General features: G+C 46.3%; 2 protein-coding genes across 8 annotated transcripts; both read left to right on the forward strand.

Moving 5' to 3' along the window:
• The first annotated feature begins 8,425 nt into the window (after positions 1-8,425).
• Positions 8,426-91,509, forward strand: GATA4 (GATA binding protein 4). Of its 5 annotated transcripts, none has more exons than XM_059177373.1 (8): positions 8,438-8,568; positions 25,571-25,686; positions 40,711-41,812; positions 80,924-81,093; positions 82,487-82,612; positions 86,295-86,382; positions 88,038-88,186; positions 89,655-91,509. In XM_059177373.1, exons 3-8 carry the CDS (start codon positions 41,197-41,199, stop codon positions 89,835-89,837), a joined length of 1,332 nt encoding a protein of 443 aa, XP_059033356.1. In that variant the 5' UTR covers positions 8,438-8,568; positions 25,571-25,686; positions 40,711-41,196; the 3' UTR covers positions 89,838-91,509. The 5 variants fall into 5 exon arrangements, with proteins under 5 accessions (XP_059033350.1, XP_059033356.1, XP_059033367.1 ...); XM_059177384.1 differs by lacking the exon at positions 8,438-8,568 and adding an exon at positions 24,294-24,380; XM_059177367.1 differs by lacking the exon at positions 25,571-25,686 and having other exon boundaries at positions 8,426-8,568.
• Positions 91,510-99,947: 8,438 nt separating this feature from the next.
• On the forward strand, positions 99,948-116,459 carry NEIL2 (nei like DNA glycosylase 2). Of its 3 annotated transcripts, none has more exons than XM_059177417.1 (5): positions 99,948-100,139; positions 101,499-101,638; positions 107,040-107,395; positions 113,022-113,218; positions 115,386-116,459. In XM_059177417.1, the coding sequence occupies exons 2-5, from the start codon at positions 101,501-101,503 to the stop codon at positions 115,697-115,699; spliced, it is 1,005 nt and encodes a 334-aa protein (XP_059033400.1). In that variant the 5' UTR covers positions 99,948-100,139; positions 101,499-101,500; the 3' UTR covers positions 115,700-116,459. The 3 variants fall into 3 exon arrangements, with proteins under 3 accessions (XP_059033400.1, XP_059033409.1, XP_059033419.1); XM_059177426.1 differs by lacking the exon at positions 99,948-100,139 and adding an exon at positions 100,146-100,677; XM_059177436.1 differs by lacking the exon at positions 99,948-100,139 and adding an exon at positions 100,146-100,370.
• Positions 116,460-122,544: the final 6,085 nt, after the last annotated feature.

The following is a 122,544-nucleotide window of genomic DNA, read 5'->3' on the forward strand; positions in this document are numbered from 1 at the left end:
GTTCAGCAATATTATAGGATACAAGATCAACAATTATATTTTTATATGTGTTACAATGAACATGAGAGCACTGAAATTAAAAGTACAGTATTGTATACAATTGCTCAAAAAATACTTAAAAGTAAGTCTAACAAAACATGTATAGACTGTATATTAAAAATTACAAAACACTGGTGAAAGAAATAAGAAAGATTTAAATAAATGGAGAAATATACCATGTTCATGGACTGAAAGACTCAACATAGCAAAGATGCCAATTCTCTCAAAATTCATATTTAGGTTTAATGCAATTCTTGCAAAAATCTCGGTAAGACTTTTTGTGACTACAGACAAGATTATTTTAAAATTTATGTAGGTAGGCAAAAGAATTAGAATAGTTAAAATAATTTTGAAAAAGTGGACAAACATAGGAGAAATCACTTTACTTGATTCTCCCAATTTCTCTGCTCCTCCCCCTCACCCCTATGCACATACTCTCTCACTCTCTCTTTCTCAAAACAAATAAATAAAATCTTTTAAAATAAATAAATAAAATAAGAGATAAGTTAGAGACGGGAAAAACTTATTTGCAAGCCATATATCTGACAAAAGATTAATATCTAGAATATATAAAGAACACTCAAACTCAACAGGGAAAAAATGAAACTACCCAATTAGAAAATGGGCAAAAGACATGAAGAGACATTTCACTGAGGAGAATATACAAGTGTAAATAAGCACATGGAAAGATTTTTGAGAAACATCACTAGCCATCAGGAAAGTGCAAATTAAGACCATGGTAAATATCACTACACACTTATCAGAATAGCTAAAATCAAAAATAGTGTGATACCAAATACTGATAAGGCTGTGAAAAAACTGGATCACTCACACATTGATGGTGGAATATAAAATGGTACTGCCACCCAGGAAGACAGTTTAGCAGTTACTTACAAAACTAAACATACAATTACCATGTGATGGAGCAATCACCCTCCTGGACATTCATCCCAGAGAAATGAAAACTTATGTTCACACAAAAACATCTACACAATTACTTTAGCAGCTCCATTTGTAATGCCAAGAAGTTAAAACAGCCAAATTTTTTTTCAGCTGGTCAAATAAACAGTGGTGAATCCGTACTATGAGATTCTACTCAACAATGAAAAGAAATGAACTAATGATATATCCAACAACTTGGATGGATCTCAAGGATATTATGAAGATTTTAAAAAGCCCATCTCAGGGGCACCTGGGAGGCTCAGTGGGTTAAGCCTCTGCCTTCGGCTCAGGTCATGATCTCAGGGTCCTGGGATCAAGCCCTGTATAGGGCATCAGGCTGTCTGCTCGGCAGGGAGCCTGCTTTCCCCTCTCTCTCTGCCTGCTTCTCTTCCTGCTTGTGATCTCTCTCTCTGTGTCAAATAAATAAATAAAATCTTTAAAAAAATAAAATAAAATAAAAAGCTAATCTCAGAAGGCCATATACTGTATGATTTTATTTATATAACATTCTCAAAATAACTGAATTACAGAGATGGAAAAAGCTAGTGGTTGCCAGGAGTTGGGGAGGGGGTTGGGTGTGAGTAGAAAGGAGTAGTAGTACAAGGGGCAGGGGGTCTTTGTGGTGATGCTATAGTTCCTTATCCTAACTGTAGCAAGGGTTATGTGATAGGATACATAGGATAAAATGACACAGAACAGTACACACACAACTGTCCAGTTTCATGGTTTTGATATTGTACTTATCTATGTGAGACATAATCATTGAAGGAAACTGTAAAGTATAAGGAACATCTCTGTACTGTCTTTCAATCTTTCCATGAATATATATAATCTTTTAAATCAAACATTAATATATTTATTATATTAATTAATTGTTAATTAATGTATGTACATATAATGTTTATATATTAAACTTATTAATTATATAAACTTATTATATTAAACATTATTGTATGTACTCCGTGGTGTATTAGCAGCCAAGAGACTTTCCTATGACCTAAGGCCTATAAAAGGAAGAACATTTGGGTTATAATGAGTCCTTTCCTCTATTTTCTTTTCTTTTTTTTAAGATTTTATTTATTTATTTGAGACAGAAAGTGAGAGAAAAGATCATGAGCAGGGGGGAAGGGTAGAGGGAGAAGCAGACCTCCTGCTGAGCAGGGACCTTCCCCCCCCCTCAATGTAGGACTTGATCCCAGGACCCTGAGATCATGACCGGAGCCTAAGGCAGATGCTTAATTGACTGAGCTCCCCAGGTGCCCCTCCTCTATTTTAATTGTACACATCTCTTTTAATAAACTACAAAGGATGGCCAAAGATGAGAACAATGATGGCACTATCTTCCTTTTAAAGTATATAATGTCAAATGAGGCTTGATCACTTAGAATTTGATAGAAATTGTCATACAATGAAAAGAAAGGAAATTCTGTTTCTTCAATTCCACAACCTCCTCATTCATACAGGCTAGTCAGTTAATGAAATTCTAAATTATTCTGTGTGTGCAGCCCTATGTTGGTACTCATCCCATTTCAAGTGTCTAAAAAAATTCCAATCTGCTTAGTAAAGGTGTAGTTGCATCTAGGGGTTCAAAATGAGTCATCAAGGTCCTCATTACCTAGCAGACCCTCTTCCATGTGTGGACCTTGAAGATGCACATTCCACCAACTCTGGAAGCCCAAGAGACAGATGGCTTTTTCATCATTCACCCTGGCTGGAAATTCTCAGGAAAACTCTGAGTGCATCTTCAAATTGGCCAACTTGGGACACTCGTTCCAACTAAGCCAGTAAAAATAGATGTCCCATAGGAAAGAGGATTCTGCCACTTGAGGAAGGGAAGAGAGAGGCCAAGTACTGGGACTAGTCTTCCATAAACGTCCTCTCCACCCTTAAAAAAGGAAATTTTCAGACAGTCCCTAACCCTGCAGACTTTATGTTCCACAAGGAGAAACAAGCAAACCCAAACATGCAATTTATATAATAAAGAGAGGAGCTTGCAAATATGTACACATTGAACCCCGGCTTTATGAAAAGACTGATCTGAATAGGATGTCGGTTACGTGAGAATAACAAAATGTTGCCTTGGTCTTGGACACAACTGAAACGCCTGAAACACAACTAGATCTGATGGATCTAGTCGGGGAGGGGGCATCTAGTTTCCAAGGAGGGAAAGAATTTTGGCTCTTGTACATACAAGGTTAATGGGTCACATGAGAGAACAGAGGTGAGTGCTTGCCAAACTGTAAACTGCTACACAAGTATTACCTAGCAGAGAGCATGAGGCGAACATCCTTGAGGGAGGGCCCAATGAGGTTCAGAGTCCGTTGGCACGGCAAGAAGAATATCAGGGTTGAGGCTAGCAGTCCCGAGTTCAAGGCCCTTCCGTGGAGTTAGATAAAAGGGTAAGAGAAAATGCACACGAAGTGCTCAGCCTCATGCTTGGTACATGATGAGAACCCAAGGAACTGTCGCCATTCATAGGGACCTGGCTCGTCAAGTCAAAGTGCAGGACAAGAGGGAGGGAGACGGGGGGTACAGACACAGAAGATCAAGCTGCAATGAAATGAGACTAACAAAACCCCAAGGACTGCTCTAACTAGAGAGCCTGGGATTGTACTGAAGAAAGTTTCAGTAAACATCTAGTGAATCCAGTTGAATTGCAGTAGGGTGATAGAAATGTTCTGGATTTAGATAGTGGTGATGATTGCACAGCCTGTGGGTACACTAAAAATCACTGAACGGTACATTTTATAAGAGTGAATTTTAAGAGATGTGAATTGTATCTTAATTTTTTAAAAATTGGAAATGGAGAGGCTAGAGAAGAGAGAGAAGTCAGAACAGGGTGGAAATGCAATTAAGTCAGAACCTGGCCCCGCAGACCATTGTTTTCCCATTGTCCTCCCCTCTGCCCAGGCCACGGGGACTGCAGGTGCTACTAGAGTCAAGGAGATCTTCTAAAGACCCAGGCCCAAATAAGGTACCCACCCTTACCAAAAGCTAGTCACCCTAGGGCCTCCTGGTCCCAAGGAGATACTTAGCAACAGTAATGTCATCACAGTAGGAGGAACTGCCTGGTAAGGACAGAGCAGCCATTAGCTCTCGAGCCTGGAAGGTTTCTTGGACAACTGGTCAGCACTTACCAGGCAACTGTTCACAGATTTCCTGCCTGGACACAGGTTGGCACATGTGGCCAGAGCAGGGTCACTGGGCTAAAGGCAAGCCTCCTCTTCTGCCCACAGTTAATAATATATATAATATTAATAACAATTCATTCACTCGTTTGTTCATTCATCCATCCATTCATTCATTCATTTAATGCCAGGCTTCACACTAAATGCTTCCCATCTCATTTAACCTTCATAGGAACCCTGGGGCGTCTGGGTGGCTCAGTCATTAAGCATCTGCCTTTGGCTCAGGTCATGGTTCCAGGGTCATGGGATTGAGCCCCACATTGGGCTCCTTGCTCAGAGAGAAGCCTGCTTCTCCTTCTCCCACTCCCCCTGCTTGTGTTCCCTCTCTCACTGTGACTCTGTCATATAAATAAATAAAATCTTTTTTTTTAAAAAAGAAAATATTTTTTGAAACCCTCATAGAAACCCTACAAGATAAGAACCGCTATCATGCCCATTGTATAGATTTGAAAACAGAGGCTTAAAGATGTTAATTAATTTACTCATGCAAGAGGAAGAAATGTAATTTCTGGAGATTGTCTCTTCATCATAAGTTCACTGTCAAATACCCCAGAGAAAGAACAGTCTTCAGAAGGGAAGTCAGAATTTAAGAGTTATTTGGTGAGAAAAGAGGGGCAGGTGGTAAGAAAGACTATCGCTTTCCACCTTCTAGAGTACTTTTATTTTTTTAAAGATTTTATTTCTTTATTTGTCAGAAAGAGGGAGAGAACAAGCAGGGCAAGCAGCAGAAAGAAGGAGAAGCAGACTCCTCTCTGAGCAGGGACTCTGATGCAGGGCTCCATTCCAGGACCTGAGCCGAAGACAGATGCTTAACCGACTGAGCCACCCAGGCATCCCTACTGTCTATAGTACTTTCAATTTTAGCAATAAATATGTAACACTGATAATAAAAAGCTAATGAAAACTCTGTGTGTGTGTTTGCGTGTGTGTGTGTGTGTGTTTTGAAGAATAGGGAAAACAGATCTAAAAACAGGTGTTCCTGAGATCCTCGGAAAGTCTGTCTCAGGCTCTCTCCCTGGTGTAGGTCTTGAGTGATTTTTAGAGAGTTCTGGCTGCTCTTATTAGTAGTTCTGTCATCTTCTTCTCTGGGGTTACCTTCTGACTGAATAGGACAAGCACATGAGCATGTCTGATACTCTGCTTTTTTTCCAGATGTGCACACTGAGTAGTAGCTGGCAGGAGGCTTTGCTAATTCTGAGCCCAAAGCATAGCTGACTTTCCTGGTCCTGTCTCACCACGTCACCCTTCACCATTCTGGTCAGTGAGGGGCCAAGGACTCCTACCTCTTCCAGGAAAGGCCTGTGGTAGCCTGGACAGAGCCCCAAAGCAAGTCTCAGGACGGTGAAGTTTCAGGTTCCCCCAAATACATAAAAACCTTTGGAAAGTTTGAAACCACAGGGGACCAAAATGGGCTTTCCTCCACCTCACGCACACACACAGAAAAAAAATCAGAAATGGAGGGAGAAATTAAAACATGTGAAGTTTCATGAACTATCCCATGATTGTTTTTATTTTTAAAATTTCTGAACACACACAAAAATGTGCAGTCTATAGCTTGCATTTCCTGGGCCTTGCTGGCCCCAGCGGTTATGCTGGGAGGCTCCTGGGTTCTTGTGGTCACGTGTAGAAAATCGAGGCAAAAAAGATTTCAGAGCTGGAATTCAAGCCCAGATGCTGTGGTCACTGCACCTTGATGTCAGAAGGCACGTCCCTTAATCTTTTAATAAAGAGGTAAGTGTTCTCTCTGCTGCAGTGTAATTCACAAGAGAATCTCATGCGCTACCTCCTTCTGTACTGCAAAATCCTTCCCTTTGACAAACTTCTGAGCAAGCAGGGCAGTCTGCCCCTGGACAGAACCCTAACTAGGATAAGTGGAAGCTGCTGCTTCCAGGTCTTTGCTGCTTAAAAGGATGGATAGCTCCTCTCCAAATTTTAGATCAGAACTCCATAAGGAGTGGGAAACAGTATAGCAGTTCCTCCAGAAATTAAACATAGACTGTTTTATGGTCCAGCAATTCCACTTCTGATGATATGCCCATAAGAATTGAAAACAGGTATTTGCATACCCATGCTCAGAGCGGCATTATTCACAACAGCCAAAATGTCCATCCATGGATGAATGGGTCAACAAAAGCCATCTATTCATATGATGGAATTTTCTTCAGTCTTAAAAAAGGAAGAAAATTCTGGCACATGCTACAACACGATGAACCTTGAAGACATTATACTAAATGAAATAAGCCATTTATAAAAGGATAAATTCTTTATGATTTCACTTATCTTCCACATAGAATACTCAAATTCATAGAGACACACAGGAGAATGGGGGTTATGGGAGGGGCTGGGGGAAGGGGAATGGGGAGTTAAATGTTCCATGAAGACCGAGTTTCAGCTTGGGAAGAGGATACATACTTAAAAATGGTTCTGATGGTAAATTCTATGTTATGTATATTTTACCATGATGATTTTTTGAAAGTCCATTAAGGGAAGTCATGTGGGAACAAGGCAATCCTCTCGAACAGACACCCTGCCCCAGGAGAAAGAAGGTGGACCCAAGCTTCCGCATCTCAGCCTTATACTCTTCAGCTCACTCTTTAGGAATTTTAATGATCTGACACCACAGAGAGTTTTACACTAAAATCTTCCTGTGGCGTAGTTTCTACAAGCTATTTGGCGGGGGAAGAGTGTAAAGACAGATAACAATAATAGACACCTTATTCATCACTTACGAAAACATTCATAACGGAAAATTCTTAGAAGAGAAAAATATTCATTTTCCCCTTATGTTTTCCCTTTTTTTCCCAGGCGTTCATCTCCCTTATTTCTTTTCCACCGTACATGTGCTTTTTAACTTCTGGCAGTTCACTTCCCTTTTCTGTTTCAGGTTCCCTGGTCTCCATGTGGAAAAAAAAATCATTGCTTGCACGTTCTCTCCTCACTTTGCAAAGGATTGTTGTAAAGATTCTGAGAGTCTGGGAAGTGGGAAATAGGCTAAAATATAAAGGTGCTGTGTTTCTCCTTCTTATTAAGAATTGCCTTTGGGGACGCCTGGGTGGCTCAGTGGGTTAAGCCTCTGCCTTGGGCTCAGGTCATGATCCCAGGGTCCTGGGGGTCCTGGGGGTCCTGAGATGGAGCCCCGCATCAGGTTCTCTGCTCAGCAGGAAGTCTGTTTCCCCCTCTCTCTCTGCCTGCCTCTCTGCCTACTTGTGATCTCTCTCTGTCAAATAAATAAATAAAATTTAAAAAAAAAAAAAAAGGAATTCTTAAAAAAAAAAAAAAAAAAGAACTGCCTTTGGGAGATACCAACTCCACAGATGAAACTCACTCTAACTCATGCAAGGCCTGAGTGGGTAGAATTCTCACCTGGTTGCCTGATGTCTCCAATCAGGCCACAGCCACCACCTCATTTCTTCTTGTGTGACTGGCACAGCCCTGCAATCTTGCATCATTTGGGGGACTGGGAAGTGTGGCAGCCAATAGAGCTGTACCTCCATGCAATGTAGAGTGATGAGCTCCCCATACCGGGAGTATTCAAACAGAGTACAGATAATCACCTCACTGGGGATTCCTGCTCTGGATAGGAGACTGGAATTCTGAGGATTCTTCCAACTCTAAAAACGTAGTGATTTCTTTATGGCCAGGTGAGGAATCAATGAATCACATACCCCTTCCTTGCCGGGTGACTGGGCCACGGTCCCATTTCTAACCTCTCTGAGTTCAATTGTCTCAATTCTCTCTTACTGTTACATGATCTGCCCACCTGCTCCTGTTGTGAGGAGCTCTGGAAATTCTACAGGAACTAGTGCTTTGAAAATCTGTTATTTTGGATTGCCATACTAGGAAGAACAGTACTGCCTTTACTGTGATTTTGACCCTCAGGGGTCGGTGGCACCAAAGCTGGCCATGGGAAGCAGTCAGCATATACCTCAGGAAGGCAGGAGAAGCCTCTTGAGAGAGACTTGGGGTGAAGAAGCCTCCTGCTGTGAAGCCAGCACTTTTCCCCACAAATGGTGATTCCTTAAGTTTGCTTCCTGCCCGTCTCAGTCCTTCTGAGTGACCTTCTGGAAGCATCTCTGGAACCTTGTGAACATTGACTTTTTAAAAAATGTTCTACTAGGAACATGTTCCCTAACAGGGTTTCCTTCCACTTGTATACAAACCACCCCTCCCCCCCCCAAAAAAAATGCTTGCTGAATTAATGAACCACTTCTCTTATCTATTTTTCCTGTTATCTAATTCCGAGGGGAAAGCTGGGAGCTCTGAGGGAGCTGGGAGACGCAGCTCACAACGCCTCCCTCCCACCGGCTGAGAGCAGCCTGGAATCCCTGAGACTGAGGGAGGGAGACCGTTCCTGAGAGTCTGCCTTGCACTCGGCGGCGGGGAGCCTCTCCCACTGTGGGTAAGTCCTTTCCTGGCCTTCCTGGGGGGACCCTCCATCGGGGGAGAGAGGGAGATGCAGGCTACCAGGAGGCTACCAGGAGGGCCCAGAGCCGCTAAGCGGAAGGAATAGATGGTCGGTGGGAGCGCCGAGTCGGAGACTGTGGGGAAAGGGGAGGTGGAGGAAAGGGGGAGAGAAAGTACCTACCAGTGCGTGCCTGAGGATGAGCAAGAAGCCTTCAGACTTTCGAGGACAGGAAGAAAGGAGGAGAATATTGGCGGGCCTGGCCGCGGAGGCAAAGGCAAGGCTTCCTTTCCCACTTTTTCTCTTTCTCTTTCTCACAACCTGGTAGCATTTTAGTTTCTCCATTTCCGGGTTCAGCCTCCCACTCCAACAACCAGAAATCGATGGGAATGGTCCATCTCCTAAGAAAAAGTAAACAAATACATACCACACAATTAAACGCATTTGACCAGGTGCTGGGGGCGGGGGGTTCTTGTCTTTGCTTCCCCGGACACACCCAGATCACTAGGCTTCCCCCTCACCCAGGGGGCTGTGCTGCTGATGCTCTGTCTTGAGAACCCCTGAGAAAACTAAGGCAAACCTTCCTGACCCATGTCAGACCTGTCCAGTATGCTTTCAGGGCAGAAAGTCTCACCAGTGTTTCCTGTTGGCTTCATTGGCTAGATCGTGAATAGGCCTCAGAAGTTGACACTTTGCTTTGCCTCTTTATAGGCCAAGGGTCAGCCAGGATAGGTGTAGGGTTTAATTTTTCATTTATCCTGGAGCCAGGTATGTAATGGGGAGGAGGAGGAGTGGTGGGTTTTGCAAGTGAACCGCAATGATTGTACAAAGCCCACGTCATGCTTTGAAGAGCTTGGCTGCATATGCTTTTGCTCCCAAGTCAAAACTACCTCTGCTTCCTCTAAATCCAGAGCTGGGGCAAAGGAGCTTTGAATTCTATCTGGCAGAGGAAAGGGCTGAGTCCAAAAGAAAAGGACAGATGAGGGTAAAGACAAGAGGAGCAGCTTTGAGAAGACACAGTGGAGAAGGAGAAGACTGGGAGTCACAGTGAAGCATTACCTGACAGCTAAGGCTCTGGCAGAGTTCAAAATCAACTGCTTGTCTGATAGTCCTCCCCTTGCCCAAAGACTATGGCATATTTTAACTCTATAGGACTAAGCAAATGCTATTTTGGAATTGGATAGGATTTAGTGCAAAGCTTCTTGGTGTCTGTGCACTGACTACAAATACTAGCAGAGAATGGAAAATTGTTCCTTCATGTTTCCCTCTCCCAAAGCCTTGCTTCCAGCAGGATGAATTAAAAAGCTGTTTCAAAATTTACACTCATCTGCTTTACTTATCTTCCCCCGACATAGCTCCTGTTCCCTCTCCCTCTCCCCCCACTTCTCTTTTCTTCCCATGCAGACATTCTCACTCTTCTGCATATTCGCCAAAATTAAAGGAAATTGAAAGGTCTTTAGCTGTGCAAGATTAAGGAAGTGCTGATCTGAAAATAAGGGAAAACCTTACTGTGAAAGGCTGCTAGAATCTCACACTCTATCATCACAAAATCGGTTAGGTTTGTTTATTAGTAGTAGTGATCATTGTTTTGTTTCTATTAGTCTTATTTTGATAAATCGGCCTGTAGTAAATGGATATTTTTAAATCCCAGTTTATGAATTTTTTACAGAATACATTGCAGGTCATTTTTAGTGACATAGACATTCCCTCTGTCTTCTAAAGAATTTGTCTGTAAAAGTGATTTTGCATTGGCCCGTTCAATGCAGGGGGGAGGTAAGAGTTTTGTGGGGTTGGTATTGAGGAAATGGTAGTACATTGCTCTTTATCCTTGTTCTAGTTTTCAAGCCCAATAAAATATCCATTTCAAATGACTTTCTAATGCCTAGTTATATTTGCCAAGCGATTTATAAGACGTAAATTTACAGTCTGTATGTCTAAGCCCAGAGATGTTTTAGGGCTGGGGACAGTAGAGAAGAGGGTGTTGAGGGCTGAGGTAGGACAGATACTGAAGAAATTCAAACGATCAATCTCCAACTGTCTAAACACAGCACCAAGTGGAGATTCGAGACAATTATCCGAATAATTGGGAGGGAGGGAGGCACTTTCACCTGCCTTATCTAGATAAAAGGGCGACACGGGAAAATGTCCGTGGCCCTCAAAGCTCTGCCTCGGTTCTCTTCAGGATCACAAGAATCAGGCGATTTTTCTGTGGGTTCTGGGAACGGAGTCGGGATGGGGCGGCATGGACAGGTTTCTAGAAAAACTTAAGAAGGTCTCCCACCGTGCCTCTGGGGGTTGGGGGGTAGAGGGTGGTGGGTCGTGCGCCGCGGGACTCTCGGCCGAGGTTGATAAGCCCCGCAGCCGATCTAAGGTCAATAAACCCGGCGGCGTCAGGCTCTGGCGGAGGGTAGGAAAGGGAACAGCCCTCTTAAGGCTGCCGGCGGAATGAAAAGCAACCCCGGACTGCTGAGTTCCAAGTCTGGGCGCCAGCATCGGGCGCGCAAGGCAGGAGCCCTGGGCCACAGTACGGGAGGCAGCCGGAGCTGGGGAGAGGGACCCGGTCCAGCGGACTGGGTGGGATCCTCGTGGCGCGGCCTAGAGGGAATAACGACCTTGAAAATGTCCCGAGCAGGCCTTAATGGGCCGGGTCTGGGACGACCAGTCCTAACCGCGTCGAAAGTTTGGAGAGGAATTGAAAAATAACTTTTTTAAGGGACAGAAGAGCGGGGAGTGGGTAATGGACACTCCCAAATAAAGTGAACACTCAATAAAGCTTCAGGGACCCCTCAAAGAGGCGGAGAATTGCCCCTAAAGCCAAAAAAAAAAAAAAAAAAAAAAAGAAAGAAAGAAGAAAGGCGATGGCCGTATTAATCAGTGATCAGTTTTAAGCCCTTTTGGATGGTGCTTCAAAGTTTACAAATTCATTTCACATCGAGGTGGTGTTTCTCCCACACCTCGTTTGACGGGAGAAGTTACTCTGCCCAAAGTTACATTGCTGGGGTGTCCCGCAAAGGGCCTCAAATCAAGGACCCCTGATCAGAGACGACCTTGCCAAGAGCAAGCCCCAATGAGAAGTATGCAGCCTGGGATGGAAGCCCCAAAGAACGCTACTGTCCCGTCGGGTGCGTTTAACTTCCCTGAGCCTCTGGTCCCTCCGGCTGAGCCTTCCGTACAAAGCCCGAGTGACCAGATGGAGAAAGAGGCGGTGGTGGTGGAGAGGGCTCTTGGAACAACAGGAGGCTCAGAGGAAACCCTGAGCGCGCGACACTACCTTCTTGAACCAGCGGATCTTTGCAAATAAACAACTAGACCGTTTGAGCTCTTTGCCACTTAGCAGCGGAACTTCCTCTTATCATTTCTATTCCTGGCGAGGCCGAGGTTACATTGGTTTGAATGCCTTCAACCATTATGGCGCCGCATAGGTCAGGTCACCTCGGACGGGGATCGCTCCAGCTGTCTCCAGGGTCTCGTCTCCAGCCCCAGGATCCAAGCGGGATCCAACGTCCCCGAACAGGGCTAATGGCTGAGAAAGCCCAGGCCGCAGACTGCAGAGTCCAGGTCTCGATCAGTCTTGTGACCTCGGGCCTGGCCCTGGTACTGCTCAAAACGCGTCCGGGATCGCCCTATCCGCGGGAGCCCTTTGGCGGAGCTCCGAGCCCGGGGGATGCTCAACGCGGAGAGGGACCCGGGAGCTGCGGAGAAGGGGGACAGAGCATGCACCCGCCGCCTGCACGCGCCTTTCCAAGTGCGGGGGCTGGCGCGACCCTGGACCCGCTCGCCCCAACGTTGTTGCCCCCATTCGGTCAGGGCAGCAAGGAGGGAGCGAAGCCGCGTCCCTCTGCTGTCTTTCCAGGCGCTACCGCCCACGTAAGGTTCCAGAAGAGGCCAAGAATTACAACAGGAGTTTCATCTAAACGGGAATTCCTTACACACGCGCGCGCCCACACACGCAAGCGCACACACACACACACACACACACACACTCCCCACGACTTAGGCTGCTCTACATTTCAACATCCCTGTGCAGAGAGACAGCTCCTTCCCACCCTAGTCGAGGGTCACAGCGAATCCGACTCCAGTCCGCAAGGCACTGGTTCAGTCCTTTCTCGGAGGACTACTAAGGGGCATGGATGGCACCCCGAGCAAGAGGGCTTAGTGGCTACAGACACAGAGTTCAGAGATTCTCCCTCAGCCCGGTTCAAAGAGCCTTAATATTTTCAGTTCGTCCCTGGCCAGCGCGGAGGCCGGAAGTAGCGATTCTCGACGCTTCGGGATCTGGGGCTTGTGCAGAAGCCACTGCATTCCCAGGCCCGGGCAAGCTGGAGTTCTGGGGAAGGACACTGTCTTTTTTTTTTTTTATCATTTCTCGGCCGCAAACTCGACAGCTCTCCAGCACCCGTCCTCCCGGTCTTAGAAAAGACTGTCCGCAGACCCTTCCCAAACCACACAGTTCGCTAAGCCCAGGGGCAGGGGCAGGGGCAGGGGCCGCAATCCCTGGAGCAGATGCCCGCGCGGGGGGCCGGGTGTCCAGGCGCCGGGTGAGGCGTTCGCAGGGGTCGGTGTTCGGCAGCGCGGAGTTTGGAATGGCTGAGGCTTTTTTTTTTTTTAAGATACTGTGTTGTGTTGTTCTCTCTCATCCAGCCTACGCAAGGGTCTTAGGGATTTTCTTTATTCGTTTAGTATTGTCTTAACTTTCCTCGTTTTCTCCTTTCCTTCGTTCATCCTCACCCACCCCCGCCTCCCTCTAGGATTCTCGTTCTTCTCCCTCTAATTCAATTCCTGCGTTTCCTTTCCTAGCTTAATCAAAATCCTTCCCCTTTACTTTGTCCTTTATCTATAAAATTTGCCCGCCCTTTTTTTCTTTCTTTCTTTCTTTCTTTCTTTCTTTCTTTCTTTCTTTCTTTCTTTCTTTCTTTTCTTTTCTTTTCTTTCTTTCTTTCTTTTAACCTGAGTGCCTTTCAGTTTCGCCCGGTCCTTGTTGGCTGCAGACCCTGCTGATTTTAGCGACTGCGGGATGATCCCGGACACACGTTCCACCTTTAAAATTTCCAGTGTCTCGTTTGTTCTTTTCTCATCCTAATTCTAGATGATTACTCCTCATGGTAAATTCGTTTTTATTAATTTGGATGTGCTGCTTCCATGTAGAACTTACTGGATATAGATGTCTTGTTGGGTGAATGAGAAGCCGTCCTGTTGGCAAGTTATTTTAATTTCTGGATATTGAACTAAACAGTAGCTGTGTGTTTGCCCTTAAGAGATTTCTTAAATTTCCACCTCTAAATAAACAGCACACTATAAAATCATTTTCCTATGACTAGGTGGGGTGCCACTGATTCACAAAAAATAATAAAAAAAAAAACCCCACGATGCAGGGTTTTTTCTTTTAATGTAGAAACATTACATACTGAGCCAGAAGATTTGTCCTGCCACACCATTTATTATGGCTTTTCACTAACTGCAAGATTTAACAGGAAATTGATACGGTATAAATAGATAACTTTCCCTTGTTCACCAGCTAAGATTTTATTTGCTTTCTGTTATATCACAGTAATTCTATCTTAGTAACGATAGAACAATTAGTATATCCTTGTAGATAAATAATGATTTTGAGCATTTGTCATTGTTTTATGTAGAATTTGTTGTTAGAGCATACATGAAATTTTCTTTTTATAAGTGTTAATAAATAGATCTTTTTTTACTTTTAGATAATAACTGGAGACAGAAAAAAAATAACTCATAAGAAAAAAACTTAAGGTTTCTTTAAGACACTTAAAACTAAAGAAACTTTTCCTTAAGAAGCAGTCATTAACAGGTAAAAACTTGAGCACAGAGAATTAGGAAGGGAGATCAGAAAGGCAGCTATGCTTCCTCTGGGGTAATTTAAAAACAACAAAAAATTTAGGAGAGATACAGCCCTCCTGATGTAGTAGTCGCTGTGCAAATGCGCCTCTCTGATATCAAGGGTGGGGGGGGGGATGTCTTCCAAGTGTTCCTAGCTTCTTGAAAGTTGACAAGCAGAATTCAGGAGTTACTGTCTTAGTACTCCCTAGAATTCAGATAGTAACTACTGACCACATCAGATATTTGCTTCCTTAAATGCTATGGGAGTGGGTACAGGATCGAGGGTCCTGGGCAAGTTCTGAGAAGAGGCTCTATGTGGAAACAGCCTTGGGGCCCCAGGATTTGTCAGCAGCTCTCTGCTCTCCTTTGGCCTCTGGATTCCCCCCAGGCTTCTCAGGGCTGCCTTAGAAAGCTCTCATCGTAGTGGCCGCTGGGGTTTGCTCCAGCCACGATAACGAAGGGGCTCGCTATCTAATCTGGACAGCGGCTTGAACAATCCATTAGACCTCGGCATTTATCGGGGCGGGGGTAGAGGGAGGGATGCGGTCTGGCTGCCCCACCCTGTTCTAGGAGGCTTTGAGTTGCCCCATTTGGCGACAGAAAGGATTAATGAAGTAGAGAATTTTGTGTGGACTCAAAACTGACCGCTGCATGATATGCTTCTTGACACTGGTAAATAAAATTCTACCCATTGTCAGTATAAAGATGAATTAGAATCCCTTTGGGTTCAGGGGATCGCGTTTCCTTTTAAGAAGTTCAATATATTTTATATTGTCTCTTTCAAACTCCACACCAGTCAAAGGGCACTGGAAGAATCCAATATTCACCAGTATTCCTCGGGACTTGAGAGACTTAAATCCATCCACCATTCTTTCGTTCATTCATTCAGCAAACATTTACAGAGCTTTCCTCTGCGCCAGGCATTGTGCCTTGTACTGACAGGTTAAATTATTTGCCCAAGATGAGAACTCCACTGGCGACTGGGGTGGGACCCTAAATCAACTATTCCAGTCCCGTGACTGCTCACTTCTTTTACTCCAACACATACAAATCAGAGACGTCGGGAGCTAGAAGGGCCCCAGAGGTTATCTGCTTCAGCCTTCCATTCAATGCAGGAATCCCCTCCCCAGAAGGCCGGCAACAGTCTCTACCCTCAACTGGCTCAGTAATAATCACTCCTGCCTGGGTTTTCCACTTGAAAGTGACTCACTGGACTGGCAGGTCTTCCCCCCCCCCACCCCCAGAGAAGACCTTCACTGCCTGCCCACACCTAAGCTCACAGTGCTAAGTCTCTCAAGCTGCTGCAACCCACAATACCCCAAGAACCCAGCTGTGCCACTTCCCCTTCAGAAGTCTCTTGGGAAGGGAGATCCCAGGTTCTGGACACCATCCCCTTGAAACTTTAAGGCTCTATGGGCCTTAGTTAATCCTCATTTGTCCAATAGAGGATATCTGTTAGCATGGAAAACACTATAGGCAGTAGCCAAAGAATCACCAGAGTCTGTTTCTGGTCCTGATGCAACCACCTGCAAACTGGGTGACATCAAGAGAGTTATTTCTCCTCTATTTCTGGCATATGCAAGAAATAAGATGTATGAATGTGCTTTTCAAAGTTGAGAGCCACCTTCTTCAAAGATAAACTTTCCCTTTGTAGATAATCCGAGATTATTCTCATTTGCTGGTTAAAAACATAAAGGCTATAAAAGGCAATTTCTGGACAATACGATCATGACAAAGAATGTCCTGGAAACTTTAGATCTGATGAAACACTAAGTGCAAATTGTCCCTGGGTCAGAGGTAAAAGTTTGGACTCCAGTGTTACAATAATATGATTTGAATCCCATCTGTACTACTTACTGGCTGTGTTATCTTCGGTAAATTTCTTAACATTTCTTTTTCATTTATGAATTCCTCATAAACTTTACAGTACAGGGCACGTGGGTGGCTCAGTGCTTTAACATCTGCCTTCAGCTCAGTCTGTCCTGGGACCAAGCGCTTGATCAGACCCCCTGCTCAGCTGAGATTCTGCTTCTCCCTCTCCCTCTGCCCTTCCTCCACTCAGGCATGCTCTTGCTCTCTTAGTCTCTCTCTCTCTCAAATAAATAAATAAAGTCTTAAAACAAAAAAAAAAAAAAAAAAAAAAAAAAACTTCACAGGACAGGCAGAACCTCTCCCTGGTCCCGGAAATAATCTTCATAGTGGGATTTATTCATCTAGGCACCACTATCCCCCTTGGTTTCATGTGGTTTTGTTAGTTTTGTTTCTTGCACATAGTCTCAAAGCCCTTCAGAAATTAAATTTGTCTGGTAAAGGATGGAAATTTGCCTGACAAATTGATAAGTATATTTTTAAGTTATCTTACACAAAATTGAGTGCTGCTGGTGGTACTGGAAATTTTGGAAGCAACATTTCTAGAAGGCAAGTTTGCAATATGGATCCAAAACCTAATAAGTGTTCATATTCTTTGACCCACTTTTCCAGCAATAGAAATTTACCCCAAGGAAATAATCAGAGGCTTATAAGGTGCTCTGCTTACCAAAATTTATATCAGTTTGACAAGGATACCTCAAACTTCTATTTATTGTAGCAAAAAGCAGAAAATAACATGAACTCTCAACAGTAAGAGCTTGTTTACATAAGGCAAAACCCATAGTTAGCCATCACACTGTTTCCTTAAAATACTTAATGACATAAAGGGACACTTGGGTGCCTCAGTCGGTTGAGCCAGCCTTGGGCTCTCAGTTTCAGCTCAGGTCATGATGTCATGGTTGTGAGATTGAGTCCTTCATGGCAGTGGGCTCCATGTTCAGCGCCCAGTCTGCTTGTGCCTCTCCCCCTGTATACCTGAGCACAATCTCTCTCAATCTCTCTCTCTCAAATAAATAAGTAAACAAAATCTATAAAAAATAGTTAACGATATAGAAATGTTACATATTTAAAAAAAATAAAGGGGCACCTGGGTGGCTCAGTGGATTAAGCCGCTGCCTTCGGCTCAGGTCATGATCTCAGGGTCCTAGGATCGAGTCCCGCATCGGGCTCTCTGCACAGAAGGGAGCCTGCTTCCCTCTCTCTCTCTCTCTCTCTGCCTGCCTCTCCATCTACTTGTGATCTCTCTCTGTCAAATAAATAAATAGAATCTTTAAAAAAATAAAAATAAAAAAAATAAAAAGAAGATTGCAAAAACACTATGCAGTGTGAAACTGGTGGAGAGAGGTGGGGGGAGGGAAAACACTATTGTCAGTGGGTGAGTGGTGAGGGATAGTTTTTCTTGTTCTTAATATGCTTTCCTGTATTTTCCAAATGAACTACAATGAGTTCCTGTTTCTTTGAAATTAGAGAAAGAAATGTTTTGAGAGGGGTGGGGAGGATTGATCAGATTCAACATATGTCTCTTCCTAAGATTTCATGACTATTGTGCTTACAACATAAGTTTATCTATTTTAGAAAATTCAGGGTTCACTTTCCTAAAACTCAATGGACTCAAACTCCAAGAATAGTTCTCCACACTTGATTCCTGGCTGAAGACATTTACAATTAGTAGGAGTGATTTTTCCACAAAGAGATCTCCCCTCCCCCCTTTAGAAAATGTTTTCACAGCCATCCAGATTGTCTCAGAATTTCACTTGTAACCTTGAGTGTTTCTAAAATTGAAAACATAGTCTAAGTTCTTGTAACTTTTTGTCTTCTCAAAACTCCCTTTGCTGGCAGAAGGATGTGCAGGAATGTAAGGCCAGGTGCTGGTCCAGCTGCAAATAAAAGCTGATTATTCTGGAAGAAAGGGAGGAGAGTTTGAACAGGGAAGGGAAGTCCGACCTTTAGGGGTGGCCCAAAAGCTGGAGAGGGTATTCAAAAAGAAGACCTTTGTGGAAGCAAAGTTAGCCGCTAAGAATGAGACTGAAGACCAAATGAGTTACAAGACAAGTTTTAATGAATGTCAGGTGCCTCTATTGAACTGAAATAGTTTTAATTTGTAGGTAAAGGAGTAGTTTATAAAGGAGCAGTTTATAAAGATGAAGGCTGCTTTCCTCCCGCTTTATAAGCAGAATGTGAAATGGAGTTGGAGGAAGAATGGTAACAAAATAAATTTAAATTTAAGGAACCATAAACTTATGGAACCTTCTAGATGTCTGGGAGGCTCAGTGGATGGAGCACGGAACTCTAGATCTTGGGGTAGTAAGTTTGAGCCCCATGCTGGGTATATAGAGTTTCCTTAAAAATAATAATTATAAAAAACTTCAAAAGATCTTTTACTGAGATTTTTAATTGAATGTAACACATTTGGTCAACAGAAGATAAACGTAACATCAAACTAGAGGTCTGTTTCATTGTTGTTAGTCAGCCAATAAACATTTAGCAACTAAAAATTGTAGTCTGAGTACAGCAGGAAATATAGACTTGAAATACCACTCCTATTCTCTTTCTCCACACTTTTTTTTTTTTTAACACCGATGTCAGCCTTTGTGTGTAGGTTTAGTTGGCTGGTTGGTGGTAAGGGAATATGAATAGAATTTTGGTGGAACCACCAAAATTAGTTTTTGTAGAATTACACTTTCACAGACTATTCATCTCTTCCCTTCTCCTCTACAAGGCAGCAGAACCCAGTCAGTCACCATATTTATCTTCATGTCACATTTGCTAGCCCCTGCACATTACAGACATGGTGGTAGTTCTGTCTTGAAGAATAATTCTCAGAGGAGGGATGTTCCAGGCACTTTTGCTCACTGAATTCACTATGACAAAAATCTTCCACAGTTACTGTCTTCTCCACACTTGTCTCTGAAGGAAATCAAACCCAAATCCTTGGGTAGAACTTATGTACTCTTGACATGGCCAGGGTGCATCCCAGACCAAAGGGTAGGAGATGTGAGGAGAACCAGAGCTGGGAAGGGCACATATTTTCAAAACCTTTGGAAAATGCTTTATTTTCTACTAGCTGGGAGTTCCTAAGTCTCTAGGCCAGTAAGATATTGACTGATTTTCTTACCACTATGACTATCCCAGAAATTTCCCATCAGACACCAGTTTTTCTTAAAGACTCAACCTTTCTATATTTTTTATATAAAGATTACATAATCTCCATATAATTTTTAAATAATTTCAATATGTAATCAAAGTAGAATAAAAGAAGTCAAACAATTTTTCCCTTGACCCTGCTACAGACCAAACGGTACCTCAAATGGTTCTCTCATATGTAAATTTGGGGAGAGTGAATAACATCTATCAAAGTGCTTTCACACACAGGTCACACTTATCTTCACAGTTGATTGCTCTCTGGAGTAATCCATGTGTTATTGAAGTATTGTGTCCGTTTTATAGATGAGGTCACTGAGACTCAGAAGTGTTGCATTGCCAAAGGTCACAGCACTAATAAGTAACAGAATGCAACTGAAAATGCCCTGCTCTAACTACCAAGCGCTGCCTCCCACACCCACCAGGGATATGCCAAGGATTCATGGGATAGTCCATATAAACTGATTTGTAATTGCTCTAATAGGTGTTCCCAGGATCCCTTAATTTCCTCATTTGAAAATCATGGAATAAAGGAATAAGAGAGCTGCACGTCTCTTAAAGCTGATCTAGCACATTGCCCCCCTTGCTGCCGCACCCCCTCCCCCGCCTTCATTCTGCAGGTGAGCCCCAAGGAGGTTAAGTGATTTGCCAAAGGTCATCCCATGAGTTAGTGGAAAGTGACCAATGTAATTTTTAAAAATTAGTTTAAAAAACTGCCTACCAAGCCCATTTTTATGGCTTATTTTAAGCAGGTTAATAAGTATACCAGACATAGCTTTAAACCCAACTGAGTAAATGCTGACACTAGTTTATAGATTTAGCAGATAAGTAGCAATAAGGAATTATTCATCTCTCATTTATCATCCAGCCTCTCCAAGGTGCAAGGTATAAAGTGAAGCAAATAGCATTTTAAGAGCCCCCACACACGTGAGATCAAAACAGTAAAAAATAAAGTGGTTTACAAAGTCCTATGTTTACAATGTGGCTCTGCCTGAAATGTGAAAAAAAAAAGAAAGAAATTGAGGCAAATTTTTGCATTTCACAAATAGGCAATTTCTTATACAGAACTCCAGATTCGGACTCTAGATTTCCTCAAGCATTAATTCCTTCTTTTACGCATGTACTGAGTACCTACTATGTGCAGGGCATTGTGGGAGATCTGGAGAATTACTATATACTCTTCCAGGCATCAAGGACTTCTTAAGCTTAATGAAGTGACAAAATAAAGCACACACACACTTGAATTTCGAAGGGAAGAGTCAGTGGGTGTAAGGGGAATGTTTATATGGGAAAAGGAGGAAAGGGGAGACTGCTGACTGCTGGGGTAGCCATAACAAGGAGCACACTGAGGTGGCCTTGCCACAATCTGGTCCCCAACACCATTTCTTTATCATGAAAACAGGGTTGTGAAACCACATGGGCAGGGAAAAAAAAAAACAAAAAACAAAAAACAAAATATGAGACAGTGAATTGACTACCCCAATTAAGAACCAAATCAGAAAATCCTGTCTCTTCCCTTTAGCTGGATATTAAATACAAACAAACTGGTAGGGCAATGGAAGAAGGACTCACAGGGGGCCGAGAGCAATTATAATATTTGTAACATATGCCAAAAATGAATGAAATTAACATGATTTGTTCCTTCAGAAAGTGAGCTCTAATGAATTCTCACAAATTATTCAGAAGAGCTGGTTTATTTTATTATTTTTAGTCAATCCCAGGTTGTCAATGGTGAACCTGAAGCCCAAAGTTCAATGTCAATAACAGCAATCACCAATCCATAGGTGACTTTGCTCTCAGCTGCCCAGACAAAAGAAGCTAGGAGGGTTCTTTTGAGCTCCACATTCATACAATTGAAGCATTTTCCAATGAAAAGAAAACAAAAGATATTTACTCAAAACCTTTTACTTTGTAGATGGGGAACTGAGGCTCAGAGAGTTCAAGTGACAAACTGATTATGTATGCTACTAATAACTGCTCAGGATAGCTGGCATAAAGTGGAACACAGGATCACTCTGTGAAATGATGAGACTCAAAACTTGATCGTTGGATCAAGTCCAAAACCCTGCCCATTGCATGGCCTCCAACATTGCTGTCTTATTTTCTTTATTGTGAAGCCTGGAATATTTGTAAGTCCACAGGGTATTTGGAAGATACTCAATTTGGAAATGTAATATGTATTGAGAGCCCCTTTTGTCTTGATTTATCCTCAGTCAAAAAGAGGCTTGGAATGACTGGAGTTTGAATGTCTATGATTCCTTGAGACCCTGGACCACATCCTCATACCCCCTTCTCTCCCCACTGCAGCTAGGCCAGACTCACTCCCCTTTCCAGCAAAGGGCAAGCCCAGCAGTGCTACCCCAGAGCTCAGGGCTGCCTTATCGCTAATCTTCTCACCCAGGTGATTGTATCAGGATGAGGAAAGTGTGGCCTTGGGGTTCAGATTTATAGAAAGGGCAGACAGCAATTCCTGCAGCAGCATGTTGAAATGGAAGAACAGGGCACATGACCTGGGTTTCAGAACTCCTGTTTCCAGCCCTGCCGTGAAATAGCTGTGTGACTTTGGATAAGTCTGTAGCCCTTTCTGAGTTCTTACTGCCTCATATATTGAATGAGTGGTTTAGACCAGAATCCCTGAGGTCGCCTGCAACTCCAGCACACCACCTCAATGTTAGTGTCAGAGAGAGGCTGTCCTGTGACCAATAAGTGAACCAAGGGTATACACGTGGAGCCATAGTCACCCTACCAACAGGTACACTGGGCATCTCCTGCACATGAGCTTTTTTAATGTTTTCACTGAGTTGCTCTTCTTCAGTCATAAAGGAGAGGGATTTTACACTATGGAACAACAGTTTTCCCAGTTTAACTCAACAGACCTCTTAAAACATCAGCTACCTGTTAGGAACTATGGAAAATACAAAGATATCAAATATAAGCTTTCTGTCCTCAAGAAGAGTGAAATTTGAGGAAGGGGGGATGTGGAGGCAGGCCAACATGTGGAGATAGTAAACTGAAATGCAGTATGTAAAAGGTTGTGAAACCAGAGGGAAGAAAGGGATTGATTCTGGGAATAGACGTTTAAACTATTTAGGAAAAAAAAAATTTTTTTTTAAGATTTTATTTATTTATTTATTTGACAGAGAATACAAGTAGACAGAGAGGCAGGTGGGGGGTGGGAAGCAGGCTCCCCACCGAGCAGAGAGCCTGATGCGGGGCTCCATCCCAGGACCCTGAGATCATGACCTGAGCCGAAGGCAGAGGCTCAACCCACTGAACCACCCAGGCGCCCCATAGAAAAAAATTTTAAGAAGGATATATAAGGAGGAAGCCCTTGCTTTTTGCCTTCTGTGTCCCTCACAGTACCAGTGCCTTGTTCATATTGACGGTGTTTGAATTCTGAAAGCAAATTACTTGCCTTTGAATCTTGGCTCTGTTATCTATCAAGCTGGATGAGTTAATAGCTTTGTGCCTCAGTTTCTTCATCTATAAAATGGGGGAAATGGAGTGATGGTGTGGATAAAAGAGCTAATCAATCCATGCAACAGACTTGGCACCATGCCTGGCATATAGTAACAGCACAGTGTTAGCTGTTACTCAATAAATGTCTGCCTAGTAAATGGATTGAAGTTTTCCTCTGCAGTCCAAGCCTTTTATCATACACACTCAGACGGGTCTCATATTTTGGGTTCCTTGCTCAACATGCTCATTATCTGTGGCTAAGATTAGGTTTAGCCTTAGAGGCCTGGCATACTCACCCTTCTCCTGTGCAGGATCAGGAATGAGTCTCCTGGTATCAAATCTTTGGGGGGCACAGAAGGGAATGTTTTGGTGATCTCTACTCCAGAAGCCTTTTATGTTACAAATGTTGATGTAGGAAGGGGTTCAGTCTCTTCATCTTACAGACAGGAAATTAAAGCTTGGACAAGTTATGTGATTTGCCTGCAGTCTGGCTGCTCACTAGGTGGCAGTTGCCCTATTTGAACTCAAACCTCAGGACTCCCAGAGCAATGAGCTTCCACTACCTGCTGCCTCGACTTTGCTTGACCCTGGCCTAAGGGGCATACTCCAGTGAGTTTCTTGGGCCACATCAACCTCTGCTCTCTCTACTCTCCCGCAGAGAAAAGACTACCAGTTTTCCAGTTCTTAGGTCACATCTAATCTGGAATTCGGGCCATTCACCTGTCAGCCTAGTCCTGCCTCAAGGTGGGGAAGACAACAACTTGTGCCCTTTAGTACTTCAGGTTAAGTTGTCTCCAGTGTTGACTGACTTCTTTAATTCCCATTAGCTGAAGGTGCTTTGCAGGTAGCCTGTCCATGATCCTCACCTTCCAGACAGAGAAGGTGGCCTTGGACGCTTTCACTAGAAAGCCAAGGGGCTAGGGCAACCTGCCCCTGTTCTGCAGCCTGTCAGGCGCCCACCCAAGAGCCTGGCAACCTTTCTTCTCTTCTGAAAGGGCAGTGGGAAGAAAAGGAGGCAGAGCAAGATGGAATAAGGAGGAACTGGGAGAAATGAAGCCGTTGGCCTGAGAATGAACGAAGCTCGGTCGTATCACAAGGACAGCCAGGGAAACGTCTTTGCTATTGTAAAAGAATACTTGCTCAATTAGAAAATAAGTGTACAAAACATGGGGGGGGGTGCCATGTGGGAACATTACCATTTACGTGTAGATGTACTTACTTTTATTTATCTCTGTATCTTCTTATCTATCACTGTATGAGTGTCTACTGAGCTCTTGGAATATTCGCGGGCGTCCTGACGTCTCTCCACCCACGCACGGCTTCATTGCCATGAAACTGACTACTCGCCTCCTAAATTGTGTCGCCTTTGAGACGTGTGGCGGCGGCCGAGTCCCGCCTCGCTGGGCGCGGCCCCTCCGCTTAGGGAAAGCACTCTTCTCCCCGGGCCGCGCCGGCGGTAACCGCGGCCTCGGACGCCAGCACCGGCCTCGCCGCCCCGGGTAAGAGCGGAGGTCCGGGCGCGGGCCGAGCCGGAGAGGGGGCTCCGCCCGGGAGGTGCCGGCTCCCCGACGAGGCTGCGGCCGCGGCCCCCGAAGAAAGGCTCGCGGGCGAGCGGGGGGCGGGAAGCGAGGCGACCGCGGGGAGGAAGCGGGCCCCGCGCACCGGGGCGCCAGGCCCCGAGAGGCGCTTCCGCACTGGCCGCCCCCTCCGCGGAGCCGGGCCGGGGCGCGCCGGAGGGGCGGGCGCGGCCGGCCGGGGGCTGACCCCGAGCGCCGCCGAGTCTGCGGCAGCCGGCCGCCCCGCGCTCGCCTCCTGCGGCCTCGGGTTACGCGGCGGCAGTCAGCGCGCACCTCATCAATAAGGCCTGACAGGCCGCCGGCTCCGCGGCCATCCATCACGCCCGCCCCGCGCGGGCTGCGCGGGCGGAGGCGCAGGGCACCCCGCGCGGGGGGAGGGGGCGGGGAGGCGGTGCGCGCGGCCCGGGAGCTGGCGACCCCCTTGGAAGAGCGAGACCCGGGAGAGGCTTGCGTTCACCAGGGGGCCGGGCCACTCTCTGTGCGCCCCCGAACAGCCCCGTGTGGCTCGGAGGAAGCATTTTTCTATCAATCAACAAATATTTGACTTTATTCCACCTCTTAATCCTAGTGTCTTTTAAGGATGTGTTCATTTGTTTTTAAAGAGCTGCAAGGGAGCTTAGAAATGATCTAGCACAACATAGGACATTTCACAGATGAGGAAACTGAGAGCCAGATGGGAAGTGTGGGGGGGGGGTGGGCATGTCTGAGGTCACACTACCAGGTGGTGATGGAACCTAGAGCCCACATCTTGGGACCCCGACTCCCAGCCCTTGCGCTGAGGACACTGACACTGTGCAGGAACCATGTCGATAAGCATGTTTGACGTCAAATGTATGAAATGGGCGAAGTCGTGCAACTTGGAAGTTTTGGATGTGCCTGTCAGTGCGTGAATTGTGCTGGGTCCTCATAATCCCTACTCCCAATTCAGGACACCGCGTCCCTAGGTCTGGAAAGACAGTAATTAATAAGGAAAAGTATGGGGGGGGAGGGGAGAGACACCTACACAGACAAATAATACAGTTCCTTGATTCATTCACTTCCTCCTCCCACCTCCTTTCCTCCCACCTACAAAGAGTTTACATGGTTTCTCTCCATGCACTTATCTGTTTCAGAACTTTCTCCCGTTGCCTGTTTGCTGGACTGTTTCTCACTGATCTGAATAGTTCGAATATAGAGGCTTGTGTTCATCCTTACATCTCTCCAAAGTTTGCAGGGTGCCTGGCACATAGTAAGTATTCAATAAATGTTTGCTCTATGAATTGCAACATTTGTAAGAAAATTCAAATAATTCAGATGCAGAAAACATCGAGGCTGAATGCACTATCAGATCATGGTGTCCAATTTCATTTCATAAGAGGAAGACTGTGACCCACAGCCCAGTCCTTGATTTACCCAAGGCCTCCCAGGGGGTAAGGTCAGATCCTTGGTGGTCCCCAGGGTTCCTTTCCTTGTTTCTCAGGATGCTGCCTGCCCTCATGCTCTTCTAGTTGTGATTCCTGCATCCATTTCACATCTGTCTTTCCCTTCCCACCTTTTGGTTCTTCCACTGATTAATTAGCAAGCTCTGCAAGGATGGGGATGAGAGTAACAGGGAAATCGACAAAGCCAAACTGTTTGCTTTGTTTCTAACAGGAAACACGGTATTTTGTGGGGTTTTGTTCTGTTTTTGTTTATGATGGTATTTTGTTAGTGTTGGTATTTTGGTTTTTTAATTCAAGTGAAAAGGATAAGATTAAAGCTAATGACCAATGGGTGCCTGTTAACCTTAACATTCATTTTCCTTCCATGACCACAGTGGTTTGGGAGTTGGAAACAATGATATTATCAACAACTCTGGGAAAGGGTAGAAATCAACACACACACACACACACACACACTCTCTCTCTCTCTTATATTGAGCAGAAAAGGTAGCAGAGCCATCCTATGGCCCAGGCAATCAGTGGCTTTTGGGCTCCCCTGTGATGACCACTAGACTATGATTTCTATAAAATACATGTCCAAAGTGTGGTTTTATCTGCCACAGGCCACACTGTCTTCCCATCACCACCCACTCAATGGTTGCCCATCCCTGCGCACTTCCCAAACTGCAGCTGGGTGTAATGACAATGGATGTAAGAATCAGAGTCAGTATCACTTACTCCGCAGAACTGTTGTGTGGGTTGGGTAGAATCGTTTACCAGAAAGGCCATGTTTCAGCAAATACGTTTTCTTTAGTCCATTCAGAAATATAGTCCCACTCTCAGGGGTAAATTCATTTTTTTCCAAGGCCATGCCTTGGCTTATTCTTGCCTCATGGGAACCGCTGGACAAAACCCAGTCTCCCTAGAAAGACTGGGTTCTGGCCAGCTGGGTCTTTTGCTCTCCATCCTCCACGTCTGCAGGTTCCCTGGGGAATGGTGGTGTTGCTGAAAGTGACTTAGCAGTTTCTGAGCTTCTGATACCTAGCTCCAGGACTCTCCAGATGAGAGAACAGAATAACCCTCCCTCACATATCACCCTCCCTGCAGCCCATGGTGAAACATGAATGCTCGCATGGGACATGTGTGAAACAGGCCCCGGAGCTGTGTCCAGGAGAGACTGCTGTAGAATTTCCTGCTGGCCTCCAGGAAGGATGAGCAATAGGGAGAACCAGCCTTGGAAACTGGATCCTTCTGAAAAAGATGCAAAGCTTTCTTTTGTATATAAATCACTCTTCTGAAGTATTTTAGGTGGGAGTTGAACATGTACCAGGGATGCAGAGTCTCGCTAAGGACTGGGGATGGGTGCATGCACAAGGGTGGGTGGGGGGTGGGGAGAGAGAGAGAGAGAGAGAGAGAGTATAGGGCTGAACAATCTTATCCTACCCCAGCAATACTCGATTTTGCCCCTGCTTTTGAAAAATCTGATTTATTGAGATGAACTTTCCTTACAGTAAATTCACCCTTTTTAGTGTACAGTTCTTTGAGTTTTGACACACACGCAAATGATGTAACTACCTTCACAATCCAAATATAGAATAGCTCTAGCATGCCCCCACATTCCCTCCTCCTCCTTTGTAGTCACCCTTCCCCCCACTCCCTGCCCCTGGCAACAACCTCTGATCTGTTTTCCATCCCTATGGTTTTACCTTTGTGGCAATGTCATATAAATGGATTCATTTAGTCTTTTGAGTCTGATCTCTTTCGCACAGCCCTAGTGTGTTTGAGATTCATGTGTTTGCTGTGTGCATTGGCATTTCGTTATCTTCTGTTCCTGAGTAATATTCTGTTGTATGGACGTATACCCTTTTATCTATTTCTTAGTTGAGGATCGAAGGTCCTGAGATCAGTCTCATATTTCCCAGTTGAGAATCATTTGTGTGGTTGCAAGTTTGGGTCAGTTTTTGTAGGTTTTGAAGATACCAGCAATCCTCTTTTATAGATTAAAACACAACTTCTGTTGAGCTTTTTCTTATCCTGAAGCAAACTGCAAAGAATACATCTCCTGAGCAACCACATTCAAAGAGTTTGGGGTGAAGATATCGGAGTCCCTGACAATAGTCGTATATGGAGGTTGGGGGGAAAGAGGGGGGGAAAGGTATGAATGAATGAATCTGGGGAAGAATGAGTGTGTGCTAACTGCTGAACCAGAGAGGGGTAGAGAGAAAGGTGGTGGGGGGAGATGATAATTTAGGGCTTTTGAAGTGGAGTGAAGACACTTCTCACAAAGGGGTTGAGAAATTGATCACTCTTGACTGATGAGGCTCTGTCTTATACTATCTGCTCTCAGCCCTCCAAGCAGAGTGTGGGCTTCTCTGCAGACTTTCTGGAGGGTGAGTGGGAGATTCTTCCCCTGCCCAGGGAAAGGCTCCAGCTCTGGAGGCGAGGTGGCATGAGATGGGCTGAGGGAGGGTAGGAGAAGGTTAGCAGAAACTCCTGGAGTTAGCTCCACACCTTCATGAGTGAAAAGCTCCCCTTTATCTAGGTGCTGATTATTCATTACATTTCATTCAGACCTTGGCTTCTGGCTTTGCCTCCCAGTACTTCCTTGCCATGTGGCAATTTGCTGTTTATTAGCACCTCTGCAGAAGAGGCCCTGGGGTTTTGGAAGAAAGCAAACTTTAAAGGTAGAGCACCCCTGTCTTTCAAACACACAGATACTCAGCTGAAGACGCAGGAAAGTTGAAACTGGTGGGAAAGAATTGGAATGCCAGGGATCTTTCGTTCTTCTTTTTCTCTCAGGTCAAGGTTTAGAACATACCCTTGGAGAGAAATATGTCCCTCTAGTTGTTGCAAGCTCCATGCACTCCTTTCCTCCAGCTGGTGCAAGAAACCAATTATTCCCAAACAATAAATACCTCCAAGCCGGGATGGGTGTTAGAATGAACAAGCCACTCTCTATGGGCACCTGCTACAACTGTGGGGTGGTGGCGTGTGAAGCGAACTTTTGTCCGTTACAGGAAAACCCAGGCCTGTGTGGAGTGGGTCCTCACAGGCGTTAAGGACCTCAAGGCCTCCAGCCTCCAGCACCCCCTGCCGTCCCTGCCCCCTCCCGGTACCCGCCCCCCTCCCCGCGCTGTTTTCGCACTTGGGCTTCTGCTTCCTTGACACTTTCCTGTCTCTCGCTCTGCCGCGCCAGGTCGCGGCGCCTGCCTGGGCGTCTTCTCCAGCTCCGGGTCACCTCGGGCTCCGTGGCCAGGGGAAGGGTGCCGGGGCTGGCGGAGGAGGGGGCAGCCTGGGCGGAAACGCGCGGGAGCTGGCGATGGGAACATCATGTGTCCTGGTGGCCCCACAAGTCCCCCGATATGTGTGTCGGGGTCTGACGACTGGAAGCGCTCCAGCCGCTGGTGTCCTTGTCACCACCACCGCCCGCCCCGGGAACTGGGCAGGGTGGGGGTGGGGGAGCCCTCGACTCCGGATTGACCTCGTCCCTATCTGGTCCCTCCCCCCCACCTCCAATCGAGCTCTGGCGCTTTCCTGCCCCTTTTTCTTGCTGGCTTTCTCCTCTCCCTGGGGGTCTCGATCTCTTTCTGTTTCTGTTGCCCTGTCTCCTGACTCCTATCTTGATTCTTTCTCTGAATTTGTGTTTTTCTCTCCTATCTTCCCCTCTTTCTTTCCTCTGGTCTCCGTCCCTAATTTCTCTCTCTGCATGTCCATTCCCTGCTGTGTTCTTCCCATAAGACTTCACCATTTAACACTACAGATTTGACTTTTTTATTGTCTGGCTTCCTCTTCTAGAATGGAATCTCCTGGAGACAGAATTTTCTCTATTTTGTTCCATGCCAAATCCAAGCTCCTGGAAAGTTCGAGGGCACAGAGTAGGTGCTCAATAAATAGAGAAGGAACGAAGGAAGGAACACATGAATGATTCTGTCCCTCTCCGGCTTTCTCAGGCCTGTCTCACTCTCTACCTGCTCCCTAGGTTTTTCTCTGTCCTCCTTTCTGCCTGCCTTCCTCTGTCTCTCCCTTCTTCCCCTCCTTCTTCTTGTTTCTGTCTCTCTCCGTAAACCCTCTCCTTCGTTTTTTTCTCAGTCCTAGTGTTTGACTGACTTCCTCCATCTTTTCAGAATTTATGGGTCTGGGCTTTCCGTGCCTCGGGAGACGCCGCACCTGGCGTCCTTTGTCAGTCCTTGGTCTCTGTTCTGGGGAGCCCCGTGTCTCCCTTGCCAGCTGCCGCAGTCTCAGTGCCTAATCCGGGTTGTCTAGGCCAATTTAGCTTCCAAAATCCTGACTGCATGCCCGCGCTCGGAAATCCCTTCTTCTGCACACTCCAGAGTCCCGGGACTCCGGGGTCTCCTTAGAGGCAACCTAGATATGGACAGGAGATTTGCAGTCCGCCACGGTGGGGCTGAGCCATGCAGATAAACGCTCTTGAGTGGCCCAAATCTTGGTGTCTAGCCTGGGCCTCCGTGTCCTGGTGGTGACCCTGGGCACCCACTGTGTGCCAGGAGACCTATTCCCCTTGGAGGGGAGTGTTCCATTCTCCAACTCCCATTACCCTTGAGAAATGCCGTTAGCAATCCCTTTTGTAATTTTAATCCTTCAACAAACATTTATTGAGTCTCTACTAGGTGCCAGCCACAGTTGCTGCCCTTCTGGAGCTTACCTTCTGGGGTGCGTGTGGGGAGTGAAGTGTATAACCAACCACAGATAAACGAATTTATAATTCCAGGGAACATAAGGACTGTGGATAAAGCAAATTAACATGTTATGGATGCCCAGAACATTTATCGAGCTCTTGCTGTAGACCCAGCATGGCCAGAGCTGCAACTTCTAAAAGTTCCTGACAGGGAAGGAGGAGGGAGGACCCACAAGTGAACATACTCCGGCCCGGATCACCAAGAGATATCCCGGAGGTGACAGTTTTTGTCCCCAAAGAGTAGGTGCCCTCGTGACACTTCGGAGAGTCTGCAGGCCAGGAGTCGGTCTCCCCACAGCTTGGAGAGCAGCGGCAGGAAGCTCCCATTTGCTGCGGGTTTCTTAAGGTTCTTGGGTGAGGAGGGAGAGAGGGAGCCAGGCTGGGAAGGGGGAAAGGGGCATGTACTAGAGTGTCAGTATGGCCACAGCAAGCTGACATTTCCCTGCTCCGCACCCACTGGCCCAAGTGTCCGGACTTGCCGGCGCCGAGCCCGGGTTTCAGTTCTGTCCTCTGCTGCCCCGGGACTGAGGAGCGTGCTCCCCATTTAAAAAGCCTCTGGCATCCTTCCCAAATTTAATGAAAATGTGGAGCCTCCTTTTTGCTTTTCTTTTTTTTCTCTTGGGCTCTTAGATTATGAGACACGACCTGCATTATTTTAAATGGATTTTAATATTTTTAAAATAGGGAACAGAATAGCTTTGGGATGTATTTTTTAAATATTTTATTTATTTTGACAGAGAGAGATCCCAAGTAGGCAGAGAGGCAGGCAGAAAGAGGGGGGGAAGCAGGCTTCCTGCCTAGCACAGAGCCCGATGCAGGGCTCCATCCCAGCACCCTGAGATCATGACCTGAGCCAAAGGCAGAGGCTTAACCCACTGAGCCACCCAGGCGCCCCATGTATGGGCTTAAAAAAAAAAAAAAAAAAAAAAAGATTTTATTTATTTATTTAACAGAGAGAGACAAGGAAAGAGGGAACACTAGCAGTTCTGTTAGGCATCCTCATTAAAGGAAATTTAGAGATATTTGAAAAACAAAAGGCAGGTTTAAAAAAGTGTTTCAGGGGCCCCTGGGTGGCTCAGTTGGTTAAGCTCTTGATCTCAGCTCAGGTCTTGAGTTCGAGCCTCACACTGGGCTCCATGCTAGGCATGGAACCTACCTTTTTTTTTTTTTTTAAGATTTTATTTATTTATTTGACAGACAGAGATCACAAGTAGGCAGAGAGGCAGGCAGAGAGAGAAGGGGAAGCAGGCTCCCCGCTGAGCAGAGAGCCCGACGCACTGGATCCCAGGACTGGAGATCATGACCTGAGCTGAAGGCAGAAGCTTTAACCCACTGAGCCACCTAGGTGCCCCGGAACCTACTTTTAAAAAAATTAGAGAGGCGCCTGTGTGGCTCAGCCGTTAAGCTTTTGCCTTTGGCTCAGGTCATGATCTCAGGGTCCTGGGATCCAGCCCCGAATCAGGCTCCCTGCTCAGGGAGCCTGCTTCTCCCTCTCCCACTCTTCCTGCTGTGTTCCTGCTCTCACCATCTCTTTCTCTGTCAAATAAATAAACAAAATCTTTAAAACAAAATAAAATTTAAAAAATAGAAAAGCATTTCATTATAGAAACTCAATATTAAATAAGAATGGAAAAAAGAACTAAGACTCAGGAATCTAAATCTGAGACCTACTGTCCAATGCACTGGATTTGCCACCTCAGAAAACTGTCTTAACCTTTCTGGGTCTCTGAGTTCTTGTTCCTGTGAGATGGTAACGCCTCTCTTCCTTCTTCTAGCTCCCCAATGTTGTTGTTTCCTCAAAAAAAAAAAAAATGGAGTTTGAGAGTGGTAATATGGAAATGACTATAAAATATTAAGGGGTGTGCCAAAAACTCGGGTCCTTAGGGCCAGAAGCACCGAGGAGGCTTTAAAGGAGGTCTGTGAGCAAGACTTTGGCTTCACTTTGCAACACCGAATAGTATTTTTAAATTATTTTTAGAGAGGAGGAGGGGCGGAGGGACGGGAGCGAGAGAATATTTAGTGGGCTCCACGCCCAGCCCGAAGCGGAAGAGGGACTCAATCTCAGGACTCTGTGATCAAGACCTGAGCCGAAATCACGAGTCCCAGGCTTAACCAACTGAGCCACCTAGGCGCCCTATGGAATAGTATTTTTAAAAACAAGACGGAGTAAAAGAGCGTTACTGCCTTCTCTCCTCACATCTGCCAGCGGGAGGCTGATTATCACTTCCTGGGGTGCTGAGCTCATTTGGGTGGTAGGGGTTGGGTGTTTTTATGTCCTCGATACCCCCAGCCCCACGCCACAAAAAATTCTGGGTGTTGAAACGCCAGGCACAAGGAGGGAAAAAAGGTCTACGTAGTCGAGCAGCTCAATTCATTCTCCAACTTTGCGTCAGCGGGGACTAGCCCGGCTCCGCAATTTGGTTCTCCCAGCTCCGCCCAAGGCGGGGGTGGCACAGGGGGCAGGGTGGGTCACGCGAGTGAGGATTAGGAGTGGCAGAGAAGGAAAGCCCAGGCCCGGTGGGGAAATTCGAGGGCCGTGTGGGGGCCAGACCCAGCCTACGTTCAGCGCGGGTCACTCTGCATGTCTGTCATGAGCCCTTGCGCTCAAGTCCACAGAGAAGCGTCTACATCTCGGAGAATTCGTTACGAAAGACTTCCTAGTTCCCTCTCTGGTTCTCCCTCTCTCTCTCCGAGGGTCTCTTGTTCCGATTATAAGACTGAGCGAGCCCCATGTTTTTCCAGGCGTTGTTGGCTTTTGTAAAGGCGGCCACGGAGGCTGATTTCCGCGTGGTGCTGAATGGCTTTACCAACCCAGATCTGAGATTCTGACACCTAAGGTTGCGCTGCGTTTACAATAAGCTGGCTCGGGTCCCGCCAGGAAATCCGGTTACCCCGCGAGGGGAGACCCTGGCTGGTGTCTTCGTGGTTTCCATCGTCCACAGTTTATTAACTCTTTTGTTCAGGGAACTAGAGTTCAGATTCCTCTGTACACCAAGTTCAGTCTACAGTTGGGATTTTACTAGGGTGTGGACCAGCTCAAGTCCCCGAGGCCTTAAGGGAGCAAGAAAATGCAGTTTATTCTTGTATCCTGGGGAGTTTTTAAAAAAGTGTGCAATGCATCTATGTAATTCTTATTTGTCTAAAATTTCATGCCATGACTCTTCATTAGTCCAGGCCCTTAGTAAAAAGAGATCAAAGATTTTTACAGTATTAAAATTTCCCTGTTGATTATGGGAAAGAAAAGAGGAAAGAGGACGTGAGTGGGGTTGGGCCACCATCCCAGGCCAGCCCAGGGACACGTCCTTAAAAATAGCCAAGAATCCGAACCTAAAAGCACCCCCCCCCCCCCCCCGGTTTCCCAGCGGCCTCCTGAGCGAGGAGAGAAGCCTGGGAACTTAGCGGCAGCCGATAAACCTCCTCCAGCCGGCGGGCCAGGGAGGCCTTGAAATGCTCCGTGCTCCTGGCAACAGCGCGGCGGACGCGGGGGCTACTGCCTTGCCCCAGCGAGGGAGGGGGCCGACCGAAAGACGGAGGGAGGGAGCGAGGAAAAATCAAACACCCGAAGAGAACAGACCGCTCGCCAATCACCTTCTGGACAGTCTTTGAGCTAAACGCTTTGGGAAGAAAGTTGGGGCGCTGGGCCCAGAGAAAAGAGCCGCAAGAAAGAAGACACAAATTTCTCTATCCCAGGCGCATTCCTAGAAGGAGCGAATCTCTCAAGGCTCCTAGCCCTCAGCCCACCTGAACTGCTCCAGAGTGGGGCGTGGATAAAAGGGCTCTGTCGGGTCCCTTGCCAGAAGAGGACTCCCGGTGAATACGGGGTTCCTAAGAAGCAAGCTCATAGAAAAACCAGGCTCTTCCATCAGGGGTCTCACAACATCCACTTAGAGCAGGCAGGGCCCGTTCTGCGCCCCCCCTCTCAACCCCCTTCCACGGAGGAGGAGACTAAGGTTCCAGGAGGCCTTGTGAGGGAGCAATAGACGGGGGAGGCTCGTCCCAGGGCACCCAGCTAAAGCAAACCTCAGCCCACGCGCTCTCGCGCCGTGGGCCATCCAGCACTGCTCATAGAAGCCCGCCTGGGAGTGGTCTGTGTCCTTGGCTTTGGTGAGGACGCTTGGATGGCCACTCCATCCCCAAGCCCTTGGCGTGTTGCTAAGAACATCCTCAGGGCACAGGCTCAGCTCTGAGGGTCTCGGGTGCAAGGCGGATCTGAGACCTAGGGCTTCGCTGGAGCCACAAATCCCCACCGAAAACAGAGAGGCTACAACATCTTGCCGCTTGTCCAAGCCCACACGTTTAATTCTCCAGAAAGTCCTCATAGGCCAATGGGGATGTCCTTTTAGACCAAGCAGGGGTCGCGTACTCTTAGCCGCCATTCCTCTGAAAGTGCGCCAGCTGAGTGTCCTCTACAAACCTCTCCAGTCTCCCGGGTCCCCAGGACACCTTCCCTCTTAAGTTCCCAGACTTCTGGGATCTGCCAGGGCTAAAATCTGCAGAGGCGCTGGCGAGGAGTTGAAGGAAGCTGGAGCAGGGTCCCTAAACAGACCGTTCCAAGTTTCCGGGGCGCGAAGGGGCCTAGGTGAGCAGGTGCCTGGGGGCCGGGTGGGGGCGGCGAGGGTGCGTCCAGCCCCGACGCAGACCTTCGGCAGCTCCACGGGGCGCGCCTCAGTTTTCTCTCCTGCCCTCGGGCCCCTCTGATCCTCCGCACATTTCGCTCAGGAAAAAGAACTCCCCGCGCAGCCGCGATCAGTCCTTCCTCCGGGATTTTCCTGAGAATCCCCACGAGTTGGCCACGATCCCTTTGGGGTTTTCCTTCCAATCAGCCCCGCGTACTAGTCTTGTCCTCTGCGCCCGGGTTGCCCTCGAGCAGGCCAGGAATACACTGCTGATTACCAAAAGCGGAAGCTGGCGTAACCCCTTACCCTTCCTTCGCAGCTGCACCGGTTTCGTGTAGGGTGGTATCCCGGCTCCCTCCCGACCCCTCTAATCCGGTATGAAAAACCTGCTCTTGAGAGAAAATTCGGCTTTAGGAGAGGGAAAAAAGGTTTAACCGAAAGCGTGAGAGCCACCGGCCGGCTGTTATCTGGGGCTGAAGGCTGCGGTAATCGATGGGTTATTTTTACGCGGTAATAGGGCCCTGTGATTGCTCTATTAACCTTTAGACCTGTCTGAGGGACTCTCCGGCTCGCAGCCCCGCTGCGCGGGGGCCTCTAGGCACTGACGCTGACTCCAGACTCAGGCCTACCACCCTTGCCGCCCCCAACTCTGGGTGTGTTGGGGCGGGGGGGCGGTTGCTGAGCTGCCTGGAAGACTCCTGGTTTCCTGGGGCACTGCCAAGCTCCCCAAGCCCCTGCAACGTCCTTTGGATTGGTGCAGCTGCGCGGCAGGCTGCAGGGAAAACGGAAAGGTCTGAAACTTAGAGGCCATACGAGATGGGAAGCATCGACAGGAAAGGGTGAACGTTTTGCATAGATACATAAAATTGAGGGCTGCAGAGGCCGCCTCGCGGACTCCCCAGGCTGCTGAGAAGGCGAAAGGGAAGCTTCCTTCACTGCGTTCTGACTTCAGTGGGCCAGTCCCAGGTTTTGTGTCTTTTCCCCTAGCAGTCCGAGGCTAGCAGGATCCCCGCTGTCCACTACCTCCCGGAGACTCGCAGCCACCCGGGTTCTCCTGGTGACCCGGTGCTCCACAGCCGATTAGGGGTCTCTCTCAAGAGGTCACCTTTCCTTCTATCAGCCCCGCCCCTTGTCCCGCGAGTCCAGGGCTGCGGCAAGACCCGGACCACCCGGAGGCGCGGGTGGGGGATGGGGTGGAGGGAGGAGGTAGGAGAAGGGAGCTCCTGAATAAAGCTGACCCTGAGCAAAACTGCAAACCGAATCGACCTCAGGCACGGCGGTGGGTGAAGCCCCGCGCCCCGGCAGTGGCGCTTTAGCATTTTCCGAGATCCGTGCGCCTGGACTTTGCCTGCTGGGGGAGTTTTTTGTACAGCCCCGCAGCCCAGCGCCGAGCGGAGGTGCAGCCTCTGCGGCGCACCCCCGCCCCTCGCCCTTGCACGTGACTCCCACAAGCCAGTCAGCGCCCGGGAACGCGAGCGCAGGGGCGAGGGGACCCGCGCTGGGAGCTGGGGGAAGCGGAGGCGGCCGGCACAGTGGCTGCGAGAAGCACCGCTGCTGCGGTAGCTCCCGGGGCGCCCAGGGGAGCGCGCGCCCGCCCTCCAGGAGGCTCAGGTCCCGGCAGGTACGGCTTTTTCTTCCGTCGCCATGCTCTCTCCCGCAGTCCGCGAATCCAGGGCTCCTCTACGCTGTTTGCCTAGGAGTAGAGAGGTAACTGGTGGATGGAAAGGAGACATTGGTCACCCCCTCCGCCCCCCAATTGGTCAAAGACTGCTCAACTTCGGGCATTGGCTTAATAGCGTCTTTAAATCAAAGATTTGGAGGGAAAGCGAAGAGGGATGTTCGAAGTGCTTTTGGGGGTGTGTGTGTGTGTGTGTGTGTGTGTGTGAACTTGAACGTTTTTAATCCCCGCCACCGCGTGTATACTCCAGCCCTTGTTTCTGCACCTCTCAGGCAGGTCCTGGATGGGGATGATGGCCGTGCGAAATCACACTGACCACCTGATCCGGGACAGGCCTCACGGAGGGGCTCAGACGGAGCTGCGTGGCCCGTCGGGACTCCCGGGACTCTAGAGTGGTGGTGGGAGGCAGCGCGACTGGGCCTCGGGCCCCAGGGAGGCGCTTCCAAGTCGGGAACGGCTACTGAGCGCCTGGACCTTTTTTGCCCTTCTGGTCAGCCTCCTAGCCCTCCCGACTGGGGTCTAGGGAGTCGAACACCACCCACGAAGCTAACAACCCCACCCACTCACTCTACTTCTGGGCGAAAGTAGCGGAGGGCCGGAACCCGAGAGGAAAGCAGTGACGTCCCTCCTCCAGCCACGGCTAGCTGCCGAGTCGCTTGGCTTTGAGCTGGGAGTCAGGGGGTCCTTCAGGGAGAGCAGGATGCCTGGGTGGTAAACTGCCACCAGGCTGAGGGAAAGAAGAGACCTTTCGGTTGGGAAACGGTGGAGAGGGACCTAGGGCTGGTAGGATTTGGGGCAGCGCTGTGACCCTGAGGGGAAGGTTGGGGAAGCGCTGCAGGAGAGTATTTCCTGGGTTCCTCAGAAGAGGAATAGACAGCCAGGAGCAGGTTTCAGGCTTTTAAAGAAAGGTTCCATTGGGATACCACCCCCCCCCCCCAACTTCTGAGTCTCCACCTTCCCCAGCAGCGGCCAATTTTATTATTGCTGGCGAGTGTGTTGCGTTGGTGTGTGACAGTTTTCTGCACAACAGGCCGAGAACCGAGACGCGAGCTGAGCTGAAAGAGCTGGAGTGACTTGTATATAGACGGGGACATTAGGGCAAGCTTTCAGTCCTCCCGCAATCAGAAATAAATCGGAAAAGGGCTGTCAGCTAAATCACTAAGAAAGCATTTCCTGTTTGGTCTGTGATTTTGAGGTGAACTGGAATGCGTGGACAGAAAGGGAAGAAAAACCCGGGAGCAGGCCTGAGCCCCCATGGCGAGGCCCGACCTGCCATTCTCAGTGGCTGGCGCTGCTACCTCCGTGGATGCCTGAACCCAGGCTTAATAATAGAAACAGGCAGAATGATTTCTTGTCTTTCTAGAAAGATATTGAGGGGTATTTTCTCCACCTTCTGTTGTTAAGTAATCCAACGCCCAGGTAATGTACCAGCCATTTAAAAAAGGCAGAGCATGTAATAAAGACAAATGCTAGATTTATGGCATTTTTAGCATTTACATTTTAAAGCTTGTAAATTAGCGTCTGTATGTATATTGGAAGTTGTCTTACAAAATTATAAATCTTCCTTTCCTGCAGTTATGTGAGAAACAATTATGATGTTATGTTTTAGAACTGCAGAAGTTGAATATTAGAGAAAATACAATGAAATAGAAAAACTATTTGATGTAAAAATTAAATACTGAATATTTTATCAAAATAAACCTATGTATTTACTTATTGAAGCCCAGAGATTTTTATAAGTTACTATTTTTTATCTTCATTTTCAAAGAGTGAAGTTAGTTAAAAAAGTTAGTTAGTTAAAAAAAATTTTTTAAACATTTTATTTTTAAGTAATCTCTACACCCAACCGTGGGGCTTGAACTCACAAACAGATCAAGAGTCACATCCACGGGAGCGCCTGGGTGGCTCAGTGGGTTAAAGCCTCTGCCTTCGGCTCAGATCATGATCCCAGGGTCCTGAGATCCAGCCCAGCGTCGGGCTCTCTGCTGGGCAGGGAGCCTGCTTCCTCCTCTCTGCCTGCCTCTCTGCCTACTTGTGATCTCTGTCAAATAAGTAAATAAAATTAAAAAAAAAAAAAAGAGTCATATCCATGGACTAATACCGGTACTCCTCAGGTCAAATTTTTTTGTATCCACTGTCTAGCCAGACTTCTTACTGGAAAGAAATGTCCAACAAACCAATAATTTGTTGTATAGTTTTGAAAGCAAAAGACAAACCATCTAGGAGTTAACATGTGACTATAGAATACAGTGCTATTAACTCCATTATCATTAGCGATGTTGCAAAAATGGTTAAAAACATTATATAGTGTGTATTAGAAATTCCATTTTCAGAATTTTTTACATTAATTAAGATGCCCATTTATTATAGTATGATTATATCTGAGGCACTGTCTTCTGGCACACTAGAAATCTGTAATAATAATAGCCAACAATTGTATAGAACTTTGTGCCTGTTATAACTTTTATAAAAACCCTGTTATAAGTGCTTTATATATAATAATCCTCACAATCCTCAAGTGACTCTACAAGATAGATGCCTTTAACATTTGCATTTTTGCAAATGAGGAAACTGAGGCACAGAGGTTAACTAATGTGTCTAAAGTCATCCATTCAGTAAGTGATGGAGCCTGGATTTAGTGTAATAAGGGTCAATTAATATCTTTAATTCTACTATTGCAATGAAAAAGAAACTACAGCTAAAAGTGACTACCTCATCTTAAGGAGTAAAGTGGGAGTGTCTCAGTCAGGCGCAAACCCTGGAGGCCCACACATTCTGTCCCTCACCCCCCTTAATTGTATTTTGATCTTTTGACAAGTTTCAAAACTCTCTAATGATGCTTCAGTTCTATCTTTTGTAAATGGAGGTGACACACTTTTCCTTAGTGAAGCTGTGACAATAAGGACCTGGAACAAAGCAGGTGCTTCAGAAAGTAAAGCCCTTATTTTATCAGAAAAAAATGGCCTGGGAAAATAAAAACACAGGATATAAGGATATAACCAAGTCCCATGAATGGTTCTTCCCCCTCAAGCAGTGTCATTGGTGTTCTGATTCCCTACGTGGGTGAACCAGGGATTCTATATGGAAAAACCCATTCAGTAAATCCAGATGACCCAGGGAGTAGTTCTGTAAAGTGAACTTGGACATTCCTTTCACTTTTCTAGTTTGGAAACCCAATCTGCAACATTGCTAAAATATTGTTTGCAGGAAAAATATCTTGTCTGATTTGACTTCCACATGGTAAAGTGTGTGGATGGATAAGAATTTTCACAATCCTTTTCACAGAAATTCACCAGACACTGTGCTCATATATAAACATTTAGACTCTACCTCTACTTAAGGAAAAAAAAAAAAAAAGATTACAAAGAAAATTTTCCTTGGTTGCTGGTTTTTATAGAGTTTGTCTTTGTCTTTCACGGGCAATCTAAAGTTTTTTTCACGCCCGGGACACTTGGGGTTAGGTGGGACAGAGATATTTCTTGGGTCCCAGGCACTGCCCTGGAAACCTGAAACCCTTGAACTTATAAAATACAGTGACTAGAATATGCTTGAAAAATAAGGCAAAATTAAAGACGTTCCTGACAAGCAATACAAAAAAAAAAAAAAAAAATGACCTGGGTCACTACCCATAATTACAGGTCCAATAACCATGAAGCCCCATGTCCCTAAAACTGCCCTCCCTAGGCTTCCACGAAGCAGCCAGATTCCCGGGCCTCCACACGACAAAGACCGCAGCTTCCTTGGGAGCCGCAGGCTTCTTTGAGAGAGAGTGATGTTTTCTTGGGTTAGCAGTTCGAAAGAAGCAACCTCGAGCATAACGAGGCTCCTAATGAACTTCCTCTTTTTGTTGTTCCCCTTTTAGGACCTGTAGAAGGACGCAGCCGGTCCCTCTGCATTGGAACCAGACTATTGCACCCAACGCCGGAGTCTGCGGTGTCCTGTGGACTGTGCGCGGCGACAGCCGCCGGCGTGACCCGAAGGCCCGTGCCCCACGCAGGCGCCCAGGCACCATCCCGCGTCTTCTGCCACTCGTAGGCGCTCGGGACCTCTAGGCCCAGGGGTAGATTCAGCCTCTCCTCCAGCACCTCCAGGAAGAACCAAAATTTCAATTTGGGATTTTCCTATAAACAAGAGCCTAGAGTCGGTTTTGCTCGATGCTGGATTTAATACGTGTATGTTTTTGAGAGATTGGTTTTTCTTTACTTTTGATTTTTGATCTGCGTTTATGTGACAGACTCTCACCTGTACCTTATTATTATTTTTTCTATCATTATTATTATTGTGTCTTGCTGCATCGCGCCTTGACTCGCGAGTGACGGGACTCCGAAGCGTAGAGCTCGCAGGGGCGATGTACCAGAGCTTGGCCATGGCGGCCAACCACGGCCCCCCTCCCGGGGCCTACGAGGCGGGCGGCCCCGGCGCCTTCATGCACAGCGCGGGCGCTGCGTCCTCGCCAGTCTACGTGCCCACGCCGCGGGTGCCCTCATCTGTGCTGGGCCTGTCTTATCTCCAGGGCGGAGGCGGGGGCGCCGCGTCCGGAGCCACCTCTGGCGGCAGCTCTGGTGGGGCCCCGTCGGGTGCCGGGCCCGGAACCCAGCAGGGCAGTCCCGGCTGGAGCCAGGCGGGAGCCGAGGGAGCCGCCTACACGCCCCCGCCGGTGTCGCCGCGCTTCTCCTTCCCGGGAACCACTGGGTCCCTGGCGGCCGCCGCCGCCGCCGCCGCGGCCCGGGAAGCCGCGGCCTACAGCAGTGGTAGCGGAGCTGCGGGTGCGGGCCTGACGGGCCGCGAGCAGTACGGGCGTGCGGGCTTCGCAGGCTCTTACTCAAGCCCCTACCCCGCCTACATGGCCGACGTGGGCGCGTCCTGGGCCGCTGCCGCCGCCGCCTCCGCCGGTCCCTTCGACAGCCCGGTCCTGCACAGCTTGCCCGGGAGGGCCAACCCCGCTGCCCGACACCCCAATCTCGGTGAGTACTGAGCGCAAGCACCCGGGCTGGGTACTGGAGCAGGCTGTCGTGAGCACTGTTGGAAACATTGAATTTTTCACAAGTGTGCGTGTAGGGTGGCGGGCGGTAGGGAAGGGACAGACGCGTGAGTTTCCAAGGAAGACCCAAGCTGGAGGCTCCGAACGCTGGCGGCAGTGAAAGTCACAGCCCCTGGGAGCCCAGATTCTGTTAAGCGGGAGCGAGCCTACTCTCTGGTGCTTTTCTGAAAGAGAGAGGACTGCAGGGTGGCAGGGTCTGAGTGTGTCCCCGTTAAGCCCCAGACGTCGGGTTCGTGTGACCCCGCCATGCCCATCTATAGGTGACTGCGGGAGGGTGACAGGCTCACTGGAGAGCTGGGAGGGGCAGCTCCGGGAGCCCTTGGTGGACAGCGTTCGCGATCGCGGGGTTTCTGCTCCCATTTCCTCTCGGCCCTCCCTTGGTGTCCCCAGCAGGGAACTGATTACATTGGCGAGGGCCCAAGATCTTTTGGGCCATTTGTCGGCCCAGTTGGAGGATCCTTCCGAGTGGCAGATGATTCTCCTTTTGGGATTTCACACCTGGTACAAAGGAGGGACTGGAGCAATGGAGATGGGTTGAACTGAGGCTGGCACCTTGTGGGTGCCCCGGGGCCAGAGCGCACTGCGCCCTGCGCAGGTCTGCGGGGGCACGTGTGCTGGGTGTATCGAAAGCGCATACCTGATCAGCGTCCAAGGGAGCCACGGGAAGCCCAGAAGGGCTTCTCTATAATATCTGACTTAAATGGAGATTTTGCAGCAGTTTCCCTAAGTTGAGCGTCCTCTTGTCCTGAGGGCTGAGGTTAGAAATAACAATCCTAATGGGCACCATTGAATATTTTCTGTGAAATGGCAAAACTGGGAATTATGGCAAATGTGGGCACTCTGGCTCCGATTTACAGACTGAACAAAATGAAATCTGAGAAAGGGTCTGCTTGCTTTGGAAAGGCAAGTAAGGGAAGTGGGAACCACTAGTTCAAAATGCAGACGACCTATGGCCTGTGGAATTTCAGGAAGGGCCAGTATTGGGTTTGGTTGGAGATGGTTTTTGCGGGGGAGGGGAAGCGTAGACCTGAGAAACAAAGTTAACATTTATTGACTACCTACTAAGTGCTAAATCCTTTCACATTTGTTCTCACTTTGAAGAGTAAAGCTTGTCCCTCCCAGGTTTCCAGTCTTAGGCTGGCTCTGAGAAGGGCCCTGGCTTTGAAGAGCTTTTAAATTATCCTCTGACCCTGGGTGGCCAGGGAAGGTCCCCAGGGGGGTCCAGCCAAATACACATCCCAGGTAAACTGATTAACCATGGAAGTGGCGCCGGGGCTGGGTCTGTGGCTCGTAGTTTCCCCCTCCCCTTCTCAGGGGAGCCAGACGGCACCCCCCAGGGGAGGAGGGGCAACTGGCTCCGGAGCCTCTCTTAGGGCCTGAGCCAGATAGCTTGCTTGAAGCATCTCCATACAATGGCAGCTGGGAGTGGGTAGTTGGGTGTGTGTGTGTTGGGGTTGGGGGTGGGGCGTGAGTTTTGGCTCTGTTTTCTCAGAACTCCCCGTTGCCTCTAGAACTCTCTCCCTGGACATTATGTTTTAAAATAGGGAGAAATGGCCCCAGAGTTCCATTTCTTGTAACTTGTGGTGGGAGTGGAAAGGTTGCTTCCTAACCCCTGTAACCTGGAATGAGAATTTGGTGTTTGGTTAGGGAAAAAAAAGTTCAAAGTCCAAAAATGGAGCATATGCTTTTCTGGTCATCAGAATTACAACCACAACAATGTTTAAAAAAAAAAGTGCTGGGTGAGTGCACACAGTATTTAAATTCTAACATGTAACCCATACTATTTAAGAGGATGCTGGAGTAAGTAATGTTTCCCAAATTTCAGGGTCAGCAGATGACAAGCTAAACTCCAAGGGGCATCTCCTTGCTGAGAAGTGTGGCCTGTCTTCCCAGTACTCTGCTCTGTTCCACTAGTTCAGGAAGTCCCACCTGGCGTAGCAGCTGGATTATCTCCTCTATAGAGAGCCAAGTGTGTTAAATGGTCTTCATGAAAGCTTCCATGTTATCTTTGTGAGAGAACTTGAGACATGTGGAACCTGCTGGCGTTCCCATCCTCAGCATGTTCTGTAGGTGGCACTTACCTAAAAGCAAGTTAATTACAAAAACAGTGCATGTAAATAAATATATATTTTTTAATCTTTTCATCCTATCCCTTGACCCCTCCTATAAATGCCTGCTAACTTTATCGAGGACCAGCTCCGACATATTAGCTGATGCTGAGGGATAGAAACATGATGACAAGTGATTACTGATTCCATGATATTTACTGAGAGCCTGTTGTTTGGAGTGGCCACTGGGCCCCCAGATGGCAAGAGAGCATGGTAGAATGACAGGCAAATGTTCATTCAATCTCAGTAACCCTGTGATCTTGGGCAAATTACTTACCTCTCAGTCTCCCCTCTTTTTCTGTGAAATGGTATAATCCTAACTACCTTCAGTGTTGTCTTATATTAGAAAAATAATGCAGTATTTGTGAAGTAGTTGGTTTGGGCCCATAAAAGATGGCTATTTTGTTAAGCAGCTACTCATGGTCATGTAGAGTGATCTATTTTTTTCTGATTTTCTCAGGACTGAGGGGTTTCCCAGGACTTGGGATTTTTAGTGCTAAACCTAGGGCAATCCCGAATACACAGGGATGGTTGGTGACCCTAAACAGACATGAAAATGGGTAGATGACCCAGTAGCATGCTGCAGTAATGAGCTGAGAGGAAAAGAGAGAAAACAGAAGTGGTTCTTTCTTCTGCCTAGGAATCTGGAAGTCTTCACCTAAGTGGTGTCATCTGCATTTGGTCTGGAAGGGTAAGTAGCAGGAGTTGGCCAGGGAAAGCATAGCACCTACAATTTAAAAAAAAGAAAGAAAGAAAAAAGACAGGAAAAGTTAAACTCTCATTTGCCATCACATTTTGTGGTACTGTGAAATGGTACAACACAGCTTGGCTTTCGTGTAAATAATATATTTACAGCCATAGGTAAAACCACACAGACTAACACACTCTTCATCTCAGAAACTAGTTTCAATTTCAGTGAGAAGAAAGAAGAGAACAGCTTTATTTTTTTATGAAGTATTAACTACCTTGTTTTTAACAATAGTTAATATCTTGCCAGAGTTCTTATGTTGGTTATTGGAAAAGACAAAAATCAAAGTACAGGAAGCTAACAAGGGCCTCTGTAAGGCCGTGCACTTAGGTTGGAAGGAGTTATTCCACCTTGACTGCAATGTATATGAACTTAAGTTCATTCCAAGTTCAATATGAGCCTGACCCTGAAACAACCATTGACATCATTAATTAGGCTGCATTAATGGAATTATGTGACCTTACTGAGGGCAGGTAGAGTCTTAGTCATATTTAAGTGCCAGGCACATGCTGGGCACTTGGCAAATATTTGAGTAGAGATCTAGGAGGTAATTGCCACAATACTCTGCCCAGGTCAAAACACACAGAGTGGCTGCTTTAAAGGCCCACTGGGAAGCCTGGGGACAGAGGGAGCAGGGTGGGAGAGCATTCTGGAACCCTTGAGAAACCACCAAAGTTGTTTTAGGTCAGTTAAGAAGGAGAGAGAATGACTGTGTAAAAATAACTGATGTGTCTGGGTGGCTCAGTAGGTTAAGGATCCAACTCTTGGTTTTGGCTCAGATCATGGTATCAGGGTCATGAGATTGAGCCCCATGTCCAGCTCTGAGCTAAGTGGGGCATCTGATGGAAACTCCCTCTACCTCTCCTTCTACCCTTTTCTCTTAAATCAATCAATCAATCAATCAATCAGTCTTTAAAAAAACATCTGAAAGGCAAAAGTCTACGTCCTGTCCTTTCAACATTGTGTTGCTCCAGGTGAGCGAATATTAGGTTTGGCAAGAACGCTTTCTCATACATGATTGTAGTTGTTGAGTTGGAATATGGAATATGGCTTCTCTTAATAATAACCTCCTGGGCACTGAGAGTGCTTAAGGGGATGTTGGTTATCCTCTGCCCGAGGAGCTGGGCAGGGGATTCTTGCATTTCAAGGGCTAGAGCCCATGTTTGTATGCCCAGGAGATAGCTAGAGGGGGGTAGGAGAGCTGTGTCTCCTTGTGAAGGAACCAATCAGAATGGTTACAAAGGTATATCAGTTTGTCAAAACTCATGGAAATGTACTTTTAAAACAAGAGTCTTTGACTGTATGTATGTATAGCACGATAAAGTTGATTTTTGTTTTAATTAGTGCCTGCAAATACTTAAAGCAGAAAAGGAGGCAGTGGAAATGATGTATGCATATGCCATGAAGGAAATAGTATTGTAACAGATGTGACTGGAAAAGCAAAGAAAATATGCTTTATGATGCAATAACAATTCTTTTTAGGTAACAGAGAAACAAGCAATTATAATGCTGTCAAAGGATCTCAGATTTTTAAAATAATTTTAAGGGTTGATTAAAAAAAATAACGCAGTCAAATACATGTATATTATCCAGGGTCAGCGGGGTGATCTCTTTAAAAGCTTTGCTTCATTCGTGGGGTCATGGGAGTTTGTTTATGGTACAGGTCAGTGGAAAACTCTCTCAAGTGTTTTCTGGATCTTTGGGGAACTGCTTATCAATGAAGCCGTTTTCTTTCAGAGCCGGTTCATTTATATAGGGAACTTTGCGAGATCAGCTCTGAAGTAGCTTGTTTGGCTAGAGAATGATTTGTCAGTCTCCGAGAAAACCAAAGTTGTTTGACTTTCCGGTTACCACCCTAAGCAGGTCAGTCAGAGCTGGGGCTGGTCTGTGGTGCTAGATTGAGAACCAATGAAGTGGGGCAGGCGTGTGCGGGGTGGCCAGGGGTGTGTCACTGCTTCCAGTGAAATCTGTCACCAGCCCAATTGTGTCCCATCAAAAGGTCAGGCTACATTTGCTAGGCACTTTCTAAGCACTCAGGTAGAATGATGCACAGGAGACAGTTTTAGATAACACTTTCTTCTGTATCCCTTTCCATTTTTTTTTTTTTTGTTTTGTTTTGTTTTCTAACTTAAATGAGCTAAGAAAACAAACATACTCTGAAATGTGGGGAAACAGGAACTTTGATACGTGTTGTGGGGAGTGTACATTGTTACAAACTTTACAGACGGCCCTCAGTGATATCCAACAAATTATAAAGTGGCTATCCTTGATCCAGAAATTTAACTTCTAGGAATTAATTCTGGCCCAGTTGTGGCCCAGTTTGTAATAACAAAAATTGGGAATAATCTAAATGTTTATTATCAGGGGACTGTTTGTATACACATCAGATATAAAATAGGATATCACATAGGCTTAAAAAATCGGGAAATTCAGGGGCTCCGGGGTGGCCCAGTCATTAAGCATCTACCTTCAGCTTAGGTCATGATCACAGGGTCCTGGGAATGAGTCTCTCATCAGGCTCCTTACTAAGTGGGGAGTCTGCTTCTCCCTCTCCCACTCCCCCTGCTTGTGTTCTCTCTCTGTCAAATAAAGAAATAAAATCCTTAGGAAATTCATTATATGATGGTATAGAGTCCTCTCCAAAGATACTTATAAGTACAGGATATGTATATTGCAAGTTACTTGTGTTGAAAGAAAGAAAGGAGGAAGGAAGGAAGGAATGAGCAGGGCACGTGGGTGGCTCATTTGGTTAGGGGTGTGACTCTTTTTTTTTTTTTTTAAAGATTTTATTTTATTTATTTGTCATAGAGAGAGAAGCGAGAGCAAGCACAGGCAGACAGAGTGGCAGGAAGAGGCAGAGGGAGAAGCAGGCTCCCTGCCAAGCAAGGAGCCCGATGTGGGACTCGATCCCAGGACGCTGGGATCATGACCTGAGCCGAAGGCAGCGGCTTAACCAACTGAGCCACCCAGGCGTCCCAGGGGTGTGACTCTTGATCTCAGGGTCCTGAGTTCAAGTTCTGTGTTGGGTTGTATGCTGGAGCCTACTTAAAAAAAAAAAAAAGAAGAGAGAGAGAGAAGCGTATATGTATTTGAAAATGTTTAATTTATCTCTGGAAATACAAGGAATTTGTATTCTCAGTTACCCATGGAGAGGATAACTGGGTAGGTGAGAATAAGGATGGGGAAATGCCTTGGAACCTTTTGATTTTTTTTTTTTTTTAAAGATTTATGTATTTTCATTTAGAGGGAGAGCAAACAGCAGGAGGGGCAGAGGCTGAGAAAGAATCTCAAAGGGGAGGGGCAGAGGGAGAGAGAATTTCTTTTTTTTAAAGATTTTATTTATTTATTAATTTGTCAGAGAGACAGAGAGCACACAAGCAAGCAGAGTGGCCGGCAGAGGCAGAGAGAGAAGCAAGCTCTCTGCCAAGCAAGGAGCCTGATTCCAGACTTGATCCCAGGACTCCGGGATCATGACCTGAGCTTAAGGCATTGGCTTAACTGACTGAGCCACCCAGGTGTCCTGGGAGAGAGAATTTCAAGCAGACTTTATGCAGAGCTGGAAGCCTGGTGTGGGGCTTAATCCCATGACCCTGAGATCATGACCTGAGCCAAAACCAAGAGTCAGACGCTCAACCGTCTATGCCACCCAGGAGGCCCTGTAGAACCTTTTGAATTTTTAAGCAACTCAGCATTTTTAATTTTAATTTTTTAAAAAGATTATTTATGTATTTATTTATTTGAGAGAGAGTGCAAGCACAGGAGAGCACAAACAGTGGAGAGGGAGAAGCAGGCTGCCCATCCAGTAGGGAGCCGGATGCGGGACTCGATCCTAGAACACTGGGATCATGACCCAAGCTGAAGGCAGCTGCTTAATGGAATGAGCCACCGAGGCACCCCTTAACCATTTTTTTTCCCCCTTAACCATTTTTTAAATAGTCACTTCTATGCTTCTTTATTAGCCCATTAAATCATAAAATACTTTTAAAATATAAGGAGGTTAAGGTTAAGTTTTATTCAATTTTACTCTTTACCATCTTAGCCATTTTTAAGTGTATAGTTCAATAGTGTTAAATATATTCATATCAGGGGCGTCTGGGTGGCTCAGTGGGTGAAAGCCTCTGCCTTTGGCTCAGGTCATGATCCCAGAGTCCTGCTCAGCAGGGAGCCTGCTTCCCTTCCTCTCTCTCTGCCTGCCTCTCTGCCTACTTGTGATCTCTGTCTGTCAAATAAATAATAAATAAATAAATAAATATTTTAAAGATTTTATGTATATAATATATATATAAATAAAGTATAATAAATAATATATAGTATAATAAATAAATAAAATAATATAATATATATTTTCATATCATTGTGAAACAGGTTTCCAGAACTTTTCATTTTGCAAAACTGAAACTCTGTACCAATCAAACAATAGCTATTTCCTCCTCCCCAACCCGTGGTAACTGCCATTTTAATTTCTGTCTGTGTGAATTTGACTACTTAGGTACCTCAGGTAGGTGGAATCGTATAGTAGTTATCTTTTTGTGACCGGCTTATTTCACTTAGTATAATGTTCTCAAGGTTCATCCATATGAACCTTGAGGTAATATGTCATATGACTTCCTTCCTTTCTAACACTGAGTAATATTCCATTGTATGTATATATCATATTTTTAAAATCCATGCATCCATCATGAATAGTTGAGTTGTTTCCACCTCTTGTGAATAATGTTGCTGAGAAAATTGGTGTGCAAAGGGAACCTTTTGAATTTTGAACCGTATGAATATATTACCAATTAAAAAAAACATATTGAACCAATTAAGTTATTAAAGAGACATACAGCACTCATGAAGTAACTTCCTGAGATTCTCCCTCCCTCTTTTTGCTTAGAACAGGGTTCTATATTTAGAGTTATGGATGCACAGGAAAAGTACTTTGTAGTATAAATTGTTGTTTATTGAATTTAGCTTTTGGTTTTTGCTTATTTAACAGGAGATTGCTTTACCAAGGGGACAAAAAACCCTTATCTTGTGCTCAGTAATGTCTGTGGGTAGCACATCTCAGCAATTGTCAAATTGCTGGCATTGGGGGCACAGACACAGGTGCCCTTTCCTAGTGTGGCTGTTGTCCCTCAGGTTATACTGGGGCTAGAACCAGAAAAAAAGGCAGTGAAAGGATGACGTTAGAAAAACAAATTATCTTCCGCCAAGGCAAAGTAAGTCTTTTAACCAATTTTTTTCAGCCTGTCCTTTTTTTGTTGTTGTTTTGTTTTTTAAGTTTTTATTTGTTTATTTGAGAAGAGAGAGTGCGAGCAGGAGCAGGGGGAGAGGGAGAAGCAGGCTCTCTCCACTGAGTAAGGAGCCCCATGTGAGGCTTAGTGTGGGGCTGAATCCTGGGAGGATGAGATCTGGACCTGAGCCAAAGGCGGCCCTTTATCCACTGAGCCCCCCAGGAGCCCCTCAGCCTGTCCTTTTAAGGCAATTGAGTTGTACCGAATTTAGAGCTGAAGCCTGTTGCAAATATTGCTGCTTTTGTTTGCATACGAAAGAGGAAGGACTGCGGGTTTTTCCATTGCCTTGCTCTAGAGCAATTCTTGGAGGCCCCTGGATGCTGCTGCTTTAAGAACTTGAAGGACAAGGGGAGTTAGAGAGGAGAAGGGAGTTGGGGGAAATTGGAAGGGGAGGTGAACCATGAGAGACTATGGAGTCTGAAAAACAATCTGAGGGGTTTGAAGTGGGGGGGGGGGGCGGGGAGAGTTTGGAGGAACCAGGTGGTGGGAATTAGAGAGGGCATGGATTGCATGGAACACTGGGTGTGGTGCAAAAATAATGAATACTGTTATGCTGAAAAAAAAAATTAAAAAAAAAAAGAACTTGAAGGAGCCTTTTTGCCATCTGAAAGTATTTGTCCGCTGGTGACTTTTTTGATCTGCACATCCTGAATAAGGTGCAGGTGACAAAGCCCTCTCATGGTTTGGGAATAGGTATTCCATTCTACTGACTTTCTATGGTTGATGACTTGGTCTCATGTAGCACAGTCCCTGAAGGATAATTTTTTTTTCTTTTAAGATTATTTATTTATTTGACAGAGATCACAAGTAGGCAGAGAGGCAGGCAGAGAGAGGAAGGGAAGCAGGCTCCCAGCTGAGCAGAGAGCCCGACGCGGGGCTCGATCCCAGAACCCTGAGATCATGACCTGAGCCGAAGGCAGAGGCTTAACCCACTGAGCCACCCAGGTGCCCCCCTGAAGGATAATTTAAACATTTTATTGGCTATCTGTAGAGCTATTTCTTTGTCTCCTTCTAAAAAACATAGGAATGATAATATGGGTGGGATTATAATAGGAGTAACTTCTGATCTGTTTTAGTTTGCACAAGATATATTTACAAGTTTGGATACATTCGTGTTGGGAAACTAGCTAACAACTTTTTAGGGACATGAGCTTCTATCTTGTGCTATATATGTGCCTGTATCTTGCTCTCTGTAATGTAATTTATATATAGTAAGTTAGATCCTTTATCAAGGGTCAATGGGGAAGTTGTCAGGTGATAGGGACTTTTAAGTCCTTCTGGAGAGGCAGATATGATCTCCATTTTGCCGAAGACGTAACTGAGCCTCAGAAAGATTAAGTAGTCTGCCCAAGTTGCCAGTAAGCAACAGCTCTGGCTTAGAACTCAGGTTAAGTTCAATTTCCAGGACTTCCATGCTTTTCTTTCATTTACCTCCTTTTGCCTTTGCCAAGCTTAAGATGAGGATGCTTATCCCTTTAGGACCATAAGGTGCAGGGTGTTTGAAAGATTCAAACTTTAGGATTTTTTTTTTTAAGATTTTATTTATTTATTTGACAGACAGAGATCACAAGTAGGCAGAGAGGCAGGCAGAGAGAGAGGGAAGCAGGCTCCCCGCTGAGCAGAGATTCTGATGTGGGGCTCCATCCTAGGACCTCGAGATCATGACCTGAGCCGAAGGCAGAGGCTTAAACCCACTAAACCACCCAGGTGCCCCAAGGATTTTTTTTTTTTTTTTTTTAAGATTTTATTTACTTGAGAGAGAGCATGGGGCAGAGGCAGAAGGAGAGGGAGAAGCGCACAGCCTGGTGAGCAAGGGGCCTGCTGCTGGCTCCATCCCAGGACCCTGGGATCATGACCTGAGCCTAGGGCAGATGCTTAATGTCTGAGCCACCCAGGTGCCCCTTAAGCTTTAGGATTTTCTATTACTTGGTCTCCACCCGCTCCTTCTCCCCAGTGGAGTTTTCCCTCTGTGTTCCTACTTCCCACCAATGCTTCTTCGGGTGCCCTATTCTCTCTAGTGGTCTTCCATCTCATTCTGATTTTGCCCTCCCTGTACTCCCTGAGTAGGACATTAGGAATCCCTGCCTTGCTTCAGCTTCCTTTTCAGCCTCCGGATTCTGCTGTGCAGAGAATTAAAGAGAGGCTTCCCAGAATTCAGACCCTCCAAGCTAGAGGATTCTTTCATTCTGGGGGGATTGCTGGCTGCAAAAGAAGGGCGAAACCATATGGCTCTATCAAAAAATCCTTTTCCTCTGAAAATCCTTTCCTCTGAAAATTCATATGTATCTGAGGTAGGAGCCGAGAAAGGAGGGGAGAAAAGCATTGTAGTAATTATGGTTTTAATGAAGATGAGAATAGGGGTGTGGATGTGTGTAATGAGGATAGTGACTGAGCCCCATGGAGTTGAGCTGAGCTGAACACAGAAGCCATGGATGGAAGCTTTCTTGTTTCTGGCAGGGGGCCTATGGTTTTATCTATTACTGCTCTGTAATCAGAATTGAGCCAGGATATTCAAACCTCTTATCTGAATGAAGGGAATTTGGTTTTCTGGCCTTCAGCATTTTGCAGAAATCTCCAGACTGACTTCATGGCTCTAAGTATCTTTTTTTCCACCAAAGGAGGAATATAATCGAGACAGGTAAGCCGTTCCATACCTTTAAAATCATGGAAAAGCCTCTGCAAGTGGAACATGAGGCTGTCTTTCACTCTGCCTGCATCGAGTAGTCACAGATGTGCTTTGTTTCGGGAGGATGAGAAATGAAGGCGAAACCACCACAGTTTGGTAGATTATTTAAACCAGAGGCTTTGGGATTCCCTCATTGCAGATCTTCAAATGGAATTTGACTGCTAAATTACTTTTGTAGCCTTCCTTTTTCCCTTCCGGTTTAAAGCTCCATTTTTACTTCTAGAAATCCAGTCAAACTTTATCACCTCTATTCAGAATTGATCAATAGCAACTGGTGAGCAGGTTAATTATAATCGCAGAATAAACGCCGAAGTCTCAAAGTTCACCACTTCTGCAGTGTTTCCAAACCCCTCGGGGACCGTGCCAAGAGACTCTCATTGACCCATTCAGAGCAGGTGTGGGAGTTTGAACCAGGGGCAGACAATCGGATCTGATTCAAGACAGCTCACTTTGGTTTCTTATCTGCAGCTTTTCCTATCTTACGATGTCTGTCATTTCAGATAAAAAAAGTTCAGTCAATTGAGCTGGGAAATGGCAAGTTACGTGTTCTTCTGATAAAAGTTTTCAAGTTGTTGTTTTATCAGATTGGGTTGAAATTGTATGTTTCTGTCAAGGTCTGCAATGACCTTTTCAGATATTTTATCAGGTATTAGGTGGGGAGATCTTTTTTTTTTTTCGTTCTCTCTTCGACCTAGCAAAGAATGACCTGACTTCCAAGATCATAAATCAAACCAGGTAAAGAGAGGCAATAATACAAGTTACCCCTTGAAATTGACTAGGTGGGGGGAAAACAAACAACAAATAAAACCTTTCCCTAGCCCATAGAAAGAACTTAACTTGACCCTAAATAAAGAATGTGGTTCTCATAGAGTACACACTTAATAGGAAAATACTGCTTATTTGAAAAAAGAAAATGTTTTCTAGGTCAAAGATGGCTTCAGAAAAGCAAATAGTATTTTTTTTTCAAATAGTATCAGTAACACTTAATTATCCTTCTTTTTTTAAACTCCACGTATGTTTAATATGGAAAAAATAAAACTCATATACACCAGTACACAAATAGTTGGTAATCTTACCACCAAAGATAACCACGGTTAGGCATTAATCCTTGACTTCTTGGTTACCATACATATAGAGGCATGCATATATGTATGTATTTAAACAGTCGTAAAAGATTGTTTAGTTATTTCAGCACCGAAGAAAGTTTTTAAAGATCAGTGACCCAGGCTGGCTCCTGAAGTTAGATCCCTTAAGTAGAGCAATGATGGGGAATTGGCAGGAGGAACTGCCCATAAAAAATAGCCAATCAGATGGGAGAGTTGTATATAAAAACTCAGTTTTCCTGCCTTTCAGTTTATTGTGTATATAGCCTATTTAAGGCTAGAACATATGTGCGTTTGACGTGGTTCCCCCTCAAAGTGAGGCAGCCAGTTGCAGGGTATGTTGGTTTGTGAGCCCTGAGCAGTAGCTTTCAGCCCACTTTTCAGAAAGGGAAGTCAATGAGGTGAAGGACCCTGTGCTCTCCTTTTCCTGCTGCATGACTTTGGACACCTTAGCATGCCTCTCTTGGGTCCAGGGCAAGCATTTGTAAGGTTCAGATGCCCATCCAGGAGCAGAAATGGTAAGAAGGGGAAGGGCTGCTCCCTATAAGGCCCTTTGGGGTATTTAAAATCCAGGGTATTATACATCTTCCAGGATAATAGTTCATGTTGGCTTTGTCTTCCCTCATACCAAAGCTATCATAGTAACTTATAACCTTTCTGGGCTTGCCTGAGTATCAGACTCAAATTTGTGCAGTCTCTGTAATGTTGGTTTCCATGGCCACCTGCCTCATTTGAAGCAATGGTGTCTGTGAGATTCGGGGTTTGATGGGCAGTTTTATTTTTTATTAGACATAATAAATTACTTAGCTCCTAATATGTAAGAACAACTTTTGGAACCCTTGGGTTGTGTTACCTCAGAGCTGGTCTCAGTTTATTGTTCCTTTGGTTTTGCTTTTCTGTTATTACCAAATCCATTTGGTGTCTGAGTTTCTAGGAGCCCATGGAGCTCCATTCCAAACACCAGACCCAGACACACCACTTGTTTTGTCAGTCAACCAGCCAACAGGTATTTTTGCCTGCCTCCTGTGAGCTGTGTACTTGTTAGGCTTTGGAGATCAAAAATGAACAAGATGGCCTCTCTATCCCAGCAGCTTACAGCGTGGGAGGGGAGATAAAAAGTGAATGTGCCCTCTTGGTGCTGGCAGGGTAAATCTGGGTTCCACGGGAGCCCTTAGCATACTTACACCGGCCTGCCACCCCAGACCAGGCTTCCTGGTGGAGGAAATTCCTATGTTGTGTCCACAAGGTGAAGCCTGCCTCCCCGCTGTATTTTCACACCCATTTTCCCCAGTCAGAGAAAGAACTTGGATGGAAAGGAGGCCGCATGCTAGAAGGATATTTGGGAGGAGTTAGCGTATGTGTGTTAGCAGTAAGGCACCACATGGCTGTGTGGTTTGCCTCTAGGCTGAGGTGGAAAGAAGATGCAAAATTCTAGGCCAACCCTAGTTCCCACACCAGATCTCTGCCCTAGGAAGAAGAGAGACCTGGTTAATCCAGGAGGTGGGGTCCTACCCTGTTTTGTAATCCCACCTGCTTCTGGCACTGCCTCTCAAGGTGAGGTGGGTGCCGGGAGTGGCCTCCATGAGGAATATAGATAATTACGGGGGGAATTATGGGGGGAAAATACTGTTTATGCAGGTGTGCATCCCTAGACCCAGAAGATGGATTAGCCAGAGCATCTACCTCCCAGGAAGTTTAGAGGTGAAAATAAAGATTTTAAGGTCAATACTCTTCATTCCCTAGCTTCAACAAATAGCAACTCATGACAAGCTGTTTTCATCTATATGCTCCCTTCTGCCATACTATGTTATTTTGAAGGAAATTCCAGAGAACTTATCATTTCATCTATAAATATTTCTGTATGAAAAGATACAAGGACACTTAAAAATATATATAGCTTCAATGCCAATGTCACTCTGTTATGAATTATCACTCCTTAATATCATGAAATGTCCTCGGTGTTCAGATTTTCTACTTGTCTAATTTTCTTAGATTGTTTGTCTAAACCAGGTCCATATTTTGCCTCTGTAAAGTCATATTTGCCTTTGTTAACGTGTCTCTCAATTTTTTTTTTAATCTATAGGTTCCCTTTTTACCCTTCTTTTTTTGTTGCAATATATTTGCTAAAGATAAACTAGGCTTCTCCTGTAGACTTTTCCTATCCTTCAGCCTAGATTCTGTTGATTGCATTTCCTGCATGATATTTAACATGTTCTTCTGCCCTATTTTTTTTTTAGATGTAAATCTATATTTGGAAAGATAGAATTAATCACATTGAGCAGTCAATGATGGACGTTGCCCAAATCTATTATTCCATTAGGGGTTGCAAATGGTGATATTCTAATGATCTCATTTATTAGCTGAAATATATCCATAACAGTAAAAAATGCTTCAGTTACCAAATATTTGGTTACCCTGAGATACAGTTTGTAAAGGAAAGGCAAGGTGAATGCTTGCTGCCTTCACCTTACTTTCCAAAATAATGAATTCGTTCCCTGACATCCTTCAAATATTACCAATGACATTTTTTTTAGTATTGTTAAGAACTCAGAGATTTAAACATATATGATATGTTATAATCCATGTAGCTATTATCCTGTTTGAAGCTCAGATTGTTCTGTCTTTGCCAGTAGGAACCTGTCCAAGTTGGCTCCTGTGTTCTTTTGACAAAAATCTAAGTCTGATCCTTTCCGGCTTTCCACATGACAAAATATTCCAAGCTCTTCTCTTAGCATCTTCTCCTCCCAGAAGCTAACTCTGCTAGCTGTGCTTTTTGCTCTTGGGTTAGTCATTCCATGTGGAGTGAGGGAAAACTTCCCCATCCCACCCAAAGATAAGATAAAAGACTGCATGTGACGATACCACACTTCCCATTGAAATTTAGGACTCAAATGCTTTTACTTTCCTTTATGCATCTTTTTCTTTTTAACTGTGCTAAGATGTACACAACAGAAGATTAACCAAATAACTATTTTAAGTGTACAGCTCAATGGCATTGAGTGTGTCCGAATTATTGTACAACCATCACCCACCATTCCTCTCCAGAACTTCTTCCCCATCTGAAACTGGGTATCCATTCCCCCTCTCCCTAGCCCCTGTCAGCTACCCTTCTCTTCTCTGTCTCCATGAATTTGATACTATTTATTTCACGTAAGTGAAGTCATACAGTGTCTGTCCTTTTGTGTCTGGATTATTTCATTTAGCATAGTGTTCTCCACGTTCATCCATGTTGTGGAGTGTGCCAGAATGTTCTTCCTGTAAAGGCTGAATAATATCCCATTGTATGTGTAGACCACATTTTGTTGATCCATTCATCTGTGATGGACCCTTGGGTTGCTTCTGCCTTTTGGCAATTGTAAACAAGGCTACTGTGAACAGGGGTCTCCTCAAAATCTGTTTGAGCCCCTGCTTTTTGTTCTTTGGGGCATATACCTGCAAGTGGAAGTAGAACTGGATCATATGGTAATTCTGTGTGGTTTTGAGGAACCACTTTACTGTTTTCCGTGGAAGCTGCACTTTTTTACATCTTTCATGCATCTTTGCAGCTATAAATCTTTCATCCACACCCAAAATTACATTCTCAACAGCCCCATCATAATTTCACATTTGCTATATGCCATAACATCCATAGAGTCTCCAAGAAACAACATCAACACTTTGACGAACAGTCTGTTCCTGAAACCAGTTTTGTGTGTTTGTTTTGGTCATTCCTTGCCTTTTGATTTTGGGGTTACTGCCAATGTTTCCGGCTCTTGGCTTTGTACCCCTCTTCTACGACATGAGCTGGGCTACTCCTAGTGGACAACCCCTGCCTCTTGCCTCGTGATGTGGTGCTCCCCCTCTGACGGCCACATTGGGCATTTTGGATGTTATCACCCGTTTCTCAAAACTTTTCCCAGCACACCAGCAGCCTTGTTCCATTTCAGGGATTGACAAAATTGACATGGCTGGGGACAGATATGCAGGGCCTTGAAATTGGGCAGAGGAGTTTGGGGCTTTATGAATAAAGGGCAAACATATTGAATCAGTAAATTGGGAATATGTACACCCAGAGAGGTAGGGGTGTGTGTGTGTGTGTGTTTTGGCTGCCTGGCATGGAGACAGAAAGCAGTGGCTCAGCGATAGGCTGTCAGAAGTATTTTCTAGTCTGGAGAATGAGTAAATAAAGTAAAAGGCATGGAAGGAAAGGCAAGAGAAAATCACCAGGACAGATTGGCCAAAGAAGGGCATGGGTGAAAACCATGGTCATTACCTTTCTTTTGAGTCTCTACAGCCTTCATTTGAGGACAAAGTGGTGTGGGAGGTATGTGGATGACTACTTTCATATACCTCTCATTCCCCCAGTTTACACAGGCCCAGAGGTGGTCATTCTGAAGCTGCCCACCAGGAAATTGCATTCAATTTGCTTCATTTTTTTTTTGGATTTTCAGCTGTTCTTCCATGTTGTCATGGAGAGTGAGTCCTATTGTATAGCTCTCCTGCTTACCTGATAATCTCCTGGTGGCAGCGGAGGTGGGAAGGAGGGGACACACAGTAGCAAATGGGACACAAGATCAAGGCAGGAACCCAGGGTTGGAGGCCTCACATCACCGTCCACTCACGTGGACCAAACCAAGTCATTTCTTCATTCTGTGGGATTCCACTTCCTATCAGGAGCTCATAACCAACCCCCCCTTTTTTCCTTTTGGTCCACTACCTTAATTTCCTGGATTGAAAGAATCTGGAGTAACTTTTGAATATGGAATGAGTAAATTGGAAAGTCATTTACTTACCCCACATTCCCTCCATGGCCTAGGGATTAGGGAATTTGATTAATCACTTTCCCCTTCTGCCTGGCAGCCTCTGACTGCTGGGTCAGCCTGGAAAATAAATGGCACTTCTAGGAAGGGCACCAGGCAGGAACTGGGAGTCTCTTATTTGACTGCTTTCCTATGGAGGGAAGAGCACATTCTGTATTTCTGGAAAGTCCCTTGGGTTTTACCGTTTAGGCTCAGTGGGTCTTGGTCTTTGACAGGAAGGCCAGGGTAACTGGAGCTTCCGAATCTAGCTCTTGACTCCAGATGGGAGAGTTGCTGCTGTCTGTTATGGTGGTGAGGAGCGTGGACCCTGGAACCCTGCACACTGAGTACCTCCTGATTATTACCCAGCACCTTGGCAAACTATCTAATATCTGATAGTCTCAGTTTTTTTCTTAATACCTTGATAATTCCATAATGGCCTTTTTATGCAGATAGCTTTTTTCCTCTTGTTCTCGCTCACTTGACTGTAGAAGAATTGGAAACAGACAAGGAAGAATCAAAGAATATACGATCACACTGCCTCTTGGTATCAAAGAGGGCGCAGAAGGTGGATCTTGTGAAAGCAGGAAAGTTGGAAATGGGATCTTTCATTGGAATCTCTGCGGTGGGCTTATCTCTGCAGGCAGCCTTTGACATAACTCCAGGCAGAACTCCTGAGAATCAAACAGGGCCAATGTTCTCACTGTATCTTAAGGTGCTATCTTTTTCTTGTAGTTCCAGTAGACTGGAAGTGTTTTCAGGGTATACCTCATTCATTTTGGGGTTCGAGATATGCTTACATGGTAAATACTAAATAGATGTTCATTATCTGAAAAGATAAGGCCTGGAGTTCATACTAAAGTATATGTATATGGGTCCTTGGGCTCCTGTACTCATACCTGCGGTCTGGCCCGGCGGTCTGGCCCTGCTGAGACATTGAGGGGGAGGAGAGGATGCATCCTTGTAAGAGGACGAACCAAGAGGCAGAAGTCGAGGGATGACTGTGTCCCCATCCATGACTGGTTGTACAGGGAGAGGGACCCAGCATGGGTTGGGGGGAGAAATGAGGAGATTGAGGGGTTGTAAGAATCTCGAAAAGGCAGCCCAAACTTAGAAGGCAGGAGGAGAGAGAAGAGCATGGAAGACCCCAGGGGTCTTCTCAAAGGTGACGACAAGGAAAGAGGCAGCTAAGGGTGAGGGACATGCAGGTGAAGTTTCCAGGGCACAGGTGGCATGGGCTTGAGTCTGTAGGCTCATCACCCTGATAGAAGCCTTGGGAACAGGAGAGAGCCCCTGGTGTATGGGGGAGAGTGATAGGGGCAGAGGAACTCTGCAGAGCTGGCCTCTGCTGAAGGTGGAGGGGTGGGTGTGGGGCAGTCCAGGTAATAGAAGCTGGGTAAGAGGAGCCAGGAGAGGAAGCTAAAAAAAATGGTTAGGTGCCCTCCAAGTTCTACCTTGTGAAAATCACCTGGGCTCATTCCATGATCCTATGGCGCTCTGCTGGGCCCTGATGACACACCCTTGGGCTTCCTAAGCACCACACACAAAGTCTTCACATCCTATCAATGTTCTGGCCTCAGAGCCAGATCGATTATAATCTTTCCCTACTAGTTTACAGAAATTTGTGGAATTTTGCTCATCGAGTTTGTCCTTTCCTACCTATGGAGTGCCCAAATCCACTGTTTTCCTTCCTCCACACTTTGAACAGATTCCCAAGATCCATCTTAGAGAGCCTCTTGAGGCACCAGGGAGAGTTTTGTGTATGCGAGTTACTGCCTCTCAACCTCATCATAACAGACAGGCTCAGGAACTCCAAGAGTCTCTGTAGAAACAAACTCTCCCGTCAGACTCTGTTTAAAGGGTGTAAGTGCCTTTTGATTTGGGTAGGAGGCTGGTCTCCCCCTGCCTGAAGTGCTTCACAGAGGTGACAAGACACTCTCCTTCAGGGAATGTTGATATTAAGTTTCCTGCCCTGTGTAAACACAGCTCCAGGAATGGCATTAATAAAGGGGACCCTTTCCCCAGGGCTAGGCAGAAGGGGCCGTCAGGGGGAGAAGGACAAAGAAGACGGATCTGCTGGGGAGGGGAGAGCTGGCCATCTCACCAGCTGTTCATGGTGAAGGCAGAGCGCATTAGCCAGACTTTCTTCCATCATTTTCAAAACTTTTGCTTCTGTTCCTTGTTGGGACCTCCAACTTTTTACTATCAGGCAGCTGATAGTCGGAGGCGCAGAAGAATCTCATGGTTGAGGTCTGGAGTCAGCACCTGATTTATACTTCTAGCTCTTCTTGTGGTGTTCCCCAGTTACCATGTGCACATGATTGACTAGAGCCTACTTCATAACATTAGTGTGAGTAATAGGAAATAATGTTCATCAACCATTGTATTTGACATGCTGGGAGTATCTTTAAATATTAGCCATTAGTCCCCTGTTGATAAATGTTCGCTATTACCATTAAAGGGATCAAATAGGATCTGTTTGGTCCCACTAATAAAGGGTTAGCTTGCACAGGGTTAGGTTGCTACCAAGTTGAATTGAATGAGGGTTTTAGAATTTGCCCTCATTCCATTATCAATCTACATTTAAGGACAGAGACCCCACATCCAAGTTAGGTGTGTCTATAATTCCTTCCACGTAGGGGGGCATTTTACATAAACAGAGGCTAACTGGGGTTGTAGGTACCCAAAGAGTGACTTTTGTCATAACTTTGGAATATTTTAAAAATCTTTGTAAGGGGGTTGGAAGCAGTTGTCTGCCTCCAATGAGATCCAAACAAAATGAAAAAACGAAACGAAACAAAACAAAACAACAACAACATTGAGTTGTGCTCAGAAATAAAAGGTTGTGTGTGGCTATAGCCACGGAGGGGAGTGTGTGTCCTCTGGGAAAGCCGTCATGGGGTCTGTCTCTGGGAATCTCCAAGAATAAGTGAGACTCCCCCCCTTCCACCGTGAACTGCCTCCTGGAGTCTCTTCTAGGGTCTGAATCAGATAGTATTATGGTTAATGTGACCATGGCGCTACTCTGTGTTTGCTGAGAAGCAGGGGGGCCAGTCGCTTGGATTGTGGATTTCTGCCAGGAAATGCATTGAACCCATGGGGGCTGCCAGACTGTGAGGGTTTGGAGAAAGATATGAAGAAAAGGAGGAGTTGCTTATTCTTCCATTTTGCAGTTGCTCTAATAACCCAGAGTATACCCCTGCCTGTGCATTTGTCTCTGATGGATACTATGGGCTGGAATCGGGACCTTGGTCTCTTTGTGCCTTTGCCTCTCCGAGAGGAGTGATGTGGACTTGGTGTCGCATCCTGCCTGTCTTCCTAGGAGTGCTGGTGGAAGCTGCACACTGTCCAAATGGGCTTTCTGGGCTTCCAGTTCTTTGGCAAAAATGAATGAATGGAAACAGGAGGGTGAAGATTTGTGGGAGTGTTTTAATGACTCTGCTGAAAACAGAAGAAGGTGAAAAATAGGAACTAGTGAATTACTTGTGCTACAGTAATCAGGAGCAGGGCCTTTTGTCTGGCCCTCCGTTTTGGACTGAGGACAGCAACTGGTTAGAAGCACAGGCCGTGAAGAGGAGCATGGAGCCTGGGTCTGCACTCACAGCCATGCTCAGCCTGGCTAGTTGCCAGGCACTTCAGAGAGATTTGGTGGCAGCACTGAGGCCCGGCAGGCACTCTGAGAGCATACAGTGTCACTGCTCTCTTCTGTCATTGTTTCATTGTTTCATTATTCCCAATGCCTGTCCTGGGGGCAGGAGTTGCAGTATCCGTTAGCAGGGGAGGAGACTGAGGCTGCAGGATGCCCAAGGCCACAAAGGGGCAGAGGCTGGCGGCCCTTGGGGGCCCTCCGGGGCCACTGCCTATCCATTCCTGGTGGCGTTGGCCGCACTGATGGCGCACACCCTCTCATTTCAAGGAATTGTCCATGCTGAGGCCACCACAAGTGCTCCCAAGCCCCTCTAGCAGGGCTGAGCCACTTGGGTGGTCTTCCTTTCCTCAGGATCTCACTGCCACAGGATCTTCCTCTCATCCTGGCTTTTCTGTGGCTACTGCTGCCTCTGAGTTTCTTCCTGGAAGAGTTAGGGAGACCCTGCCATGAGGACTGTCTCTCCCCAGCGAGTTCCTCTTTTTTGTAAAGATGAATACATTACTGACTAAAAAGAGTGAGACACAGTAGCCAAAAGGTGGGAGCAACTCAGGTGTCCCTAGATGGGTAAATGGGTGAACAGAACGTGGTATAGACATACAGTGGAATATCTGTTCAGAAAGGAAGAGGATTCTGACATAGTCTACAACATAGGTGAACCGTGAGAACATTATGCCAAGTAAAATAATCCAGCCACAGAAAGACAAGTTCTGGGGCACCTGGGTGGCTCGGTTGGTTAAGTGTCTGATTCTTGATTTCGGCTCCAGTCATGATCCCAGGGTCATGAGATTGAGCCTCATGTCGAACTCCACTCTCAGCACCAAAGTCGGCGTGAGATTGTCTCCCTCTGCCCCTCCCCACCCCAGCTCACACACTCCCTCTTTCTAAAATAAGAAAAAAAAAAAAAAAAGACAAATTCCATATGATTCCACTTATATGAAGTGCCTAGAGTAGTCAAATTCGAAGAGACAAGATGTAGAATGGGGGCTACTGGGGCTACTAGAGGGAAGGGAGTTCTCTAATGGGTACAGTTTCAGTTTAGTAAGATTAAAGAGTTCTGGAGGTGGGTTGCACAGAAGTATGAATATACTTAACACTATTGAACTGTACACTTAAAAATGGTTAAGTGGTACTTCTACGTATGTTTTACTGTAATTGAAAATAAAAAATAAAGAGACGATGTGTAAGCTTAGCAAATAGAGAATAAACTGTAGAACTTCTCTCTTCTCAAGACCACATTCTGTGTCCTTCTCCAAAGGCGTGAGCAGTATGAATGTCTTAGTTTGTAGTCCTTCCTGAGTTTGCTGTATCATACTGCTGTTCCGTAGCAGCTTCACACTTTCCCCTAGATGTCTGCCAAGTAAGCGAAAGTTGTGAAAGGATGCATTGAACGACTAGGTCTTTGTCATCAAATATGCTTCCGGAGTGCTGGGACTCAGCCATGGTGTTTTGGATGGGAGGAAAAAAGGCCCAGAGCTGAGGTCTCCACAGCCTCCATGCAAGGAATCTCCACTTCTAGACTAGAGTACAAAAGGAGAGAGAAGATAAAACCTACCCAATAAACAAGGTGTGAAATATATCCTGATCTCTATGTGCTTATAATCTGGCTTAGGATCAAAATGTAGTTTGGTAGAAAAGAATAAAATAATGCTGAATGATCTAGACGATATTCCATGACAAGGATAAAATAGGTAATTCAGTATCAATGTGATTAATGGTCACGTAAGCCCATGGAAACCCTGGGTTAGTCTAGGAAGTCTAGTGAGTGGAAGAGAGCCAGTGATAGGACTTGAGAAGGATGTATTGTGAAAAAAGGAGTGGACACTTCATGTGAAAGAAGCTGAGGAAAGGCTTCCCAGGCCTCCCTGAACACCAATAAATCAGGTTAAAAAAAAAACAAACTGAATCCCCAAAAGTAAAAATTTCATCCCCAGTGAGAGTAGGAAACAACAACTACCCCATCTACAGAAATACTATCAAATACAATGGAAATTCAGACCCCTTTGAGGATCCATACCTCTCAGCTCTCCAGCAGCTTGTAAATTTCCCAGGTAAGAAATTTCCCAGGTAAGCGGGATTGGAAGGAAAGAGCCAAAGTTTTCATTATCTGCAAATGAGAGAATGGTCAGCTTTGGTAAACAGATCTGCAAGATTGCTATGGAGAAAGCTATCAAAACTTTGATAAAGGATGTCAAAGAAGACATGACAGAATGGAAAAAGACACTTTGTTCTTGGATGGAAAATAGAGCAGTTTTCTTTCTTCCAAACGCCGCTAGCAAATCCAAGAATTTAATGCAGTCTCAGCAAACATCCCAACAGGATTTGATTTCTTTCTTTCTTTCTTTCCTTCCTTCCTTCTTTCTTTCTTTTTTTAATTTTATGTATTTATTTGAGAGAGAGCAATAGAGCAAGCAGGAGTAGGAGAAAGGGGCAGAGAGAGAAGCAGACTCCTCGAGTAGCAGGACACCCTACCAGGGCTTGATCCCAGGACCCCAAGATCACGACCTGAGATCATAACCTGAGCCTAATGCAGCTGCTTAACCAACTGAGCCACCCTGGTGCTCCCCAGCAGGATTTCTTAAATGCAGCCTGTCAAGCTGATTGTCAGATTTATATGGAAAAGTTATTGTACAAGAATAGGCAAAATAATTAAAAAAAAAAAAAAGATTAGTTATTTATTTGACAGAGATCACAAGTAGGCAGAGAGACAGGCAGAGAGAGAGGAGAAAGCAGGTTCCCTGCCGAGCAGAGAGCCCAATGCGGGACTCAATCCCAGGACCCCGGGACCATGACCCGAGCTGAAGGCAGAGGCCCCAACCCACTGAGCTACCCAGATTGCCCCTAGCCAACATAATTTTTATAAAAAAGACAAGAAGCTAGAAGTTGCCTTATCAGAAATCAACAGGTGAATATATCCTGGGGCAGGAATTGATGCAGGGATGTTCATTACAGCCCTCTGTGTGCAGTAGTGAAAAACTACCTGCTAAAATAGGCCAAGGCATAAGAAATGGGGAAGCTGTGGCATAAAAAGACGGCCATTGATCACTGGATCCTTTCAGATACCAAAAGTACAGTGAAACAACTGTGGGAAGTAGGGAATAGAATTTAAGCGGCATGTACCTTGTTTTGTTGTATTTTTTAAGTGAAGTCTACACCCAGCGTGGGGCTCTAACTCACAATCACAAGATTAAGAGTTGCATGCATCACTGACTGAGCCAGCCCTGTAAGCATCATTCACTTTAAAATGTAACTAATAAATCTTCTTAAAAGAGTGGGGTAGATCTGTTTGATATGGGAGGATGTCTAAATGTGCTTCCCTGAAGAAACTAAGCTGCAGAAGAGTTCTTATGGTATGATCTTATTTGTGTTTAGGCAAATAACACTGTTCTTCCCAGAAGTCCCTTCCTGGGGGAGGGTTTTATCCTCCACCCTGATCACACAAGCTTGCTTATGGTACCTGCTTTGATTAATGACATGGGACTAGAAGTCACTTGTACAGCATCCAAGCAGAGGTTTCAAAAGCCATCATGACATAACTTTTTTGCCCCCTGCCATGAGGCTGGCAAGACCCAGATAGAAGTTGGACCTTTAGCCTGGATCTCAGGGTGAAGCACACACATCTGATAGAACTTCAGCCAATTTGCAGCTGACCTGTCCTGTGGAACAGCAAAATGTAAATCTTTAATATAGTAAGCCAGTGAGATTTGCAGGGTAATTTGTTTTAGTATAACTCACCAGAAGCTGACAGATATGTTGTTAAACAGAACCAAAACCAAACATAAGTGTTTTGTAAATTTTAAAGATTTTATTTATTTACTTGACACAGAGAGAGAGAGAGAGAGAGAGAGAGAGAGAGAGCACCAGCACAAGCATGGGGAGTGAGAGAGGGAGAAGCAGACTCTCCACTGAGCAGGGAGCCCAATGAGGGGTTTGATCCCAGGACCCTGGGATCATGACCTGAACCGAAGGCAGATGCTTAACAACTGAGCCCCCAGGCACCCTGTAAATGTATTTTTGAGCATGTCTATAGCATGTCTAATATATCCTAGAGAAACTTTTCTTAAGTATATAAACAGATATGAACAGGGATGCCTACTGCAGCATTTACTGCAATAAAAATTGAAATCAACCTGAATATACATCAATAAGGAAATGAAAAATTAAATGATGTTTAATGGAAACATTAGTGGAAAACTATAAAAGCAACTCAAAGTACCTCCCATGTTTATCAACATAATTAAAACTCAGAAACATAATAATAGGCAAAAATAAAACTTGCATGTTATTTCTATGAAGTTTAAAACACAAAAATATTACATATTGTTTAAAAATACATATATTGCAAGAATAAAAACATTCACATGAATCATAAACATGACATTCAAAATAGAGGTTATTTCCACTGAAGGAAGGAAGAGGCTGGGTTGGTGGGATGCACAGAGGAATGAACTGTATTCGCAATGTTTTTTGTTTTTTTCTTTAAAAATATCTGAAGCAAGTGTGGTAAAATATTAAGATTGACAAAGCTGGGTGGTGAGTTTAAGAGTTTTATTATTTTTTTCTGAGTTACTGACACACTTCATAATTTTTAAAAAGTGAATTTGTAAATGTGATGGACAAGTGTGAAGGCATTCAAGTAAACTTAAAAAACACAAAATCAGACTTACGATGTTCAGAGGTGCAGATAAATGTGTGTAAAAATACAAAAATGAATTGGAAGGATATAGTCTAAGTTTAAAATAGTGACTGGATAAGAGATGGTGACAATGCAATGGATAATTATTTTATTCTTGGTACTTTTATGTAATTTCTAAATTTCTAAAATACAAATTATAATTAATAAGATACAAAATGTCTGAAAAGATAGAAAAATTATTAGCCACCATTGCCTATAAGGGAGTGTGATATTGGAGTGCCTGGGTGGCTCAGTGGGTTAAAGCTTCTGCATTTGGCTCAGACCATGATCCCAGGGTCCTGGAATGGAGCCCACATCCAGCTCTCTGCTCAGCACGGAGCCTGCTTCCCCCTCTCTCTCTGTCTGCCTCTCTGCCTACTTGTGATCTCTCTGTCTGTCAAATAAATAAATAAAATCTTAAAAAAAAAAAAAAAGGGAGGGTGTGCCTGGGTGGCTCAGTGGGTTAAGCCTCTGCCTTTGGCTCAGGTCATGATCTCAGGGTCCTGGGATCGAGCCCTGCATCGGGCTCTCTGCTCAGTGGGGAGCCTGCTTCCTCCGCCTTCTCTGTCTGCCTCTCTGCCTACTTCTGATCTCTGTCTGTCAAATAAATAAATAAAATCTTTAAAAAAAAAAAAAGGGAGTGTGATATTAGTAATGGGGAGACTTTTTATTTTTCATGTGACATCCTTCTGTACTGCTTCAATTTTCAAAGCAGTTAAACTTAAATTAAGGGGGAAGTTTTTTTAAATACATAAATGAGAAGGGTGACAATGTACCAAATTGAATGATTTCAAAAGTAGGGAGCTGGAAATCATCTTTTCCAAATACTCCTCTTTTGAGTTGTGGAGATCAGAGCAAGAGAGGTAGAATTACTATTGGTAAACATTTCCACCCCTGCGTGCTTGTGGAATTGGTTCTCACTGTTCCCAGCCTTTATATTTGGTAAATGTGATATTGAAGAAATGGACGGACCCCAGTCACATCACTGGTAAGTCCTGAGTGACGCTCCAGCAGCTATGCTCCTGCGCCCTCTAGTGGTTGGAGGACTTTCCTCAGGGCAATTAGGTGTGCGACTAACAGTATGCAGAGGGGCATTTGAGAAGAGTCTGGGACTTCGTTTCACCTTATTCGCTTTATTCTTCCGTTGTTTTATGTCAGACTTCCTCAAATAAAATTTTCTTTGAAGAAAGGGTTCCACAGCTCAAAAAAGCAACTGACAGAAAAATCACTGGAGCAGAGTAATTCATATATTTGATCTGACATTAATCTGGGTAATTTTCAAACTAGGAAGGACCTAGATTATCTGGTCTCACACCCTCATTTACAAAGCCGATCCTAGGCATAGACAGGTAAAATGAAGATAGCCCAGGCCCGTTGCTAGGGAGGCATAGTTTCCTAGCATGGCTGTACGGGGTCTTCATCCTGGTTTTCTGTTGTTTGTCTTAACTGAATTCAAAGCAGATCCCTCCTGATTCTCCTTTGACTCCACACTTCATGCAAAAAGCTTGTAGGAAAACTAGGTGGATTAGCAGAAGATGTAAAGTGGTGGTGACTAAATTGAACATTGGTTTGATCAAGTAATCCTCAAGAAACCCCCAGAGGGGAAAATAGCCCTCTGTATATGTTTCTACACCTTGGCTCCCCTCCCCTTCTAAAAGGCGTAAATCTCCCCTGAAATGCCTCCCTAGCATTCAGAGCAATAAAGAGGTCACATTATAACTCCATAAATCTCCCTGGCTGGCTGGCTGGCTGGCTGCTGCCATTCCAGGAGGCGAAGGGGAAGTTGTTTCCTCTTGACAGCCGCTGGGCTGGAAGGAAAAGCCTTTTCCCTCCAGACCCATTGTCTTGGTCCCTGAGGGAGCTCGTCTGGCAATTTGTTCAGTGTTTCCTTTTTATCCTGCCAGCGTATAACAAGCCGGAGAGGGGTTTCAGAGTCCAGGGCCCAGACTGGCCTGGTTTAAGTCTACTCAAATGGCCCTGAGAGAGGGTCTGGCCAAAGCCCCTGCTCAGTCTTCCTAATTATAATAAAAGGAACGAGGTCTAAATGGGTGGTGTACATGTGTATAATTGAGCTTTAGAAGCCAAGCCAGATCCAGTGGGGCCTGGAACCTGAGCCTGCCTGTGGAAGACTGTCTGGGGAACCCCTGAGACAGGAACCAGGGCACAGTGTGGGACGACAGTGGGTGGTGAGACTGAGAACCCACTTGGAAAATGGGAGGCTACCGCTTTTATGGGAAATCAGAAAATGGAAACTGGACTAAATAGAACCTGCTCTACATTAAAAATAATGCTTCATGAAACAGTGGTGATATTATGGCATATTTATTTACTTAACAATTTTACATACAAAAGAATTATTTATTGCAAATAGAAAATAAATGAACATAGTTCAGTATTCAAAAGAGTCACAAGAATATAAGAATAAAAGCATCCCTAAGCCACCTGGAGGTTCCCCTTAAAGTATTATCAGGGAAGTATTATCAACATTATCAGTTTTTTTGTCTGTCCTTCTACAGGTATTATTATATATGCAAACAGTGTGTGTATAGACTCCTCTTTTGTAAGAGGGTATCATATGCACTGTTCTGTACCTTGCCTCTCATATTTCAAAGCATATTTTGGAAAAGATTCCATATTAATACATGACAGATCTTTATTCTTTATGGCTACATAGTGTACTTTGAGTAAAACAGTTCCATGTTGATTAACATATAAGTTGTTTCCCAATTCTCTGCTATTGCAAAAACAAAACAAAACAAAACCCACAATAGATATTCTCATATATGAGCTATTTTACACAAATGCAAGTGCATCTGTAGGATAAATTCGGAATGAATATCCATCTGAAAATGGAGTTTCTAGATCACTTGGCCCATGCTTTTGCTAAGATATTATCCAGTTGCTACTTCCTCTGTCCCCCAAAACCAGGCTATACTATGTCACACTCACCATCAATGCGGGGACTGCTTGTTTCCCTACAACCCCACTCCCAGGGCACATTTCAATGACTGACTGATGCAGGTTGGCAGGAGGCCTAGAGAGGGACATTGACGCACCCCAGGAACCTGGAGGATGCAGGACCAGTGTTGGCCAGGCAGCTTTTGATTAGCTCTTTATATACATCCCCACACTTCCTTGTCCTCCTTGGAAAGAGCCTTTCTCTTTCCGTCTGTGGGGTGGAATGAATAGCTGGTGCCGGACTGAACACTTGAGCCCAGAGGGGGCTGATCCTGTCCAGGAGAGGCACTTGAGCCCAACATAGAGAAGGCGTTTTGTCTTTGGAATGAGAGGATCCCAGGAAATTGAAGACATTAAGTAGACATCTCCAATCCTCCTATTCCTAGGCAGAGATGCTTTTTTAAAATTTAATTTAAATTTTTGTTATTCATTTTCTAGGCACTTTATGTTCTGTAAAGTTCACTCATTTAAAGTGTATTCTTTGGGGGGGGTGGGCTGCCTGGCTCAGTAGGTGGAGCCTGCGACTCTGTCTCTCTCCCTCTCTCTCTCTCTTTTAAAGGATTTTATTTATTTATTTAACAGAGAAAGACAGGGAGAGAGGGAACACAAGCAGGGGAGGGAGTAGGGAGAAGCAGGTTTCCCGCTGAGCAGGGAGCCCTATGTGGGGCTCGATTCCAGGACCCCAGGATCATGCCCTGAGCCAAGGGCAGATGCTTAATGGCTGAGCCACCTACGCACCCCTGAACATGGGACTCTCGATTGTGGGGTCATGAGTTCAAGCCCCATATTGGGCATGGAGCGTACTTAAAAAATAAAATGAAAAGTGTACTATGCAGGGGATTTTAGTATATTCAAGAGTTGTGCATTTATCTCCCAAGCAATTGTAGACCATTTTCAACAGTCCAAAGAGAACCTCGTACCTAGTAACAGTTACTGCCATTCCCTCTCCCCACTGCCCCTGGCAACCACTATCTATGTCCTGTGTGTGGATTTGCCCATTCTGGATATTTCGTAGAAATGGAACCACACACTCAGTGGTCTCTTGGTGTTATTGTTAACTGTCCATTTCCCCCTAGGCTCTGGATCTTTGCCCTGCTGTTCCTAGTGCCTCCTGTGCTCCTCCCTAGATACACAGATGCTTATTTATTAATTGCTTCATTAATGAATTTAAACTGTGTTATGGGAAGAGAAAATCTTATGTATTGTCATTTTAAAAATCAACTCAAATTTTCCTATTTTTTTTTCTTTTTACTGCCTCTCAGTTTTCTTACTCACTTCCCTATCCATGGACCTTGGGGTTGTTACCAGTTTTGTGCCATGAACATCTTAAAAATAAACATTTCCCTCTGTCTTTTGTTGGGGAGTGCCTTTGGTGTGATCCAGGGTATTATTAGAACAGTTTCACGGAGTTCTTTTCTGTATCTACCCATCCATCTGTTATATAATTATATAGACACACATTATATACATATGAGAACCTCTGACCCTGTGTATTTACCTCAGTTGAGTTATTACGTGTGTCCAGGAGTACGGCCAGACTGTCAGGCAGAGCCTTAGATTTATAGCATTATTGCTGTCTTGTTAGAGACTTCAGGATGCTGGATTTTCTTGAAATCTGATCGGTCAATGTGCACTGGTTTCTGCTGTATGCCCAGTGCTGCAGATAGAGTGAATCAGCGTAAGAGTGGTGTGGTGCTGGGGAGTGCAAGGATCAGGTCACAGAATGTTCTGGAATCTCAATCTCACGTGAGTCACTCACCTTCTCTGGACCTTGGTTTTTTCCCTTGAATGTTCATGAAATCACCCAAACATCACTTCCAGTTTTTAAGACCCTGGGCCACCTGCCCTCCAGGAGACTTAGAGTTTAATGGAGATGAGTCAGCCCAAGGGGACCAATGATTAGGGGATGTTCAGAGCTAACCGATGGCCATAGCCAATGAAGAAGGGAAGGGAGGGTACAGTTTGGGCTCAGGACCCAGATTTCAAAAAGTGGCAGACGTTTTCAATTGCTGATGCCCACTCAGCCCACTCTTGGCTGAGCTGAGCCTAAGGCCAGACCCAGGGAGCTGAAGCAAACCAGAACCCTTGGAGCTGTGAGATATCAGCAGCCAACTAGGGAGCCCAGCATTTTGAGTATTTTACACACCTCTTTCCTTGCATTCTGCATGCACCCTTTGTGGGAGGCAGTAAATCAGCCCAGTGATAAGTCACTCGGTGACACTGGGGGGAAATGAGTGCAGGGACTACAGAGGGAATAAGTGAGATGGTCTCACAGCCAGCAATCTGCTGAGACGGGCCACACATCCTGATTTTAAATTTGTTGTCCCAACAACAGCTCCTCTCCCTCAGAAGTGTCCCATTCTGGAGGACGAATGATGTGGCATCCTAGTCAGACCTGGCAGAAAAGAGGCAAGCCAGTGGTTCCAGATTTAAGAGGGTTGGTGTGTGGGGCGGGCATCAGGACTGGGTACCCACTGGACACAGCAGCCTGTGGAGACTCAGGCTCTTGCACGCTAACTGGTCTTAGCTCACACTCCATGGGCCTCTTCCCGAGGTCCCACAGGGAGGACTCTAGACTTCTCATCCATTGGATGGCAATGGGCAGGAAGCAGGGAGAGTGAAGCCCAGAGAGAGAAGCCCAGAGGAGACAACTGGGCAAAACAGTGTTAGAAGGACAAAGTAACAACATTAGGGAAAGTTTTACAAATAGGAATTACAACACAGTCTTTGAGTATTCTCTTCTTTGCTTTGTTCATTGGGCTCCTTTAAAGATGGTATCCCACCTCATGGATCACGGTGAGAAGGGACCATGGAGACCCTCTCCTGGGAGTGTATGAGGGTTTAATTTCCAGATCTGGCAAATGAAGTCATATGTCAGTCCCTAACACCATAGAGCTTTTTTTAAAAAAAGATTTTATTTATTTATTTGACAGACAGAGATCACAAGCAGGCAGAGAGAGAGAGAGAGAGAGAGAGAGAGAAGGAAGCAGGCTCCCCGCTGAGCAGAGAGCCTGATGCGGAGCTGGATCCCAGGACCCTGGGATCAGGGCTGGAGCCAAAGGCAGAGGCTTTAACCCACTGAGCCACCCAGGCGCCCCCACCATAGAACTTTCAATAGCAATGTGGCAGTCTCTGTCATGAATGGATTTAATTTTGAACAATGCCAAAGGCCCAGGACCCAGTCATCACTGAGGATCAACTTCAAATAGTACAACACCAAGAAATTTCTTCTGGGGCTGGAGAGTGACCCTGCACTTTGTGGGGAAATCTTTATGCTGTAATTCTAGTCTCACATATAGGGATTCTTGAAGGTCTCAAAATCTAATCACAAAAATGAAGGCTAGGGAGCATTTCCTAATTTGGTGTGCTGAAGAGCATTGAAACAGATGTGCCTTCAGATGCTTCTGTGATCAGATGAGTTGGGAAAACAGAGCACCTGGTCCTGGACTTTTTGAGCCCCTGCTGCTAGCATGTGATATTGTGACCTTTAACTTTCTTCCACATTCCGATTTTTGGACTGTTCATGTTGACACTGCTGCTGGGGGAAAGAATTGTGTCCCCAACAGGATGGTGAAGTCAGGAGCTGGAGCTCGTGGGATTCTGGGCCCACGGTTAAGAGACCAGTCAGTGAGTGTGGGTTTGCAATCCTAGCTGTGCTGTTGATTCAGCAGGATCTTCTCTGAGCCACGTTAACCACATTAACGTTCTTCATTGCCTGCTCTCTGGCCCAGGTTCCCACTCTGCCCCTGCTAGGAGTGTAGACCAGACTGGGAACAGATAATCGGGGGCTTAGTAGATCTGCAAGGGAGGGGCAGTTGGTCACAGAAACGAAAGACAAATGGCTGACTCTTTCCATAGTCCCTTCAGGGATGGGGCTCTAGTCACAGATTGGAGCCTTCGTCTCATCGTTCCCTTATAATTTGTTAGTTCTCTTCGCGTGTTAGGGGCTATCAGTTCTTGGCAAGGGGCTGTAAATGTTTCTTTCCAGTCTCATTTGTTCTTTTACTTCCTCCTTTTGCTTTCTTTTTTTTTCTCTCTTCCTCCCTTCTTGGTTTTGGCGCTTTTTCCTTCCTCTCAAAATGTTTGTGCTTCTTTGTGGGTGGTTTTTTGTTTTTTTTTTTTAAACCTGAGTCTCATGCTTTAACTTTCCTTCCAAGCTTGAAGCTGGGCTCCTAGATGAACGCCAGTATTTTTTGTTTGTGTGCATGCATGTGTGTGTGTGCATGCACAAGTGTGTGTAAAGGTTAAAGTTTATTTCCATTACAATGACAATATTCACCTGGAGAAAAGTTTAAAGGTCTGTTGTATTATTCAGTGACTATTAAGAAATATAGCATGCTCCATGTTTCAATATAGATCATTCTCTGTTTCTTGATTGTAAGATACTAAAAATGTTCTGCATCTCAGGGCACCGCGGTCAGAATGGAATGGATAATCTCCATGAGGCGCTGCCATTTTGTCCCTTAGCACCTGGAAGCAGAGGCCATGGGCTCTGGGCTGGGCCACTCTGGCCAGGCCTGGCAGGAGCCGCTGCTGTTCAGTGGCTGCAAGAGCTTTCAGATTAGGTGCACTGATCCTTGCCAGCCCAGACGCTGCCTGAGCTGTGTCCGCCTTCTCCTTGGCAGCCCCTGTCACAGGCCAGGCCTGACAAAGCCCAGAAGACCAAAGGCTCAGGCTGCCAGAAAAACCTCAGGATTTGTTTGCTCCTTGTGCCCCAGCCCCAGGCGCCGGCCTGAGGACAGAGCCAGGGTTGTCAGGAAATCCACGCACAATCTCTGGTGAACTTTGGATGGGACATGGGGCTGGGGTTCAGCAAGGGACATGTGGGTGGGGCTCGGGACTTTGATCCTGAAGCCCCTTTGGCTCTGGGGAGGTCTCTGGGCAGGTACCTCCCCTTTCACTGCCCAGGCCTTGCATCCCCTCTGGCCTCTGTTTCATAGCCTTGAATAGCTAGCTGCCCAGAGCATGGGCAGTTTCCATTGTGTTTATGTGTCTTCCCTCCCCAGATAGGTCGTAGCATGGTCTTGGGCAGTGGAAGGTGTGCAGCCAAGGGTGGAGGAGTGGGGGTACGTGGTGGACCCCAGGAGCCATTGCTGCTGTCAAATTTCATGTAATTCTTTGAGTTGTGTATCCCCAGCTAGACCAAAACAACTTGGAGCAGGGATGTTTGCCCCAGTTTTGTCTGATATATCTCTGTGTCCAGCCCTTGCTGCAGGGGCAAGGAGAGCAGACACATGACAGATGTTGGGGCTTCAGTGCCCCCACAGAAATAGTGAAGGGCCTGAGGTCAGGTAGTGTCAGGAGGATGAAGAGTGAAGGTGGAGGAGAGGGCTCGACATGGGCTCCGGCTCGAGACCCAGCTTTCCCTAGTGAGAGCAAGCCCCTCAGAAGACAGAAGGCCCGAGGGGCACCTCCATGACTGAGCAGAGCTGGGCTCTGTGGCACCCACCCGGTGGGTTGGCACTCACATTGGCAAGGTCCAGCGGTTGAGAGACAAATCCAGCTTTCAGGCAGTGCCCAGCAGATGTTGCTAAGCATGACCCTGGCCTCTGACTCCTTTCCCTTCTTTCTCCTCCTTTTCTCCTCTCCCTCATCCTCCTTTCCTTCTCCCAGTGTAGCCGGGGCGCAGGGGTGCTCTTGTACCTTTGCTCTGGGGCCCCCCCGCACAGACCAGGTCCAGCCACGCCCCACAGACAGAATCCAAAGGCAGAGAGATGGAGTGGTGGTAAAACAGAAGGGCATTTATTTTGGTGAGGCTGACAGCAAGAAACAGTGGACTGGCATCTCAAAGACTGTCTCAAAGGCTCAGAAAATACTCTCAGGTTTAGGTAAGGAAAATGGGGAGGGGGGCCAACATGGGTGGGTGCGTGCAAGGGGACAGGGAGAGTCAAAGCCATCATTGTCCCGGCACCGTCAGGGTCAGGATCTTGCTGGCCTGGGGGTACTCCTCCTTATGAAAGGGGCTAGTTTTGATTCCCAGCATGGGATGCTTTGCCCTTCAGGTCTTCCGTCTGAGCCCAGAGACAGGCTGGAGAGAGAAGAACCCACCTGAAAAGTGTGAGGTCAAAATGGAGGCAGCCGAACTCCTCCTTCCCCTGCCCTGACTTGCTTGTTAGCCCTGCCTGTGGGTGGGTTCCCCAAGATGGATGGAGCAGGTCAGGGGAGAGGTCGGAGTCTTGCCTTTGATTGCGTCACTTCTCTGTGGGGAAGTCAGGGGTGGGATCCTTCAACCTCCTGGCCCACATTTTTCTTTGCAGGCACTTGGGTAGAAGTAATCTGCCATAATTCTTAGGAACGTCCCTACGAAATCGGATGCCTCAGAAATCAGGCTGTGTTTGCTTCCTTCTTTAAAAACAGTGTTTTCCTAAGTGGCTCATGGATGGAGGTGAGGTGTTTGATCCCCATTTTCAGTTCACTTTGTGTGTCTGATCGCTAAATGTCATACATTACAACTTCCCATGAGCAGCAGCCTTGTGGCCTCACAGGGATACGCCGTCAGCCGTGTGCTGCCATTCCTTCTCTTCTGCAAGTCTCCAAGTTGGCCAGGTCTGAGAGTGGTACACAATTTACATTCTGAGCCCGCAAGGCCCCCACCCTGTGCTTTGCTTTGCGGAAAGGTCAGATTCCCCAATCTCCTAGCTCTTTTATCTATCCCCTCGCCCTGCAAAAATCCAGCACCAAGATTTGTCCTGGGTCTTCCAACTCCCTCTCCACCCCTCCAAACCTAACAATAATCCATCACTGTTATCTCATTTGGTGTTTACAAAGCACTTTACAGCCATTGTTGCGAGTTTTTCCTCTTATTTGCAAAGTACTTTACAACTATTATTACAAGTCTGTCCTCGGAGATGGGGTAATGCTGACCCATTTCCGAGAGAGTCGGGTTCCCACTGCCTTCTAAGTGGCTGGACCCATTCCTATGATGCCCAGCACTGGAGAGGTAGGGCTTTCATAAGTGAAGGTCACAGCTGCACCCTTAGAAATCAGGCAGAGAAACTTGTTTGGGGCCCCTGCCCACTTGCCCTTTGGGAAGCTCCACCCAGCATGTTTCTAATGAAGGCATAAGAGATGATGGTTACCAGGGTTCACACCGGGGGATGTTCCTGCCACTGGGGCTCACTCCCACTTCTGGCAGCCTGGCTGCTAAGCAGCAGGGTTTGTACTTCCCTTTCTTCTGTCCAGGGTAGGGGTGTATGTGTGTGATGCAAAAGAGGAAAATAGTCCCCCCATAGCGGACTGGGAGCTGCTTAAGGTGATCAAAAGTCTTTGTTTTTGTTTTAATTTTTTATCAGATTTTTTTTTTTTTAAAGAGGCAACTATGGCATTCCAGAATGGCATTTTTAAGAAAGAAAAGACCACTTTATAATAGCTAGTCTACCAAAAACCCCCTCCTCCCTGGGGGCCTTAGCTGCTATCAGGGTGGGCCTAGCAGTTTATGCGTTGCCCTTTTCATTTAAGGTGAGGGCTAAACATTTTCCTTGATTGTTACCCTGTCTTCGTAATAATCATTTAAACTTCTGTAACATGTTGTTGAGTAGGTTGGATGGCAAGCCTTTCTGATAGAAAACATGGAAACTTCTGTAGATTTGGAGGGGTAGTTGACTGTAGAGAGACTGGGTACATCTGACAGGGTGCCTTGAGGAACCATGGCCTTGACCTCCTATCCCATTTTTTCCTTTGGCTACTGTCATTCACAGCAGACCCTTTAATATGGGTCTGACTTCTGCACTTCCCACCCTAGACAAGAAACATCTGCCATACAAATCCCAGCTTGGTTAAGGTGGGTTCTGAAAATGAGTTGAGCCTTATTATTAACTCATTATTGGTATTTTGGCCCAATTTGCCAAACTCGGTTATTAGCTTTCTGAGAATAAGTTTCCCTCTTAGCTTTTGGGACATCTATCAGAGTGCTTAAATAGCAGATGCTCAGTAAATATTTGTTAGTGACAAATACATATTTGCCAACCTCCAGGGCCTTTTCCTGGCCAGTAAAATAATTGCCTTGAATGTAACCTATTCTGTGAGGCAAGTGTGAAGGAGTTTCTAAGGCAAACCTTTGTGTCGGGGTTTCAATAAGGCCAGTGAGTAGCAGAGAAACCTGTAATTGCCAGGAAGGCTTCTTCGATGAGATTTTGCCCCTGCATATAAAACCAGAAGTGTGAAGAGAAGAGGAGCTCTCCCCTCCAAAAGAGGACCAGATTATGAGGTTTTTGTCTCTAGGGTCTTCTTGAGATAAACCAGAACATGGGAAAGAAGCTGATTTGTCTCTCTCTCTTTTTTAAAGGTATTTTCAAAAAGGTTTTATTAATTTATTTGAGACTTAAGAGAGAGCATGAACAGGGAGGAGGGGCAGAGGGAGAAGCAGACTCCCCACTGAGCAGGGAGCCCAATGCGGGGCTTGATTCCAGGACCCCAAGAGGCAGATGCGTGACCGGCTGAGCCACCCAGCAACCCCTGGTTTGCTATCTTTAAGAGGAGGAGAGTGTGATTCTTTATCTGTGAGACCTACATACTGGAATATTTATGAATGAAATGGTAGAGCGTCTGGGGTTTCCTTCAGTTATTCAGGATGGAGGAAAGAGGGTGGAGAGATCCATGGGAAAAGACTGGCCACAAATTGTTGGAGACTGGATGATGATTAAATAAGAGTTCATCCTGTCCACTTTTGAGTGTGTTTAAACCTTTCCATAATTAAAAAAAAAAAAACCAGAAACAAAACCAACCAACCAACCAACCAACCAACCAAACAAACAAACAAAAACCCAACGGAACAGGAGGGTTGCATTAGCAACAGTCCTCCATCCCCAAGCAAGATTTAGGCTGGAAGACCATGTATTGGTTCAATTTTGAGGCTGGAGTGCCATCTAGTGTTCATTACAAACACCCATCCAAAGGACGACCTTGCAAGTAAGTGCCTCTCCTTGCTCTAAGGTCCTTCTGTGAACTCCCGGTGAACAGGGTTGACTGGCTCCTGGCAAGGGCAGCACTTGCGGGTTTGGAGGTGGAGGTGGCTATGATGGTGGCGAGGGTGGTGTGCGGGCTCATTCCTTGCCTCACCCTAGCTCAGAGCAGCAAACTCGGACGGGACTTGTTGTTTTGTATGCGGCTCTGAAAGTAGGTGACCTTGCTGGAGGGTTCTCAGTGTGACCCAGGTGCAAAAATAGCCTCTCTTGTGACCGGTGTGTGCTCAGCTCCCTGGCCTGAACAAATAGCCCCTCACACCTGCACATTGTTGACTCGGTGTAGACACACAGCTACTTGTTTGCAGGTGCAAATGACTGTTTGTGTACCCAGAGTTGAGGGAGGGCCCCCCACCATCCTCTTCTTCAGCCCACGTTCCCTTACAGCAAGTAACTGGGCCACAGTACTAGGAGAATGTGTGACCTTAAAATCCAGTGCTAGGTCCTGGTGGAGGGAGAGCTCTTAAAACCCCTCCTCTCCAAGTATCCCCCGCCCTGTTGTGAGAGAGGAATCCACTCTTGCCTCTGGTAGTAGGACAAGAACGGTCCAAATTCCAGGGTAGCTGCATTTAGGGACAGAAAATATGGGTGGAATATAAAATATTCTTCAAAATAGGAAGCGGTGTATATGGAGTCAGGGAGATTTCTGGAACTTCTGAGCCAGGCTTTGTACAGATCATACGGAATAAGAAACCTGGCCCAGCCTATCTCAGCAGGGAAACTGCAATGGGCATGAGTGAAATTTGTCAATTGTAAAACTCAGTAGACCTGGACAATAGAGTTGGGGGGGTGAGTGAGTGTAGGAGACTGAGAGTGGTGGCAGTGTGCCCAAGGAAGTGAATGACCCTAAGTCACTGTTGCTTGCAATATGGACCTATATTTTATGGACCAAGAAGCAGGAAAATCTGTCAAACTCTGATACAGCGTATTATACAGATGCACTGAAATGACAAAAATGAGTGAAAATGAATCACAGCCTTTTTTGCAGGGCAGTTTGAAAATTTTGAAAACTTTCCAAAAATGTAGTCCCTTTGGTTAATTCCTTAGGAGACTCCCCTAGGAGTAGAATTACTAAAGAATAGGCAGAAATGCTAAGAATTGTACACAAAAATGAGCAGAAACTGGGTAGAGATTAAATAAAAGTTTAATCATAACGAAGGATGGCACATTGGTATGATGGGATTCTGTACTATGCTGAAATGAGTTGATGAAAAATTTCTAATTTGGGAAAAATACCTTGGTATCATGTGAAATAAATAGGCTCAAAATTATGTAGTTTGACCTCAACTAGGCAAAGTATGTGTCAAGACATGAAGTATTGCAAAGGTTAGAATAGAACAAAAGGTTAATAACACTGGTGATCTTGGAATCAGAGGATTACATATCATTTATATTTTCTTTTTTTTTTTTTTTTTATTTGACAGAGAGAAACACAGCAAGAGAGGGAACACAAGCAGGGGGAAAGGGAGAGGGAGAAGCAGCCTTCCCGCTGAGCAGAGAGTCTGATGCGGGGCTTGATCCCAGGACCCTGGGATCATGACCTGAGCCCAAGGCAGAGGCTTCATGCCTGAGCCACCCAGGCAGCCCCATTTGTATTTTCTTTGCACATTTTAATTTCTAAATTTTATGGAGCAAATCTTTTGTTTGTTTGTTTTTTAATAATTAAAATAAAATATTTTTATTGAAAGCGAAAAGGAATCTGAATTTTGAAGGGAAAAAAGAGAGGAGAAGTTCTGGGTGGAATTCAGCGTTGGGTGAGAACCTCAGGGCTAGGGGCTCTGAAGGAGAGAGAGGGACAAAAATGCAGGCTGCTGGTGGTCGCTGGCCGAGTCTTCCTTTCCTCGTGACCAGGGAGAGCCTTGCTGCGACTGCCTGCGATGCCCAGAGTACAACTGTCTACTTCCCCTGACAGTCCTGTGAGCTGAGCCTCCAGTGCTTGAGGTCCGAGCCCAGAAAATGGAGCTCCCCCCCAACCTGATCCTCCTTGTACTCCTTGCAAGGAGAGGGCATCATGTCCTCGGCCTCTGGATTCTCCGATGTTAAGTTTTCTGGGCACAAACAGAAAGAATTAATCCTCCATCTTCTTTTCCACCCAGTAGATATGTTTGATGACTTCTCGGAAGGCAGGGAGTGTGTCAACTGTGGGGCCATGTCCACCCCGCTCTGGAGGCGCGACGGGACGGGGCATTACCTCTGCAACGCCTGCGGCCTCTACCACAAGATGAATGGCATCAACCGGCCCCTGATCAAGCCCCAGCGCCGGCTGGTAAGCACGGACCCCAACTAGGCTCAAGTCCCCTAGTCATTCCCTCTCTTGGCACCTGGCGTCGGGGCTCACGCTTGGTGGGAAATTCCCAGGGTCTGAACTTTGGACTTAAGTTTGTTTGTTTGTTTGTTTAAAGATTTTATTTATTTATTTGACAAAGAGAGATCACAAGTAGGCAGAGAGGCAGGCAGAGAGAAGGAGGAAGCAGGCTCCCTGCTGAGCAGAGAGCCCAATGCGGGACTCGATCCCAGGGCCCCTCATGACCTGAGCCGAAGGCAGCGGCTTAACCCACTGAGCCACCCAGGCGCCCCTGGACATAAGTTTTTACAAAAGATTTTATTTATTTATTTGAGAGAGATTGAGCACAAGCAGGGGGAGGGGCAGAGGGAGAGGGAGGAGCAGACACCCCGCTGAGCAGGGAGCCCCACAAGGCAGGGCTTGATCTTGGGATTCCGGGATCGTGACCTGAGCCATAGGCAGAAACTTAACCGACTGAGCCCCCCAGGTGCCCCTCAAGTCATCTTTAAAAAAGAAGGTGTGGGTGGGTGGCAACGCAGTAATTTCTGATATCTTTAGAGTTAGCTCCAGCAGCTAGGATGTTCCAGACCGTCTAGTTTAAGCCCTTTGTTATGCAGAAGTGAAAAGTGAGGCTCAGCACAGCCAACAGCCTCGCCCACGGTCACAGGAATACCGAGTCTCCCATCTGGAACCAGAGTCCGGGCTTCCTGGTTCCCAGTCCAGCCTTGCCTTGGACATCTCCTGTTTTCACATCAACCCCACAAGGAAGGGGAACTCTTCCTTACCCTGTTTTCAGCTGAGGAGTTAATAAAACCCAAAGCACAGGGGGAGATTAAGCAGGGTGTGCTGGGCCCTACGGCTGGGAAGGTTTGTAATGGGGTTTTTGGTTCTTGGCTCTGTGGTCTTTTCTAGTATAATTTGATTTGGGCCAACACAAGCTAGGCTTCATGTATATTAGGGAGGGAGGAACAGAGGGGTTAAGCCCTGATGGTTAACTTTCTTGGGGTCCCAAGGCCCATCCAGCCCCTGATGACACTTGAATGCAGTAATTCTTCCTCACATTTATTCTACTTTTGAGGAAAGCTTTTCTGCCTCAGGGCCCTGCCTGAGGAATGACTGATATGCCACTAATGTCAGTGAGGGTTAGAATTCACTGTCCTCCTGCCGCTGAAGTCCCTGTTCTGCCCCACTCCCAGCCAGGAGGAGCTAACGTGAGGGGAGAAACTGATCCTTCAGCTGCTCGGAGGTTCTTCAGGGCTCTGCTTGATGACCTCGCCACCCACTCAGGGCGGGACAGCCCCTTGGGGCTCCCCCTGACGTAAAAGCAGCAGCGGGCCTTCCACTTGGACATGAAGGGTCTGCTTCTCTGTTGCAGTCGGCTTCCCGCCGGGTGGGCCTGTCCTGTGCCAACTGCCAGACCACCACCACCACGCTGTGGCGCCGCAACGCCGAGGGTGAGCCGGTGTGCAATGCCTGCGGCCTCTACATGAAGCTCCACGGCGTGAGTAGCCCACCCTGCCCCCGCCCCCCAGCTGCACCAGGGGTCCCATCCCCTAGCTCTCACTGGTCCTCCCACTTGCAGACATGACGTCATTGTTGCCCTCTCTGCCAAGACACTGAGATTTGGAAGGAAACTTACAGGCTGTCTTGGACCGTGTGGGCTGCTATAAAGCACCGCAGACCCAGTGGCCTGTATACAACAGATATTTACTCCCACATTCCTAGAAGCTGGGAGTCCGAGCTCTGGAGCCAGCGTGGTCAAAGGCTGGTGTAGATTTGGAGGATTGCTCTCTTATGGAATTGATTGGCATGTGACTCTTACTGCAAGTGTTCATGGGGAAATTTCCCTCAAAGTAACTTTTTTTTTTAAGATTTTGCTTATTTGACACACACACACACACACATACACACACAGACAGAGAACACTTAAGCAGGGGGAGTGGCAGACAGAGGGAGAGGGAGAAGCAGACTCTCCTGCTGAGCAAGGAGCCCAATGTGGTGCTTGATCCCAGGACCCTGAGATCATGACCTGAGCAGAAATCAGGAGTCTGATACCCATGAACTGAGCCACCCAGGTGTTCCTGGCAGTACTTATTAAGGATAAAAAACACATGTATCTTTTGACCAGCAGCTCTGCCTTTGGGAAACTGGCCTGTAAAACAATAAAAGAATCAGTATGTAATGATGTTTGAACTGTTGACTGCTGCAGTATTTGTACTGGCAAAATCTAGAAACCATCTTAAAGCCTCATAAAGGAATGGTTGATTAGATTGCGGCAATACTATGTTGGGGAATATTGTACAGAAATTTAAAGAAATACCAAATTAGAGCCATGTATCTTGACTTGGAGTAACAAAAAAGCATACTGCAAAGTAATATACATACTATGCTCCCATACTATGGGGGTGTGGGTGTGTTAAACACAGACAGATACAGATGGATGCATGGATGTGCACACATGTACATACATGTGTAGATCTGTATGTGTGCGTACATGTTGGCAGATGTTTTCAAGTGTAAGAAACATAAGAGGCCGGTCCTCCAGTTGCCCCATAGGACAGGATTGATAACGGAGGGATGTTTTCTTTCTTTTTTTTTAATTAGTTTTCTTTCTTTTTTTAAATTAGTTTTTTAGTTTTAATTCCAGTGTAGTTAACATATGGTACTATTTTAGTTTCAGGTGTGCAGTATAGTGATTCAACAGGTTTGGGTTTTTTTTAGTTTATTTGAGGGAGAGGAGGGGTAGAGGGAAAGGGAGAGAGTATTAAAGCAGACCCTGTGCTGGGCAGGGAGCCTGCGCCAACACAGGGCTCAATCTCACAACCCTGAGGTCATGACTTGAGCCAAAACCAAGAGTCAGACACTTAACCCACTGCACCACCCAGGTGCCCCAGTGATCCAACAATTCTGTACGTTATTCAGTGCTCATCATGAGATGTGTACCATGTTTTCTTGTTAGTGAGAAAGAAAAAAATAGCCAAAATATAGTTAAGACCAATCATAAGAAAATATACTTCTTTCTGCAGAAAAGTTTATCAAGGATGTTTGTTGAGTCACTGTGATAGAGAGAATGGAGGGAAAAAACCTTCAGTAGGGAAATGGTTGAAGAAACTCATGTTCTTCAATAGGGGAATGGTAGAAGAAATGGGGAAAGGAATATTATGCAGGTATTAAAAAGATTTTGTCCTTAAAAAATTAAAAAATAGAATTAGCATATGACCCTGCAATCCCACTTCTGGGTATAGATCCAAAAAGAATGGAAAGCAGAGCCTTGAACAGCTATGCATGTCCTCATGTCCACAGTAGCATTATTCACAATAGCCAAAGGTGAAAGCAACCCAAGTGTCCACAGTTGGGTAAGCACAATGTGGTCTGTCCATGCAATGGATTACCAGTCAGCCTTTAAAGGGACATATGTCCGGATACACAGTACCAGGTGGATGAACCTTGAAGTCATCATGCTAAGTGAAAGAAGTCAGTCACAAACGGACAAGTTTCATGTGATTCTACTTCCACGAGGTACCCAGACTAATCAAACTCATAGAGACAGAAAGTAGAATAAGGGCTGCCAGGGGCTGGCAGACGGGGAAATAGCAAGTTTGTGTTTAATGAGGACAGAGTTTCAGTTTTCAAGATGAGAAATGATCTGGAGAGAGACAGTGGTGATGGTTGTATGACATTGTGAATATCCTTAACACTACTAGAAAGGGTTGAGATGATAGATTTTATGTTATGTGTATTTTACACAATTTTTTAAAAAAGTATTGAGGTTGGTGGGGATAAACATGAGGGCTATATTCTTCTGAGGTCAGGATGGGCTTCAAGTGGGCCAAAGTCAGGGTGGGGGGCTAGAGAGAAGAGAGGACACTTTCCTCTAAAGGTGGGAATACTGTTGGATCCAGCTCTCAGTTGACCAGGAGGCAGGTTCAGGTTCACCTAACCGGCAGTAATTCTCTTAACCATTCCATTTTTTTTTAAGGTTTTATTTATTTATTTGACAGAGATCACAAGTAGGAAGAGAGGCAGGCAGAGAGAGAGAGGAGAAAGCAGACTCCCTGCTGAGCAGAGAGCCCGATGTGGAGCTCCATCCCAGGACCCTGGGATCATGACCTGAGCCGAAGGCAGAGGCTTTAACCCACTGAGCCACCCAGGCACCCCTTAACCATTCCATGTTTAATCTCTGAAGTGGGTAATTACTTTTCATTCAGTATTTCAGGCATAGCCTTTATGAGTCCCATCCAGGAGACAAGCACAGACCAGGAGTTAAAAGATTTGGTTGACCTGGCCTAAGAAACCAAATATGGGGAAGGCATGCTATTTAAAAATACTTGAAAGATGATCTAACAATTCTCTTCCCCAGACTGTTGTCTAGGCACCTGTGCGTGGTTCAAGAGCATGACACTTGACAGTCACTGCTTGTTTATGAGAAGTCAGTGCAATAAAAGTGTTGTCCATGGACAGTTTATCTCAGGACCTGGCCACAGGGCAGTCTCCCCAACATGATCTCTTGTTGCTCCCCACGGAAAGACCACATTTGGCTCCAACCAGACTTAATGCAGTGCTGAACTGCTCTAAGTAGAGTGACTTGAACTCTCAATTCACGGGGGCTGGCCCAGTGTCTGCCTATTTTCTCGGCATAATTATTAATAGCACCCCCCTTGTCCTTTTCATTGTGTCCTGATTTTGCTGATAAACTAAAGGTTTTTGCAGAAACTGTTCCTGCTGCCTGAAATGCCTGCCCCTTGTCTACTTGCCGACCTCTCACAACTTAGGCATCACCTCCTGAGTGAAGCCTTCATTAATATGGTCATGTACCACTTCCCCTCCTCCCCAGCTGGGAACACAGTTTAGTGTTTCTTCTCCATTCTCCCACACCACCTATGAGTTTGGTTGTTTCCTGCTTGTCTGTCTTTCCCAGTCAACTGAAACTCTGGAGGGAAGGAATGGTATCTTTACGCCTCTATTTCTCTAGGTGAGTGGAACACAGCACATAGTATAGGAGCTCAGTACATATTTGATTCCTTTCTCCAGGTGTGCCGGGGGCTGACTTACCTATTCCCAGCCCCAAGGTTGGTAGAGGAATTGCTTAGATGTTGCCTTCTCATAGTGTGTGTGCATGTTTAAATACTGTAGCAGATCATGTATAAGTGGAAAACCATATATATTGACTTGTAACCCTCTAGGTCCCAAGGCCTCTTGCAATGCGGAAAGAGGGGATTCAGACCAGAAAACGGAAGCCCAAGAATCTTAATAAATCTAAGACACCGGCAGGTGAGGAAAAGAATTATGTGTAATTGTATGACTAACTCCGTAGCCCCCGGAGTATGTGAAAACCAGGTTTTCTTGGCTGGGTGGGCCAGCCCAGGCTAGGGAGGCATGAGAGCATTGTGCAGCCCCCACTATTCAGGACAGAATGATAACTCAGGGAGAAGTAGCATCACCATGCAACATCTGGGGTGCTTTTAAAGCAGGCTCAATTCAAGGTGCGTGATGACTGCCAGTTGCAAAGGCACTAGTGGTCCAGCTGGACCAGTTGGGGGCCAGAAACAGAAAAGAACACTACTTTTCGCTCCATCTTCTGTGCTGCAGCTGGCCATTCAAGAGCTTGGTTCCTTTATGTTCTCCTTGAGATAACTGGGATCTAGGAAAACAGGACCCCATTAGTAAACCTTGATTTGTAAGCCAATGCACAGTTAACATCATGCAGTACCTAGCATTTTAGAAAGCTGTTTCACCATTAGTAGTTCATTGGTCCTTAAAGTTCCCCATATGACTCATTATCCCCATTTTACTCCTGAGCAAACTGAGGCGCAGAGAGGTTAGTAACTTAGCTAGAGTCACACATTTGTGCGTGGGTAGACCTGGAATTAAACCCCAAGTTTTTACACTTCTGGGTCCATATTCTGTCGCAGGTACCACTTTACCATCTCAGTTTCTAGGTGAAGAGTGAGGACGACTCATGTTTCTATCAAGAGTGCTCCCTCTTCAACACTGCTACCCAATTAAAGTTTTCATGGGAAATACTGCCATAGAAAGTAAATCTGCATAGAAAAGTAAATCAGTAAATACTGCCATAGAAAGTAAAATACTGCATAGAAAGTAAATCAGCTGATCCGATGGGAACTTTATCTTTTAATCTAAGGCATGACAAACAGATAGATTTCCCCTTTCCACTGCTGAGACCATAGCCAAAGTTCTCCTTTCCCAAATTCCACAGCACTTACCCCTTCGGGCAGTAAGTCTCACTAGAATTTTCCATGTCTCACCCCAGTGGCCCTCTGCCTCTCTGCCTGTATCCGTACTGTCGTAGAAGTACAGCACCATGTCCTGGGGAACGTCATCACCTTATATGCCGCAGGGACAGGGAGAGCAATCATTTAGTTCAGGGGAACAGCCCCATCTTCGAAATACCAGATCCAGGGAGCCAGGTTAGGCAGCAAAACCTCATGTGAACAGATTCCACTATTTATTGCCTTTATTTATCTCATGTGTGGAGATTCACATCTTTTGCTGCAGAACCGTGAATGTATTTCATTAAGGGATGTTGCCTCCGGCACCACTGGAAGCATTCTATAACATACAGTTATGTTATAGAATATAACATATATAACATATAAAATGTAACATATAGAACATACAGTTATGGATTTTAATACCAGACACTTTTGAATCCTGAGACAAATGTGGTCTCAAGGGTTTGGAATCCAGGGTGGTGTGCCTGTCCCTTGAGAAAGTTCCCTTGACATTCTGGTATTTTCATGGGTCCCATTTGACAACCGCTGCCCAGCACTCATGAAGGACCCTGCCTCCCTCCCTGGCAGCTATAAATAACGCCATTAGCATGGACCTACCCTGGCTGTCTCCAAGGACTGCCATCCGTTTGCCTCTGCCCCTGGTCTGGGTGTCCTGACTCGGCCTTATTCTAGGTCCCTCGGGTGGTGAGAGCCTTCCTCCCGCCAGCAGCGCCTCCAGCAACTCCAGCAACGCAGCCACCAGCAGCAGCGAAGAGATGCGTCCCATCAAGACAGAGCCCGGGCTGTCGTCCCACTACGGGCACAGCAGCTCCATGTCCCAGGTACCCCCTTCCCCAGGCGGGGGGATAGGACCGCAGGTGGGACAGTGGTACACCGCCAAGGACCAGGTGTCTGGGTCAGCACTGGAACACGGGAGCTGTAGCTGGGCCCCAGCAGGTGGCAGCAGGAGCTGCTTGGTGGCCTTGGGGCCCCACTGAGGCTAGGGGTTGTCTGCATGAGGGTCTATTATTTTTTTTTAATTTTTTATTTTTTTTTATGAGGGTCTATTTTAACACATCTGGTCAAGTTAGGATGATTTGGGCACACAGCTATGACGCACAAATGTTGAGTAGCTCCTCCATGCTGGGACCTTTGGATACAGGGAATGCGAAGGGACACATTGGGATACAACCCACAACCTGAGTCAGGCTGTGTGCCTTGAGGGATGGCCATATGACTGTAGCGGGCTGTGTAAGGTGGCACATGGGCTTTCTGGGCAGGCTGTCTCCTAAGTGAGAGGTGGTTTGGCCTTCACCTTGAAGGATGGATAGATGTTTTTTTAAGATTTTATTTATTTATTTGAGAGAGCGAGAACAAGCGCAAGAGAGAGCACAAGTCTGGGGGAGGGGCAGAGGGAGAAGCAGACTCTCCACTGAGCAGGAATCCCAATGCCGATGCCGGGACTCGATCCCAGGACTCTGGGATCATAACCTGAGTGGAAGGCAGATGCTTAATGACTGAGCCACCCAGGGGCCTCAGGATGGATAGATTTTAACAGGGGGAGAGGAAGGAAGATGACCCTCCTGGCATGGGCAAAGGTGTGGAAACTACAACGGGCAGGGTGGGTGGGCACGGAGGGTTGGTGTGGAGGTCGTGGGCAGGGTGCCATTTAATGAGGGTCAGCTACAGCTCCGGCCTCAAATGTGTGTCCTGAAGATGGGTCAGCAATACTGTCATTTCCCTCTTTCGAATATGATGGCATTCCTACTCCCCAACCCCTTCCCTCTTTGGTTCCCCTGTTTGGGATGAGGATAGTCCCACACTTGGTCACTGTTTCCTATTAGTCCTGATCTGTTCTCTACGTGCACTTGAGGGAGGCTATATCCTAAAAAGCTTTTTACTGTCAAGGTAAAGGAGCTGGTCTCATAGAACCAGGAGAGCCAGGAGCCCCTTCTGGGTATGGAGATCCGATGGTGATAAAACCATGGAAAATGTCTCCTGTAACTATCAGAGACTTCTGAGAAACCACAATATCCACACCTCTACTGGGTCCCAGTGCTCAGAAGCAGCAAATGAATCACACAGACCCTTCACATCCCATGGCACAGGGCTTTGGAAAAACGAGACACGTGCTGCTTGGTTTCTTATCCTGACCTTGTCCTCGGGTCCTCTCCCCTCATCCCTTTCCTGGCGGGGGAGCCAGCCTGGGGACATCTGTGTCATGGGGCTCCCCTCCCCAGCCCAAACCCTCCCCATCCTGAGTCCTGAGGAATGATCCCATTGAGCTCATCTTATGCTTTTTGCTTACAGACGTTCTCAGTCAGTGCGATGTCCAGCCACGGGCCCTCCATCCACCCGGTCCTCTCGGCCCTGAAGCTCTCCCCACAAGGCTACGCATCTTCTGTCAGCCAGTCACCGCAGCCCAGCTCCAAGCAGGACCCTTGGAACAGTCTGGCCTTGGCTGACAGTCATGGGGACATAATCACTGCATAATGTCACCTCCTTCCCTCCTCAGATTCCTGCATGGACTTGGGACTTGGAGGATGGCAGAGATGAGGCTCTGGGGCCCCAGGAGCCAGCCCGTTCTGTTGGAGAATGACTCCAGAAGAACAACTGGGAAGAAACTTGAAATTGACAGATTGGTTAGGGGAAGTGGGTGTTGGATTATATCAGATGCCTTTCAAGGGTGGACTCCTGGGAAGAGCCCAGACTCTGACCTGGAAGAACCCACCCTTTACCATGAGCACATTTAAGCCCCTTCTGTGGACTAAGAGACTTCTCTGTTGTTTTCCAGCCCACCCCTCCCCCGTAGGGGACTCGATGTCCTTTTGCCCTGCCCTTTCACCACCGTGGCTGGAGATGGTGGTTTTTCCATGGTGTTCCCAGCACTGGGGTTCTGAGGGTTGGTGGAGGGGGCTAGGCGCTGGGACCTCTGGTCCAGCCTGAACCAGGGCACCTGTTTGACATGTGTGTGGATACAACAAGCCCCAGGCTGCTGCTGCCTCTGTCCAGCACTCCCCCTTGAGGCTTGGCACACCCCTGCATTCCTCAGTACCAAATCTTGACCCAGGAAGCCTCAGGTGTGGCTCCGATGCCACTGAATGCTTCATGGGGACACAGAGGAGAGGGCTGCTTCACCCACTGCAAGGTGTGCCTTGGCCGAATCACACCTTGGCAACTTCACCTCTCCCAAGTTCCTTTCCCTGGCTCTCGGCTCAAACCTCCAGTCCCTTCTCCTCACCCCCCAAGGCCTCTGAAAATAAAAATCCCTCCATTGCTGAGTGATTCAGCTCGAACAGGTGTCTCGCTCTGCGAAACAGGAGCTCGGCAGTCTAGCCACAGCAGCCTCCCCCTCAGCTGTGCCCCAAATCCTTCTTCCCTGTCACCCACAGTCAGGGTCTGAGGAAGTACAAAAAGGTTCTGCTGCTAAAGCAAGTTTGACAAACACTCATCTAAGACTTGAGATCCTTCCGGAGAGCATGTCTGGTAGACACCGTCTCCCTGGGGCTGGGGCCAGCCCCTGGGCCGGGCAGAGGCTTTCCATGGATTCTGGCTCTCTTGTACTTGGATTTCGCCAGTGCCGCTCTTGTTCTGTGGAGATGTGCCTCTTGGTCAGACAGCAGGCCAAGTTCATCCAAGGGGTGTGGAGCTCCAGCACCCACTTCCTTTCCTCAGCAGGAAGTCTGAGTCTCTTGTCCGGGAATCAAACAGCTCGGGATGTTGCAACATCAAAGGAAACACAACAAAACCGAACTCAGATGGAAAGACGATGACAGAGAAGACACCGAGGGTGGGCCCTGAGGGAGCCTCCGGCCCTGTGCTCTTCTGGAATTGGCCTTCTTCTGTCCATGTTGCTGTTCCTGCCCGTGGTGCTGGGGCTCACAGAGACTCCTCTCTGCTGGGCCTCCTCAGCAGCAGAGCTATAGCTGACTGTGGTCTTCCTACATTCTCCCCCCAGAGGCCCAGCTCCCAACCCCCAAATCCTCCTGGCTGTAGCAGAGAATATTTTTAAACCAAGATTCTGTTTTAATCATCATTTACGTCGCTTTCTTCCGTGAAGGCCACCCTCGTGTACCTTCCTAACCCACAAACCTGTTAACATTGTCTTAAGGTGGAATGGCTGTAAAATCAGTATTTAACTAATAAATTCATCTGTACTCCTCTTTTCCTTCTCCTCCCTCAGAGGTCATTACTGGGAGGCTCGATGCTGCCCTCTGCGAGGTAGTCCCGAGTCACAGAGGCCCCTTCGCCGATCTGCCCACAGACTGCACAAAATCGTGTTCTCTCTTCACTCATGTATGGCAGTTGGCCAGGACTTCTTTATGAGACGCTGGCTAGTGAAAAGAACCCTCGTCCCAGCCCTGCTACTGACTAGTTTGCCACCTTGCCCGGTAACCTCTAGGCTTTGGTTTCCTAACAGAGAGTCGGGCCAGCCATTAACTAAAGTTCCTTTCACCCAACGGTTGCTGCCTGATGAAGGGGGCCATTTCTAGAGCTTTCCTCAGGGCCAGCGGGGTTGGGGGTGGGGCGTGAGGCAGAGCACAGAGTGGTGGTCTGTCCAGCCCACCTGGCTTAAGATCACCCTAACTTGTTCTTGCCCTCGTCCACTTCTTTATGGTTTGATCCAAACCAGCTTCTAGAGGGGAGATGAAAACTTGTCCCTTATCCATTTGTCTTCACCTGCTTAGGCGACAGAATGGCTTAATCACTTCATTGTAAAAGTGGGCTAGGAGTGGGGGTAGTGGGCCTGAGGCCACTCTCTGACTCAGTACCTGTGGGATGGAACCCACACAAGCAAACCCGTCCCCGTTCAGAGCTATTCGTGGTGGCCGCCTGCTGCTCTCACCTGGCTTTTGCCAAACCCATGGGCAACTGTGGCCTTGGCTTTTCAGAGCACCCCCGTTATTTCTGAGCAGGTAAGGGGAAAAAAACTTAGGACAATCAAATTTTATGCAAAATTAGAAAAGCTTTTAAATTTGCTAAGGAACAGTTAACCTACTAAATAAACATAGGTATAATCCAGAAGAACGTGTAGTGGATGACTGACAACTACGAGTAATAAGAGATTCAAAAACATAAACCCTAGCAGGATTTATGCTGGTTTTGGGAAGCACACGTTTTCTGATGACTAAGTCTTGGCTGAAGACATTGCCACTTCCCTTTAGGAATGGCTTTTCTTTTTTTTTTTTTTAAGGTTTTATTTATTTATTTGACAGAGACACAGCAAGAGAGGGAACACAAGCAGAGGGAGTGGGAAAGGGAGAAGCAGGCTTCTGGCCAAGCAGGGAACCCGATGCAGGGCTCAGTCCAGGCCCTGGGATCATGACCTACACCAAAGGCAGATGCTTAATGACTGAGCCACCCAGAGGCCCCTAGGAATGGCTTTCAGAACAACCTCATTCTTTATAGAGACATAACTTGCTCTTCAGCTCAGATGGTATCAGCAAGCTAGATTCAGCTTTCCTGCTCTCCAGACTTGGTTGCTTCCCCAGATCGCGTCCATCCTCAGAAGAGGTCAAGTTGCTATCAATCAGGATATTCTAAAGGATGCAATTCCCCGAGGGGCAGGAAGTGGCTGGTGTGGGAGGATTGGAGGTGGAGAGGCTCTCTCAACGACAGCATCATTACAGTGATGTGGTGAGTGAAGCAGACAAGGCATGTGTCCAGGTTAATCAGTCCTTCACATTCTCACCTCTTGCTAGGGCGAAACCTTTGGAAGTGCAATTTAAAGTAATAGTCGGAGAGCATTTTTGAATTTTTGTAGCATGTTTAGCTGTGATTATACCTGGCTTGGGATGGTAAGAGTGAAAATATGTTTGTATTCACTGGACATGCACCTCATGGAACTGGGTACGGGTTATTTGGAGGAACCTCTCACCCCTTGAGCTCCTAGAATTTGACACACCTGAATACTGAGTGCATAAGAAATAGCCATTTGGAAAGCTGCTTTTGGAGTGGAGGGTTTTTTGTTGTTGTTGTTGTTGTTTGCTTTTTAATCATTTTCTGACATTGGAGACTACTCTTCAGATCGTGTCCTTGCCCTGCTTGAAGCTAGAACCAAATGCCATCTCCCGTAACAACCCAAATAGGTGTGTCATCCCATAACCAAGGACCAGCCTCAGAGCTTCAAAGTTTAGCCTGGGAGGTGGAACCTGGATTCCCAAGGTCTCTGCTCCCTGACGCTTCTTTCATTTCAGCCACTGAGGCCTCTGTCCTGAAGCCTCCTGGGGCATGCTGCTATTCTAAACCACACTGGGTCCAGGACGATTTTACTCTCCCCTTTAGGGGCTGTGGCATGTCACTCGCAAACAGACTGTTCAGTAACTGTGAGAACTAAACAATCCAAGTGCAGGGAACATGAAAACAGACCTCATTTTTCCAAGTCCGGTTCGATTTTGGTCTGAAGCCTGGGAGGGCATGAGTTCAGTTTTGCAGAGGTGATCTACAGTGGTGCTGGCAGTTACCAGGAACAGAGGAGTTCAGATAAAGCCTGCAAGGCGCCCAGCGCTCGGGCCCAGCCTCTAGAAGTGGTTGCAGGCTCTTTGTGGGGAGGTCTTCAGATGGACACAAAAAGGGAACTTCTCCTGCTGAGTGAAGGGTGATAAATGAGACCCCCTTGCCTACACTTCATACACACACACAGGCACGCACGCACGCACACTCACACACATACACACACTCCATCCCCTCCTCTTCCTGCTCTCTGGTGATTGCCTTCTGTCCTACAACTGCGGTGGCCCCCTTTCACCTGAGAAACGAGGATGGGCCCACCTCCACCTATCCTTTTATAAGGATTTTATAAGGTTTAGAAGAGGTTTTTAAATAGGGGCACCTGCTGTTCTAATCATGGAGCAGTGGCAGGTTTCTAACCAGTGAAACTCTGATTGCGAGGAGTTACTCAGAAGCAGCACAATACTGGTAAATAGACCATACTGCAGACCCTTTACAAGGGCTGCAGTCTCTCGTGCGGCCTCTTCTTTTTTTTTTTTTTAAGATTTTATTTATTCATTTGACAGATCACAAGTAGGCAGAGAGGCAGGCAGAGAGAGAGGAAGGGAAGCAGACTCTCTGCTGAGCAGAGAGCCCGATGCGGGACTCGATCCCAGGACCCTGAGATCATGACCTGAGCCGAAGGCAGCGGCTTAACCCACTGAGCCACCCAGGCGCCCCGAGATGTAAATTTAGACTTCTCATTTCCTCCCTTGTTCTTTTCCTTTGGAACTCAAGAAAATAAAAAATTGGCAATATCTGTTATTTCTAGGGTTCTTGATTATCTGAGACGTTTGAGCTGGGATGGGGGATGGGTATGGTAAGAAAAGACTGAAGTAACAGAATCCTCAATAGGCCCAAGACCCGACCTCTGCGGAACAAAACAATAGGTAATGTGCTTTTCATCCTAAAGACAATGCTCTATTATTCAAAGAATCCCCCAGCACTGCTCTAGTCATATGGGTGGGAAACACTTCCAGGAGGTCAATAACACCCACCACCCCCCACTCCCGCCTTGACATCCTTGACAGCTGTTTCCTGGGGCAGCTTGCCTTGCAGATATCCTTAATATGGCTTCCAGCCTTATCACAGCCAAAATCCCCTTCACCCCATCCCACACCTGTCATAATTCTCATGATTTGAAACTGTTTTATTTACATGATTATTTAGGCTTTTCCTCATTTTTCACAGATCAAAGACAGAACCACATGTAAGTGACACCTCCATTTTCAAAAGAAGGAAGACATAACTGCTAATCCCTGCTAACAAGCGCCAGATAGCTGATACACTGAGCTGGTTGACCTCCCATCCATGGCAAGGACATCCAGTTTGGTTAGCTTTATGATCCCGGTGTGGCAATTAGATGGATGGTTACCTTGGGCCGTTTTGACTATTTAAAAACAGCTTATGGGTTCTTACTGGGTGAATCACAGGGCCCCAGGGGTTCTAGAAGGGGACCACTGTTGTATACTCCTGCAATGAATTCCATACCCATCTCTATCCATGCTTCTTCCTCAAACACTGAAGGAGGAAGTCTACCAGAAAGAGCCAAAGATGGAACCTGCGATTTCAGAATTATAGTTCGGTTTGGCTGTCATCTAGCTGCAATAGTTGGGGGCAGTTCACCAAAAGGCTCTTCCCCTTAGCATCTTTATCTGTGAAATGCTTTGGACCTAGGAGATCTTTAAGGTCCCTTTGAGTTCTACGCAGTCATGATTGCTCCAATAACCTGAAATCATCCTTGCCATGCTGCCTTTCCTTTTTGTCATGTTGTGAGAATGGTCAGGAAAAGACATAAAGACATTATTCCCCAGACACACACTGAACTTGGTTTAGCATCCAGGATTGGGCCAATGGCTCTGAAATTATAAGAAAGGGGCTCAAATCTCAATCTTTTTTTTTTAAGATTTTATGTATGTATTTATTTATGTATTTATTTATTTATTTAGGAGAGAAAGCACAAGCAGGGGAAGGGGCAGAGGAAGAGGGAGAAGCTGAGTCCCCGCTAAGCAGGGAGCCCAAAGTGGGGCTCAACCCCAGAATCCCAGGATCCCGGGATCATGACCTGAACTGAAGGCAGATACCCAACTGGGTCACCCAGACACCCCACCTCTCTCTCAATCTTACGTGCTCTTGTTGATACAGATGAAACCTCAGCGTCCCAATATCTGAAAAGTTTCCTCTGGAGACTCCAGGCTGAGGTTCTTCAAATGGAAAACTGTACCTTTTTCTTGTGACCTAAGTAATGACTTAAAAATGTTTCAGTAGCTATACGTACAATAAGTATCATGTCACAAAGTAGCCATCCTGGAGACTACTTTTTCCAAAGTTGCAGCCATTTTATAAATACATGTTCGAATTCCCTTTAGATTCCCTTTAGACAATTTGCTCATCTCAATCTAAGAGAACCAGGCTATGGCTTCTTAGCCACATTTAGTTTGGGGCCCCAAGTAGAATTAAATCGCTTGACCGATTTTTGTCATCAGTCCTTTCTAAATGTCCCTCATAAGGTTAGGAATTTGTCATCGGTGACAAGCTACTAAGGAATGTTTTGCAGACTCTGAAAGGGTCTGATGCCAGCAAAGGAGGCAGGGGAAGTGGGAAACATTTTTCGGGTCTTCTGCGGCAGCCACACTGCAGAGGAAAGCATGCTGTGTGTTAGTTCTGGTGCATTTTCTTAAATCCAATGATGCAGGTGTCTTCCCTCACTACACAGCTGCACTGAAGAGGTTTGAGAGGGACCACAGGTCATGGAACTGAACACACTTCTGAGGCTTCCTGCAGGGTCCTGCATAGAGAGCATTCTAAGTAAGTCATTTCTGCAATTTGGGGCAGTGGGTTTTGTTTTGTTTTGTTTTGTTTTCTTAAGATTTTGGGGGTCCAGACCTCTCTGAAAATATAATAAAAACCAGACCCACTTTCTCAGAAAGGTACCCATACCCTGAGATTTTGCACACTATTTACTATTTTAAGGGTTTTATAAACTCTGGAAACTTCTCCATACACCCCAGGTTAAGAACTCCTGCTCTCAAGGCTCTGCTTTAGTCTAGTGCTGCAAGACTCTGTTGGCCAAACTGACCGGGTCAATTCCATCCAGGGTATCCTGGCCCTTGGTAGGACCTTTCTATTAAAGCTGTGAAGTCAAGCAGTCAAACAATCTCAGGGCAGTTGTCAAGGGCCCTGGTGCTGCTTGGCGCCCAGGAGGCCCTGCAGCCTAAAATCTAGCTATTCTCATGAGGACACCCTCACTAGGAATTCCTGGGAGCTTCTGGGTCTGAGTCTGTGGGAATACGATGCGGCTACAAGACACAGGCTGCTAAGGATTTGGGGAAGTTAGTATTGCCAAGGTTTCCAGTAGATGGCCTGGGAGAGTCAAACTGAAAGAAAACTGGACCCCGCTAGAAGAAAGGATACCTGCATTGGGAGACCAGGTCTGACTCATTTACAGATCATGAGGGGTCTCGGGGATCATCTGGTCCAAGCCCTCCAGTCCCATTGTTGAGGGAATTTGCCCAAAGCCATGGAGCTGGTGTGAGGAAGAGCCACTCTTAAGCACCTACCCGTCTAGGGAGGCTCCTAAGAGGCTCCTGAGACCGGCACTGAGGTCCCATCCGTGCAGTTACTGCACTCACCATGTGGGGGCACCAGTGTTCTCCTCACCTGTGGTCACCAGACTATAAAAGCCTGATTTTCAAGCAGAGGTCAGCCCAGAAATCATGCTAAAAAAATGTATCTACTGCTTATTAAGCACCAGTGCAGGTCAGACTCTGCTAGTAGATTTATATATCCACATAACACATGTATATCCCTCACAGTCATGTTTCCAGCACAAAGAAGATACGACCCCTGGATTTTAAGTAACTCACTGAAGGTCACAAAACTCATATGCCTCTAGACACAGGTAAAACCTCCTCTCTGTGGTTCAGAATCCCCAAACTCTTTCTTTGGTAGTCTTATTCCTCACCAGATTCTACTGCTTTTCTCCTATTCCTTTTTCACCGACTTTGAGGTGGCTGTATATTCGATTTTCATGTTCACTGTAACTTTAATTATGTTGGAGAAATCAGAGGCACAAAGGAAGACAGAGAAGTTGGTTGCATGGCCCTTAGAAAGCTAGGTGCTGAGACCCAGGCTCCTGTGGGCTTTGGGGTTGCCCCAAATCCAGGAGGCGAATAATAATAACTAAAACATACTGAACTCTAGGCCAGGCCCAGTGCTAAGAGATTTATGTGAATCATCTCAGTAAGTCCCACATTGGCCCAGTAAGTTATGCATTTCACTCCATTTTACAGATGAAGAAACTGAGGCACAGAAAAGTAAATTACTTGCCCAAGCTCCATCCACTGAGTGGTGAGATTTGGACTCAGTCTGATACAGAAACAGTATTCTTCACTTCACTGCTATTCTATAGATATACTCTTTTAGGAGTTTGTCCTTCTCCAACCTTATTGTCTTAGAATGATGTTTACATACACTTCCAGAGCACTTTACAGTTTATGAGTGTTTTGCATCTAATATCTCCTTTAATCATTCATTCAAAGAATACTTATCACTGAGTGTCTGCCAATTGCCTACCAACTGTCAAGTCCTTGCTGCTCCAAGTGCAGTCCTTGGACCGAGCAGCAACAGCAGCAGCCCCTGGGAGCTTGCTGGAAAGGCAAAATGTTGCACCCTGCTAAAAAGCTGAGTCAGAATCTTCGTCTAAATAAGATTCCCAGGTGATTCACTGGCATATTAAAGTTTGAGAAACCCTCCTTTTTGATATTTCCATGATAAATCCATATATATATCTCACAACATGAATAGATACAGAGATACTGTGACTTGCTTGTCTTCCCATGGCTGATAATGTGGCAGTTCAACATAAAGAGCTTACAGCTGTGCTTTGCACATAGTATGTACTCAACAAATAGCTATTAGTATAAATGACGGAGTCAAGCTGTGAACCATTTGATTTCTTAACGCTAGAGTCCTCTGACCTCTGCAGAGCCTTCTGAGGCATCAGGCATTCATTCCAAGAGGCAAGGCAATGATTGTGGCTCTGGCTTCCTTCCCAGCTCAGCCAGGGTCTGATGTGGATTTAGGGCTCCAGAATGTGGATTTAGGGCTCCAGAAGCTACTGTTTGTGTACACCTGATCCTAGAGCAGGGGCATCCCAGTGGGGATGTTGTTCTCCAGAAGAGGCCAGATATAGAAAGAGGGAGACCAGAAGGTTCTCAGGGGATCCTTCCTGGAAATTCAGCACCTGTAAACCTCATGCCCTCTGTCTCCAGGATTCCGCTGTGTTGAGGAACTTCAGTACCCCAAACCTTCCTAGACTTCCTGTCTTCACTTCCTGCCCCTATTCCCTTCAGGCCACCTGTACTGCTCCCTCTCAATCAGCCATTCACAACCTGAGAAAGAAATGGGCCTATCTCCCGTGCTGAGCAAGTCCTCCTCCTCAGGACTCTCTCCCGTCCATGGTGACTGCCATCCTGGACAGTTTCCAAAAAACGTGCTCCGGCACTTCCCCAAACATCCCTGTTGTCTTCTTGGAAACTGCTGGCCCCCCATCCTCTTTGGAGAACTAACAATGGAACACAATTATTTCTGAATAGTCTACCATTTTATCTTTATTACTCTCTGAAACAAAAATTTAAATGCTCCTTTTGATAAAGCAAAAGTTGCTTATGACAAAATCAATAATACTCAAATAATATAAAGTGAAAGATCCCACTCTTTAAAATTTTCATGAGAATTTCTTGACGACCTCTTTCATTTGCCAAATGACCTGAGCTTGGAAACCGTTCAAAATCAACTCAAAGAAAAGTTCTCATTAGACACTTCACTTTTCTCTATAACTTCATGTCTCCGTAAGACAATAAACGTTCGTTCCAAATGCGATTTGCCTCGTCTCTGCCGCGAGCCGGATCTCTGACCCTCCGCCCTTCTCCCACTCTCCCTGGTCCTCAAGTGCGGCCCCGGCCCCGCCTCCAGAGACCCCCTCTCTCAGGGGAGGAGCCTCGCGCCCTCCCCCGTCCGAGCGGGGCCCCTCCCCTCCCCGCCCTAGGGGCGGAGTCCCGCTCTATCCCACGCCCCGGGGGAACAGCGAGCACTACCCCGGCGAAGGAGGAGCCTTGCGTCACCCCGCCTCTCCCCACTTCGAGACCTTTCCCGGCTCCCTACTCCCGGGACCGTTCCGCATCCATCTGCAGGCGGGGGGTGCGCGGACGCGGGCCGGCCGAGTCCTCTACGCCCTGCGCCGGAGGCGGCGTGCGGGCCTCGCCGCGGTGCTGGGGCGGGCGGAGGGGCGCGGGCCAGGAGCCGGTGAGTGCAGCCGTCCGCCCCCCGCCGCGGCCGGCGCGGGCGGGGAGAGGGGGAGCAGGCCGGGGGAGGCGGCGTAGGCTCCCTGCGCAGCGGTGCGCGGAGCCGCTACGGTCGGGAGTGCCCGCCTCTCCCGCGGGCTGCGCGCAGTGGTCGCTACCGGCGAGCCATCGCAGTGACCGGCAGTTAGAAGAAGCGTGCCTTATGGGACTGCACCCCTGGACCAGTTTTTTGGTTGGTTTATTCACCACTGTGCCGCCCTGCATTTATCCCTGGGAGCCTCCCCCAATGTCCTTAAGCCTGTCTCCGAGACCCCCCATCTTCTCCCCTCACCCCGAGAAAGAGTTGGGAAAAGCAGCCGTTTTAGTCTCCCAGGGGGAGTGAGTGATTAACCTCAGAGAAGAGGACGCCCTGACGCCCTCTTCTCCGCCACTGTCTACTAACTAACCAGCCTCACTGCCGTTAGCGTCCTGAAGTCCTTTACGCATCTACTCCCTTAAGGCTAGGGCGGAGACAACTTGCTGCCCGCCTTTACATCTCCGTGAGTATACCTTAAATGTGCCCTCTGTGAAAGAGATTTCAAGGATTAGGTGCATTTCAGATGAAAGCCTTTCCAGAAACTTCGTTTTGTTGGAGAGGACCCGGGCACTGAGAGCTGGCTGAGGTTAAAGTAGGCTGCAGTCAGGAGGTCTCCTTGCAACCCAGCACTTTTGTCAGTATGGACTCTCCAGTGTCTTAAAGATCTGACGGGGGGGGGGGGGGAGGGGGGGGTCTAAAGCACCACCAGGTGTAAAGTACACATTATTGGATGTGCTGCTAATTCAGCTGTGAGAAGGTGTGGATATAGTAAGAGGCATCCTCGTTTTAGAGATAATTAATTGTGTTTTAGAATTGCTGAACTGCATAGCTACCCCCTGCAACGTACCACGCAGTCCTTCAGGTTTTCATCATAACTTACAGTCTTGTGCAGGGGGCGGGGGTGGGGAACAGGTGGTTAAGCAGTGTACCCTGGGTGAGAGGGGCGGGAAGGGACTCTGAGCTTCCAGAAGCCAGGGTACACACCACTCAGACTCAAACATGTCAATGCTTTATACATAAACTCTGAGTGAACTTCGATGATTGGGGGCAGAGATAGATGGGGTCACAGATAACCATATGTCAGGGTTAAAACAACCCCAGCTGTATTCAGTTCCCAGGGGCAATTATCTGCAGTTAGGTTTGACGTAGCCTTTCCATGCTCTGAACTAACATGACCCCATGTCTGCACTTGTCATAGTCTTGAACTCCGCCTCCTCATCACACAGTGCCCCTATTAGTGGTCCTGGGAAGTCAGTGGCTTCTTTTCTCCATTTCTGCCTGTAGGGATGCCAGAGGGACCCTCTGTGAGGAAGTTCCACCGCTTGGTCTCCCCCTTTGTGGGGCAGCAGGTGGTCAAGACAGGGGGCAGCAGTCAGAAGCTGACCCCTGCCAGCTTGCAGTCTCTGTGGCTCCAAGATACACAGGTGAGTTCCTATGGGCTTGTTTGACACCTCAGGTAAATGGGTGGACTCCATCACCACATCCTGTGATTCCCTTAGAATTTATTTCAAGACTTTGGTGCCATCACTGCCTCGAGCCCAGGGCAACCACGCGAGGACTCCCATAGCGCTCATCCCCTTTAGGTCTGATGTTTAGGTCTGATGTTAGCCAGGAGTGGGCATTGCAATGGCATGTGGAACTAGATAAAGTATTCGGTGCAGGCATGAGCTGTAGATTCTGATTCAGAGAGTCTGGAGTGATTCTGGTCACCGAATGTGCTTCTGTGGTTGGGAACTAGCAGGGATGGAAGGAAAGAGCATAGCCTTATGATCTGGATTCTGGTGGCCTCATCCATGCCCTTAGTATCAGGCAGAATTGCCTCCAGGGGCTCCCAGGGCTTCTGTGGCCTGGTTTGTGCCTCTTTAGGCCTGCTTCTTCCCCTGTGCCAAATCTCTCTTCCAGTCCTGTCGAACTCTCTGGGGTTCCTCCGCCAATCCTTATTGCCCATGGTTTTGATGTGCTGCTCCCCTGCTTGGGCAGATCTCCCCCCCCCCCCAACTCTGCTCCCTTTCTCATCCTTTCATGTGACCATGGTAATTCCTCGGCTTCAGGATTCAGCCTCTCCATCACATCCTCTGAGAAGCCTGGCCTGCCTGCTCTGAGGGTGGAGAGAGACTTCTCTGGGCTTGCTGGGGACCCTGTACGTACTTCCTCTTAATAGATCCTTATTGCTGAGTTTGTCCTGCTGGTTGAGTGGACGAGACCAAGCAACAGGGTAGATGCATGCCCTCATCAGTATTGTATGCCTAGCACTTCGCTGAGTGGCAGCTCTTAGGAAGCATACATATGGTAATTGTCTATAGAAAAAATAAATTAGCCTGCTGTTCAGCTGTGAGCTCCTCAGCAAGTTGCTTAATCTCTTAGCTGTAGTTTCTGCAGTTGTAAGATGAGGATAAATACTTAGCAGTTACAATTGTATTAAACAGACTTTATGTCTGACACAAGTGCTCAATAAATACTGGTTCTCTTTTTCCCCCGCCTTGTCCTTCGCACACACCTTGTGGGTTATAAAACCATTCTAGATCTGAAAGAGGTCTTCTAGACCTTCACTTACCTTTTCTACCTTTGGAGATGGGGCCTCAGAGGGAGAACACTCCATCCAAGTTGATGTCGCTTGTGGGGGCCCAGGTCACCTGACCTCCAGGTATGCGCTCCTACGCTCTTACCGGGAGAGTTTTTGACCAGACTGCTGCAAGCTTGGCAGGGGCAGGATTAGATCCTTTGATCTCTGGAACCCTAGCACTTAGCTGGTGCCTGTTACAGAGCTGGCTCGCAGAGATTATTTAAGGAATGGCTGAATGGACAGACAATGTGTGGACGGGGAGCCTTGAGATGGAACTGGGAGCTGGTCTTCTAGTAAACCAAGGCAGAGATTGGTGTTGTAGGAGCCCAAGAAGCCTGAGGGACACAGCCTTGAGGAACTGCCTGGCATGTAGGAGGCTAAATTCTCATCACTGTGCTCCCTTCTTTGCACCTCTGCCTCCTAAGGATCGGAGAGTTGAATTTGGAAAGTAAGACCTGTATCTCCAACAGGGGAAACTATTAGGTAACAGTGAATGGGAAGGAGGGGAGCATATGATTAAGGCTCATTTGAGGGCCTCAGCAGAGAAGAGGTGCTGATAGCCTGGAATAAAAGACTTCATAGGGGTCCTGGGTGGCTCAGTTGGTTAGGTGTCTGCCTTCAGCTCAAGTCATGATCCCAGGGTCCCGGGATCAAGTACCACATCCGGCTCCCCGCTTTGCTTCCCCCTCTTTCTCTGCCCCTCCCCTCTGCTCCTGCTCTCTCTCTCAAATAAAAAAAAAATAAAATAAAATAACATAAAATCTTTAGAATAAAAAAGAAGGCTTCATGAAGGAGGTGAGATTTGCGTTGGACCTTGAAGGATGGAAGATTTAGATCGACCAAAAGGAAAACAAAGGGCACTTCAGGTTTGAGAAGCAGTTATAGACAGGCACACTGGGCTAATGAAGGAGGGAAGAGATTGGCTCCACTCTGTGCCACCTGTTTTTTTTCTGGCAAGTTCCTTCCCTGTCTTTACAGGTTGGTTCTCCAGTTTCTGTATTAGGATTGTGTTTGCTTACTCATAACAAATTCAGAAGAACAGATTATTTGTGTCTGGAGTGTGTGGGTTTTTTTTTTTTTTTCCTCCCTTGACATAATGTCAAGTTCAGAGGAGGAAGTCCAGGATGGTATGGGAGCAACGTGTGATCACTGGGCACCAAGCTGCTTCCGCTCTCCCCTCCCTGGGGGTGACCCTCATTTTCATGGTGATAACATGGCAGCTGAGATTCCAGCCATTACATTCTAGGCAGGAAGAAAGAGGAAGGAAAGGAGATAGGGCAAAAGGGACCTAGAAGCCTGTTCATATATTTTAAAGAGCTTTTCTGGAAACCACATTTGAGCACTCCTGCATATGTTTCACTGGCTGCCCCATCTCTAAGAGAGTCTGGGAGACAGATTTTTTAGCTGAGGACATTGAAGCACCCTAAATCAGTAGCTGAGGTTATTGAGGTCCCTGTTAATTGGTTAGTAGGGAAGAGGGGAGAGAGATATTGGGAAATAGTTAGTAGTCTCCCTGCACCTGGTTCATTATCTTCTCCTGAGAAAGAGTGCATGGGGGATAAGTATTGAGTCCTTCCTTACATGGCTGTTACTGTTTCTATTCCATCCTAGTTTGGGTGGAATACTGAGACTACATGCTGAGACTTTTAACCAGTCCTCCAACTTTTAAAAAATATGTAACAGCTTTACTGAGGTATAATTTACATAACATACCATTCACCCACTTAAAGTGTGCAGTTCGGTGGCTTTTAGTGTCTTCACACAGAGTTGTACAACCATCACCACAATCGATTGTAGAACATTTTCATCTCCCCAGAAAGAAACCTTGTGCCCATTATCAGCCCCTCCTCATTTCACCCTTGCCTTCTGCCTCTAGTTGTAAGCAACCACTAGTCTATTTCCTGTTTCTATAGATTTGCTGTTTGTTTGGTGGGTTTTTTTTGACATTTTACATATATGGAATTATACAACGTGTGTTCTTTTGTGAGTGGCTTCTTTTTTTTTTTTTTAATTAATTTATTTGTCAGAAAGAGAGAGAGACAGAACACACAAGCAGACAGAGAGGCAGGCAGAGGCAGAGAGAGAAGTAGCCTCCCCACCGAGCAGAGAGCCTGATGCTGTACTCGATCCCAGGATCCTGGGATCATGACCTGAGTTGAAGGCAGTGGCTCAGCCCACTGAGCCACCCAGGCATCCCGTGAGTGGCTTCTTTTACCGAGCATAATGTTTTTAAGGTTCATGTAGCACGTGTCAGAATTTCCTTCTCTTCAAATACTGAGTTTCCAGAGGGAACGAGTGGAGCCTTCCTCATTTGTATGCCCCTCTGAACCTAGCACACTGCCTGGCACATTGTAAAAGCTCAGTTAAGGGTCAGCTAATTGAAATAACAGTGTCCCAGGAATTTAAAAGAGGGACAGTAGAAATTGCCATAGTTGGAGAGGACACAAAGATGTCCTGACCTAGGCATTTTTGACCCGGTAAATATTTTGATCCTGAGGGGCATTTGGCATATATTTTCATCAGCATTATACCAACATTGCTGAATTTGCATCAAGAAAATATTTTCTGGAGTGAATTCTATCATGCCCACTTAATTCTTTTTTTTTTTTTTTTTTTAAGATTTTGTTTATTTGACAGAGATCGTAAGTAGGCAGAGAGAGAGGGCAAAGCAGGCTCCCCGCTGAGCAGGCTCCCTGCTGAGCAGAGCGCCTGATGCTGGTCTCCATCCTAGGACCCTGGGATCATGACCTGAGCAGGAAAGGCAGAGGCTTTAACCCACTGAACCACCCAGGTGCCCCATGCCCACTTAATTCTTGCTCAGTTTTTTATGTAGTTCAGTTAGCCATTTCTAATATGTGGCAGCAAACTGCTGTGCTCACATTTGCTGATAAGTTATTCTGGAATTATTTAGAAATGCCTTATTTTAGGGCATTATTTAGTAATGCCTTCTTTTAGGGAGAGGATTTCAAAGACTACTATAGTTAAAATTTTTATACTAATTGACAAATTGGAGATCATATCAGAACTGTGGTCTCTAAGTATGTACTTTGGAGGCCAAAAAAGTAACACAGGCATTTCCATTGTTGATGCCAGGTGTTTTGGTTCTAAAAGGCTGCTGGAATTTCAGAACATGCAGAACAGGCTCATCCTGGAATCTGGACTTGCACATTACATAGTAGGGCTAGCTATGGAAATAGAATACAAAGCACACAGAACATTCTTTTATATACATTTCCTGTTCTCATCCACTTTTCTTGAAATCGTTTTCATTGGGGATGAAGTTAATTCTTTTCCTTTGTACATTTTATATACATTGTTTGTGTCGATACTCAATTTCTATTGATTGTCACTTTCTTTTTTATTGTGAGTTCTCTTGTGGCCATTTCTTTTACCAGATCCAGTTTCATCGAGTGAGAGGTACCAAATTCTACAATGTGTAAAATACGTTGTGTATTTACAGCATCTGAAATGTAGTGTACTTTAGCTGCCATCCATTAGTGTATGGGGTGTGCGTGTGGGTGTGTGTGCTGCTTATTTCTAACAAAGAGGAAGTATTATGAATTAAATACATGGTGACAGTTTGTATTTCTTCCTCAGCTAATTCGTGAACACATTGGGAGCATTTCCCCTCCCTTATTCTAGGGTGGTCCTGCTCTCTAGCATGGATCTATGTTACTGCTAATCCAATTCTTCTTGCTTTCAGTCACTTTGAAAGCCGTGTGCTAACTGGAACAAAGGGCCAAAGGCAGGTCCAAAATACTAAGCTTGGGAAAGCTTCCTTGAAGAGGCAAGAAGGGATAAGTTTGCATTATAAACATTGGCATATACCTCTTTAGTCTTTCCTTTTCTGGGTCTGTAAGGCTTAGGCCGTTCAGGCTCTTATAGCACAACAGCACAGACTGAATGGCTTAAAACCAACAGAAATTTATTTCTCCCAGTTCCAGAGGCTGGAAGTCTAAGATCAGACAGCCTGGAAGTTTTGGTGTCTGTGAGAGCCTGCTTCCCAGTTCATAGACAGCCAGCTTCTTGCCTTCTTCACATCACATGGTGCAAGGGGCAAGGGAGCTCCCTGGGGCCTGTTTTATAAGGACACTAATCCCATTTGCAAGGACTTCACCCTACTGACCTAATTACCTCCCGGAGGCCCACCTCCAGATGGCATCACTGTTGTGGGTTAAGTTTCAACATATACATTTGCACAGGAGGGGCAAAAACAAGTCCATAGCAAAGACTGAGATCGTGTTCGTTTTTTTTTTTTCTAGGTCCATGGAAAGAAATTATTCCTTAGATTTGAGCCAGATGAAGAACTTGGTTCCCTTGACAACATCTCACTGCCAGAGTCGCTAGAAAAAGGAGAGAGAAAGGAAGAGGCCCAGGACCAAGAGCAGGCTTCGGGGCCCAGCAGCCAGAAAACCTCTCAGCCGCCCTCTCAGTCCCTGGAGCATGTTGCTCCGAGTGGAGACAGTGGTTTGGAGGGTTTGCGGGGAGATGCCGCTGTGGGAGCTGCGGAGAGGTGGCTGCAGGTCAGCTTTGGTATGTTTGGCAGCATTTGGGTGAACGAATTCTCCAGAGCGAAGAAAGCAAACAAGAGGGGCGACTGGAGGGACCCCATTCCAAGGTAATGGTGTGGTTGGGCAGGCTGTGGCTGTGGCTCTGCGGGTCTGTGCTGTTTGACACGGCCCCCCGTGTGCAGGCTTGGGGCTGGGCTCTGTGGGCTCACTCAGGTGGGTGTCCCACCGGCTCGCCGGCAGCCCGAGTCCTAGCAGAGAGTACCCGTGCTAGAAAGGAGACTGTGCCTGCATCCAGAGAGGGCTGGAAACATTCTGGGGCAGATTAGAAAAAGGGAAGAACTTTCCCAACAAGCATGACTCTTGAGAGTAGGATGGCGCTGAAGGACGTTTTATGGCTTGACGAGTGCACTCAGAATTCAGGGACAGAATTGTCTTGGTTTTCATCTGCCAGTGGTGGAAAGAATATTTTGGTGTGTAAAACTCAGTCCCTGTTCAGGATTATTACCTCCGTGTAGATTTCCCAGAGGAGTCATTGCTGGTCACTAAGAACGAACATCCTCACGGCCTTGCGTAAGTGCTCCTTTAGCCAAATTCTTAACTAGCTTCCTGTTTGTATACTTTTTATCAGTTTGTAGAGGCTTTTGTATTTTGCATGTTAATCTTTGTGATATGTGATGCAGGTGTTTCACGTCTGCCTGTGTCCTTTGACAGTGTTTGTGCTTTTTGCCATTCAAGATTTAAAACCTTTTTAGTTTTTAGCGAGTTAAGTGTCTGACTCTCGGTTTCAGCTTAGGTCACGATCTCATGGATCATGGGAAGGAGCCCCGCGTTGCATCAGGCTTCACGTTCAGCAGGGAGCCCCCTTGAGATTCTTGTCCTCTGCCCTCCCCCCACTCATACCATCCTGCTCTTTAATCTAAAACTTTTACAAATTTTTATTTATTTTTAAAGATGTTTATTGAAGTATAGTTGACATCAATGCTATTATATCAGTTTCAGGTATAGAAAATAATCATTCAACAATTCTAGACATTACTTAGTGCCTACAATAAATGTGGTCATCATCTGTCACCAAACAATATTATTACCGACTATATTATTACATAATAATATATTATTATTTGTTATATATTATTTATTATTGTATATTCTTATAGAATAATATTATTATTAACTATATTCCCTATGCTGTACTTTTCATCCCTGTGACTTCCTTATTTTATAACTGGAAGTCTAGACTTCTTTTTTTTTTTTTTTTAAGATTTTTAAAATTTATTTGACAGCGATCATAAGTAGGCAGAGAGGCAGGCAGAGAGAGAGAGGGAAGCAGGCACCCCGCTGAGCAGAGAGCCCAATGCGGGACTCGATCCCAGGCCCCCTATATCACGACCTGAACTGAAGGCAGAGGTGTAACCCACTGAGCCACTGAGGCTCCCTGGAAGTCTAGATCTCTTAATCCTCTGTACCTATTTACCCATCCCCCCACTCCTTGGGATTTTAAATTTTTATTTAGTCAGTGATCAGTATTTTTTTTTTTTTAAGATTTTATTTATTTATTTATTTGACAGAGATCACAAGTAGGCAGAGAGGCAGGCACAGAGAGAGGAGGAAGCAGGCTCCCCATTGCGCGGCTCCATCCCAGGACCCTTGGGATCAGGACCTGAGCCGAAGGCAGAGGCTTTAACCCATTGAGCCACCCAGGCATTGCCTGTGTGATCAGTATTTTTCACAATAGCTCTTGGGTTTTTCCTTCTTGCTAAAGAAGGCCCCTTCTACCTAAAAGCCATACTATTCTTCCATCTTCTAAAGTTTCATAGTAATATGTTTTTAATGTTCAGAACTGTAGCATTTATTTACAGTATGATTTAGGGCTAGTAAGATGCTTTGCACTGTAAAGATAACTGAGACTGGATTAAGTGTGGAGATTTTTTTGGCTCACATAATTGAAAGTTTCAAGCGAGGGTGGGTTTTGATGTTGACTCAGTTCCCTGCCTTGGGCTTCATGTTCTTGTGACTCTCCTGGGCCTTTTCCCGTATGTTGGTTTTGTCCTTAGACCAGTAGCAAGAGGCTCTTTTGCAGTTCCAGGCCTTCCGTCTGCAATGAAGAGAGAAGAGGCGAAGAGATAAGTCATTTTCTAGAAGTTCAGATGAGCAAGCAGAGCTTTCTCAGAAAATCCCAGCCAACCTCTTATGGCCTGAAGCTGGTTCACTGGCTGATTGCTAAATTAGTCACTAGCTAGGGCAGTTGAAATGCTCTTCACGAATAAGCCTCAACCCTAACTAAATTTTCTGAATTTATTGTCACAGAGTTAACACATATCATTCTCTTATTTTTAAAATTTCTTCTTGTGAAGTTATGTCTGCCTTTTCCTTCTTTTTGTTTTTTATTTTCATTTGTTGCTTCCTCCTGTTTCTTAATTAGGCTTAAGTTTTATCAGAGTTTTATCAATTTTGTTGGTCTTTCAAATAAATATTATTAGTTTTATATACTCTATACAGGAAGAGTATTTTCTGATTTTCCAGATGTTTGAGTGGGGTCATCATTTTGTTGCCCCTTTTTTATTGGATTGTGATCAGGATATCAGTCTGTAAATTTTCTATTTTGGGCATATTTGCAGTCAAACACGTCATGGGTCTTTGCTTACGTTTTGTGTACGTAAATGAAGACAATATGTTCATAAAAAGCAAAACCTTATATAACTATTAAGAACAGGTTATTGCTTTGGTAATTTAAACACTCTATCCTTGCTTATTTTTTGTTTACTTAATATGCCAAACATGGGAAGAGGAGCATTAAAATCCTCTAGGGTGATTGTGGTTTTATGGTTTCCCCTTGTCTTTCTAGTGTGTTTATGTGTTTGCTGCTCTGTTGTTCAAAGCATCAAGGTTTCTGACTTCTTTGCAGCTTTTTAAAATAATAGCATACCCTTGGAGTGCCTGAGTGGCTCAGTCAGTTAAGCATCCGACTCTTGATTTAGACTCAGGTCGTGATCTCGGGGTTGTGAGTTTGAGTCCTGTGTTAGGCTCCACACTGAGCACGGAGTCTGATTAAGATTCTCTCTTCCGCTCCCTCTGCCCCTGCCTTCCACCTCCCTCACTCTCTCTTAAAAAAAGAAAAGAAAAGAAATAAGATAGTAACAGACCTTCTGTTTGCCTTTGGTCTTGAACTCTGCTTTGCTTGATGGTAATGATGCCACTCTGTGTTTGACTGGCCCACATAGTCTTTTTCCACTTAGTGTGTGCTTTACAGGTGTGCTTTTTCACTTATTTTAGGTATATTTCTTACAAATGGCGAGTTTCTGGCTTTTGTATCTCTTTAAACTCAAACTCCTTGTTTTGAAATGAGGTGACTATGGTATTTGGATTTTCTTCCATTTGCCATTTTATTATACCTAGTTTATTTTTTTCTGTTGGATTTTTCAAGTTTCTTTCTTTTCTCCTTTGCCCCCACCATCTTTTATTCCTTTTGAGTAAGTAGCAAGTACTGCTATTCATCTTCTTTCTGTTGGTAATAATGTTCCCTTTCAATTAGACTCATATTTTTCTTGGTTAATAACGACCAAATGTTTAATAACATTAAACTAATAACATGTCTCCCTTCTTACTGAAATTGGTTTTTTGCTCCTTTCCTTCATCCTTCTGAGAGGAGGCCTTTGAAATAGTTCCACTTCACCACTTCTTTTGTCTTGTCCACCCTGTTTCCTCCGGGAATAAGGGAGGGGTGAGATAGTTCAGAATTTTAATTCCAGATTGTTAACTATATATGTTATTAATTATGTATAATTAAGTTAATTAATATTAAATATACATTAACATTATATCTTTTTTTTTTTAACATTTTATTTATTTGACAGAGATCACATGTAGGCAGAGAGGCAGGCAGAGAGAGGGAGAGAGAGAGAGAGGAGGAAGCAGAAAGCCCGGTATAGGGCTTGATCCCAGAAACCTGAGATCATGACCTGAGCTGAAGGCAGAGGCTTAACCCACTGAGCCACCCAGGCACCCTATCTTCTTTGTTTTTATTTAGTTTTGCAACCCATTATTTTTGTGTGCATAATGCTTATTAACAAATCTATTCAGTAAAGTTAGAATTCCAGTGAAAAGCAGTTTTTCCGTGAAAGCCTCAGGGCTCCATTGTATGTCAGACACCTGGAAGTAGCACTGAATTTGGTGTGAGACCTAGTGACCTTATTTACAGCCTCCAAGGAATCCTCCTGGGTAGTGATTTTTCAATTTTTCACTGTGCTCTCATGACAAGCATACCAGCTTCTGTGCAGATGCTTCTCATCTCAGCAGCAGAGCGATTTGGACACAGTCCAAGTCCACACTGATTATCTTTGTACACCTAGCAACCCTCAAAGGCTGTTCACTCTGCAGTGTTTGCTTTTCTGCAGCCAAATCCCTGAATGCTGGTGGGCCAGGCCAGTGAGCTATTAAGCTTCTTAAGACGTTGTCGCATGTCATCTTCAACCCGCTCTATCTGTCTAGAGTCAGTGCTCTGACCAGACGTGTTCAGCAAAACGCTGACCCCCTCATCCAGAGTTAGGCTTCTCCTCCTCCTCCTCCTTGTTTTCCACGGATCAGCACTGAGGTAATCTGCCATTTTAGGAGCTCCAAGTGCCTCAGCTCCTTAGTGATCACACAGCACCTCTCTCGTTTCCAATGGTCAACAAGGGTATCTTCTGATTTCCAGAATTCCTTCTTAATGCGCTACAGTTCTCAACTCTGCTATCATCCAGTCCTCTGGATCTCTCACAATAAATATTGTGCAACCCGGGCTGCCCCTTCTGTCTTACCCTTTTCCTCTGCCCTTGGCTTGAGGTCCCTGCTGCTCTCATTTCCATTAGGCATTTATTTTTCCTTGAGTAATTACCTCAGGTACTATGGTAGATGTGTCTCTGAGGCCTTTTCCTCTGAAGTTGTCCTGTTAGGGGCACCTGGGTGGCTCAGTTGGTTGAGCGTTCAATTCTTGATTTCAACTCAGGTTGTGATTTCGGGTTGTGGGATCAAACCCCAATTGAACTCTGTGCTCAGCACAAAACCTGCTTGTCCCTGTCGCTCTGCTCCTCCCTACAATGACACACATGGGATATCTCTCTCTCAGATAAAATTAAAAAAAAAATTGTCCTTTTGTTTCCACGCCAGAATACGATCTAGATCAGATACATGGATATTTCCCTTCAGATAATGGAGTCTGGCTGATTATCTGCCCTTACATAGTAACCCATTGTGTCTTTATCAAAGATCAGAAAGTTTTTTCGTGACCTTAGAATTCAGGAAGTTCAGGGGCATACGGGTGGGTATGTTATTCTTGTTAAATCTTGCTGGGACTGGGAGTGGTACCTCTCTAGTGTTCCATTTCTGTCCTTTGCAACAAACTCTGCTTTTGTGCAGGTACACACCTCCTGAGCCTTTAGACTTCCATAGGTCATGTTGTCTTTAGTGAACATGTATGGCCCTGATCAGAAAGAGGGAGCGATATATATATATACATATATATATATATATATATGTATATATATATATATATATATGTATATATATATATTTATGTTTTAATTACTGCATTTAGCCCTGAGAACCATCCCTTTTCTCTCTTGGCGTCTTAGCTTCCCTGGGTGAATCTTGACTGTGGAGTGGGAGCACTATGAACGTGTGACTTAACTCTTGAGTGGGAGCTGTATGTATGTGTGCCCTGAGCCGCACGCACTTAGGACCTTTTCTTTCTTCCAGGTTGGTCCTGTACTTTGGTGGTGGCGGCTTCCTGGCATTCTATAATTGTCAGATGTCTTGGAGCTCTTCCCCAGTGGTCAGACCTGCCTCTGACATCTTGTCGGAAAAGTTTGATCGAAGACAAGCCTTGGAAGCTTTGAGCCAGGAGCAGCCTGTCTGCTATACCCTGTTGGACCAAAGATACTTCTCAGGCTTAGGTATGAGTGACGGGAAAGGGATGAGACCCGCCACCTGTGTGTTTGAGGCAATCACTTAATCTCTTTAGTTTCACTTCTTCATTTTTTAAACTAAGGGAGTGAGGGATACCTGGGTGGCTCTGTCCGCTAAGCATCTGCTGTAGGCTCAGGGCGTGATCTCAGGGTCCTGGGATTGAGCCTCACATCAAGCTCCCCCATCAGCGGGGAGTCTGCTTCTCCCTCTACCTCTGTCCCTCCGCACCACTCATGCTGTCTCTCTTTCTCCCCCTCTCTGTCTCAAATAAATAAGTAAAATCTTAAAAAAAAAAAAGTAAATAAACTGAGGGAGTTCGATGAGGCAGTTTCTAACTTCTCTCCAGGCTTCAGAATTCACATCCTAATTACATTATCACCTGGAGTCCGCCCATGGCCACTTCACAGAATAACTTCCTAAAGGGCAGGAGTCCTGTTTTCTTTCTCCTTGAATCCTCCACTGCCTGGTGTAGCGCCTGGCACAGCGGAGGTACTCAGTTACTCAGTCAGTATCTGCTGGGCACCAGAAGCTCTGCAGTTTACTGAGGGAGAGCAGTGCGTTTGTAAATGGGGACTCTCGGGCAGATTGGGCTGCCTGCTGGCAAAGCACAGATGCCTCAGGCCTCCGTCAGGATCTTAAAAGACATGGGTAAAGCAGCAGGTTCCCTCCCTCTGTTCAGGTGTCATGCACAATGAAACTGTGAGCATTTTCCAGGGGGAGGGAAAAGGAGCTGAGTGATCTGAAAACCAGAACAGCTAACTCGCAGAACTACAAGAACTGATTGCTCTTACTACCTCAGCAGAGGCCTTAGTGCCCTGTGACTGGCTGCTGAGGCAGTCGAGGGAACTGATGACAAAATCACCTCATATCCAAGGCCTGATGGTGCCTACTGCTGGCACAGCTCCCCTCAGGAGCGGGGAGGAGGCCCGGGGGCTCCCCAGACAGCGGCCTTGCATTTTCACATTAAGATTGTGGGAGCCCTTGTGCCCTGAGGGACAAAGAGACCTCCAGAAGGAGCCTTTGGGTTATTTATAGCAGGACCTCAGGCTCTACTGACTAGTCATTGTTACCAACAATATTAGTAACAGCTGACATTTTTCGTGTGCCTCTTAACGTGCTAGTTGTGGGGCTTCAGCCTTCCTGCTATTCTGTAGGATAATGACTCGTTAGTTTTCCCTTTCCTCACACAAAGAAGCCAAAGCAAAAGACACATTGCTGGTATGTGGTACGGCTGAGATAGGAATCCAGGTAGTTTGCCAGGAAATTGTAGAGAAAAGTTGTGTATGACTAGGGGTGTGATTAGGAAGCCCCAGCAAAGAGCAGTGATTTCATTCATCCATTCATCCCACACAAGCTGAATGCTTCCCTTCTACCGAGTTCAAAGTCTCACCTTCAGGAGGTTATTAATGGCCCAGCAAGCATGGGCTCAGTTCACTGCAATTTCAGATAGATTGTGACAAATGCCTGGTAGAAGTTAAAGTGCACTGTTGGGACATTTTGAAGAGAGTTATTGATTCTAGAAGGAGGGGTTAAGACTAGCTTCACCAAGAATGAGGCAGTAGTAGAAAAATATTGAAATAATACTTCCTAAATGATTTATATCTCAGGCATTACCCTTGACATTTTAAATAATAGCGGCTAATATTTATTGAGTACTCTCTACATACCAGCCACAGTGCTGAATGTGTATGTGTGTGTGTGTGAGAATTCTCATTTACTGCTCACAAAAGCCAGGTAAGCAATTGCTATTTTACAGGTGAGGAATGTGGAGCTTATAGAAGCTAAGGAACCTGCCAGGGTCACGTAGCTAGGATCTGGTTGAGTGGGGTTCAGATGCTGGCAGTCAGCTTCCATAGGCTGTTTGGATAACCCCCCTCCTGTAACATGGGCCACACACAAGTTTTATTTCCTTTCGTCTCTACAACAGCCTTAAAGGTAAGTATGAGCAAATCCATTTGGCAGACAGGGAGGTGGATTCAGAGTAGGTGACTTGCCCGAGAGCCCACAGGCCATGACAGGATCGGCCTCAGTCATCTGTAGGAGCCCTCCCGCCACCATCATGCCAGCTTCCATTTGTTTTGTCAGTGTTGTGGATGAGGCTCATGACTGAGGTGTTCTTTCTCCTTCCCTTGTCCTCTTCCTGCCTCCCCGCAGGGAACATCATTAAGAATGAAGCCTTGTACAGAGCGGGGATCCATCCCCTTTCTCTCGGCTCGCTCCTCAGCCATCAGCACCTCGAGGCCCTCGTGGATCATGTGGTGGAGTTCAGTGTGGACTGGCTTCAGGGCAAGTTCGAGGGCAGACAGCAGCACCCACAGATCTACCAGAAAGAACAGTGCCCTGGGGGACACCGGGTCATGAGAGAGGCGTTTGGGCCTCCGGGCGGCTTCCAGAGGCTCACATGGTGGTGCCCGCAGTGCCAGCCCAGGTTGTCTCCTGATGAGCAAGGGCAGGTCCAGCTCTCCTAGGGGACTCCCACCCGTCTTCACAGAACCTGGCCCTTGGGGGGCTGTGATTCCTGAATGTCCGGAGGGTGGGTGTTGTCGGTGCTTGGGCTTGGCTACAGGAATAGAGGGTGGGGGGATGGGTGTCAGGACTGTTGCAAGCCGTCTCACTGGACTTGGGTTGAAGGCTGTTCCTACAGGGTTAGATGTTTTTTTGCTTCTCTCATTTCTGTTAATTCTTCCATCTAATTCTGCCATTGTGGAAGATGAGGAAAAGTCATGAGGCCGGTACAGGGAAACACTTCCCAGTGGGGCATTGAAATGAAAGCGCCTGCAAAACAGCTCTGCCTCCACATTGCTTTGTATGTGCTTGGTTTTGTGTTTGAAACCTTGGTTGGTTGTAAGGCTCTCCATTTGAGAAATGGGACAACAGAAGTCTTTTTCTTTGTTCCCCTAGGGGGATCCAGGGGTGAGGATGAGTCGCACAGGAGAGGAGGCTGAGGCTGACTCAGCTTCTTGCGTGGATCCTTACCCATGGGATGGAGAGTGGGGATGGAGAGAAGGGTCAGAAGAGGAGAGGGACCAGGGAATTGGCCACCTTCCTGCTGTGCCCAGTGGGATTTAGAAAAAAGCTACTTCTCTCTACAGTAAGGTGATACTTTTGTGACTATTGGTGTGTTGAACAGTGCAGGAATCAAAGGTGGTAGAGACACACTGTCAGGCTGTTAGCGATAGCCAGAAGAAAGTAGGACAGTGACATGAAAATAAATCTTTTGTTATTTTCTGTTGTCATCTTTATTTGGCGATCAATGCTCTCACACTGTGAATAATTGAGCTCCCAGTGAAGGTGGCTGTGTAGGGCTCGCTGAGTTGGCCTGATGGGTCCACTTAAAAGGAACAGGGTAGGGGGGCGCCTGGGTGGCTCAGTGGGTTAAGCCTCTGCCTTCGGCTCGGGTCATGATCCCAGGGTCCTGGGATCGAATCCTGTATCAGGCTCTCTGCTCAGCGGGGAGCCTGCTTCCCTCTCTCTCTCTCTGCCTGCCTCTCTTCCTACTTGTGATCTCTGTCTGTCAAATAAACAAATAAAAAATCTTTAAAAAAAAAAAAAAAGGAACAGGGTTGGGGGGGCGGTGAAAACACACCTGCTCTTCTGCCCATAGGTGCCCTGCCAACTTGAAATCTGGCAGAGCACAGGATTTCCTCCTGTTGGACCAGCCTCTGGCCTGCAGCAGATAGTGAATTGCATGAGCAAAATTGAAAACAGTGGCTAATGTTTCCATCTTCCTTTACTCTCATCTCTCTTACATCATCAAGATTTGTTACTGGGGAAAGCCACTTTATAGCAGACCTATAACCTGTAGAATAGTTCATCTGTACTTAATACTTCCCAGTGGAAAGCCTTTAGCCTAATTCTTGCCATATCATCTATAGAAATCCCCATGGTGATAAGTACTCTGTCACTGTGTATAGATGAGGAAACTGACCTCCAGACTAGAGGCTGAGGAACTTGCTTAAGATCATACGGTTAACAAGGCTCAAGGGTGTGCACTTACCACCCACCACTTCGTGGTCCCCTCTGTATCAGGCCTCCGTAGCTGTGCCCCAGCACCGCCCCAAGCGCTGGCTGCCATCACTGGGGGGATGTTACTGAAAGCAGCCAAGCTTCCTTTGTTCCATCTTCTCTGCAGATAGGCCCCTGGGAAGAAGCAGCAACTGTGGTGTCTCATAGGTGAAGGGTTCTGTTATCAAATAATGCTCTACCCCCTCTCAGAGCTTGGTGGGGCTCATCAAAGCCTCCAAGAAATTCTGCAGTAGAACAAAGTAAAACACTCTGTGTTTCTAAACCTTATTTTACCATGAAACCCATTTTACCTTTACTCATCTTTGTAACAGGGTGTAGAAAAGGCTGTAATCCATTAAGATCCAACCTTCCTACACGCATCCTTTGAATCTGCTTTCAAATGTCCATCTGCGAGGTCTGTTTCTTCTTGGGGTCATTGTCTGCAACCAGTTTCAGCAACCCCCTGCAGTCATGACAGTTCTTACATCAAATCTAAATCCTTCCTGCTTTGTTAAGTATCTTACTCACTGTACCTCATTTATCTCTTTTACTTGGCAGACATGCCAGTTCTTTGGGCCTTAGGTTACGTATGCCTAAGGAAACAGCATGGTCTGGGAGATCTAAACGACGGAAATTGCTGCTCTCGCAGTCCCGGAGGCTGGAAGTGTCCCATCAAGGTGCTGAAGCTTTGCCTATGCTGAGCTTTCACTTAAGGCCTTGTAGCTGCCTTCTGTGCCCAGGCCCTTTTCTCTATGTGTAGGCACTCCTGGGGCTTCTGCCTCTCCCTGCGAGGACACCAGTCCTATAGATGGGCTAGGATCTCATTTCACCTTAATTACTTCTTCAAAGGTCCTATCCAAATATCCTACATGGTAGGCTAAGACTTCAAAGTCAGAATTGGCTGGGGGGTGTGTGGTGAGGGTAGTGGACACAATTCAGTCCATAACAGGATTCAAAGGCGTTTTGGAGAGAATCTTCAAGTTTTCAGAGGCCATCTCTCTGCACTTTTGTTCTTTCAAATTAGTTGGTAAAACCCTACTTCCAGACTAGATGGTCTGAAAATCCTGTTTGAGTAATAGATTGCTGTTTGTATCTACAAGAATATATTTACTCGTGTGTGTGTGTATGGATGTATGTCGTGTGAAGATATATGTGGGGAGGCACCTGGGTGTATGTACACATATACACATGTGTGTGTATCCTTAATTCTAATTGACCTTTCTAACCCATACGGGTAACAGAAGTGTGAAATGTTAGGCATAAGCTGGGGCAAAGATGGTGTCCTGCCGTTTGCTCTAAGTCAATATCTGATCAGTACAGTGGGACCAGAGTACAGGAGGGGAATGAGATGGGGAAGGTCTGGAGACATGAGGGGAGGACTGGGTGCCAAGACCCATGCGTGTGTCTACACCCATTGTGATTGGTAGAGAAAGAAAGAGAAGTGCTATTGCTGTTGTTGCTACAAGTGCTAGAACTGGAAATTGCAGTGGAAATGGAAAGGAGGAAGGGTATAATGGCATCATGGGGTTGGGCTCCTGGGTGAGCTGGGAGTCGGGAAGCCAAAGATACTCAGGCCTGGCACTCACACTAGAGGAGGCCAGCTGCTGACTGACAGGGGAAGTCAGCTAGGAGCCGAGCAGGTTCTGTGGAGGAAGGTGATCAGATGTGAGGCATGTTGAGCTGAAGGTACCTGTGCGGCACCCCAGCTTGGGGGAGAGCGTAGTTAGGACATAGGCTGGGAGGCACAGATTTGGGAGCATTCCTCATAGTGGGATGGTCAGTGAGAGAAGGTTAACAAGGGCCGTCACATGGCATGAGAAAAGATGGCAATCACTGTGGAGCCATAGAGAAAATCTTGTGCTTAAGTGGTAAGAGCAGGAAGAGAAGCCAGTCAATGAAAGATCAAATGTAACAGGAGGAAAAATAAGCTTCAGGTGGAAGTGAATATTCCATAAAAACAAGCTTCTGGTAGAAGTGAATAGTCCATAAAAATAAGCTTCATGTAGAAGTGAGTAGTCCATAATACTGGCTTATGCTGAGTTGAAGGAGAAGGAGAAGAGGCTTTTGGATTTGTCAGTCGATCACATTTGAGGTCATGATCACCTCCAAGAGAGCAATTTGTGCAGAGCGGCTGCCAAGTCTGAAGGGGCTGAGACCTGCATGGGAGCTGAGGAAGTAGGAGCGGTGAGGGTGTTCTGCCCTTCAAGATGGCTAGTCCTGAAGGAAATGAGAAAGAGGAGGTCAGGGAGGAGAATCACTTATTAAAGGGTGGTTATAACGTGAGGATTTGTATATGAGGTGTTGAGAGCAAACAGTAGGAGGGCGAGAGCATGCCAGCGCCACCAAGATAGCTGGGCAAGCACAGGAAGACAAAAATAGATTCAGAGAAAATTTGCTGAAGGTGAGGTCTTTTGAAGTACAAAGGAGGAAGGGGAAGGTTTGTAACAGCTGTCCTGGGAATTTAGAGCCCCTTAGGGTTCCAGGGAAGGGTTATAGAGTCACATTGGGGATCCAGGCTAGAGTGCTTCACCTCCCAACTTTCTCCTGCAGGATCCAGTAGCCGAGGATCAAATCCAATGATACAGATGCTGTATGAACCCCTAGTCAAAGGTGGTCAGGGTAAGAATGGTAGAAAGCCAAGAGGTGAATGAGAATATTTACTATTGAAAAATTTTATTATTATTTTTAAGTTACAGATATCAAAAGATTCAAGTGATATGAAAGTTTACAGAACAGAACATGGAAGAGTAACTCTCACACCTGCTCCATCCTCTCAGGAGCAGACTTCTTCTGATTTCAGGGACTTAATAAAGTCCATAGAGTGGGGGAAATAGAGCAGCTAGCCGCTGAGTTGTAGGGGTTGTCTTTGGGACCATCAGAATTAGAGCAGAAGTACACCGACCGGGTTCTGTGTGGAAGAAATGTAGAAACAGAAATGTGGACAGCTGAGTGAAACCACAGCTGCCGTGCTCCCTTCTGAGATTTTATCCATCATGGCAGGAGGTGCTCAGAAAGTTTCAGTTAGTCCCCAAAGGAGGGAGGGAAAGGAGGCATAAGTGGAGTGAATGAGGGAGCTAGAAAAGAAGTAATGGGGGTGTGTGTGGAACAGTGGGAATTACTCAGATTGTCCATGTGCCTTCTGGATGGAAGGAAAGGTCTCTTGCTTGGCAGAATTACAGGAGAGGGATGGGATATATAGATACAGGTTTCACTCAGAAGTAAGGAGAGGTGAGATTTGTACTCAACAGATTCTAGGGGAAAGATTTATTTATCTCCTGAACTTGAGTTTTGTGATAATTGATATAGTGAAAAACTTGATATTTAATGTTAGGTTTCAGTGGCCTTAGCCATTCAGTATTTCTGACATGCCTCTTAAATGCTGGGTCTGGGAACACAAGGAGGAAAAATACCAGAAAACCCCTACACTAACAGGAGGGGGTTGGCTTATTACCAAGAGTGTTAAAAGTCTTTCAGTAGGGGGGCACCCGGGTGGCTCAGTCATTAAGTGTCTGCCTTTGGAGCAGGTTATGATCCCAGGGTCCTGGGTTCGAGACCCATTTCTGGCTCCCCACTCAGTGGGAAGCCTACTTCTCCCTTTCCCACTCCCTCTGCTGGTGTTCCCTCTCTCGCTGTGTCTGTCAAATCTTAAAAAAAGAAAAAAAAAAAGTGTTTCAGTAGGTTAGAGAAAAAATAGTGTGTGGGGTGGGGAGAATATAAGTGTGCTCTTAAAGTTCCAGTTCAGGGGTGTCTAGGTGGCTTAGTCAGTTAAACTTCTGCCTTCTGTTCAGGGCATGATCCCAGGGTCCTGGGATGGAGCCCCACATCCTGCTTCCTGGTCAGTGGGGAGTCTCCCTCTACCTCTGTGCTCTAGCACTTTTTTTCCTGTCTCTCTCAAGTAAATAAATACAATCTTTAAAAAAGTACCAGTACAGGGGCGCCTGGGTGGCTCAGTGGGTTAAGCCGCTGCCTTCAGCTCAGGTCATGATCTCAGGGTTCTGGGATCGAGTCCCGCATCGGGCTCTCTGCTCAGCAGGGAGCCTGCTTCCTCCTCTCTCTCTCTCTGCCTGCCTCTGATCTCTCTCTGTCAAAAAAATAAATAAAATATAAAAAAAAAAAAAAGTTCCAGTACAGTCCCAATATAATCAAGTGTGTGTTTTAGATAAATTTACTCAAGTTGTCACATGGGAATGCATGAAGAGAGATGGAAGTGGACTTGAAAAATAGTTTGGGATTGGGAGAGAAGATGGGGCTTAAACCAAGATGGATCAGAGAGGAGAGATTAAGACGAAAGAGGTTTGGTTCTTAGGCTCCATAGACTTGAATGATTTCAAAGGGGGCAGGTGTAGGAAGAGAAGGGAGTTAGGGATGACAGCGGGATTTGATAATTAGGCAGCTGGGACGCTGTTAGTGCCATTATCCGAAGAAGCAGTTTCAGTGGGGGAGAGATTTCACTTATGGACATCCTAACTTTGGAGGACATCAAAGAGGAGGAAGTACTGGTCGGTTTGGTAAATACTCACTGTGCCCCTAGTATGTGCCAGGCACTGTTCTAGATGCTTGGGGGTATGTTAGGGAACAACATAAAAATGTCATTGAGCTTACGCTCTAGCAACAAGAAACCGATACTGAATATCCCGAGTCCATTTTGGATTGTATTAGCACGTGATAAATACTAGGGGAAAAAACTAGAACGGGATTGGGAATGAGCAGTGGAGGTGGGTGGGAAGATGCAGCTCGAGGGTTGGCGGGTGGAGAATCCCCGCCCTGCCAGGAGTCCGCGTCTCCCTGTTGGCTCGCGCGCGTTCTCAAATCAAAAAACAAACGAAACTAAAAACCAAAAAGCAAGGATGGAGATATAAATTTCCGTATCATACACTCTTTACACAGGGGTAGAAACGCTTCAGATCCATTTGGGGGATAAAGTGGGGTTCAACACATTGAAAGAGGTCCTAGAGCTTCAATTCGAGGGGCGAGGTAACTTCGCCCGGAGAGAAGGGAAAAGCCTTGAGGGTTGTGAAGCAGGAAAAGGAGGGGTGTTCCTGCTGCACCAGGTGCCCGCCGTCCTCTGCGGCTGTAAGAGCCGCGCGGAGGACTTTTGCTCCCGTGTCGGTGGTGAACGCCGACAACTCGGTGGCGGGGCCCTCCCGGCTTTTAAAGGGTCCGCAGCCTCGCGCAGACAGTACAGGAGGGGCGCGTCTCTGAAGAGCTAATCTGGCCGCAGGACAAACACCGCTACACACGTGAAGGGATTACTGACAAAATCCTCGCGAACTCGCGCCAAAAGCCTACGCACCTCGGGGCCAGGACC

The sequence above is a fragment of the Mustela lutreola genome, chromosome 1, assembly GCF_030435805.1.
Source record: "Mustela lutreola isolate mMusLut2 chromosome 1, mMusLut2.pri, whole genome shotgun sequence".
Lineage (NCBI taxonomy): Eukaryota > Metazoa > Chordata > Mammalia > Carnivora > Mustelidae > Mustela > Mustela lutreola.

Bases quoted from the DNA above. Each gene is read 5' to 3' on its own strand.
- GATA4 (XM_059177367.1), top strand. From the start codon at position 41,197: ATGTACCAGAGCTTGGCCATGGCGGCCAACCACGGCCCCCCTCCCGGG. The intron at 81,094-82,486 runs GTAAGCACGGAC...TCTCTGTTGCAG, and splicing joins TCAAGCCCCAGCGCCGGCTG to TCGGCTTCCCGCCGGGTGGG. The intron at 82,613-86,294 runs GTGAGTAGCCCA...GTAACCCTCTAG, and splicing joins TCTACATGAAGCTCCACGGC to GTCCCAAGGCCTCTTGCAAT.
- NEIL2 (XM_059177417.1), top strand. From the start codon at position 101,501: ATGCCAGAGGGACCCTCTGTGAGGAAGTTCCACCGCTTGGTCTCCCCC. The intron at 101,639-107,039 runs GTGAGTTCCTAT...TTTTTTTTCTAG, and splicing joins TGTGGCTCCAAGATACACAG to GTCCATGGAAAGAAATTATT. The intron at 107,396-113,021 runs GTAATGGTGTGG...TCTTTCTTCCAG, and splicing joins TGGAGGGACCCCATTCCAAG to GTTGGTCCTGTACTTTGGTG.